We start from the raw sequence: 144179 nt of genomic DNA on the forward strand, positions 1-144179 counted from the left end.
TCAAATTCATGGAAATATACTCGAATCAAAGAGTAGTTGTTTTTTTTTTTTGGTGGGGGGGCAGTGCTGTGGAAAACAGAACCAAAGGACCTGTTTTGGTGGATTAAGTGTGTGTGTGCCCAAGTTCCACCCTCATTAGCTGTGTGATGCTGACAAGTTATTTAAGCTCTCTGGGTTTCTACTCATCTGGAAATTAGGAACAATGCTCACATATATTTTAGAGAACAACTTGAGAGTGTTAATGTAAAAAACAAGACTCACAGCAAGCACTCTCTAAACCTTAATAAGAACAAAATATGGTACATATATGTTTTTCCAGATTTCTACACTTTCTGAATCTGAAAAACCACTGCTTTTATAATCAGAAAAGAATGATAAACCAGTTTTGCTTTGTTGCTGTTTTTTACTTTAAAGTAAAAATGAGCTGAAAAGATAGCGAAACAAACAGATGTCATCTGTTTTTAGAGGAGCCTGTTTTTATTTGGAGTAGCAACAACGTGTAACCCCTGGGGTATCCTGATCTAACCACGGACTGTAGGAACACATAGAATGGTGAGTTCTGTACTGGTATCTCCCGGTACCCTGGCTCTACAAACTTAGATCCCAAAATAGAGGAGTTAGGTCACACTGCTTCCAGTTTTCCCGCCCCTCTCCAAAGCAGTCTTCTTCATCAAGTGCAAAAGCCTGGATCTCCAGCAACAAATTAAAGAAATAGAACAAGCCCATCCCAGGGCTTCTTTAAATATTCAGATAAACCCATGTGCCCCTATCAGTTAAATTAAGCTTTCCTAAGAAAAAGTAAGTCAATTAGTTCAAAATGTGGGTTAGTGCTTCTGGGTATTTAAAAGGGGATTTTTTTTTTTCTTTTTCTTTTTTAGTTCATTTAGAAACAGCCACGGGGCAGGCACATACCTACTCCTCTGCACGTCCTGTGAATTGCCACCACATACCTAGATACTAGGCTATCTAGAGCTTCAAAATCTGGTCCTTAAACTTTCCCCAAGTCCTGAAGATATTGCAATACCAGCTTTAAAACGTATCTTGCTTTGCCTTTTTAGTTCATATACTTTATCTTCACCTTCTGACAAATTACTGATATTTGTCAAAGGGTGCTTGGCATTGCTGTAGAACATGAGAAGACAGGATTCTAGCCTAACTGAACTTCTTCCTTCTTTCATTCAACTAATATTCTCTAAATGTCTGTAAACAAAGGGCAAGTGTCCAAGACACAATGAAATGTAGTTCCAGAGCACACTTGATGACATATCTTACAAAACTCATTTGTCCAAATGGTTCAGATGAAATAAACCAAACTTTACCAAAACACAAATACAATTAGATATTTCTTATGAATATGAATTTCTGGAAGCAGTTTCTGGGTCATAGAATATGAGCATTTTCGTGGCTTTTGAGAGGTTGCCTACTTGCTTTCTTAAAAGGCTATCTTAATTGATATTGACAATAAAATACATGAGAATAACATTTTCATACCAACATTTGGGAATAAAGTGATGACATTTTTGTTGTTTGTTTTGTTTTGCTTTTACTAATTTAATAAGTTATTTTTTGGCATATAGCTAATATCTTATCTTATCTTATCTTCTGAGACAACTGTAATAACTCTTCCATTATATAAGATATGGAGGAGGGCATGACAGTCCACTCCAGTATTCTTGCCTGGAGAATCTCATAGACAGAGGAGCCTGGCAGGCTACAGTCCATGGGGTCACGAAGAGTGCAACCCAACTGAAGTGACTTAGCACATGTAAGATATATATATTAGTTATGTGACATTAACACATATCTTAATTTCCTTTTCCACTTTAATTAGTATTGTAATGGTATTGAAATAAGTGTTATTTAATAATAGGACTAACATCCACTTCGATCCTACAAGCTCTTTAAATATAAATGACTAGAAGAGAAATTACTATCATTATTAATTTTATGTTTGACTTAACTTTGACAGCCTTTACATTTGACTTCATTATTAGCCAAGAGGAGTTTCATTATCAGAATATTATAACAAAGAGAAATAGCATGCTCTTAGGCTCTACAAAAACATTATTCTCTTATGGAAAACTACATTCCTTTAAGATATTATTTGTTTTACAAACAGCCTAGGAGACTGGTAGGTGATTATTAGGTAGAAAGATCAAGAATTATAGTTACCAGGTGGCAATTAGAAACAAAAAATTCTACTCCTGTGAATCACTGTGGTAAATTCACTCTGACCTTTTTTTTTTTTTACAAAACATCAAAGATAAAAATAGGTAAAATCCTTCTTACTCCCTAGAGAGTAATGTGGGACAACCTAGGGTTTCAACAGAAAACACCTAATTCTGGTCTGATTGGGTTTGTGGGCATTCCTTTTGTCTCTAAAATCTTCACCATCATTTCTTCTAAGACACGAATGGGTCTCTACTTACAACAGCCCTGGAAAATAATCCCAGTATTTTAGGTGCCATGTGATAAAGGTGACAGCTTCTTAGGCTACTTCTGCTGTGCTCACAGTCCAAGGTCTTAGTGTAGTCCTATTCTAACTCTCCAAGATTCCCAAATTGGATGACACAGAGAAGTATTTTAGTGATAGGGAATTGTTCCCTTGAAGATTTGTATTTTTTATTTTCATTCTTTGGTTCCTAGAAGCTGATTGTGGCAAGCCACTTAAGATTGGGCTACAGAGCCGAAGTTTCCTGACCTATAGAGGTCTCAGAGAGCTTGGGCAAGTGGCTTAATCTTTGGGAGCCCTTCTGGCTCTGGTTTTCTTATTTATATTCAAGCCTGGAAATACTAGAGTCTTAGTAACTAAGAGCTAACAGTTGAATGTTTTCATTTCAAAACGAATCACTTTGCTGACAATGGTCTGTATAATCAAAGCTATGATTTTTCCAGTAGTCATGTACAGATGTGAGTTGGACCATTACGAAGGCTTAGCACCAAAGAACTGATGCTTTCAAACTATGGTGCTGGAGAAGACTTTTGAGAGTCCCTTGGACAGCAAGGAGATCAAACCAGACAATCCTAAAGGAAATGAACCTTGAATATTCATTGGAAGGACTGATGATGAAGTTCCAATACTTTGGCTACCTGATGTGAAGAGCTGACTCATCAGAAATGACCCTGATGCTGAGAAAGATTGAGGGCAAGAGGAGAAGGGGATGGCAGAGAATGAGATGGTTGGATGGCATCACCGACTCGATGCACGTGAGTTTGAGCAAACCGTTGGAGATGGTGAAGGACAGAGAAGCCTGGTGTGCTGTAGGCTTTGGGGTCACAAAGAATCAGACATGCCTTAGCAATTGAACAACTGCTCTATGAACTTTTGTGGTGGTTAGCTCTCACCCCACACATAAATATTTGTATGTTTATTGAGTGTCTGCTAGTACCAGCCACTCTGCTAAAATACACTAAGGAACTGTACTGGAAATGAACCAGAGATGAGGTGATATAGGACACAGTTTCTGCTCTTACAGAGTTTTCTTCCACATCATAGAGTTAGATTACATGGATTCTATTTTCATCTGAGTTCGAAAAAAACATTACTCAAGATGATTTTCAATTAAATTCAGCAGAATTTAGTAGTAAAACTCTGAAACAAAGATAAGTCAAAATAGTTTTGATTTGAATTCACATTTAACCTTCGGACTGCTTTATAAATCTTTTAGTCATCAAATCCAGAAAGCATGACTTTAAAAGGAGAAACTAAAAACAGTGATGAAATAAAAGTTCAGTTCAGTCGCTCGGTAGTCACCAACTCTTTGCAACCCTATGGACTGTAGCACGCCAGGCTTCCCTGTCCATCACCAACTCCTGGAGCTTGCTCAAACTCAAGTCCATCGAGTCGGTGATGCCATCCAACCATCTCATCCTTTGTTGTCCCCTTCTTCTCCTGCCTTCAATCTTTCCCATCAGTGATGAACTGATTTCTTTTCATGACCTCCGCCCTCAAGAACACACAACATTTCTTGAATTTATCCACTTAAATCCTCCCCAGCTCATATCTCTTGTAGCTACTTGCATTCCCCGGTCCCTTACTCCTGCAAATAACTTCCTACAATGTGGTCCACTAGAGCGGGAATCAATTGCAAGGAAATACTAAACCAAAGCAGTCATTATGTTCACTTTAACTTGTAAATATCACTGCAGACAGTAATGTTGTCCTATAGTTTTCATCCTACAAAAATTTTTTAATATAGAAATTCAGACTCATGGTATTTCAGATGTTTCCCCAAAATGTTTATTCCTTTACACAGGGGCTAACTAAACACATATCCTATTCATTCATTCACGGTGAACAACTGGAGTGTCCCGAGCACCAACCTAAAGGACAAAGATATATTGATGTAGGAGAGGAAACATATAAAAAGCAACTACATTATTATATAACAGATAAGATCAGAAGACTGCAATCAGAGTTGAATATGTTTCTTTATGGCACAAACTCAGAAAGTATGGACTGAATGGGAGTAAGTAGGTGGGTTAGAAAATGAAGAGAAAACATTTGGAATTTTTCCTTCCAAAATAACCATGCCACTACTTTCAAGTAATCTAAGAAATGGAGAAGCACAAATATATATGTGATACTTTATAATAATAATAAAGAGACAGAAAATGTGGAGTTGAATCTTGTGAATCTTGTTGAAGTTGTAAACCTCTTAGGGTAGCTGACAGTTAAATAATTGCAATAAATGCTCTATAGAGTGCTGGAATTGTCTTTTATATGAAGAAGCTGTATGTTTTCTATGTACAGAAGCTATCCTGCACAAGAAATAACCATCTTTACAAGGAAGGAGAGGCAGCTGTCAGTTTCAAGTGGTGAGCTAAATGGACTTCATGGTAGGGCAAAATCAAAGTGGAGGAAGGGAGGCTGGGCTCACAGGCAGAAGATAACCAATATTGCTTCCCCAGCAAAATAATAAGAAGAAAGGTCTTTTGATCCTCTCAATTTGGAATTGAGTGTGTGTGAACCACAGGATGTTTTTAAGGAATCATTTATTAAAGCTAGAATTGAACTCCTTTATGAACTCAGATGTAATTCTGTGTTATTGGGTTTTAAAAATCAAGCAACATTTGGGGAAGGTGTCCGTGTGTATGTGTTTGGGGTGGGCGGGGGAGGGTGTCGTTGGTGAACAGATTTATAACTGCTTGGTTTTCCTGGGTGCTCTTCCTGGTGAATACTCTTAAGTATTATCCTGAAGAGGTCTTTCCCAATATTTGATGAAGTATCATTATGGGCAAAGAATTCTGGTAGCGTTTCAGGAGCCGATGCCACGAAGCCGATTCCCAGTCGCCCGATAATCAGACCAACGCGTACTTTCCAAGGTGCGTTTTTTCGTATCCAATATTAGCTGGGGTCCTGACCGTTGTTTGCAAAATATCCAGGCAGCCTCAAAAGCTGCTGTTTTCCCAACTCCGTTAAAAAGTTATTTGCACTTGGGGTTTTTTTGGTTCTGCTCTTCCCCACCCCCGCCCCCTGGCTTTTGCCAGTAGAGACCTGCCCTGGGGGCGATTTTGTCCTGGGAGCACAAAACTATTTTCTTTTCTGGAAATAAGTTGACGTCAACTGGGAGCTGTTTTTGGTTGCTTTGTTTCCCGGAGCGTCCAACCCAGCACATCGCCTTCGGCAAATTGCGAGCAATTCAAAGCAGCTCGCCCAGCGGGGAGGGGAGCCGGGGCGGAGGGAGTGGGGGGCACCCCTGCCGCCCGCAGAAGCGGGGAGACCTTGGGAAGCTGCTCCGCCCCTGGAGTGTGGGTCCGAGTCCCCGGAGCGCAGCCCGGAGCCAACACGGCCGCTGGGCTCACTGAATCCGCGGTGAGGACCGCCGAGCGGGGAGTAGCCCCTGGCGGGGAACTTGCCGGGCGCCCACCTGAATTCTCCGCAGGGCTGAAATGCCGGGCCGGAGGGCTCCGGAGGCCCCCAAACCTGGGAGCATCCCGGGACAAAGGGCCAGCCCTCCGGAAGTAGCCGGTGCGGCTGATGTGTGCCAGGTCGTGTGCGCGGGACCGCGGGTGCGACTAGCTTCGCTGCCTACTGCCTTGGGCTCCCTTCTATACATCCCCAGCACAGTGGCGTTTGGACACAGCCCACCGCACCTCGGGGAAGATTCCCGAGGAGTGCTACCTCCGGATCCCAGTCCTCCCCACACTCCCCAGACGGTTCTCTGCAGAGAGGAGGACTGATGAGAGTGTGTGGTGTGTGTTTCACCGAGAAGCGGGAGAGTGGGGTGTGTGTATGTGTGTGCGTGTTTCCCCGAGAAGCGGGAGGGGGCCCGCGAGGCAGTGACTTGCTCTAACTTGTTCACACCTGGCGCGGTTTCCCCAGAGCTCGGCCGCAGCGTCCAGGGCCGAGGCGGCGCGCGGAGGGCGAGACTGGTCGCTGGGGAGACACTGTCCACTCCCATTTTAGACGCCCACGCGGCCCAGAGACCTAGTCTTCCTTCCTTCCTCTTTTCTTCTTCTTCTTTTTTAAAATTACAAATTGACCCATGGGTTACTTTTCATGCGCAAGATTATAAACTGCCCTGAAAGCAAGACAGAGGGCCTGGTGTGTGTGTTTGTGTGTGTGTGTTTGGGGGGGGGGGGTGGTTGTCGCAGGGAACTAGCAATTGAGTAGACCCTCCCAGTCCAGGTGCTGAGAATTCAGACTGAGATCCGAGGACGCACACGAAGGGCTGGAGAGGCAGCCTCATTCGCGGGCCGGCCTGGGACTCGGAGTTGACCAGCGCTCTAGGGGGACACACTCGGGCTCCCCGAGGAGGAGCAAGTTAGAAGGCATTACAAAATCCGGAGATGGCCGCGGCTGTGCCTCCAAAGAAATGAGCCGAGGTCTCGGTGGGTCTGGGGGCGCTGCCCCCGGGCCCGGAGTCCTGGAGGCGGTGACAAGGACGTGCCCGGAGCCTGGGCGCTCCGTGGGCGGGCGTTTGGCTGGAAATGGGACAGTGTCTCCGATGGGAAAGCGGGACCCGGCGAGCTCTCTGGCCGCCTTTCCAGTTTCGGAGGTGCCCGCCCCCGCGCGCCGAAGGCAGCACAGCCCCGAGGGCGAACGAATGGCGGTTGGCAAACTTGGAACCAGAGCGCGCCCAGGATCCGAATTGCCGGAATCGTGGCGGCGGCGGGGGCGGCCGAGACCCAAGTTTACTCTTTCCCGCCCACCGGCCCCCAGGGTCTTAGGGACTGGCGTTGCCCGCTCCGACCAGGCGGAGCGCCTCGCCGTCGGGAGTTGTGTTAGTTTGCTTCGAGGCAGGAGGGCGGTGGCCTGGGCGGGTGGGGAGGGGTCCCTGGGGTCCCGAGCGCCTCTCCCCCGCGTCTCCCCTCCCACTCGCCCCTCCCAGTCTTTCTGCCTTCGCTCCTTCCCCAGGCTGACTGGACCGGCGCGGACTTGCCCCAGACCTACGGGGAGCGCCCCAGGTCTTTAATGACAGCTTAAAAGTAGCTGTTGGAAAAGTCGAAAGGGATGAGGCTGACGTGGGGCGTGTTTCGCTCCTTTGCAAGAGTCGGAAAGAGAGCTGGGAGCCTTGCGGCTGCCCCCAGGCCCCCGCGCCTCGCCCCCAGCAAGTAGGTGGGGGAGCCGCCGCTGCCGCCAGCCCCATCCCGCTCCCAAGCCTCGCCCGCTGCGCCCTGGCCGCGGGCGCAGAGAGGGTGCGGGGCCTCGCCGTGCCTCCTCCACCCTGCTCATTAACCTGCCTGCTCCGCTCCGTTCCGGGAGGCCCCAGACACGGGCTTCTCGAAGCAGCATCCGCGGCGCGCCCGGTGCAGCCGCCTCCCCGAACCCCCGGCTCCGGGGGGCAATGAGGGGGCGGTGGAAGGGGCACTGCTCCTCGGGCATTACTTAGAGAAGCGAGACCGCCCCGCCCTCCCAGCCGGCCCTCCCTCGCTCCCGCCCGGGCCCGCGCGCCACTCAGCCAGAGGGTAAGTTGGGAGTGTTTCAGCCCCATCGACAGCTCTCCCTCCCCTTCCTTCCCCCACCCCCCCTTCAAAGTTTTCTTCCGAGTGGGGAGAGGGGTGGGGGAGGAAGAGGGGCCAGCCAGCCTCGGTCCTTACGCGCTGCCTGTCTAACGTACCCCCGCCTCCCTACCCCTCCATCCCCCGCGCGCCGCTACCCCTCCGGAGCAGCGCTCCGAACTGACAATTGGCGCGCGGCTCCTTTAAGAGCCCGGCTTTGCCTCCCGGTAGCTGAAGGTCATTAAACACAAAAGCTCTCAGCGCTGCGGTCCAATATAGCGCATGCGCCCTGCCCGAGGACTGGCAGAGAGACGGCAATATGGCGAGAATGCCTGGCAGCGGGGACTGTAACACCAGCGCGGGCGGCAGCGCCGCCGCCGCCGCCGCCGAGAACAATGGGGAGCGGGGCGAGGGCGAGCGCGGGGTGGGGGGCCGCGGCCGCCGCCACGGCCGCCCGCACTACTGCAGCGCGGGCGAGGAGGAGGAGGAAGACGAGGAGGAGGACGAGATCCAGGAGGTGCAGATAACGGGGGACGAGGAGGAGGAGGACGGAGGTGGGGGGCTGGAGGAGGACGAGGAGGAGGAGGAGGAGATGGGGCTGGACTGGGACGAGCCCCTAGAGCCCGAGGACTCGGCCGGGGAGGAGCTGGAGCCCGAGCCGGTCCATAGGATCAATATGGACCAGAGCGCCGCGCTGGAGCCTGAGGCGCCGCCGCGACTGTTGGCGCCCCGGGCCCGCGGCGGGCCGCCCGGGGCCGGCGCCGAGCTGGACCCCGACGTGCTGCAGCGCCCCGAGCGGGCCCGGCTGAGCGAGAACACCCGGCTGGCCACCCGCTATGCCGTGCGCATCTTCCGGGAATACCTGAGTGAGAAGGCGCAGAGCCCGGACTTCGAGACCATGGACAAGGGGGCGCTGTGCCGCGTGCTGCGCTCCTTCTACGCCGAGGCCCGCTCCAAGAGCGGCCAGCTCTACAGCAAGTCGTCGCTCATCAGCATCCGCAGCTCCCTCAACCGCTACCTCAACGAGCCCCCGTACTGCCGCACGCTCGACCTCACCAAGGACCCCGAGCTGCGCAGCGCCAACCTGACGCTGGCTGCGGTCATCCGCAAGCTCGAGGAGCAGGGCGCGGGGCCGGTGGTGCAGAAGCAGGCCATCACGCGCGCCGACCTGCGCAAGCTCTACACCTCCAGCGTCTTCAGCACCAACACGCCCTTCGGGCTGCTCAACAAGGTCTGGTTCGAGACGTGCATGTACTTCTGCACGCGCGGCCGCGAGAACCAGCGCGAGCTGGAGGAGGACTCCTTCGGGCTGGCCATGGACGAGGATGGCCGCAAGTTCGTCTACTTCAAGTCCCTCGGGCCCTACCACAAGTCGCGCTCGTCGTCGTGGAGCAAGAAGCGCGCCGAGAGCAGCGACGAGGAGAACTTGCCGCGCATGTACGAGACGGGCACCGAGTTCTGCCCCTACGCCAGCTTCGTCAAGTACTTGTCGAAGCGCAACCCCCTGTGCAAGGCGTTCTTCCAGCGGCCCCGGGACCACTGCAGCGAGGGCGATGTGACCTGGTACGAGAACAAAGCCATCGGCAAGAACTTGCTGGGCACGAGGATGCAGATGCTCTCCAAGGCAGCCAAACTCTCCAAGACCTACACCAACCACTGCATCGGCGCCGTCTCCATCGCCACGCTCAACAGCATCGCCGGCATCGGTACCAAACTGGGCTCGCCCGCCCCGCAGGGCTGCTACGCCGAGGCTCTCAACGGGGCGGCTCGCCACCACTCCCACCAGCCCCCCACTCATCCCTCCCAGCACCACCGCCCCCAGCCGCCCTCGCTGGGGAACACCTATATCCTCCCCAGAGACAGCCAGGTCGGGCCCGATGTGAAATCGGAGGCTGCGCCCAAGCGCGCCCTGTACGAGTCGGTATTCGGGTCGGGGGAGATGTGCGGCCCCTCTTCCCCTAAAAGACTTTGTATCCGCCCCTCGGAGCCTGTGGACGCGGTGGTGGTGGTTTCAGTGAAACACGACCCCCTGCCTCTTCTTCCAGAAGCCAATGGGCACAGGAGCAGCAATTCTCCCACAGTAGTTTCACCTGCTATTGTTTCCCCCACCCAGGTAACCAAACCAAAGTCTATGCATGAAGTGTTTCTCTGGTACCACTGGAGACTACCGTGGGCTCACGCGGGCCTGGGTTGGTGGGGGGCGGGGGAAGTTTTTCAAAGTAGCCGATAAGCTGAATCGGATTCGATTTCACTGTTAAAAGCTTAACTCTCTTGACGCTTTTCAGGAAAGTTTCCACCTAACCGTAAAGGCTTGGACAGGGCCAGTTAGCTAACACTCCCTCCTGCGCAGTAACGCTGAAAACTTAAAAGAGTTCACAGAACAAAAGGGTCGGCTCAACCCTCCATTGAATGTCTGGGTTTTAGACGGCAAAGCGTGCAGGAATACTGTGCCTCTAAATGAAGCAGTTACTTAAACTATCTTTGAATAAAGCAACGATTAAAATACTCTAGTACATATTCACACTAACTTATGAAGGTAAAAAAGCAGTTATAAATGATTATAACTCAGACATGCCATTCCCACTTCCTGTAAGGGGCGGATTTTGGAGAGTGGTGGGTGAGTGCCAGTTTATATTGTGAGGTGTAGTTGAATGTAAAGCAACCGTTTGGAATGTCGTTTTCATCAATTAAGTCACTTGTTGATGGTTTGGAAAGGTAGTGTCTGTACTCCCAGCCAGTCTCCCAGTTGGAGCATGCTTTCTGTGCTGGGCTGTGTGGGCACTGGAACTTTGCTGTCTTTCCTAGCGCCATGGAGCTGTTGGTCTAGGGCGCAGTTAAGTGATGGCAAGATAGACAGTTGAGCTAACAGCAGATTAGAGTGGAAAGAACTCTGAAGTAAGCTAGCTCAGAAGCTGAGCCATCTCGGGTAAATCACTTCATCTCTCTGGGCTTTAGGATCCTTAACAAAGATAAGGGAGCTGTTTGAACGTTGAAATTATTTAATTCAAAGTGGTTAGACTTCTGGGTTGAGATTAGACGTTCAACTGGATATTTGTCTTACTGTTTTTCCTAGAAGAATATATTCATATTCTTTTAAAGCTAGGTTCATCTTTTGGATACTGTGCTGTAGGAGCCAAAAAGCAGAGGTCCTTGGGGACCCTCCTCTCTTCTTCAGACAGGAGTAGCCCCTGGGTTTTTACAGCTTGGCCCTGAGTTTGGGGGTGTAGGGCAGGCCTTTCAAGGCACAGATGTCAGGTACCTCTATGCTTTTTCCAAAGTGGAAATTCCAGTTCTGGATAAACTGACCCTTTCAGACGTTTACTGGCTAATCAGCAAGCCTCAAGGCCAACTGAGAAAGGGTTTGTGAATGGTGCTATAAACACCAGAGTTTTCTAAGCTACACGAGCCCCGGAGGCTGTGTGTCTTTCTGTGCTTATAGTGCAGTTTCTGACAGACCACGAGGTGGTTTAGGGAGTTGGAAGGTTGGAGACTTTGGATTTGCTTTTTCTTTGAAAGCAGAAGTAAATGATCGGATTCTTCTGATAAAGTAAAACCCTTAAAATGCCCTGATTTCAAGTAGCACCTGATTAATTAAGAGTTAAAAGCCTAAGAGAGTTTATTAAAGTACCTATCTGCTTGAAATAACAATGAAGCAGTTGGCGTCTTGTCTACTGATTTTTTGACGCTAGTGTCACAGGGAATCCTGACTTAAGAGCCACAAAAGATGAGGGACCTTTGTTTCGTTGGTTTGGTTTTGTTCTAAGAATTACAGCACTCTGTCACAGTCTTTTATTTTAACTGAGTGAGATCAGTCATTTCTATAAACCTGGACACTAATGCTTTTATTCTTGAGTTCTTGTTAGGTAACTCCCAAGTTAAATATAGTTTGGAGTGTCCGTATGTCCATATGTCGGTTATGTTATCACTATGCCTTTTAAACAGTATCTTAGCTAAGTCCTTTGCAGTTAAAACACTACAGAAAGTTTCTTTGCTTTCACTAATGTTAAAGTAAAAATCTTTTTCATCAGCATTAAGAAGTTTAAGGGAACTATTTAGTAACTTCTGTGGAAGTCCCTTCAAAAGTCTGAGCATTCTAAGTATGAGATGCATGTTCAATGTAAGTACAAAGCTGATATTAAACTTTTTCCTCCTGTATTTACTGAAATCAGTATTGAGGTTCAGGGCATTTCCTGGGGTTTAATGACTGGCTGGGGTTCCTGGCCTAAGGCATCACTTTAGTCAGCAGCTTCTCTGGCTGGTCATTAATCCACAGGAAATACCCTGTGTACCTCGAGCTTCAGTCATTATTACTTAATTATAAAACATAGGCTGTCTAACCTTAGTACAGGCTAGACCTTATCAAGTGGAGTCACACTGAATTCCACTGAGGGCTTCTTGATGACACAGTGACACCCTATTTGAGTCTTTCATCGAATCTGAAGTTTTTCAGCAAATGAAGAGCCTGTTACTGTAAATGCGTTTACTCTTTTACTTCTTGAGGGTGTTCATAAGTGTATCACTTACGGGACTGGTTGACAAATGAATGCACGAAAGGATTAATGAAGATTATGGAATTTGTGATTCTTTCACTCATGTGAAGTTCCTGGCTTTATTTAATTTTGAAGGGGGTGGAGGCTTGGTGGTTGTGATGGTTACCTTAACTGATTCACTCTTTAATCTCTTGAATGTTTGTGTTCAAAGTAAGAGATAGTCTTAGTTCTTTCCCCTCTTCCACCCAAGGCTGTTGTGTCTAAGATGATCTCCTTACTGGTACAACTTCCTAACTCCTAGGTGGAGATTACATGGTATATATTTAAAGGCTTAGCACGTCTCCTATTCGACCTCTTCATAGCTATTCTCTTTGCATGAAAATGTGGCATTTTTCTTGCCTCATCAACACTTGGCAGCATTTGTAAACTTGTGAGAAAGGTGTCCTCAGTTGAAGTTTCTTGACCCTAACCCAGATTACCTCCAGAAATACTTTTAAGGAATTCTGTAAGTAGGAAACCTATCAGTGGCGAGATTCTAGGGTTGGTGGTATACATCCAGTGTTTTATGTTTTATTGACTTCACTAGGGACCAGAGTCTGTCCTTTGAATCTCTAAGCTGAAAATTAGAGCAGCTTCCCTGTGGGGCACACCCAATGGTTCATGACCTTGCCTTTGAAGAAGCTGGATGCTGACAGCACTTGGAAATCCAGTCTTCATTCAGGTGCTGTCATGCGGGAAGAGAGAAGGAATATTCGTTCTACTTACTTGAAAAAAACATGCATTTTGCGTGTCATTGAAATAATCGCCAAAGTCTTATTTTGAATTTGGAGACTAGGCAGGTGGGATACTCTTTTTTTTTTTTCTCCTTAAAGATGGAATCAAACTTCTGTAAATGTGACAGGTACATTCATGCTCAGTCATGTCCAGCTCTTTGCAACCCCACAGACTGTAGCCTGCCAGGTTCCTCTGTCCATGGGATTATCCCGGTAAGAATTCTGGAGTGGATGCCATTTCCTCTTCCAGGAAAGGATCCTCTTGACCCAGGGATCTAACCCACATCTCCTGCTTTGCAAAGCGGGTTCTTGACCACTGAGCCATCTGGGAAACCCCTCAGTTGAGACAGAAGGGTGTGTTTAACAGTTATGTCAACTGTAGGTTATCTGGAGCGGTTAGGATTAACCACCTTGTGTAAAATGGATATTTTCCTGATTTTTAATAATACTTTGTGGCTGTATTCTTTTTTCTCATGCAGGAATGTTTGCTCTCCTTTATAGAAAGTTCAAATTGGTAACGGAACTAAGTGGCATTAGCCTAAGTATGGAAGTTTCTTTGTTCTTTTAGGAAACAATTGCTGAACACTTACTATTTTGGCTTTGGTACCAGAAATCTTTATAAATTAATCATTTTCCACTTGGCAAATAGTCTCACTGGCAAGATTTTGGCCTCATTAAATATTAAAGGAGATTAAAATAAAGACAGTTAAAGGTAAAACACTCAATGTTTTGAAAGTCTGTTTTTGCAAGTCATTTGGGAAAGAAATCTGTATTTTACTCTTTAGTATTAATATTGCCATGAGTACTCAGGTGTATTATTTTAAATTGATACAAACCCACATATATGTCATGGGCACCTCACTCCAGTATTCCTGCCTGGAAAATCACAAGGACAGAGGAGCCTGGCAGGCTATAGTCCATGGGGCCACAAAGCGTCGGACACGACGAGTGACTGAGTGTGCGTGTGTGCACACACGTCAGCTCACTATCAAATCTAATCCAGAAAAGGGAGAAAAACTATTTGCTGCCAAAGGGAAAGTGGATGGCAGTCATCTTAAATGTAAATCTTTGGATCACCTTGATTTAAAATCTGGCTCCCCTGACAAATGTTACATAAAAGGCCATCCTCTCATCATTGCAGACAGATTTCAAGCAAGAAGAGTTTCTTCAAATGGGACTGCATGTTGTATATGAGACCTCTTACATTTTCACCTTGATTTAGGCCAAAGCTCCATTTCAGTGATTTATGAAAAGTTCACTTTCAAGTTATCATTTGGTGTCTGCATCGCCATTTCAAAAGCAAAGTTGATACAGAAGTTGCTTTGTGGTTACCTATGTTGAAAATCTTAGGACCAAACATATAGACTAGGTATATAGAACTTTTCTTTTTTTTTTTTTAACTTCTCTTTGATCATTCAGTCATTCACTGCATCGTACCAATTAGTTAGGATGCCATTTGAAAGACTTCTCTGGATAATGTTTTTGCTGCCCCCACCCCCATACCCTGAGGGATGTGGGATCTTAGTTCCCTGAACCAGGAGCAAACCTGTGCTCCCTGCATTGGAAACGCAGAGTCTTAACCACCGGACTGCCAGGGAAGTCGTCCTTTGGAGAATTTAGATACGGGGTAGAGAGGTGGGAAGTGGTTGGTCTAAGAAGGGAAATTGATTGCCTTTGATAAACGGAAATGAAAGAAAACATAGCTTTAAGAATTTGAAACATTGTGCTGATGTTTTTACTTAACACTAGTGGTTTGCTATACTCCACCCAAGTATACACTTTGAAAATCATCTTTGTAAGGCAAGCCTTCCTGGGAACATCTAGACTCCTTCACTCCCTGAATTACTGCTTTCCCCTGATCACCTGGCCGTGAACCCTGGCAGATGGGTGGTTTGATTCGGTCTATAAGGAAAGAAAGTGGACGTGAAAGTGTTAGTCACTCAGTCATATCCGATTCTTTGTGACCCCCATGGACTGTAGCACTCCATGCTCTTCTGTCCATGGAATTGTCCAGGCAAGAATATTGGAGTGAGTGGCCATTCCCTTCTCCAGGGGATCTTTCCAACCCAGGGATTGAACCTAGGTCTCCCCCATTGCATTCTTTACCACCTGAGCCACCAGGGAAGCTCTAGGCACATAACGGAAGGAGGCAAAAATATGCTACCTGTAAAGGGCTGACAGATTGATGAGACCATCCGGCTGTAGGCTTCTGGGAAGAAAGGAGAGGAATTCAGAAAGGAATGTGGGAGAATGGCAGAGATAAGTGTTGCTTCCTTTGTGAATACTTCAGTTCCCGAATGTCAAGACTAGTTTGGAAGCTTATAATTATCGATTTCTAGTTTTATTACGTGTCCCCCATCCAGCTTAACTCACCTAGTTCAGTCCAGGCTCTCATCATGCATCCCCATCCCTCCTCTCTTAACACAAGACAAAGGAAACTATGATTTATAGCGCTGGGTCCCATGTGGGCTCTTGAGCTTGTGGATTTGTTCTGATACCTAAACTTGCTGTGGGTTTTTGGCATGTAGTTTTTAAGGAAGTTACAGACGTTGAGCTGGTTCACCATCCTGGCTTCTTTGCCATTCTGGGTGGACAGTTGGACCAGATCGAGGCAGGAGTGAAGGGAGGGGGCGTGAGGCTGCAAGGCTGTCATGTCGCTGGGCCGCAGTCCAGACACAAACGTGATTCCCTCCTTGCAGAGTCTGATGTCAACTGTCTCAACCTCTGACTGACTCTGTAGTCAGGAAGTGGAGTGTAATCATTAGTATTCATAATAACCAAGATGAACCGAAGGCTTTAAACTGGCCCCCCAACCAGCAGCCTCTGCATCACTTGGGAGCAGTGGGCTACTTGGTCTAATTTAATCCTCACACAGTCCTTCAAGGAGTTGTGGTTATTATTTCCACTTTACGAAGGAGGAATCCAGGGTTAATAGATGCTGACTTAATTCCCTGAAGGTCTAAAAACTGGTAGTGACTATGTGGGGATTTGAATCCAGGACTGTCAGATTCTGAAGTCTGCTTTTAAAATCCATGGGCTGTTGATTCCACAAACCTTAGCTGTTCGTATAAAATAATCCAGTAAAGAGAGGATGATATAACATTAGATTCATATCACTGCCTTAAGTGCTTTGCTAGAGCAATGTAAGAACTTAATAAAATACAGCAAGAAAAAAAAAAAGCGGGAACACAGACTATTTCCAGTACTTACCATGCTTCCATTTGGCTGCATGTGGTCCCAGCCTCTGCCGAATCTGGGGACAGTATCAGCCACTCTTTGAGACGCCCCATCACAGAGCACGTTAAGAGCAGACTCGGGCCAGACTGCCAGCGACAAATCTCAGCTCTGCCCAGAACCGGCCTGGACTTTGGTTTCCTCCTGAATCATGTGGGGACAGTGGTCATTCTCACCTCCTGGGTCATCAGTGTTAAACGAATTCCTGTTTGAAAATCACTTAACTCTGGAGCGTTTGATGAACACATGAAAAACGGCTGATCTTGCTGATGAAGTCCCAGTCTTCAGTGTTTCTCTTGTGAATTGACGCCGCACAGGCCCTTCTGCCTCCTGGGGCGTCCGTTGCCTCGGGCCAGTAGCACACCCTCTGGTCTCCTAGGAGGTGGGCAGTCTCCGGAGGCTTCTGGCACTGTGGCTCTCCCAGACCCCCTCCCTCTCGTTCACCTCCAGCTGTCCATCCAGGTGTCCTTTATACCAAAGCCATTTTTTCTACACTTTTCTTCTGAGTTTGTTCTCTAGACCCTTCCCATTGCTAGAGGGGGTAGGAGGCACCCTCTGAAGGCGTAATTGCCGCCCAGACTCTAGGGGATTCACAAAAGTTGGCTTAGATGGAGATCGACAGTTTTTCACAAGAAAGTTTATTTGGAATGGTTTGGGATTAGGGGAAGCAGTCATAATACATAGTCTTAAAACATTTTGAAGGTTGTTTTGGCAATAGCTTTCATAAATTTTAATTCCAGTATTTTAGAAGTAAGGCCTGTATTTGCCTACATCTGTTATATTGTTGTGTTTCCCTCCTGGCGTAATTGGATTATCATTTTCTAATTCTTGACTTTGGTCTTGGAGACTATATAAAATCAACAGAAATTTTACTTAAAGTTGATGTGTACTAGTACTAACACATGTTTTGAATAGACTGCAGAATCAGGGTAATTGCTTGGTGTTTGGATGCAGCATTTCTGACTAATTAGTGACCTCTTCTGCCTTGTTTTAATTTGACAGAGTGAGCGCTGTTATAAAATAGAAAGGATCGCTGTGATGATATGGGATCTGTTACCTCTAGTTTGCTCTTCAAATAATCACAGTATTGTAGCCCCAATAATATGTTTGTGGGTTTTAGAATTATATTAATTATTAATAACTTTAATACTTCCATTAATTTCAATAAACCAGCTCATCTGGAGTGTTGGTTTCTATCTTGTGATTTTTTCCTGACAAAATTATATATAAATAGACGTTAGCTATTTTCTTTCCATCTTGAACAAATATTTCACTGTTTTTTACTCCAGAAAAAAAATGAGAGACTGGCAGTATGTTTATTTTTCAGTGGAAAACATGTTGCTGCAGAAACACGGGGACCTAGATAAAAGTGTAACAAGAATATTAGAAAATGGATTATGCTAGCTTCATTTTCTTTTCTTCTCAACATGATGTTCCTTCACACATTGCCTTTTTTTTTTAAACTAATAGTAGGATGTTCATAGTGCTGGTGATTTCACTGGTTTCAGGATTATTTTTTAAGGAGGAAGGATGGTGAATTTCCAGGTATGTCTCTCAAGTTTTTTTTTTTTTTAAACTTACGAAGAGGATCATGGAATCCTAGACCCTTTTTGTGCATTTAACTACTATCTCGAGCGATGGGTTTTAGAACCACCCCTTGGGATGTGAGTGGTGATCTAGGCAGAGTCAAGATGTTATACAAAATAACTGTGAAAGTAGGATTCATTTATTGAGCACTTACTGTGTGCAAGGGCAGGAATTTGAAGGTAAAAAATAGCTTAGAAATAGTTAAAGGAAGACACTGGAGAAGCTACAGGGGGAATACCTACAGTGTAAACTGCAGTGGGCAAGTCAGGAGGAGGACCTGATGGAGAGGGAGGGGATGGGGGTCTTGGCCCAGCTACTGACTGCTCACCAGTAAAGCCTGGGGAGTCAACAGCGTGTGCATTGCTTTCTAAGAAATGGGACCAAAGGTGGCCTGACCAAACTGAAAGACTAGACATTTAAACCTTAAAAGTGTGTGAGGAGAAAACGTAAAATCTCAGAAGAAAAAAAAACTTGCCTTGTCAAAATGTAAGCCTTCTCACTGCTGTGACCTTTTGTGAGAAAGCCTTAGTTCACGGCTCTCTTGGCTGTCCCAGCATGAAGTAGGCTGCCGCGTCTGAGGTTCATGAGAATAGTGCTTTACAGGTTGCAAAGGGCTTTTTAATATGTGATTTCATTCTAAGGACGCTTTGCAGGGCCCTTCCTAGTGTCAGTTACTGGGTTGGATAGACTGTGGGGACACAGATAAACTCCTTGACCTGGGAGGACTCAGCTTTGTGGAGGAGGCAGACAAGTGACCCGACGTGTGATAACTCCTGTGATATCTCGAGTGATGGATTTTGGAACCATCCCTTGGGAAGTGAGTGGTGATCTAGGCAGAGTCAAGATGTTATACAAAAAAACATGAAGGGGAAGGGTGGGAACTGGAATTATACCCATCCTCCAGATGAGGAAAACTGACCCTTAGAGAGATTAGGCAGTTTCTCAAGTTCACCTCGTTCCCGAGGAATTAAGTTCCAAGTCTAGGTTTAGGCCCTTTTACAGTGCTACTTTTGGCGCTGTCATGTATAGCTGAAGGTTGTTTTGTTTTGTTTGTGGTTTTTAGCTACACTTTATGGCTTGCAGGATCTTAGTTCCCCGACCAGGGATTGAACCTGTGCCTTTGGCAGTGAGGGCACAGAGTCCTAACCACTGGACCACCAGGGAATTCCCTAGCTGAAGTTACAAAAGCATTGCTGTCAGGCACTGAGGAAAGAAAGAAAAAAGTACACTGAAGCACAAGTATGCGGATGGATGTGTCTTTTAAAAACTTGAGAGTCTTAATGTGATTTTCGTGCTTTTGGTGTTTTAGGACAGTCCAAGAGAACATTCTGGATCAGGGTGAAGTAGAATGGTCCAACAGTGCTCCAGATGTCAGTGGCTGACAGCTCCAGCCAGACTGACGGCGGGGGGGGGGGGGGGGGGGGGGAGTGGGGAACCTTTCCTCACAGTGAAGCCCAGCTCCTGGAGCCCCCCTGCAGTGGCTGAGGACTGACCCCCACGGAGAGCTGTATAGTTCTGTCTTTTCCCACTTGAGCCAGAGCACTTAGTTGAAAGAGTGTACGCACTTCTAATGCAGTTATGACTAGTAAAAAGAGCCAATAAAAATGACAATAAAGTGCCTGACAAATAGAAAATGTTTAATAATGCTGAGGTACTTTATGGGGCAAGGCTTTACCTCTTGGCATGGGATGACAGGCTTCCCACCGAGGCTTTTCCTGGCGGCTGCCCTTGGCCGCCAGCTCCCGCCCAGATCGTACAGGCGAAGTGCCCAGGCACTGCCGTCCTAGAATCACCCAACTTTTTCCTGCAGGAACTTCACTAGGAAGTGACCGCCACAGACGTGTAGCCCTTTTAATTGTGACAATGGGTAACACAAGGTTTACAGGACGCTTCAGTGAGAAGGGAAAAGGCACAGTAGCAAAAAAGTAAAGGGAAGGCAAGCAGTTAAAGTGCCTCCGATCCTGCTGGACATTTGGAGCAAAACCAACATTCTCCATCAGTTCTAATTAGACCTCCCAAAGGAGAGACCAAATTAAAGTTAAGCTGAATTACCCTTGGGCAGGTTACTTAGTTTCCCTTCTCTTAGGTGGCAGTCCAGTTGTTCCTCGGTATCCTCAGAGAATGGGTTCCAGGACCCCCTGGGATGCTCAGGTCCCTTATATAAAGTGAAGTGAAGACACTCAGTCATGTCCAACTCTTTGCAATCCCATGGACTGTAGCCTACCAGGCTTCTCAGTCCATGGGATTTTCCAGGCAAGAGTACTGGAGTGGGTTGCCAATTCCCTTCTCCAGAGGATCTTCCCTACCCAGGGATTGAACCCGGGTCTCCTGCATTGTAGGCAGACACTTTACCCGCTGAGCCACCAGGGAAGCAAGTGGTGTCGTATTTGTATATAACTGATAAATGTCCTCCCTAAACATTGCATCATCTTTAGATTACTTATAATGCCTGATGCCATGTAAATGCCATGTAAGTAGTTATAAATACAATGTAAATGTTCTTAAACAGTTGCTGCTGCTGCTGCTAAATCGCTTCAGTCATGTCCAACTTTGCGACCCCATAGACGGAAGCCCAAATTCAAGTTTCTGGAGTGATTTTTGCAATATTTTTAAATACTTTTGATCTGCAGTTGATTGAAACTCTGGGTGCCCATAGACACAGAGGATTGACTGCACTCCTGCTGTGAGTGGTGAAAGCCCATAGTAAGTGCTCAGTAACTAATAGCTTTTAAGAATTTCAGTTGATTATAGATTACTGACAGGGTACAGGAAACGTAGAGGGGCAGTATACAATTTCCAGTTGATCCTCAGTATTCTCTTTTTGAGCTAAAACAGAGGATCCCCCCCGCCCCCCGTAAACCCACAAAATATTTATAAACACAGGTGAAAGAATGGAAATATGCAAATAAACCAGCTGGAGATCCCCCATCTGTGGTAATGACAAAATAATGAAAAACAAAAGGCAAAGAATAACTTTAAAATTTATATAGAAAAATGCATGTTAAATTCTAAATATCCCTGTTGAGCCAGTGTGTAACTCATTAAAATATAAAAATAAAATTAAATCCACAAGCTTTTATTCTCTCCTTTATACCGTGAGGAGGATAATTTAATAATTAAAGGATAAATTTTGGACTGTCTTTTAAGTAGATCTTGAAAAAGTTGAAATGACTTATAAGTATTGACAACATGTTATCCATTTCATTAAAAATACACAATTTGATTTATTTTATTTTTTAATATAAATTTATTTGTTTTAATTGGAGGCGAATTACTTTACAATATTGTATTGGTTTTGCCATACATCAACATGAATCCGCCACGGGTGTGCACGTGTTCCCCATCCTGAACCCCCCTCCCACGTCCCTCCCCGTACCATCCCTCTGGGTCATCCCAATGCACCAGCCCCGAGCATCCTGTATCATGCATCGAACCTGGACTGGCGATTCGTTTCACATATGATATTATACATGTTTCAATGCCATTCTCCCAGATCATCCCACCCTCGCCCTCTCCCACAGAGTCCAGAAGACTGTTCTATACATCTGTGTCTCTTTTGCTGTCTCGCATACAGGGTTATTGTTACCATCTTTCTAAATTCCATATATATATGTTAGTATACTGTATTGGTGTTTTACTTTTTGCTTACTTCACTCTGTATAATCGGCTCCAGTTTCATCCACCTCATTAGAACTGATTCAAATGTATTCTTTTTAATGGCTGAGTAATACTCCATTGTGTATGTGTACCACAGCTTTCTTATCCATTCGTCTGCTGATGGACATCTAGGTTGCTTCTGTGTCCTGGCTATTATAAACAGTGATGTGATGAACATTGGGATGCATGTGTCTCTTTCAATTCCAGTTTCCTCGGTGTGTATGCTCAGCAGTGGGATCACTGGGTCATAAGGCAGTTCTGTTTCCAGTTTTTTAAGGAATCTCCACACTGTTCTCCATAGTGGCTGTACTAGTTTGTGTTCCCACCAACAGTGTAAGAGGGTTCCGTTTTCTCTACACCCTCTCTAGCATTTATTCCTTGTATACTTTTGAATAGCAGCCATTCTGACTGGCGTGAAATGGTACCTCATTGTGGTTTTGATTTGCATTTCTCTGATAATGAGTGATGTTGAGCATCTTTTCATGTGTTTGTTAGCCATCTGTATGTCTTCTTTGGAGAAATGTCTGTTTAGTTCTTTTGCCCATTTTTTGGTTGGGTCGTTTATTTTTCCGGAATTGAGCTGCAGGAGTTGCTTGTATATTTTTGAGATTAATTCTTTGTCAGTTACTTCATTTGCTGTTATTTTCTGCCATTCTGAAGGCTGTCTTTTCACCTTGCTTATAGTTTCCTTTGTTGTGCAGAAGCTTTTAATTTTAATTAGGTCCCATTTGTTTATTTTTGCTTTTATTTCCAATATTCTGGGAGGTGGGTCATAGAGGATCATGCTGTGATTTATGTCGGAGAGTGTTTTGCCTGTGTTCTCCTCTAGGAGTTTTATAGTTTCTGTATACATTTAGATCTTTAATCCACTTTGAGTTTATTTTTGTGTATGGTGTTAGAAAGTGTTCTAATTTCATTCTTTTACAAGTGGTTGACCAGTTTTCCCAGCACCACTTGTTAAAGAGATTGTCTTTTCTCCATTGTATATTGTTGCCTCCTTTGTCAAAGATAAGATGTCCATAGGTGCATGGGTTTATCTCTGGGCTTTCTATTTTGTTCCATTGATCTGTATTTCTGTCTTTGTGCCAGTACCATACTGTGTTGATGACTGTGGCTTTGTAGTAGAGCCTGAAGTCAGGCAGGTTGATTCCTCCAGTTCCATTCTTCTTTCTCAATATTGCTTTGGCTATTCGAGGTTTTTTGTATTTCCATACAAATTGTGAAATTATTTGTTCTAGCTCTGTGAAAAATACCGTTGGTAGCTTGATAGGGATTGCATTGAATCTATAGATTGCTTTGGGTAGTATACTCATTTTCACTATATTGATTCTTCTGATCCATGAGCACGGTATATTTCTCCATCTATTAGTGTCCTGTTTGATTTCTTTCACCAGTGTTTTATATTTATAGTTTTCTATATATAGGTCTTTTGTTTCTTTAGGTAGATATATTCCTAAGTATTTTATTCTTTTCGTTTCAATGGTGAATGGAATTGTTTCCTTAATTTCTCTATTTTCTCATTATTAGTGTATAGGAATGCAAGGGATTTCTGCATGTTGATTTTATATCCTGCAGCTTTACTGTATTCATTGATTAGCTCTAGTCATTTTCTGGTGGAGTCTTCAGGGTTTTCTATGTAGAGGATCATGTCATCTGCAAACAGTGAAAGTTTTACTTCTTCTTTTCCAATGTGGATTCCTTTTATTTCTTTTTCTGCTCTGATTGCTGTGCCCAAAACTTCCAAAACTGTGTTGAATAGTAGTGGTGAGAATGGGCATCCTTGTCTTGTTCCTGACTTTAAGGGAAATGCTTTCAATTTTTCACCATTGAGGATAATGTTTGCTGTGGGTTTGTCATAAATAGCTTTTATTATGTTGAGGAATGTTCCTTCTATTCCTGCTTTCTGGAGAGTTTTTATCATAAATGGATGTTGAATTTTGTCAAAGGCTTTCTCTGCATCTATTGAGATAATCATATGGCTTTTACTTTTCAATTTGTTAATGTGGTGTATTACATTGATTGATGCACGGATATTGAAGAATCCTTGCATCCCTGGGATAAACCCCACTTGGTCATGATGTATGATTTTTTTAATGTGTTGTTGGATTCTCACTGCTAGAATTTTGTTAAGGATTTTTGCATCTATGTTCATCAGTGATATTGGCCTGTAGTTTTCTTTTTTTGTGGCATCTTTGTCAGGTTTTGGTATTAGGGTGATATTGGCCTCATAGAATGAGTTTGGAAGTTTACCTTCCTCTGCAATTTTCTGGAAGAGTTTGAGTAGGATAGGTGTTAGCTCTTCTCTAAACTTTTGGTAGAATTCAGCTGTGAAGCTGTCTGGACCTGGGCTTTTGTTTGCTGGAAGATTTCTGATTACAGTTTGAATTTCCATGGTTGTGATGGATCTGTTAAGACTTTCCATTCCTTCCTAGTTCAGTTTTGGAAAGTTGTACTTTTCTAAGGATTTGTCCATTTCTTCCAAGTTGTCCATTTTATTGGCATATAGTTGCTGATAGTAGTCTCTTATGATCCTTTGTATTTCTGTGTTGTCTGTTGTGATCTCTCCATTTTCACATCTAATTTTGTTGATTTGATTTTTCTCCCTTTGTTTCTTGATGTGTCTGGCTAATGGTTTGTCAATTTTATTTATCCTCTCAAAGAGCCAGCTTTTGGCTTTGTTGATTTTTGCTATGGTCTCTTTTGTTACTTTTGCATTTATTTCTGCCCTAATTTTTAAGATTTCTTTCCTTCTACTAACCCTGGGGTTCTCCATTTCTTCCTTTTCTAGTTGCTTTAGGTGTAGAGTTAGGTTATTTATTTGACTTTTTTCATGTTTCTTGAGGTATGCCTGTATTGCTATGAACTTTCCCCTTAGCACTGCTTTTACAGTGTCCCACAGGTTTTGGGTTGTTGTGTTTTCATTTTCATTTGTTTCTATGCATATTTTGATTTCTTTTTTGATTTCTTCTGTGATCTGTTGGTTATTCAGCAGCATGTTTTTCAGCCTCCATATGTTGGGATTTTTAATAGTTTTTCTCCTATAATTGAGATATTATCTTACTGCATTGTGGTCAGAAAAGATGCTTGGAATGATTTCAATTTTTTTGAGTTTACCAAGGCTAGATTTATGGCCCAGGAGGTGATCTATCCTGGAGAAGGTCCTGTGTGTGCTTGAGAAAAAGGTGAAATTCATTGTTTTGGGGTGAAATGTCCTATAGATATCAATTAGGTCTTTTCTGGTCTATTGTATCATTTAAAGTTTGTGTTTCCTTGTTAATTTTCTGTTTAGTTGATCTATCCATAGGTGTGAGTGGGTTATTAAAGTCTCCCACTATTATTGTGTTATTATTAATTTCCCCTTTCATACTTGTTAGCATTTGTCTTACATATTGCGGTGCTCCTATGTTGGGTGCGTATATATTTATAATTGTTATGTCTTCTTCTTGGATTGATCCTTTGATCATTATGTAGTGTCCGTCTTTGTCTCTTTTCACAGCCTTTGTTTTAAAGTCTATTTTATCTGATCTGAGTTTTGCTACTCCTGCTTTCTGATTTCTTTTAATTATAAACAATAAATTTTTGGAAATTGATCTCTAATTTTCATTAGAATGTGGTAAGTCTGGTAAAATATATTCTAAATGTATTTGAATAAATAAAATATCTTAATCATATAGAATATGGAATTAAGGTCTTTTAAACTTTTATCGTTAAAAACAGTATATGTGACCAGATGATTAATTTCATTTTTTTTAAATAATAGTTTTGAAAACATTCTCACAGCCACTTTACAACCAGAAAAGATCTCATCCAAATACTAAAGAATATTAAACTTTTTGGCAATGTATTACATAGAACAATGGCACTCTTTGTGTCAAAGTGCTAATTTGAGAGAGATTATCTCATGCTTTTAACTCTTTTCCAAATAAAGTACTTGTTTAACTGAGATAAATCATCAAATATTTCACGTTTTAGTTGTAATTTAGTTTATACCAACATGTTGTCTTTAGTGCACTGCCTGGTAGCAAGGATATACATCTAATTCCTAAAATACTCATCCCCATGATCCATCCAGTAGCTGACACATATGCATGTAACATGTTACAGTAAATACTCAGCCTATGTGATGCCATCTGCGTAACAGTCTTGATTCCATGATTCCAATCCACATAACCGTCTTGTAGTCCGGAGAGATGAAGTAGCCTGCCCCAGAAAGTTCAGTTAGTAAATGGCAAAACCAAGGCTCTCACTTGAACTGTTCATTCAACAAATATTAATTGAGCGCCTACTATGTGCCAGTCACTGATGACCCTATAAAGATTGAGGTGGAAGGTCTCATTTCTCATAAACTTTGCATTCAAATAGGAGAGACAGATGTTAGAACTAACAAAACTGTCACTGAAATAGACCAAAGTGACTGGGCAGCTACTGCCTCCCCATCACTTGGGTCCCACCAACACTGGAGCAGGTCCCACACAATAAGCACGTGTGCTCATCTAGCCCCAGAGAGGGCTCTGTGCGAGCCCAGAGCAGATGGACCTGTGACTGGCCTCGTCCACTCCCCTAGGTACAGGTGGGCGCTTTGAAATCAGACTTACAGTTCCCCCAATTAAAATATTAGGGGGGACTTCCCTGGTTCTCCAGTGGCTACGATTCTGTGTTCCCCATGATGGGGGCCCTGGTTCAATCCCTGGTCCAGGAACTAGATTCCACATAAAGTAACTAAAGATCCCACATGCTGCAACAAAGACCCAGCACAGCCAAAGAAATATTTTTAAAAAATATTAGGGGAAGGACCGTAACCTGCATAGAACAGATGTTAGCACTGTTCCTTTCTTAAGAACTCAGGGTGGACAACACATCTTTCCACCTCAGCTTGAGGGCAGATTGAAGATACAGAAGCCCAGGAAATGATCCGGATTTGAGGCTCAGAATCTACTTCCTGGACAACAAAGCCCCGCCTCCTCATTTGCTGAAGTGTTAGTGTCTCAGTTGTGTCTGATTCTTGCAACCCCATGGACTGCAGCCTGCCAGGCTCCTCTGTCCATGGGAATCTCCAGGCAAGAATACTGGAGTGGGTAGCCATTCCCTTCTGCAGAGGATCTTCCCAGCCCAGGGATTTAACCCGGTTCTCCTACATTGCAGGCAGATTCTTGACTGTCTGAGCCACCAGGGAAGCCCTCTTGCTAGGTTATGTGTAACCCTTACGACGTGATAGCTTCAGAGTTTATCCAGTTGATTCTGGGGAAGGTCTTCCCAATGCCTTCAAAGAACTGGGGTCTTTTTCTCAGGGACACGCTTCCCCAAACTATGTCACTGAGGACATTTGTCAGAAGATCTGTGCTTTTCTCCCCACTCCTGTACAAGAAAGCAGCTAAGATATTATTGCTGGAAGCAGGAGAAAATATCAACATGGGTGGGCACTGGCTCCTCCATATTTGTGATGCTGAAGGATCGTGGGATTAGCATTTAAGCGTGAAGTCACCTGGCATGGCTGCTGGTTACTGCCCTCACCTCTCTGGGTGTTAATCAGGCCAGGTCACCTAAACCAATTTATGAGAAGCTCTTGATGAGACAGGCATTAACTGGAATACCTGGTCAGGTGACTTCAATAATCCTTTCTGCCCCAAGAACCTATGATTTCATCCTGGACCGAAAAAAAAAAAAAAAAAATGTCTACAGATCAGAATCGTAGAAAAGTTTGTAAATTAGATCGCAGTTGAAAGACATGAAGGAATTCTGTTTTGGAATCCTCATTTTTTCTTGATGTGAACTCCAGTATCTGGTCAGGCTATTTAATGTTAAAGATATCTTGCTGTACTTTCTAGTGTCTGTTGCCATTTTGGGTTGGATTTAAGTTTCGAGGATGTGTCTTTTTTTTTCCCCCCATAATATTTGAGTTACTATGATGTATAAACTAGTGTATCTGATTTAATGATCTCAGCCTGTGGTTGAAAATTTCTAACCGATTTAGGGCTGTTTTCTCCTTTATTTGCTGTATGCAGAGTGGGTAGCCCTTCAAGAACTAATGGTTGAATGTTTTTTCAAGTGAGTTGATATTTTCATCAGACCCCTTTGTATAAGGATCATTCCTGGAATGTTGCTTCCTTTTCTTACCGCTCTATCCCCAGCACCTGGCACAGTGATTGGGCACATTTTAGGTGCATGCTAGTAAAGTAATGCTCAAAATTCTCCAAGCCAGGCTTCAGCAATACATGAACCGTGAACTCCCTGATGTTCAAGCTGGTTTTAGAAAAGGGAGAGGACCCAGATATCAAATTGCCAACATCCGCTGGATCATGGAAAAAGCAAGAGAGTTCCAGAAAAACATCTATTTCTGCTTTCTTGACTATGCCAAAGCCTTTGACTGTGTGGATCACAATAAACTGTGGAAAATTCTGAAAGAGATGGGAATACCAGACCACCTGACCTGCCTCTTGAGAAATCTGTACGCAGGTCAGGAACAACAGTTAGAACTGGACATGGAACAACAGACTGGTTTCCAATAGGAAAAGGAGTATGTCAAGGCTGTATATTGTCACCCTGCTTATTTAACTTCTATGCAGAGTACATCATGAGAAACACTGGACTGGAAGAAACACAAGCTGGAATCAAGATTGCCAGGAGAAATATCAATAACCTCAGATACGCAGATGATAACACCCTTATGGGAGAAAGTGAAGAGGAGCTAAAAAGCCTCTTGATGAAAGTGAAAGAGGAGAGCGAAAAGTTGGCTTAAAGCTCAACATTCAGAAAACAAAGATCATGGCATCTGTTCCCATCACTTCATGGGAAATAGATGGGGAAACAGTGGAAACAGTGTCAGACTTTATTTTTGGGGGCTCCAAAATCACTGCAGATGGTGACTGTAGCCATGAACTTAAAAGACGCTTACTCCTTGGAAGAAGAGTTATGACCGACTTAGATAATATATTCAAAAGCAGAGACATTACTTTGCCGACTAAGGTCCGTCTAGTCAAGGCTATGGTTTTTCCTGTGGGCATGTATGGATGTGAGAGTTGGACTGTGAAGAAGGCAGAGCACCGAAGAATTGATGCTTTTGAACTGTGATGTTGGAGAAGACTCTTGAGAGTCCCTTGGACTGCAAGGAGATCCAACCAGTCCATTCTGAAGGAGATCAGTCCTGGGATTTCTTTGGAAGGAATGATGCTAAAGCTGAAACTCCAGTACTTTGGCCACCTCATGCGAAGAGTTGACTCATTGGAAAAGACTCTGATGCTGGGAGGGATTGGGGGCAGGAGGAGAAGGGGAAGACAGAGGATGAGATGGCTGGATGGCATCACGGACTCGATGAATGTGAGTCTGAGTGAACTCTGGGAGATGGTGATGGACAGGGAGGCCTGCCGTGCTGCGATTCATGGGGTCGCAAAGAGTCAGACATGACTGAGCGACTGAACTGAACTGAACTGAAAGTATTTGTAGAAGAAAATAAAAATATTTTGTAATAACAGTAAAGGTTAATGTATAACCTCTGCCCTCCTAGCCTTGAGCAGAATGGATCTAAATATTTTACTCTCATTTGAAAAAATGAAAACGAATTCTTTCGCTGTGAAGGTTGGAAATAAAACACTCCTTCAACAGCATATAAGGGGAAAAAATAAAACACACATTTCCGTAAATATTTGTGGCACACCTACAGTGTACCTAGCACCGTTCTCTGCTCCGAAGGTCAGACGATTAAGACAGTTCCCCAAAGACTGAACCCAGCCCTGTCCTGCGTATGTTGCAGATGTAATTCGTTCTCTTCTGCTGATTTCCTAGCACGTGACAGGGATCACAGACACTCAGATAAACGAGCCGCCAGGTTAAATGTGGTGATGGTAGCCATGCTGGCCTAGTAGAACAAATACTTGAAAAGTTTTTCAAGAAGCTTCTCAGGTAATAGACATCAGTGGTGGTGGGGCAGCAGAGGGTTGCAAACTAGGTGGAAGATTATGGAAGATACTGCGATCTAACTGCAGCTTACAGTCCGTACCAGCTGTGCAGGTCTGTGGTGGTGCCCTCCAGGGATGAGAGATGAGGTGGGCAGGACAAGGGTGGCCTTGCCTGGAGGTCCCCACACCTGGACTTCCACCCATTCTGTGCTTCATATCTGGACAGTGTTCACCTCTCCACCTCCAGCCTACTCAGATTTTTCCTTTCTTTTTCCCCTTCCCCAGAGCCCTCATTTCTTCTCCTCCTTTCCCTGGCTCCACCTCCAACCTCATAACAACAAAGAGAAACCCTTTTGCAAAGAAATCCATTTGATTTAATAGAATCATCCAGAATGTCGTGTCTGCTCCAACTACAGAGTTGCCAGTGCACAACTGCGAATTTCTTAGTGACGGAACTCCGACTTTAGGGAGGTCAGTGTTAGATAACTTGGGTTTAGGGGAAAGAGTTCCTTTTGCTTGTCTGTCTGTCTGTGTCTGTCTCTCCAGTTGTCTGCATTGGGCTTTTGTGGTAATTTGGCCTCTTGTTTCTCTCCTGTGTCAATTTTATCAATGTTAGGACATAGTATACTATATTAGAAGATATCAATGACTGTTGTCACTAATCCCATTTCTCTGAAGTTTGGTCATAGACTCCAGACACCTCTTTGATTGCTGGCAGATAAATCTTTAGATAGATAGATAAATAAATCTTTATCTGCCAATAATCAAAGAGGTGTCTGGTAGCCCTGGTAGCTCAGCTGGTAAAGAATCTACCTGGTAAAGAATCCACCTGCAATGCAGGTCTCCACCCCAGTTCCATCCCCGGATTGGGAAGATCCCCTGGAGAAGAGAATGGCTACCCACTCCAGTATTCTTGGGCTTCCCTGGTGGTGCAGACAGCAGAGAATCCGCCTACAATGCAGGAGACCTGGGTTCGATCCCAGTATTGGGAAGATACCTTGGAGAAGGGAGTGGCTGTCCGCTCCAGTGTTCTTGCCTAGAGAAATCCATGGACAGAGGAGCCTGGCAGGCTATAGACCATGGGGTCACCAAGAGTAGGATACAGCTGATGGTCTGGTCTGTTGTGCACAGGCTCTAAGCAGAGGAGGACAGGATTCAACTTGTTTGCCTTTGTGTGTGTGTGCTTCTGTTGTTGTTAACAAGTTCTGTTCTGTTGAGAGATGTGGACCTTGGATTCCAGAGGAATTGGAGCAAGGGAGAGGTGATGGTGTCCAAGGACTAAGATAGTAGCAGATGGTTCCCAGAGATATTTGGGAGGTGGACTCCTCAGGGCATGGAGGTCGGTGTTGTGGGGACAGGAGTTCAGGCGATGGACAGACAGATGAAGGGTGATGCTACTTATTGCAACCCCGCCCCTGAGGGGTGGGGGGGTGGTGAAGGCGGAGGAAAACCCTGGGGGCAGATGTTGAGCTCTGCTTAGGGATTTGAGAGGCTCAGGGACACCTGAGGGGCATGTTAGATAAGCAAGCAGATAAACAGGTCTGGCAGAAGTCGTCCGGAGGATAAAACTTGGAAGTTCACCAGTTTGTGGATGATAATGGAAGCCACTTGGGGTGGATTGTTTTGCTTAGAAAGAAATCCTAGCTGGAGAATAAAAGAGAGCCTGAAGAAACTTGACTATTGGGTGGAAGAACAGAGAAGGGGGTGGCCTGGCATACAGCCGGAGTTGGGGACGCCTAGGGCCACTGGGGGGTAGGGGTGTAGTGTAGTGGTGGGTTTTGTTAATGGGTTTGAGATTGCCATAAGATGAGACCTTGGGGTACGCCCTCTGGCTTCTCCACGGAGCAGTTCTGTGGCGGGCAGCGGGGTGGCGGGCAGCAGGCAGAAACCGTAGGAAGGGAGCCGAAGGAGGGAAGAGAGGTGAGGACCCAGGAACAGCTGAGCTACTTCCGGACTTGACCATCCAGGAGAAAGGGAGCTAGAGAGAGCTTGGGGCCGAGACAAGTTGGCAGGGGATTTCATGTATTTTTAACATGGGAGACATGTGAACATGTTTACATGCTGATGGGGAGGAGGTGATGGACAGCAGGTTGGAAGGAATGGGAGTGAGAGTGGGGGCATACCAAGGACAGATGGGGTGGCTGGTTTGGGGCGATCTTGTTTACATTTGATGTACTTTTTGAAACTCACAGAAGGAAAATGCTGACCAGGTTAGACTCAGATGACACTGAGACCTCACCTCCTCTGCCAGCCCTCAGTATCCCATCCCCCTCCATCAGCGCTCCCCAGGGAGTCTGGGATCCTGGTGGTAAAAGATCCCCACTTCAAGTGCCTTCCTCATTCATTGAGGACACAATGAGAACATCCATTGTGTTTCAATTGAGTCAGTGACAGAGGGGAGGATCCCTTTCAAGGTAGGGGCCCATTTAATCCAAAGGGAAGCTAAGTAAAATAGGAACGAACATTATCTGAAACTGTTTCTCGGGGAGGGAATGAACGAGTTACAGGAGAACTGCTGGGTCTCGAGTTTCTTAGAATGAAGATGGACACTTGTTGGCATCACTTTAACTGATGCTGAGTATCGTGCATGTGTGCAGAGAGAAACAGTTTCTAACTTTCAGGCTTCTGGCTTTTTCTGGGAGGAAAAAAAATTACTGTAATTTGTAAAAAGTATGATTTAAAAAATTTTTTTCTCAATTGATAAACTTTATATTTTAGAGCAGTTTGAGGTTCCCAGGAAAACGGAGCAGAAAATTCAGAGTGCCCATAGATACCATGTCCCCAAACAGTACGGCCTTCCCAGGTGGCACCAGTGGTAAAGAACCTGCCTGCCAATGCAGATGTGGGTTCGATCCCTGGGTCAGGAAGATCCCCTGGAGTAGGGCATGGTAACCTACTCTCCCACTCTATTCTTGCCTGGGGAATCCCATGGACAGAGGAGCCTGGGGGGCTACAGCCCACAGGGTTGAAAAGAGTCAGACATGACTGTAGCGACTTAGCACACACGCATACAGTTCAGCCTGCTCCACTATCGGTGATCCACTGTTACAGTTGGGCACCCTCCACTGACACCTCTGAGCACCCAAACTCCGTAGTGTACATTAGGGCTCATCCCTGTCGGACGTTCTATAGGATTTGACAAATTACTGGTGATGTGCATCCACCGATGTATCGCCGTACAGAGTACTTTCACTGCCCTAAAACATCGTCTGCGCTCTGCCCATTCACCCCTCCCTCTCCTCTGTTTCTTTCTATGTGTGTCTGTTGGCTTTTTTGGCAGTTATCTTCTGTGTAAACATAAAAATTAGTTTTTCAGTATCTCCTTCGGAAGATCTTGATAGAACCTTAATAACAGCTTTGAGTTTTGAGTACTTTGGTACATAACAGAAAAATTCAGTCCCTGGTCTGGAATTATGACTTTAAAGCAATAATAGTAATTATTCAGTCTTTATCCTCCTCTCCCTGCCCCACTTTGTAAGCCCCCTGTAGTTAACATTTCAGGGCTTCCGTGGTGGCTCAACAGTAAAGAACGCGCCTGCAGTGCAGGAGGCCCAGGTCCAATCCCTAGGTCAGGAAGATCCCCTGGAGAAGGAAGTGGCAACCCACTCCAATATCCTTGCCTGGAAAATCCCATGGATTTAGGAGCCTATTGGGCTGCAGTCCTTGGGGTCGTAAAAGAGTCAGACATGACTGAGCGACTAAACAACAACAGTTAACATTTCAAGGAAGGACTTTTCCTCTCCTCCTTTCGGAGTGGGGGGTGGGGGTGGCCAGAAGGGCAGAGAGATTTGCTCTTGACCCTACTAAACTACTAAACCACCACGGGGCAACTCGCTAAGGAAGGGTCCTGGGCCTCTTCAGAGTCTTGAGTTCTGTTCCTAAAAGGCCAGAAGAGAATCAAGGAAGCTTCTTAAAGGTACAGGCAGCAGTGTTGGGGCCTTAAAAGATGAAGAAAGGTCATGTGGGGATTAAGGGGTTAAAGCATTAGTGTTCAAGGCTCTGCTTTTTACTCTTCGTTACTTGTACAGAAAGGATGCTGCCTTAAAGCCTGTGGAAACTGGTCATTGTAAATTCTGCGGTTTGAAAATCATTGGGGAAAAAAAAGTCCCAAAATGTGCAGGGAGAATTGGACTGCAAATACCAGTTCAGAGAAGAGCCTCCAAGCGTTCAAGCTTCTTGATTATGGGTTGTGTTTCCATAACCAAGGCTTTACCCAGGTCACCTGGGTTTCCAGCATCCCTGAGGATGCGTCAGAGGAGACGGGGTAAAGTGGGAATCACTTCTCTGATGTCACTTTGCAAGGATGTCGTGACTTTTGATGTTTCTCATTTTGCCGGGGTTCATATTTGCCTAGTATTTTTCTAATGACTATTTCACACTCATCCCAAGTGACAGTAGCCAGGAAATCATAGCTTTGATATGCTGGCTGCATTTTCTACTACTTACTAAAAGACACAGAACTAATTATTTATTAATGAGAACTATTAATGTATTTATTAATTTATTAAAGCAAGAAGATGCACTGGTCCCCTGTGTGGGAATGTCCGTCTACACCATAGTCTCCCAGAGGAGGAGGACCCCTGATAGCCTGAAACCCATGAATCAAGGCCCCAGGAGGTTCATGGGGCACACGAGGCACGGTCGGTCTCCTCCAGTTGCTCCCTGGTCCCCAGAAGTGTCAAGGACTGCTTCCTTGCTGGTCTCTCCTCACATTCGACTAAATCACAGTTTTGTACATTCTTGGATTTTATGTTCTTCGCACCCAGATGAAAATGCTCGTAAAGACTGGTCTCCTGGGACTTGCCAGGCAGTCCAGTGGTTAGTTGTTTGTCTTCCAATGCAGGGGGTGTAGGTTCCATTCCCTGGTCAGGGAGCGAAGATTCCACATCCCTCCCAGCCAGAAAAACAAAGTGTAAAACAAAAGCAGTATTGTAACAAGTTCATTTCAGACTTTAAAAATGGTCCACTTTAAAAAAACTGGTCTCTGGCCTGCAGGATTGTGTGACTGCATGGCCTCCACCCTAGGGGGTGGAGCTTAGAGATAATTAAATCCTTTCCATATTTCTCAGTTGGGCTTCCCTGGTGGTTCAGATGGTAAAGAATCTGCCCGCAGTGCAGAAGACCTGGGTTCAGTCCTTGGGTCGAGAAGATCCCTTGGAGAAGGGAACTCCAGTATTCTTGCCTGGAGAATTCCACGGATAGAGGAGCCTGGTGAGCTACAGTCCACGGGCTGGCAGTGAGTTGGACACTGACTCAGCAACTAACACGCTCAGTTACTATTAAACTGAGTAACTCAATTAACTTAGTAACAAACTCAGTTACTATCAGCAGGTGCTGTGTGGGGTCTGGAAAGGACAACTGTTGTCAGAATGACTAGGGCCTCCCCTGATCTTATATCTTCTAAAGGGACAAAAGGGGGAATAGGTAACAGCAAGAAAGTAGCACCATACTATATAGTAGGCTGTGTTCTACAGAAGAGAAAATCCCAGGGACGTGACAGGTGGTTATGGGGATGTGGGGCCGCTTAGAAGGGACACCAAGAGGCCCACCCTGGGAAGAGTGCTTCAGGCAGAGGAAACAGTATGTGTAAAAGTTTTGGAAAATCTTTGGGAAGTGTCAAGATAGTTCAGTTTAATGCTGGGGTGCAAAAAAAGGCAATGAAGTAGACAGCTGGTTGGATCTTCCTGGAGGTGATGGGGAGACAGGGATCCCAGCTTACACCAACTTACCATGTCCTAGAATTGAACACTGAACAGAAGCAGATTGCTAAACACAACACATGCATGTTGATGTAGTTTATTTGAAGCTTGAAGCAGGTTCGTCATGGTGGTTTATTGGTTAAGTCGTGTCTGACACCATTCATGGACCGTAGCCCACCAGGCTCCTCTGTCCATGGGATTTCCTACGCAGGAATAGTGGAGTGGTTTGCCGTTTCCTCCTCCGGGCAGATCTTCCTGACCCAGGGATCAGAAACCTCGTCTCCTGCATTTCAGGCAGATTCTTTACTGACTCAGCCACCAGGAAGGCAGGTTACTGCACCTCTTAACTACATCTGATCTGTCAAGGAGCCTTACTAGCGTCTCTGTCTCCTGCAGGGGGATCGCTTGGCAAAAGACCTGACAAGCACCTGGTGAAGGTTTTGCTAGCCGAATCTTCCTGTTAACCCCTGAGGCCTCCTGGAAAGTCTTATTGGTAGAAAGAGATGCATTGTGAGAAATAAACCAAGATTTGCAAAGTTGTTTGGGTAATTCTGCTTTTTGCCAGCCTCATCAAAGGAAGACTGTCGAGACTAGTGGCTGGTATTGGCTGCGTTTTCTAGGAGAGGGATTTTTTTTTTTTTTTAGGAAAATGAACTCTTTTGATATTCAGCATTCTTTCCAGCGAGGCTATTTGGGCAGAATTTATCCAGGCAGTGCATATAAACAGGGAGATCAAGGCATTTTGTTAGGTGAAGAGTAAAAGTCGTGGCTCTAACAAAAAACTCCAGAAGGGTATATGTGGCTTTGTGCCTTTAGAGTCTTTTCTTAATATTTTCTTAAAGAAATGTTTTATAATTTAACACATGCCCGTAGTAAATTTTTTAAATATGCTATGAAAAATGACTTTGCCGCCCACTCCTGACCTCCGGTTGCCCACTAGAGATAGCCACTGTTAACATTTTCTTACAAATTGTTAGGATTCAGCCATTTAATATGCATGTTGAAAATATTGTCTGCATCCCCTATGAGTTTTGAAAGGTAGTACTTTCTTAAATTTTATTTGGATGTATGGCAGCTATTCAAAGGTCTAGGGGAAAAAAACCAGACAATATAGAAAGAAGGTGGAATAATATCATTGGGATACTGATTTCCTGAGCATGAGTGAATTGGGGGGTTCACATAAGTAAAACAAAAAAGGTAAAATCGTGTGTACAGGGACTTCCCTGGTGGTGAGATTCTGTGTTCCCAATGCAGGGGACCCGGGTTTGATCCCTGGTCAGGGAACTAGATCCCACATGCCACAACTAAGACCTGGCACAGTCAAATAAATATTTTTAAAAAGAGAGAGAGATGGTTACATATTTAGTTGTGAAATTTTGTACTTAACTTTTTTTCCCCCTTAGATCTACTTTTTTTCAATTACTTTTATTAAGGTGGGATTGTTGTTTAGTCGCCAAATAGTGTCTGACTCTTTGTGACCCCATGGACTGTAGCCCGCCAGGCTCCTCTGTCCATGGGATTTCCCAGGCAAGAATACTAGAGTGGGTGGCCATTTCCTCCTCCAGGGGGATCTGCTGACTCCCAAGGATCGAACTCATGTCTCTTGCATTGGCAGGCAGATTCTTTACTACTGAGACACAAGGGAAGCCCTAAGGTAGGATTACATAGAACAAAATGTCCAGTTTAAGTTCAGTGAATTTTGACAAGCGTATATACCTGTGTAACTACCATCCCAGTCAATACACAGATCATCGTCATCATCCTAGAAAGCTTCCCCTGGTCCCTCCTCAGTCAGCCCCCTGCCCTTGCCCAGCCCCTTGGCAATCCATCACTGATCTGCTTCCTGCCACTGTGGCAGGAAAAGAGGCATTTTCTTAGCACATTTGGTGGTGGAGGTTGGGGGTGGGGGCAGAGCGCGGTCTTTGATTACTGCTAGTGGTAAATGTGTTTCGTTGAGGGAAGTGGAACATCAGCATATCAGAATATAGCTGTAATGGTATTTTGAGTGAAGTATCACAAGGCTGATCTAAAGATTAAATGAGATAGTGTGTGTCGAGTGTTGTGTATAGTTGCTTCGCACACAGTGAGGGGCCCCCAAGTGCTCCTTGTCACTGTGGTCATTGGTGGGCTTCGGGTGTCACAGCTGGAGCCCCTCTGTGATAACCCAGGCCCAAGCTTCTCACCCTTCAGGGACCTGGAGGGTTCACCCCCCCTCCAGGGAGGGGTGGGTGTGATGGGGGGAGGGTGGGCCTGTCTCCCCTGCCCCCTCCTCTCCCCACCCCCACCACCCCGTTCCAGCAGTGCAGCCTTATTTTGCTTTTCAACTGTGACTCAAGTGTAAGCTTTCTGGGACTTCCTGTGCCCGTCCAGTGATTAAGACTTCACCTTCCAATGCATGGGGGTGCAGGTTCCACCATGGGTCAGAGAGCTAAAATCCCACATGCTTCATGGCCAAAAAACCAAGAACATGAAACAGAAGTAATACTGTAACACATTCAATAAAGACTTTGAAAATGGTCCACATTAAAAAAAAAAACTTTCTTCTGAAAAGTAAGGGTTCCCCGTGAACAAACATGGGCGCCCTCCTGAAGTCCAACCTCCTCATTTAATGGCAGGAGAAGGTTTATTACCTTTGGGCAGCAGGAGCACTGGAACCCAGCCCTCCAAATTTCTAGCCTTTAGAAAATTAAAACAGGGGTGATGCATTGATAGGCTTAGACATTGTAAGTTCCCTTACAGCTTCTAGTTTGGAACATATTAGTTTGGGACATTTTAAGAGGTAAAATGTGGAATTGGCTGACACCATCTTTTTAGCAGTCATTTTCCCTTTTTTAATTTTAACTCTAATTTGTCATATTTTCCTCATCCCTTACCCCTTCATATCACTTTTGAAATACGTGTGAGTTAAGGTCAATTAGCATGTATGTTGACATCCACCTCCAACTAAATTTTCGAATTATCTTCCTATCCATCTTGAAGAGGTAGTAATTTCAGCTTAAGTGGCAATTAAAAAGCAAAGAATTACACTTAATAACCTCCACCAGCATACCCAAGATCTTCTGTTGTGGCATCTGAACAAATACTATTCGTCATCAATAATTTAGGTGGGATAGCACGTGACTTCCATTTAGTTTTACAGGGTTACCAAGGGCTCTGGTTCTCTCTGGGGAGATGGCAGAGCAAAAGGAGCTGGCCTGAGAGCCTGCTTACCAGGCACCTCTCAGCTGTGGGCCGGGAGCAAGACTCCTTGAGCCTCAGTTTCCCTTTTTGGAGAACACTCAAAATATACCTAACTCTTTTCTAGCCCTGAGTTCATTTGGTATTTATTATCAAAACAGTAATGTGCAAATTCTGTTTTAGACCTGTTACCTCAAATGTGATCCCATGTTACAGGACTAACAGTAATTTAGTTAAGCGTATTGTCAGAGTTGACAATGAGGATATATTCATGCTAATTAGAACAGGTACAGTGAATAGGCTCCTGCTTGAGCTGTCTCATTAAGACTGAATTGAATTGATTTTGATGCTTTTTTACAGATTTTTAAATTAACAGTAACAAGTGGCAGCGATTGGCTCTAAGTGTATAGACTTTTACCTAAAACAGCCATATTCTTTCTCCACGATGGTTATTCTTTTACCTTTTAAGTACAGTATGCTAATTTCTTACCTCCTCCTACATCCTTCTTTCTTATTATCCAGCTAAATGTATTAGCACAACTGAATATAGATTTAGAGAGAGATGTGGTAATCACTGCTTAACTTAATGTTTTAATTTCTGTAGTCCAACTACATGAAACAGGATGTATCAGGTACATTATTAGCAGGTAAAGTAATTCCAGTGATGAAATTTATTTTGAGTCTTTATATAAATGGTTGGCTGAATATTAATACTGAGATTAATACTGAGCTCCTGCCCATTACTACTAACTTCATTTGATTACCTTTTAGTTTAAGATTTCTAATAGAAGGGCAGCACATCTTTAAATGTAAAGATTTAGAATATTTATTTGTTTCAACAAAACACTTTCCCATACAAAACTAGACTGACTTATAAACAAGCAGTTAATGATTTTAGCATTGCTGTTTTTTTCTTTTTTCTAAAATTTTTTAAACTTTTAGTTGGAGGATAATTGCTTTACAATGTTGTGTTGGTTTTTGCTCTACAACAGCTCAAACCAGCCATAAGCATACAAATATCCTGTCCCTCTTGGGCCTCCCTCCCACGCCACTCTCCATCCCATCCCTCTAGGTCATCACAGAGCTGAGCTGAGTTCCCTGTGCTGTGCAGCAGCTTCCTGCCAGCTCTCTATTTTACATATGGTAATGTACATGTGTGGTACTTCTCTCTCAATTTGTCCCACCCTCTCCTTCCCCTGCTGTGTCCACAAGTCTGTTCTCAAATGTCTGTGTCTCTATGCCTGCCCTACAGATCGGTTTATTGGTACCATTTTTCTAGATTCCACATATGTGCATTAATATTATACCACACTTGCATAAGAGTTACCGAAGGAGGCATGTTTTCTAGTTCTGAGGGCACTTTTAGTCTCAGGGGAATTCTCTAGGCAGTGGCCAAGGCCCTTATCAGAAGTAGCAGTTTCTGAAGACCCATGAAGAGTGATACTTGTGAGATTTAACATAATTGTGAAAGTTGGGCAAGTTTTCATTCTCCAAAAGTCTTCACTGAGCTAGAGTTGTCCTTAAACAGACTCGAGAACAAAGTAATAAAAATAAGCTCAAAACATGAAAAAAAATTAATGTACTGCTAATTATTCTTGGCAGTATAATATCAGAAGTTCATCAATATATACTATATGTATCAGATAGTATATATTCTGTTTTCTCAGCAAAAAAATTAAATAATACTTGTAAAGTTTAAGTTTCTGGTTGTTTGTATAGTACTGCATACCGCGTAGTGTAATGTAAGCTAGGACTTCACAACAAGTTCAGAACCACTGGAAAACAGAGGGAATGAAAAAGGTTGTGTGAGTGATATACATGTAGACAGGTATTTTGTAAGTATCTCTTAAAATAACCATTAAGTCCTTTAGAAATAAAATAATAATTTATAAAATTAAGACCATCATTAAAAATAATAGCTTTACTTGGGGACAGCAGTGGTTCAGCAGTTAAGACTCTGAGCTTCCACGGCACGGGGTACAGGTTCAATCCCTGGTCGGGGAACTAAGATCCCATATGCTGCAAGGTGCTGCCCAAAAAAAGAAGGCAAAAAATAGCTTATTATTAAAGATTATATTCCAGGTACTAGGTAAGTGCTTTTCGTAACTGCCTACTCCATAACATGAATTATTGATTTTTCTCCATAATCACAAAAAAGCGTTATTTTGACCTTGTTTAAAGAATGGGCTAAAGCTGAAACTCCAGTACTTTGGCCACCTCATGTGAAGAGTTGACTCACTGGAAAAGACTCTGATGCTGGGAGGGATTGAGGGCAGGAGGAAAAGGGGACGACAGAAGATGAGATGGCTGGATGGCATCACCGACTCAATGGATGTGAGTCTGAGTGAACTCTGGGAGATGGTGATGGACAGGGAGGCCTGGCGTGCTGCGATTCATGGGGTCGCAAAGAGTCGGACACGACTGAGCGACTGAACTGAACTGAACTGAACTGAACTGAAAGAATGGGCTTCCTTTGTGGCTCAAATGGTAAAGAATATGCCCTCAATGCAGGAGACCAGGGTTTGATCCCTGGGCTGGAAAGATCCCCTGGAGGAGGGCATGGAAACCCACTCTGATATTCTTGGCCTGGAAAATCCCATGGACAGAGGAGCCTGGTGGCTACAGTCCATGGGGTCGCAAAGAGTTGGACACGATTGAAGTGACTTAGCACACAGCAGCACGCAAAGGTGGGGAAACTGAGGCAGAGAGCTGTTAAATCAAGCCCAGCAAGCTCGTGATGAAACTAGTGTATGGAAGCCCAGCACTCTGGCCCTGGAGCCCTCAGTTCGATTCTGCCTCTGTGCACTGCTGCTGATGTGTTAGTAGTATTTTTCCAAATAGAACTTAGAAAGACTAGCTGTCAATTCATCAGATTATACCATAAAATATTTTACTTCATTTGAAAATGTTATTACTTTTATTACTGAATAAATGTCCACCTAAGTTATTCATAACATTTCTCATAGTGTCTGTTTAAATCACCTGCTGTTCTCTGTTGCTCTGTTATGTTGCTGGAAGCATTCTGCCTGTTCCAGCCTCAGGTTCATTTTTTTGTTTCCCCTTCTGGTCCTCCTTTCTCTACTGAAGTGGTTTTGAGCACCTTCTGTGGTTAGTGCAGAGACGAGAAAGCAGCTAGTGGTACACCCACCTTTCACAGCCCCTCCTGGAATTAAGTATCAAGTTATTCAATCAGTTGGTTATTAGGCTTCCCTGGTGGATCAGTTGTAAAGAATCCACCTGCAATGCAGGAGTGAAAGAAAAAAAGTGAGGTCACTCAGTTGTGTCCGACTCTTTGCTACCCCATGGACTGTAACCTACCAGGCTCCTCTGTCCATGGGATTTTCCAGGCAAGAGTACTGGAGTGGGTCGCCATTTTCTTCTCCAGAGGATCTTCCTGACCCAGGGATCCAGCCCGGGTCTCCCGCGTTGTAGGCAGATGCTTTACTGTCAATCTCTGGGTGGGGAAGATCCCCTGGAGAAGGGAATGGCAACCCATTCCAGAATTCTTGCCTGGAGAATTCTATGGACAGAGGAGCCTGGAAGTCTGCAGTCCATGGGGTGGCAAAGAGTCGGACACGACTGAGTGACTAACACTTGCACTTTCAGCTGGTTATTAGTGCCTGCCAAGTGCCCGGCTCTGTGCTGGAGACTGAACAAAGCGTTGCTGCGGCCCCTGCAGAGGTGCGGTCTAGTTGATTTCCAGGAGTGACGCTGTGTGTGTGTGCTTGGTCTCTCAGTCGTAGTTGCGACCCCACTGACTGTAGCTTGCCAGGCTCCTTTGTCCACGGGGATTCTCCAGGCGAGAATACTGGCTGACTCTGAGTACCTCTCATTTATGAAATGCTTCAGCCCGGACTGGGATGAAGTGGCGTTCGACTCTCTTCTCTTGTCCAGCCTTACCGCACCCACCCTGAGTCTGCTCCTGAGATCTACAGGGACCCAGAGTCAGCCCCACCAAGCTGGCCCCTTGTCATTCTCTGTAAACCTCAGCAACGCCAAGATGCCTCGCACCCTGCTTCTCGGAGTGCGGACTGCTAACCCCCGAGTGCTGGTCTTTTTGTTGTGCAGTCTGACAGCATTAGACTTCTGTCATGGAAAGTACGCGTTTATTTTATTTCCACAAAATCCCTTTCGCCTCGTTAGTGTTTGATTTTTCCTTAATTGACATTCGTGCCTATTAACACCGTGAGTTGGTGGGTTTTGTCTTGTCTTTTTCCCTTGACTGATGGAATGGGTGGATAACAATCAAAAAGCATTTGAGGGCCATTGCCCGAAGGAAGAAATCACTGAAGTCGTTTACTGGAAGGCGATCAGAGCCCTCAGTTATGGAGCCTTATAGACTTGCTTTATCATCATCAGTACTGTGTATTCATTTTCCACTGTGTGCAAAAATAAAAATGTATTTCATTAAGTACTGTGGGGAACTGGTAGGAAAAATAACCCGGCAGCGCTCGCCACACCCTGGTTTCACTCTGATGATGGCTGTAAGCTTTCACTGGATCCCTGTGATCTTCCATCCTGCTGGCTGGTGTCATTGATCTGTGAGCTCATTTATGGGGCCAGCTTTGCATGAGGGTCACGGATCTATCTACCTGGTTCTCTGAAAGTTTGGCTTCTTCCTCCTGATAATCTTCAGAAGGAAGCAGTACCTAGAGGGATCTTTCAGATTCATTATGAAGGAGACCTTGCAAATTGTAGGACCTAGAGAACCCTTCAGACCTTCCCCACAAAACTCTGTCTTGACTGTCCACTTAGAGTAGTGGTCCCCAACCTTTTTGGCACCAGGGACCAGTTTCGTGGTAGATGATTTTTCCACAGATTGGGTGGGGGAGGGGGATGGTTTTGGGGGTGACTGAAGCGCATTTTGTTTATTATGCTACTGGTGATCTGGCAGGAGGTGGGGCTCAGGTGGTAATGAGAGTGATGGGAATCAGCTGTAAATTCAGGTGAAGCTTCTACTGGTACGCACCTCCTGCTGTATGGCCCAGTTCCTAACAGTTCACAGACCAGGGTTGGGGACCCCTGACTCAGAAGGATCAAGTGAGATCTACCCTGGAATAAAAGGAGGACCTGGGGGCCAACAGCCAGGCGTTAGAAACTGACCTCCTGAATAGAAGAGCCGACAGGTTGGTTGGGAAACAAGATGAAACTAGTCTGATCCTCCCCACTTTCCCAACACATCTGCGTTTCTTCCCGTCTCTCCTGCGCTTCCCTCTCCATCAGTTTCTCTTCCTGTCCCCGTCCCACATCACTGGCCTTTTCTCCCTTCCTAAACCTCTCTTGCCGGAGAAGGCAATGGCAGCCCCCTCCAGTACTCTTGCCTGGAGAATCCCATGGACGGAGTAGCCTGGAAGGCTGCAGTCCATGGGGTCGCTGAGGGTTGGACACGACTGAGCAACTTCACTTTCACTTTTCACTTTCCTGCATTGGAGAAGGAAATGGCAACCCACTCCAGTGTTCTTGCCTGGAGAATCCCAGGGACGGGGGAGCCTGATGGGCTGCCGTCTATGGGGTCGCACAGAGTCAGACACGACTGAAGCAACTTAGCAAACCTCTCTTGCATCCCTTCTTGTCACATTTCTTCTTGGTCTCAGTTCTTGGGCTGTTTTCTCTTCTGCTGCTGCTGTTCTAACAGCAACTGTTTTTCCTCATAGATGGAATTTTGCTATCCGCCTCCTCACTATACCACCACTGCCGTTGTTGTGGCATTATATACTGTATCTTGTGGTTAAATAACCATCTAATAAGATTAAACTGGGACTACCAAAGACACTTTCCTGCACGGTTCACTGCCTTAAGTGGAAATGCTCCGGTGAAGTCCTGTCTGCTGTTGCAGGTAAACCAAATGACTGCTTTCAGAGTCTAAGTCCTGGTGGGTTAGATGCTACCAGATTGCCCCAGGCCAAGGCGGCACATTTCAGGAGGAAAAATGCAGGCTTAGATCCCAGGATATTTTGCTTCTGACTTTTTTAATCAGCTAACTTTCAGTGACTTTGGGCTACCATTGGACAGTTTGAATATTCCTGCTTCAGTTTCCCTTCTTTGCAAAAGACAGTATTGGCCTTACCCTCCTCCTTCTCTGGACCTTTTAGAAGGCTTATGGGTTGTTATTACTCACAACGACTTGGATTTCATAGATTAACTGCTTCATATACATAAGGCACTATGTAAATTCCAGGTATGATTTTTTTTTTCTAATTTGTTTCCTTTTTTGTACCATAGTTTTCTGGCCAGTCAGGTTGATCTTTAAAAAGTTAGGGGTTTTTTTTTTTTTTAACTCTTGTTAGTGTTTATTTTAAGATACTTCTCCAAGAACACAGATGTCTCCTCCTTTACAGCGTGAAAACTGTAAGGAACGGCTCATTGCAGTAAAATCGGAGGAGGGAGACGGGCTCGATGCTGCCTTTCGTGCTCATTCACTTTCTTTCTAAGCTGTGCTTTCAGTGTTATCTCTTCATCCATCTGCTCCCAAGCAGGACGTTTCATCAGTCAACGTCCCCTCTAAAATTTCCAGAGAAACGTGTCTCATATCAGGACCAATAGTTCAGCTACAAGCGCTGTCACCTCTCCAGTGGCCACTGACCACAGCTGACTGCTGCCAGACCTGAGTTCCACCGCATCATCGGAAGCCGACACGGAGCATGGACTCACCTCCACTCTTGCTTCGTACCACCAGCGGCTCAGATGGGACCTATGTAATAACTAAAAACCAAACAGCCAGAATCAGCCTCCATCTTCTGAGAACAAAGATTTACCTGGCAGGAGATGTCCCCTGAGTGAGCAAGTGAAAGTCACTCAGTCGTGTCCAACTTTTTGCGACCCCATGGACTAGTCCATGGAATTCTCCAGGCCAGAATACTGGAGTAGGTAGCCTTTCCCTTCTCCAGGGGATCTTCCCAACCCAGGTCTCTCACACTGCATCAGATTCTTTACCAGCTGAGCCACAAGGGAAGCCCAAGAATACCAGAGTGGGTAGCCTATCCCTTTTCCAGTGGATCTTCCCGACCCAGGAACCAAATCAGGGTCTCCTGCATTGCAGGCGGATTCTTTAGCAACTGAGCTATCAGCGAAGCCCGAGATGTCCCCTAGGAGAAGCATTTTTGGCAAGCCATTCACCCTCTGGCATGCCTGTCAGTACGACACAATACCCATTGGTTCTGGTGCGGAAACATCGGGATGGTAACTCTCACTTGCCCTGATTTTTTTCTTCTATATTACTCAATATTTCTTTCTGAAGAGATGACACTGATGTGGCTTACACGAGATTCTTACTTTATTAAAAAGCATTTGTTTTCTATCACCAGAATAAATGTTTTCTATTCTGTAAGGGGATCTCATGTAAGCTACTTTCAGACCACTCCAGTATCGTAGAATAGTGCAAATGAAAGAGCACTATGGAAAAAAAATCTCTCTGAAGTAGGCATTCTAGTCATTAAGCACCATATTTTGTTGGCTGTTTCATCCTTTCAGTGAAGGCAAATAAAAAGCAGTAATGATTAAAATTTAATCTTCCCTAATCAGCTAGAGAAAATGCTGTGATTATTAAGAAATCTCTCTGTGTTGGCTTCTTTTTTTCTGCTTTTGCACTCATAGTTTTGAAATGCCTTTCATTTCATGACCAGTTCTTCTTTCTTTCGAAATAATTTTGAATTCTGACCTCCTAAAATGCTAACTTTCTTAACGCATTTGAATCTCTTACAGTTTATGTTTTTAACAATCACATAATTATTTTTAAAAATGAGGACTGAGAAAAGCATTATACATCAGCTGGGTCAGCTGCATCTATTATAAATGGGAAAAATGAAGTGAGAAATGACATACTTTGCCATGGCTACATAACTCATCAGTGACATGACATGGCTCAGACTAAAACTTGGGCCTCTATTCTGTCACATCCTCAGGAAAAAGTCTCTGAATTTAGAAACTTAAATCGATGTCAACACTGTTAGAAACACTGCTGCTGGTATTCTTTGCAAAGGTAAATGGGAAAATAAGGAGTATGATCCTGGTAATGTGAAATTACTAAATACAGACATGTCTTATTTTAAAATAATGTACTCTAGAGTCATAAAACCGAGAGTGATTATTTTCTGACTCTACCAAATTATTGTTTGCTTAAGATTGTCCATAACTAGTTCTCAGGACATTTAAAGCATAATTTGATTCATTTTCTTTATTTCCATGGGGCTCTTTTGTCATCGGGAATTCCCTGTGCATGCATGCGGTTTCTTCCCAAGGCAGACTCACTCCTTGAATTGTTCACATCCACAGTGCCCCAAGTAAAAGTGAAAGGGAAAGTTGCTCAGTCTGACTCTTTGTGACCCCCTGAACTATGCAGTCCATGGAATTCTTCAGGCCAGAATACTGGAGTGGGTAGCCTATCTCTTCTCCAGGGGATCTTCCCGATGTAGGAATTGAACCGGGGTCTCCTGTATAGCAGGCGGATTCTTTACCAACTGAGCTATCAGGGAAGCCCGCAGTGCCCTAGCCCCGCACCAAATAGTGAGCCATCGTTTCTCACTGAATGAACAAGTGATCAAATGAACTTTTGAACACCCCTATTATGTAAATGAGAGTAAGTCAATATACTTAAAAACTTGCATATATTAATTTTTTATTTTTTAAAGTGCATAAAGGTAAGCAGAAAGGCATCTAAGAATCTTAAGAGGAGCTTCCAAGGGACTCAGTTAAGTCCTTGAAAGGAACCTATTTAGCTTTTGACACTGTTGGACAATGAATTTTTATGACCACATCCAAGAAAACAGTGAGTCAAGTTTATTGTTTATTTAGAGGCAGATGAGCCCTGTAGTTAGCAACAAGGATTAAGGAGGAGTAAATGAAATGCCAGTTCATTTGTTTCATTTTGGGAAACAGAGATGGGGGCTGGGGAGAGGTGTCTGCTTCCTGGACCAGCTGTCTCTTGCCTTCTGCATGACCACTGACCATCCATCCTTCAAACTCTCAAGCCTATTGTCTTCATCCCAAAACGGACTGAGAGGAAGAAGGTGGATGCAGCAAGGCAAATCTTCTTGTGAAAGCCAGGGTATGGATCACCTAGTAGTGAAGAGTGGTAACGTTAAACTGGTACACAATGGCAAGCGTGTAAAATATCACAGTAAATTCATTACTAGATAATTATAGACTAAGACACTTGACCTCAGTGTCAACTTCCTTCTCTGTGAAACAGTGATAATACTTAACATTGTGCAGGGGGTTCTGGTTTCAGACTTGAAGGCCCTCCCTGAGCATGAGAGAGTGCTTCACTGCCAACCTTTTTGCTACCACCTGCATCTTCTTGCAAGAAAGCAGGTGCCAAACTGACTTCTGGAAAAGCACACGGTATTCACGTGTGGCTTTTATCAGCTAGCTGTTGCTGGGTTTTAGATCTGGGAATCGAGGGGACCCCAGGGCAGGGACAGATGACCAGATAGTTCCCAAGAGTGTAGAAACCATAGGCTTCTGCCCCTTTCTTTCAGGATCAAACTAAATAGACTTTCATGTCAGCTAAATATGAGCTTACCATGACCTGAGGCCCATTTAATTTTTTGTTCTGCACATTTCCTTCCTGGCAAGAAAATAAAAGGAAAGGAAGCTTCACTCCTAAGTTCTGTTCCATTTCTGTATTTCTTCATTCTGTTCTTCATTTTAAAATGTCCACAAAATTCTGATGATGAAAGTAAAATATAACGGCATGCCAAGACTGTGTGCTAATTGATTCAATTGGGCAATATAGTGCTGGGTGTTTTTTTCCTGTTTTTTTTTTTAATAGAATTTTTTTTTTTTAATTTCAGTGTTCAACATCATAAAGTACAAGAGAAAAAACAAAAACAAAATTTGCCTGTAACATCATTACCCAGTCCTATACCCTACTGATACTTGGGTGCATTTAATTTCAGATATTTTCGTTGTACCTACATCTATTTTTGCAAAGAAAAAAAAGACTTTTCCCTATAGAACTGCGACAGAGACTGCTTTCACTTTCATGCTATGTTTTAATTTAAAAAAAAACAGTAACATCCACAGTTGAGCTATAATGTCTATTTAAAAATACTAGTCTGTGATTTTTTAAGTATATTTGAAACTGTCCAAGAAATCTAATTCAAAAATTAATCCAGCTATAATAAACACAGCAAAATTCTATCAAAATGTTACCTTTTTATAAATTCACTTTGATTTTTGAGGGAAAAAAAAAGGCAGAGAAATCTTGGCAAATAGTTTTCTTTTCATGGTCTCAGCTTGATAATCTAATAAGGGAACTTCTTAGATACATATTTCACTATTGGAGGGAAGAAGGCACATTGAGGACACTCTATATCTGGTAAATATTGTGCATTAAAATAGATAAACAGTAGTAAGCCATCCTCCTGACCCGAGGCAAGAAGAGTAACATTTTGCTATTTCAGATTAGGAAGTAATTTCAGATTAATTTAACACAGTTGCTAGTCATTTTGAAACAACTTTGAAGCCTCCTCTTTTTTATTTCCTTTTTTTAATCTGTGAAATTAAGATTTGATCTGAAAACAAAATCAATACAGCTCACGTGTTATTTCATTTTATGAACCTACTGTGATGATCTCATTCTCTACTTCTTTTCATAGGCTTTGTCCGGCTCTCATCTTGTGATGTTCCATCCTATTTTTTTTAATTAAAATTTTTTTTCTTGAGGCAGACCATTATTTTTAAAGTCTTTATTGACTCTGTTACAATTTTGCTTCTGTTGTATGTTTTGGTGTTACTGCTGTGAGGCCTGTGGGATCTTAGCTCACGGACCAGGGATAGAACCTACAGCCCCTGCATTGGAAGGCAAAGTCCTAACCACTCGACCATCAGGCAGGTCCCTGTCCTATTCTGTTCTTCTTTATCTGTACCCCATTATGTAATATTTTATCAGTGTAAAATGCAGTCTTTCTCAACTATGAGTCTTAACTCCTCAGCTGCTTTAAACGTTCTCTGTATGTCTTGCTGGATCCATAGACATCTCCTCTGTACATGGAGTGTATGGATGTATTAAATTTCATTTTTCATGTGTAGAAGGAAAGAATTCCTTCTGCAGAAGTTCCTCTGTCTTTTCTCTGTGCAACATCCTGTATTGTAAGCCATCACCAACATTTTACCCTCTGCTGGCTTTACCTCTCTGTAGAGTGGGAAGATTCATCCTGTCTTAGAGATGAGAAAGCTGGAGTCCCGTAGGTTTGGTAACTTCTCCAAGATGACCTAAAGACTGAGCCTGGACTCAAACCAGGTCTTCAGATTCCAAAAACCAGGGTTATTTCTCCTGCACACTTGAGGTATTCTGTTTTGGTTTATTTTTTCAAGCTATGTAAAGTTTTACCTTAAAAAGAAGTTTTTTAAAAAAATCATCTTTGTGCAGAAGTTTTTCTTCATTTTACTATATATTTTACAATCTAAGTTAATATGGGGCTTGATCTGGGGATGAATTAATTTGGATGATTCTTATATAGGCTAGAAAACCAATGACCACACTTGTTATGGATCTCTGAGTCAGGAGTAAGCAGGTTCTGTGAGTTTGAAGGGAGTACCTGTGAATAAAATGAATGGAAGATTTGATATCAAATTTGGATGCTCTGAAGACTTTTTAGCCTACTTCTCCGCTGACTTCAGAGATTGACAAAAACAATCTTCAATTTTGAAAGATTGCTCGGGCTTGGTTTTTTTTGGTTTTTGTTTAACCTATGTGAAATTATAAGAAGTGATTTATTTCTCTCTCTCTCCAGTGTCACTCTGCTATTAAAGTAAAGTTTGACACGTAGTAGGAGCTCTGGAGAAGGCAATGGCACCCCACTCCAGTACTCTTGCCTGGAAAATCCCATGGACGGAGAAGCCTGGTAGGCTGCAGTCCATGGGGTCGCTAAGAGTCGGACACAACTGAGCGACTTCACTTTCACTTTTCACTTTCATGCAATGGAGAAGGAAATGGCAACCCACTCCAGTGTTCTTGCCTGGAGAATCCCAGGGACAGCAGCGACTGGTGGGCTGCCATCTATGGGGTCACGCAGAGTCGGACACGACTGAAGTGACTTAGCAACTTAGCAAGCGAGGAGCTCAATCAGGCTTCCCTGGTGGCTCAGATGGTAAAGACTCTGCCTGCAGTGTAAGAGACCAGAGTTCAATCCCTAGGTGGGGAAGATCCTCAGGAGAAGGCACTGGCTACCCACTCAAGAACCCAGTCGATATTACTTGAATGAAGAAACAGTGAGGGCCCTTATAAAATATGCTGGTTTTACGGTTGAGAGTCTCAGCACACAACTTAGGTGATGTTTCTCTATAAGAACCTTTACTGTGAGTCCAGCAAGATGGTGTCAGCTTTAAACTAACCCTCCAAGGCAACGCCAGATTTCTACCCTAGGAAGCAAGATCCTTGCCTAAGACACTTTGGTTACAAGCTGCATGGCTGAAATGGTTGGCCAAGTACCAGAAAACAGAATTAATCAGAACACCCCACTCTCCATGCATTCCATATAATTGAGATGCTACTTGGGTACATGTGAGAGTACAGGTGATATAGATACATGTATTTTAAACCCAGGCTGCATTTTGTGGGAAAAGTTAGGGTTTGTGTTAAATTCCAGCACTGCTCTATTGCCTGTATCAAATAATAAGGTAAATACTTTACTATTGACATGCTTTTCTGGAAGTATCCCTGAGAAACCTGTTTCTTTTCCCAGTGAAAGAGATAACATAGTCCAGCCTGATAGTGGAACGTGACATGAGGCAGGGGCATGCGTTCTTAACAAATAAAGTCATTAAAACTTTCAGTTTAAACTTCAGCTCATTTGTTCCAGGCGGTGCCCCTGGGGCTCCTGTTTGAACAGCGCACAGCATGGTTAGATTTAGGAGGCACATTTTTCATTAGCTTCTTTTGAAAGATGCCTGCAGTCAAATCCCTTGAAGGACTCTCCTCGCCCAGAATCATTGGGCTCTGTTGGGTAGGTGAGATGGATGATTAAGGTACAAGGAAGCCGCAGACTGAAAGCAGCTGAGAAATGGAAATTTTAAAGATAAACCGATCAACATGCCTGAAAAATCTATACAGGATAGAAATGAGGGGATGGAGCATTAGAAATAGAATTTCAGGCACCGTTTCATGTCCGGGTATTAGAGTCAGATTTGGGGAATCGGATGCAAGGAAATAATAAGTGTCTTTTTGGCTTTTAAAAGAAGTATTTCACAGCAATTTAAATGAGTATCTGAACAGAAAAGTGTTTGGATTGGAGGAGTTTCTTCCCAGATTATTTTCTGGTTTATTTTCTTTTTAAGTAGAACTTAAAAGTCAAGTGAATAAATCTTAGGTGCACATATGTATAGGATTCCAAGCCAGCAGTTAAAGAATCCCCCTGCCAGTGCAGGAGATTCGGGTTCAGTCGCTGGGTTGGGAAGATCCCCTGGAGAAGGAAATGGCAACCCACACTAGTATTCTTGCCTGGCGAAGCCTCATGGACAGAGGAGCTTGGCAGGCTACAGTCCATGGGGTCTCAAAGAGTCAGACACGACTGACCACACACACGTGCACATACGTATGTATATAGCTGTTTAACTTCCCAGATCAAGATTCAGGACTTTTCTAGCTCTCCAAAAGATTCATTCTTATCCACTCCTAGCCAGCCACCTGCGCTGCCAAAAAAAGGGTGGCCAGTGTTCTGAGCTCTGTCATCACAGATTCCTTTTGCTACCTGTAACCTCTTGGGAATGGAGTCATTCGGGATGTGCCTTTATGTCTCCGCTGCTTCTCTGAGACCCAGAGATGAAGTGTGTGCAGCATCCTCACTGCATGGTTACTCATTTCTTTCATTTTCATAAAATCAGTAAAGAAGGCAGAAGTACAGTTAGAAGGGGAGAGGGAAATGAATGTGTTGGAGGGGATGGGGTCATAAACCATTTGTATTCAAAACGCCCCTGCTTCTCCCTGAGTGATTAAAGTTCATCATGATTTGGGCCTCCAAATATCAAGAAAAATTCAAACAAGTTTTACTGCATTGTCCTGTCCAACATGACAGCCACTAGTCACACTTAACCTTAGAGTTAGTTGTTCATTTGTGTCTGACTTTTGTGACCCCATGGACTGCAGCCCACCAGGCTCCTCTGTCCATGGAATTCTCCAGACAAGGATACTGGAGTGGGTTGCCTCCAGTGTTGCCTCCAACACTTAACCTACCTACATTACATTTAAACTAGTTAAAATGCATTAAGATTACAAATTCAGTTCCTCAGTCGCACTAGCCACATTTCAGGTCCTCGAATGGCCACACGTGGCTCATGGCCACCCTACTAAATGGTACAGATATGGAACATTGTCTCCATTCTTGCAGAAAGTTCTGTTGGACAGCTGCTTAGAAAACTGGCTGTGAGTTTCCTTCCTCCGCTTCTTCCACCTTTTCCCATCATAATAATATTCTGGTGGGTTTATTTATATTTTCATTGTAACTTGCCATTTAATTCTGTGGTCCTCAGACCATCATCTTCAAGCTTCCATTTCCTGCACTTTCCCTCCATACTTGGAAAGAAAACAAGTAGGAGAATTCTCACAGTGTACTGAAATTTCACTATGAATTTTTATTTCTAGAATGTACCGTGTGGTCTCCTTCCTGCATCCCACAGTAAGCTGACTTCTCACCCATCAGATTTCAGCTTAGACTGTCTCCAGGGAGTCTTCCCCACCTCTCCTCCCAGCCCCCAAGCCTGGATTACATGTCCTTGTAGTTAAAAGTGCCACAGTAACCTGGCTTCCCCCTGCCTGTTGCAATTGATTGTTTCCTGTCTCCTCTCTCCCACTGAACCAGCTTGCTGAGGCCAGGGTCCAGCCTGTCCTGTTCCCCGGGGTATGTGCATCCTTAGGGACACTGCCTAAGCCTGGAAGGAGGGAACAGTGGGCTACACGAGGAGGGGACCATAACCGAGTAACTTAACATTAGGATGGGGTTCCGTCCGCCAGCCCACCGCCTGGGTGAGGAGTCTGTTCCAGAGGGGGAATGATCAGAAACACCACCATTCTGTCTGGCCACTTTTCCAAATACACCTCAATGCCCTGAGCTGTTTCTCCAGCAGCGATATTGGCACATTCAAAACACTTGTGCTCTCTTCTGGTTAAAGTTCATGGTTTTCATCTCATCAGAAATGATGTTGAAAGACACACACAAACTAATGAGATGATGCTGGGAAAGTGACTAAAGATGGGAAAGTGGAGCTGAAGCATGGTGATAATAGGATAGAAAGTTTTGCTGCGTCTGTCTGCAGGCAGCTTTTAAGTCTCACCAACCCAAATGACCTGATGGGGAGGTGGCTGTATCCAGGAAAGGTAGGAAGCAGGGTAGGTAATAGAAGTCCCAGCTCAGTCTAGTTTTAAAGATGAATTTACCTGCCCGAGTATCAGGAAACATAGAGATTGGAGGCTCAGAGTTGGTGGATTCTGTGTCTCAACAGTGTCAGGGAGGATCCAGCTCAGCCAGCCTGGGTGTTGGCTTCATCCTTAGGCTGGTAGGGAAGTGGCTGCTGCAGGCAGGTGCAGACATCCTATCTGAGACCTCAGTGTCCAGTTAAAGAAGAGAAAGTGCCAGTTCTGGTGACTGGCGAGGGGAGGAGATGGCCACGGCTGAGCCAACTGAAGCACCTGGAATCAGTGCAACAGATCTGAGTGTCTCCTACAAGCGCTAAGACCACCCGGCCCCAAACACGCCCTCCTACCCCCCAGCCTGTGGGTTTAAAAAGTCCTTTTAGCCTGCACCAATGTGGAAAATACTGAGTGAAAACCCTTTATTCCATTAGCTGCTGCTGCTAAGTCGCTTCAGTCATGTCTGACTCTGTGCGACCCCATGGACGGCAGCCCACCAGGCTCCCCCATCCCTGGGATTCTCCAGGCAAGAACACTGGAGTGGGTTGCCATTTCCTTCTCCAATGCGTGAAAGTGAAAAGTGAAAGTGAAGTCGCTCAGTCGTGTCCGACTCTTAGCGACCCCATGGACTGCAGCCCACCAGGCTCCTCCATCCAAGGGATTTTCCAGGCAAGAGTACTGGAGTGGGGTGCCAATCGCCATAGCAGTTAATACCTTAGAAATGATCTAACTAAGGGGACAAATACAGAATACAGAAAGCTCCTAGGATGAGAAGACACAGCCTCAGAGAAGAGCTAGAAGGGCTCACCAAAGACTAATTGTAACACTTCAAGTCTTACTGGAACCAACAGGAACCTACTGTATAGCACAGGAAATTAGACTCAATATTTTATAATAGCCTATAAGGGAAAAGAATCTGAAAAGATAGATGTGTGTGTGTGTGTGCGCACGTTTGTGTGCTCAGTCGTGTCCGACTCTTTGTGACCCCGTGAACTGTAGCCTGCCAGGCACCTCTATACATGAAATTTTCCAGGCAAGAATATTGGAATGGGTTGCCATTTCCTTCTCCACGGGATCTTCCAGACCCAAGAATCTAACTGGTGTCTCCTACAGCTAGTGCATTGGCAGGCAGACTCTTTATCACTGTGGCACCTGAGAAGACCAGATATATATACATATACATGTGTGTGTGTGTGCGTGTGTATGTGAAATGAAAGTGTTAGTTGCTCAGCTGGTGTCTGACTTTTGTGACTCTGTGCACTATAACCCGCCAGGCTCCTCTGTCCATGGGGATTCTTCAGGCAGGAACACTGGAGTGGGTGTCCATTTCCTTCTCTAGGGGATCTTCCAGACCCAGGGATAGACCCTAGGTCTCCGGCATTGCAGAGATTCCTTACCATCGGAGCCCCCAGGGAAGCGGTATAGATATAGATATGTATAGCTGAATCATTTTGCTGTGCACCTGAAACTACCACAGCATTGTTACATCCACTATATTTCAGTTAAAAAAATAAAAGTCGGGGGGACTTCTGTGATGGTCCAGTGGCTGAGTCTGTGCTCCTGATGCAGGGGCACAGGTTTAGAAGGGGATGACGGAGGACAAGATGGTTGAATGGCATCACCCACTCAATGGACGTGAGTTTGAGCATGTCTGGGAGGGGGTGAAGGACAGGGAATCCTGGCGTGCTGCAGTGACAAAGTCACGGGGTTGCAAAGAGTCGGACACAACTGAGCGACTAAGGGAACTAGATCCTGAAGCCGCCACAGAGAGAGACCATCTGGCAGAGAGAAATCGATTAAAAAAGTCAACAAATTGATTACTAGTCTGCCTGAGCCCACCCGTTAGGAAACTTCCTCCTTGTCCTGAAGGGTTAATCCCCCACTTCCCAGCCTACCCCCACAAGGAAACACTGGTTTAATTTTAAATTTAGCAATATCCATACATATATGATTTTCAGTGTACATGGTATATATTCTGAGAAATCTGGATTCCTTCAACTGATCAGTTACGCTTTCTTTTATCCTCCTTCTCTGTAGACCTGGCGTGTTTGAGCTGTGCTGAGTGAGGTCACAGTCTAACTACAGTATTAACCCTGCAAATCTGTTCATTTTCACCCCAGCACCCTGAGGCAGGGTATAGAATGTGTCCAATTGAAAAACTATTACAGACGCTGCAGTGCTGTGATGGACTGAATTGTAACAGAGACTGGGGGGAGTGGGGGTGTGGGGTGTGGGGTGTGTGGTGTGTGTGTGTGTGTGTGTGTGTGTGTGTGTGTGTGTGTGTCTTTAGCCAAGAAATCATTTTCTAAAAGGAAGTCAGGTAGTACGTAGCTCTTAAAAGTGGATAATATGGTTGTACTTTTAAAGGAAAAAACCCATTTTCTGACACCCAGATTTTAAAATGCTGTTGAATATTTCAGCCTTCACTGCTTTACATTTCCTACTGATGTGTGTCCTTGTTTTTTAGTTCTTTTCCCCGTCCAGTACCTCTTTCACTTTTCTCTCTGTGTTACAATCATCACTTGTGTTTTTTAATTTCTATTTTGCTTTGTTAAAAATATACAGGAACAGACAAAGAATAACACAGTGACATCTACAAACCCACTTCCCTCAGTTTAAGAAATAAAGCATGAGCTCTTGCTATGACTGTTCCTGGGCTCTGTTTAATTCAGCACGGAGAAAAGCATCACACAGATGGTCAACGTTTTGAGTGAAAGCTCAATCACCACCCCGTTCACAGTAGCTGCAGAGTTTCAGAAGAAACGTGCATTCCCAGTCTTGCCTGGACATGTGGTTAATGCTAACTAGTCCAACAGTTGTGCCCCAGGTAACTCCTGAAGCTCTTTTGGATCATAAAATCTAGGATGTTTTGCAAATTTATATTTTATCATGCTGGGCTTTATGCACAAAAACTAGATGACTTCCCATTTATAATCTCCATCAAAGGCATTTCTCAAAATCCCTTTATTATGCCTTTTCACTGACTCTGCTGCACATTGTTTGCAAACAATCTCTGGCTAAATTGTAAAGCTACAAGCACCCTCATGGCGATCACCTGGCAGAATTCAGACATGAGTGCTGTTTGAGCTTTTTCCTAATTGTAGATTCTAAATGTTTGACCCCCTTCTTTGAGTGCCAGAGACCTGACTTGACTTGTCTGTGGCTTGGGCTCTAATTTGAAAGCGATTGACCATGTGTGGATGGTGTTTGAAATATTTATATTGTGTCCATGGAAAGGATGGCAGGTTTTATTTTCTCAAGAGTGCAGTTTCTTCAGCACGTCCTCGTGCCATCATGTGATAGCCTCCTTCTGCTTCGTTTGCTTCCAGGATACCTTTGCCTGTGGGGCAGCACATTGTACCCGGACACGTGCCTCAGCCCCACCTTGGAAAATGATCCCTTCTACAAGCTCAGCACACACAAGAGCGGCTGGCTCATGGCTCCCAAGCACATACCTAACCACTGGAGGGGACACGCTTTTCAAAGTGTGCCCAGTTCCATAGTCTTCTAGTGAAAGAAGCAGGAACCCAGTGGGTAGATGTGGGGTTATCTTTTTGTTTGTTTCATCTGTTGACTGATGAATGTCTGGTACCTGTTTACAAGGTTGCTTTGAGTGTGTGAACTGATGGTTAGACCAGTCATGCCCCCTTTTTCCTGATTTGGAAAATAGAAATTGAAGAGACCATTCTGCAGAACCCAAGTGCTGAAGGTCTGTATTTATCCCCGGCCCATAGCAGTAAGGTAGTTTTCCAAGAGAAGGATAAAGCATAAGTATTTTATCTGGATGGAGACCATTTCAAGTATTGATTATCTTTTCATTTGTAATGAATAGTAGTTCTCCACAAGCCATTAACCAGTTGTTAAATGCAATAATTCATTAGTAAAATAAGCCATCACAGTGCGTGGTTCTATGTGAAATGAACATTAGTTCAGCTCCTTGATTCCAAGCACTGGAAGTTTTCCTTTGTCACATATCTCAGAGTTTTTTCATATGCGTGACAGTGAAAGCGAGAGCTTGTTGATTTTCCAGATTTTATTAGTGAACGAATATCAGTGCTAGTCACTGGCTTATTCTGTAGGAGGTATGCATTTCCTTTCTCTCCACTGAATAAAGCAAACATGTCTAAACCTGCTTCTCTCTCTGTAGGACAGTCGGCCCAATATGTCAAGACCTCTGATCACTAGATCTCCTGCATCTCCACTGAACAATCAAGGCATTCCCACTCCAGCACAGCTCACAAAATCCAACGCGCCCGTCCACATTGACGTGGGCGGCCACATGTACACCAGCAGCCTGGCCACCCTCACCAAATACCCCGAGTCAAGGTAATCCGAAAGTGCATGTGTTTGATGAGCTAACTGTTCTTCCTTTGACCAGCTTTGCAGTGTGGCCTCACCACGGTGAGGAGCAGAACGTGAAGACATCGCGTACCCCCCAACCCCCGCCCCACACACTGCCCTGGGACATGAATGTAAGTCTGTGAGTCAGAGTTTGATCCAGAGCTTAGCTGAGTACGCATGAGAGTGTCACCAAGGACGGAGTTCTGCGATATTTCACTCCTCTGCGATCTTCACATTTCTCAGCCTAGTAAACAAAGGATGGTGATTTCTCCCCCTGACCTTTCTTCTGTCCTCTTCTGCTAAAACGCACTTTCTTATCAAGTCTTAGAATTTTATAAGGGATCACTTGGCCCACCAACTTGTGAACTGGAAAAAAATCGAGACTCTTATCAGTAGGGCAGTATATTTAGAACAGCTGGCAAAAGTCCAGAAAGATAGTCTTGCTTGAAAAAAATGAAGGGTAAGAGATAAGCAAATATAAAAAGGATGTGAAGCGGGGAGGCTGTTCTACAGACAGGCTGTGTACACCACTCTGAGGAGAGCTCCCCTCCTAAGTCCCTGTCCACCCATTTCTAAAGGAGTTCCAAGGAACCAATTTACTTTGCACCCCTGGACCTCACTGCCCCCCACCCCCCACCTCAGCCCATCTGGATCTGGGGGCTGTGGCAGAACCTATTAAGGAGTTTATCTCAGGCAGTTGTTGAGTAGAGAAAGAGGCATGAGCTCACATGGGCTGATGTCAGGATAAAGAGTTTTGCGTACTTGTTTCTGCTCAAATGAAATGGAAGCAGAGCACTTGGGCTTCAGAAGAGCACTCATTGCATTTTTTGAGCACCTCCTATAATGTGACAGATATCAGGTAACTTACAGCCTAAGGAGAGAGCACTCATGAAATCACTGTCATAACTGCACGAAGCCTGCTCTTTTGTTTTCCGTTAATCTCACTTCACTATCTGATATTTTATGAAGGAGTATGAGTGTGTGCCAAGTCGCTTCAGTTGTGTCTGAGTCTTTGTGACCTTATGGACTGCAGCCCACCAGGCTCCTCAGTCCATGGGGTTCTCCAGGCAAGAATACTGGAGTGGGTTGCCATGCCCTCCTCCAGGAGATCTTTCCGACCCAGGGATCGAACCTGTGTATCCTGTGGCTCTTGCACTGTAGGTGGATTACCACTGAGCCACCAGAGAAGCCCCAGTAGGATAATATATTGAGTCATAAATAATAATTGAGTTAAATAAAATATATCAAAATTGATTTCACCTGTTCCTTTTTACTCTTAATGTGGCTACCAGAAAGTACAAAATTACACACGTGTCTCGCTTTTTATTTCTGTTGGACAGCCCTGAACTATATATACAGATTTAAAACGCATATATGTAATTAAACCTCTCCCTCCCCAAACCTCCTGATACTTAACATATATCATAAATTGAATATCTCTTTCTCTAACTTAATTAGACAAGATACAGTGTTAATCTTTTTTCTCAATCTTTCTCTGTGCTTCCTTGTCACATACAGTGAGCCATGGTATTCTGGGAGCAACATCAAAAATAATTTGTGGTTCATTATTCCCAGGTTTGAATGTTGACACTCCCAGTTAATAGTTATTTGGCCATGGATAGGTTGAATTTGTAAACCGCCTATCTTCTATCTTGTGAAATAGACACAAATACATATTCTTCCACGGTTATTGGGAGGATTATATGTGATTACAGAAAGCACGCCGTGGCTCTGTGCCCAACACATAGTATTGCCTTTATACTTAATCCTCTGCCAAAGCCAGCAATTGTTTCTTCTCAAACAGCCTTCCAAATTCCATATATATCCCATTCCTTTATTTTCCTAGACCACAGTAACAGCCTCACTTCTGGATTCTCACCTGGATTCTTACAGGCTCAAAGGCCTCCTTGCCTGCATCTTCTGGTCCTTTATCTTTAATGTCCCCACCTGTTGTAGAACTGCTGAGCCATTCCAAGGAGATATTTTTAACTATATGTCCAGACTTTTGGAAACAAGCCTTACAAGTAGCTTCTGTTTCTGTTGCTTACACCTAAAGCAGATGACACTGGTCAGAAGACAATGGTGTGGATGCTGAATTGGTCACTGTGTGTTGCTTTGCTTCCTCTTGGATTTGGGGCAGAGGGGCTTGGAAAGCAATTAAATGGTCATTTCAAAGCAGCAGTCAGTTTAATGGGGCCGATCCCAGGAGGTGCTGGTGGTAAAGAATCTGCCTGCCCATGCAAGAGATGTAAAAGATTCAGGTTTGATCCCTGGGTTGGGAAGATCCCCTAGAGGAGGAAATGGCAACCCACCCCAGTATTCCTGCCTGGGAAATCCCATGGACAGAGGAGCCTGGAGGGTTACAGTTTATGGGGTTGGAAAGAGTCATACATGACTGAACTTCTGAACACAAAACCACAAGTTTTAGTAGCCAAAGACATAGGGAAGAAATAGTTCTTCATGCTTTTTTCCATAGAGGTCAGATGTTCCTTCCAAATTCTAGGAAAATCTCATCTGTTTCATCAATGTTTGGGGTATACATTTGAGGATATTAGGTTGGCCGTGGCCATGGAATGACAAATAATAATTCCAAGCCAAGTTCTGTAGATTCTAGGGTGTCTTGAACCCTTCTCAGCCTGTGGGACCTTTCCCAGTCCTCTGGTTCCTCTCTTATCCATCTTTTCCTTGGCGTAGCCCAGAGGGGAAGGGGTTTTTCCTTAGTTTTCTTTTCAAGGATTTCAGGAGGAGACCTGTAGTATAAAAGTAAAGCTGTTTGTAACAAGTGATCTTAAAAGATGTGATGTCTTTCTATACATTCAGAGGTCCTGCAAGAGTTTTTACTTCATTTTGAAATATTGTAGGTGATTTTTTATTCTATTTCTATTTACTGTCTTCTAGACTAAAGATTACTGTTAGAACAGTGGTCCCCAACCTTTTTGGCACCAAGGACAGGTATCATGGAAAATAATTTTAACACAGACCAGGATGGGGAGGCTTTGGGGTGATTAAAGCACATTACATTTATTCTGCACTTTATTATTATTATGTCTGCTCCACCTCAGATCATTGGGCATTAGATTCCAGAGGTTGGGGACCCCTGCTTTAGCACATTGTCCCCAGAAAGTGGTAAATTGGACACGGGTAAACATGAGAAGCACCTGGGAAGCATTAAAAGACCATGCGAGACCCCAGACCAATGAAACAAGAACCTCTGCAATTTTCCTAAGAGATCCTGATTTTCACCATATGGCTCTATATGGTCCCTCCAAGTGAATATAGGTCTTTTACTCAATGAATATTTTGATATTTTGTGCTATATCATTATGGCCATTCCACCATTAAAGATACATCTTCCTCTTCATTTCTTTAATTAGCAAGGTTCCCTGGTTCCACAGTATGCACCCATGTGCCCTGTTCTCTTTTTTTGGGTTTACAAACCCTAAGTAAGGATTCAGTAAGCGAGTTGACTTTTACATTTTACAACAAGGTTAATCTCACATTGTTATTCACTTTTATTATCAGGTGGTTTTTAGCTAACAGAACTGGACGTAAGGGTTCAAATTAACTGTAGTACTGCATTTATCTGTGATGTGGTCTGTCTTTACTAGCGTTTCATGTAAGATGCAAAACAGGTCTTTGGAGGTGTTTATGAGACAGAGGCTGATCCATACCACCTCAGTGATTAACACTGTTCCCTTTCAGGGGAGCCTCGCATGTGTCGTTTCAATTGTATCTGACTCTTTGTGACCCAATGGACTATAGCCCACCAGGCTCCTCTGTCCATGGGATTCTCCAGGCAAGAATACTGGTATGGGTTGCCTATGCCTTCCTTCAGGGATCTTCCCACCCCAGGGATCGAACCTGAATCTCCTGTGATTCCTGCACTGCGGGTGGATTCTTTATTGTCTGAGCCACCTGGGAAGCCCTCATGCGAGCCTACAAGTCTCCAATTCTGGCTGCTTTTTGGAATTGGAATCACCAGGAAAACCGCACAGTTCAGATCTGTAATAATTTTACATCAAATAAGTGAAACCAAAAATTAAAAAGACTCAAGAAAAAATATTATCAGCATTAAAATATTGTAAACAGATATACAAAGGAGATAGAACACATTTAACAGTTTGTTAGCTTGATTTCTAAGTTGTAAATATTTAGACAAATGGGAGGTGGACCTCACTAATAATCTTGGCTTGTGCCCTGCGCAGTTGAAGAACAGACCTGATTATGTCTAACTCAAAAATTCAAGGTCCCCACTAATATCATTGGTTACAAAAATCTAGGTATCTAATTTGTCCTAAGTAAGTAATATTGGTAACAAATTACATGACCTTTTTAAAACCTCCTAATGCACTCATCCGGAGAAGGCAATGGCACCCCACTCCAGTACTCTTGCTTGGAAAATCCCGTGGATGGAGAAGACTGGTGGGCTGCAGTATGGGATCATGAAGAGTCAGACATGACTGAGCGACTTCACTTTCACTTTTCACTCTCATGCATTGGAGAAGGAAATGGCAACCCACTCCAGTGTTCTTGCCTGGAGAATCCCAGGGACAGAAGAGCCTGGCTGGCTGCCGTCTATGGGGTTGCACAGAGTCGGACACAACTGAAGCGACTTAGCAGCAGCAGCAGCAGCAGCAGTAATGCACTCATCTACACGCTAGTAAAGTAATGCTCAAAATTCTCCAAGCCAGGCTTCAACAATACGTGAACCGTGAACTTCCAGATCTTCAAGCTGGTTCTAGAAAAGGCAGAGGAACCAGAGATCAAATTGCCAACATCCGCTGGATCATGGAAAAAACAAGAGAGTTCCAGAAAAACATCTATTTCTGCTTTATTGACTATGCCAAAGCCTTTGACTATGTGGATCACAATAAACTGTGGGAAATTCTGAAAGAGATGGGAATACCAGATCACCTGACCTGCCTCTTGAGAAACCTATATGCAGGTCAGGAAGCAACAGTTAGAACTGGACATGGAACAACAGACTGGTTCCAAATAGGAAAAGGAGTACATCAAGGCTGTATATTGTCACTCTGCTTATTTAACTTCTGTGCAGAGCACATCATGAGAAAGGCTGGACTGGAAGAAGCACAAGCTGGAATCGAGATTGCCGGGAGAAATATCAGTAACCTCAGATATGCAGATGACACTACCCTCATGGCAGAAAGTGAAGAGGAATTAAAAAGCCTGTTGATGAAAGTGAAAGAGGAGATTGAAAAAGTTGGCTTAAAGCTCAACATTCAGAAAACGAAGATCATGACATCTGGTCCCGTCATTTCATGGGAAATAGATGGGGAAACAGTGGAAACAGTGTCAGACTTTATTTTGGGGGGCTCCAAAATCACTGCAGACGGTGACTGCCGCCATGAAATTAAAAGACACTTACTCCTTGAAAGGAAAGTTATGACCAACCTATATAGCATATTCAAAAGCAGAAACATTACTTTGCTAACAAAGGTCCGTCGAGTCAAGGCTATGGTTTTTCCATTGGTCATGTATGGATGTGAGAGTTGGACTGTGAAGAAAGCTGAGCGCCGAAGAATTGATGCTTTTGAACTGTGGTGTTGGAGAAGACTCTTGAGAGTCCCTTGGACTGCAAGGAGATCCAACCAGTCCATCCTAAAGGAGATCAGTCCTGGGTGTTCATTGGAAGGACTGATGCTGAACCTGAAACTCCAATATTTTGGCCGCCTCATATGAAGGGTTGACTCATTGGAAAAGACGCTGATGCTGGGAGGGATTGGGGGCAGGAGGAGAAGGGGATGACAGAGGATGAGATGGTTGGATGGCGTCACCGACTCAATGCACATGAGTTTGGGTGAACTGTGGGAGTTGGTGATGGACAGGGAGGCTTGGTGTGCTGCTGTTCATGGGGTCGCAAAGAGTTGGACACAACTGAGCGACTGAACTGAACTGAACTGAACTGAATGTTGACACTGAAATATCTACCTAGCCACACATGTCTGTGATACTAAATAAATGTTCTAGGCAAGAATACTGGAGTGGGTTGCCATTTCCTTTCCCAGGGGATCTTCCTGGCCCAGGGATCAAACCCAGCTCTCCTTCATTGCAGGCAGATTCTTTACCATCTGAGCCACCAGGGAAGCCCACGCTTTAAAACAGTGGTCCTCAATCTTTTTATCACCAAGGACCAGTTTTATGGAAGAAAACTTTTCCATGAACTGGGCTGGGGATGGGGGACGATGGTTTCAAGATGATTCAAACACATTACATTTATTGTGTACTTTATTTCTATTATTACATCAACTCCATCTCAGATCATCAGGCATTATTAGATCCTGGAGGCTGGAGATCCCCGCTTTGAAAGAAAACATAAATCTGAGTTCAGAGTTAGGTCTATCTCAGCCTAATGGTCACCTCGATCAAAAATAATATTAACAGCAGTTGTTATATGATGGCTGTTCTGATGCGGACTTCTTAAAACCAGGAAGTGAGCTGATACAACTGATTAACCAAACCTATCAGGTGGCAGTGAGGCAAGGCCTAGCTAAAAGAGCTGCTAACCTGGAAGTGAAAGACAAGATCTCATGTTACAGTCCGCTGAGCCATCCTATCTGTGTGCTTCACAGAGCTTTTGTATCTTTTAAACCAAGTATATGAGTTAACTCCCACATAAGGAGGTTATGCTGAGTTGGTCTCTTCTAAATAGCAGCAGAGTTATTAAGCACACTGGCACGTGTAGCTAATTGCAAAACCCAAGAGACTCAGCTTTTAGCCTTGCGGTCGACACCCATGGCCACCCAAGGGGTGTGTGCATCTGGTGCTTTAGGATGGCAGTGCCAGGCATGAGTGCCTTGCCAGCAGCGAGCTGGCTCTAGCAGGCTTCACCCCCAACGTGCTGGCCATTCCACAGCACTTCACCTGGAGCTGCACTGAAGGGAGGGCTTCCCGGTAACTTGCATTCAATCCCTTGGTCGGGCAGATCCCCTGGAGAAGGAAGTGGCGACCCACTCCGGTATTCTTGCCTGGAGAATCCCATGGACAGAGGAGCCTGGCGGGCTATGCTATGGTCCACGGGGTGGCTAAGGGTTGGACACGACTGAGAGACTAAAACAACAACAGCAGCACTGAGGGAAAGTTGGGCACCTGCAACAGGAAGAGGTTGGTCTGCAGTGTCAGGACAATTGAATTCTCATGTGTGGATTTCCGAGTAACTTCTGTGTGCCAGCCTCGGGAGTTTTCTGTAATCCTATGTCAGGGCTGGGAGTTCTGTGCTCTGACTGTGACGTCAACAGTTCCAGTTCACACTGCGGTCCCTAGACACACACAGTGTGTCCCCAGGTGTCATCTCACAGGCTCACACTTTAGGATCTCAACAAAAATGCCCCCAAATTAACGTACCCTGTTTCTCAAACTGTTCCCTAAACATTCATTTGGAATTACTGCATGGCACTGAATATAAGTCAGCTGGTTAAGAATCTGCCTGCAATGTGGGAGACCCAGATTTGATCCCTGGGTGGGGAAGATCCCCTGGAAAAGGGAAAGGCTACCCACTCCAGTATTCTGGCCTGGAGAATTCCACGGACTATATAGTCCATGGGGTCGCAAAGAGTCGGACACAACTGAGTGACTCTCACTTCACTTCACTTCAAATGGAAAGAGACAGCTGCTGGGGAAATGCCTGTGGACCTTCACACAGTGAGGACAGTCTAATGGTGAGCAGGCAAGATTGGCAAGATTGGTTGATCTTTTAAAAGAAGGGACTTCCCCAGTGGTCCCCGTTCCAATGAGAATCCTCCTTGCAGTGCAGCAGACTAGGGTCTGATCCCTGGTTGGGGAACTAGGATCCTGCCTGCCTTGGAGAAAAAACCCTCATACTTAGGCAACTGCTGAGACCATGTGCACCAGCTAAGACCTGATACAGTAAAAAATAAATAAATACACTTAAAAAAAAAGAAAAAATTAGTTTATGGGGTGACTCAAAAGGAGGAAAAGCACCTGGTCAATGAACAGTGGAAAGTCTCTCCAGGATAATAAGGGAAATTTTTCCTCTTCTCTGCTGCTTCTTTTCATCTTACAATATTGCTTTTCCAAAACTGCTCCTCAGTTATATAGGCAAAGAGTAAATAAAACCAGCTTCAAAAGACTGTTTGTTTTTTGTTTGTTTTTCAAAAACGATGAAGCTGGATTTTCTGTTCAGGGCTGAAAACCCAGCTTCAGTATCTTAGACTAGCAGATTCAGCCAAGTTGCTTTGCCACTGGGAGCAACATAGGCCTGAGTTTTAAAGTAATCTAGCTCATCAAGTCTTACCTTAGAGCATTATTCAAAGAGAAGTGCAGCCAAATTACAGGCACTGGCCTGTAGTTTTCCCTGTCATATTCTTTTATTCATTCCACAGAGGTAGTCTGTGTTCTCTGTCAACTGTGGCATACACTAGCAGCAAAACTCCTTGCTCTCTTGTCGTTTACATGGGAGTGGGGTGGAAGACAGTAAACAAGTACACAATCAAATAATATTTGAGGTGGTAGTAAGTGAAGTAGGAAGAAAAATAAAACCGGGTAAATAGCCTTGGGATGTAGCTTGCTTCCTATGCTAACTCTGCAGATAATTGTATTCTGCGGTCTCTTTCTTTAGGATGCATCTTTATTTGTTCATCTACATTTTTCAAGACAAAATCTAGGTTACATTTCAGGGTCGATGCAGAAGCAGATTGTTGTGACTTTGGTATCACAGATCACCTTTGATCTGTGATCAACAGCCTGTCCTTTTTTTTTTTAAGTTTAAGTAATTAATTTTATTTTTTATTTATTAATTTCTTTGACTGCACTAAGTCTTCAGTGTTGCACACAGGCATTCTCTATTGCAGTGAACAGGGGCTATGCTCTAGCTGTGGTGCACGGGCATCTGATTGTGGTGTCTTCTCTTGCTGTGGAGCACCGGCTCTAGGCCTCCAGGGCTTCAGTAGTTGTGGCACTCGGACTTAGCTGCCCTGTGGCATGTGGAATCTCCCCGGACCAGGGATCAAAGCCCTGTCGCCTGCATTAGCAGGCAGATCCTTTACCACTGGACCACTGGGAAAGTCCAAGTGGCCTGGTCTCCGTTCTGTGATTCACCTCCTATTACCTAATGAGTGGCAGATACACACGTTCTCCCTTCATCTCAGCGAGGGAAGTTCAGGGTCATGTCTATTGTCTGGGCCGTGGGTACAGAGCAGCTCCAGCCCCTTCCATCATGTCCCGATGACCTCGCTAGTTATATTAACCATAATGCTGTTTCTGGTACATTTTCTATATTTTTGCATCTCGTGGTGACTGAAGTTTTATTTGGTGTTAACCGAAGTAGAGAGTTAACAGATGTTCAGAATAAACGTGGGCAGAAGGCCCTTGCAGGCAAATAATAACAAGGCTGGGATCCCTTAGCCCAATCCTTAGACACAGAAGAAGCGCCGGAGCCTTTGATGGCAGAGCAGTGACAATGGGCAGGGAGTAACACCGGGTGTTTAGAGTGAAACAACTCAGGACAGGACTGTAAGCCCCATCTCAGTTTTTAATAACTTCTCACTTGGCAAGCACTCAGCCTCGACTTAGATGGAAACCTCCTCGGAAAGCTCCTTCTGACTTAGTTCTCACGCTTGAATCCTTGGTACCTAGTATCAGGCAAGGCACAGTGGACATTCAAGAGTTTGCTTAATATGTGAATTATTGGGTAAAATACTGTACCCAGAGGCCAGAGCTTCAAAACAGTGAAGGTCGAATAATCAAGTGAAGCTTTTCAAAATAGAAAATTGCATTTAAAGCTGGCCTGGGTTCATCACCTCCACCATTCCATGTGCTCTCATAACATTATAGGAGGGCCTGTCATTGACCTCATTTAAGAGATAAGAACACACAGCTCCACAAGGCTCAGCAATGCGTTCACCCTTATTCAGCAAATGGGGGAAGGACCAGGATTCCAGCTCCCTCTGGCTCCAGGACCTTGGTTTTTTATTCTTTTATTTACTTACTTATTTATTTATTTACTTTTGCTGACAAAGCAAGGAAAGGGCACCCAGGCTGAGAGCAGTAGGGTAAGGGAACCCAGAAGAACAGCTCTGTCACATGGCTTGCAGTCTCGGGTTTTATGGTAATGGGATTAGTTTCCAGGTTGTCTTTTATTCTTTTAAAGTCATGGCTGAAGAATTGATGATTTTGAATTGCGGTGCTGGAGAAGACTCTTGAGAGTCCCTTGGACTGCAAGGAGTTCAAACCAGACAATCCTAAAGGAAATCTACCCTGAATGTTCATTGGAAGGACTGATGCCGGAGCTCCAATACTTTGGCTACCTGTTGCAAAGAGCTGACTCACTGGAAAAGACCCAAGACCCAGGCTGAAAAAAGCCTGGCATGCTGTAGTCCATGGGGTCACAAAGAGTTGGACATGACTTAGCAACTGAATAACAGTAACAACACAACAGAGCCATGCTTCTCAACCTTAGTGGCATGTTAGAATCAGCTGAGACTTGCAAAAGAAAACCTGGTCCTGCCCACAAAGATTCTGATTGCATTGGCCTTGAGCAGGGCCTGGGCATGGGATTTGCTAATGCTTCCCACCTTCAGCCACGCAGTCCATCTTTCCACCTTCTGGAACTGTGTTCTAAAGGTGGGCTTTGGCCAAGGGAACAGGTCATCTACAATATCTCAAGCTCCTTTATTCCCAAGTGGCCTTCACCCAGCATTAGCTGGGGCATGTGGGACCCCTGGGTGCTGGAGCTCCCATGCGGGTCTCCTGCCATGAGCATGTGGCCCAGGGTTGTCCAAATAGCATGCCATCCATTTCTGTGTGTCATGACTTGAAGAAGCCTGAAAAGCACCACCTTAGATGGGATAGTGGGATAAATTAGTCTTGTTCTTCTTTGCTGCTGGGTTTCAGGAGGCTCTTTTTTCCATGCCCCATGTCCAGCATACACACCCTTCCCACAGCAAGGGACAAAGTTGGCCTTGGACCAGTGACCTTGCCACCTGCTGATGGCTGCTGGGTTGCACCTGTGAAGAGAAATCCGTTAGGAAAACTTTCAGGGACCAGCTTTGGCCCTGGCATGCTGTGCCCAGGGGGAGGAATGGTCTAGGGGATGCCAGGACAGGTAAGGCTGCTCATCAGGTTAGGGGTCTCTAAGCCCACTGATGCATTACTCACCACCTCTGCTGGGCTCCTCCTTGTTTGTTAAAGCAGTGAACCCAAGTACAAGATGCTATAGACTATCTCACATTCACACCCCTGTGCAAAACACACGTGCGTGCACCCATCAGAAACATCATTTTAAAGATTTTTAAAATGTGTTTCTAGAACATGCCCCCTAAGCTTACACTTCAGGTTTTAAGTCAAATAATGGGTCTACAGTAGTCTTCAGCTACTTGCACTGTGCCTGGCAATGCTGGGTAAATATTTGTTGAATGAGTTTTGCTTTGTTGAGTGGCATGAGTTTTGCTCTGAGCTGGAGCAGCTTAACCACCTCAGGGCTGCTTCAGCTCAACCACATTTTGAATCATGAGATGCTACAGTGATGTCAGATCTTAACAGCAGGCCTAGTCCAATCTGGGCAGCAAAGATTAACACCCCATTCTCTTCAAAGCAGAGCCTAGAGAGGGATTTTCTAGTCTAATTACCCTGAATCGAAAAAGTAAGAAGAAGGAGAAGGGAATCCATCAGTCTGGTCATAACCCAGACACCCATGAACCAGATGAACAGAAGGGTAACACCTGCCTTCAGAATGTTTTCCTCCTACTGGTAACTTCCTCCCTGAACCTCTCAGATCAGGGTCATCTCCAGATGCTTGGGGAAAAAATGGTGCAGGTTCCTCTGCTCCACCTATGTGTATCCCGGGATGTGAGGGAAATGAGCAGTTTCCATTGATATCCAGGTGATCCACCTACATCTCAGAGTTTGGGCCCCAGATCTGCAGAGGACTGTAAAACATGAACGCATCCACCTGCAGCCTGGTGGAAATGGTGGTGGCGTGGCCAGGGACACGTTGTTAGCACGATGCTTTTCTTATTGAGTCTTTCTTGATTCTCAGCACTTGGGACTATTATATGGACTGTGCTCTTTTTGATCTGTCACAATGAATAATGTCCTTGAGCAACACCAAGGTCGATTTTGCTCTGTGTTTATAATCATATTTTCATATTTCCTGAAGAAAGTACTTTTATAAAAAACTATATATTCTATTTACTTACTTGAAAAAGTTAATTTGTAGGTATTTCACAGAAGATTCCAGTCATCTCATCCAAGGTTAACGTGTGACAAATATGCTCCGCTTTACTGTGTTGTTGAGAACAATTCCATTAAAAGTGCTTAAAATTACCAACATTATTTTACACAACCCAGTCACAAATCTCCCATGACTTTGGTTCCCCGAACCCTTTAGTTTCTGTTGGTTATATAATTCTGATTCTGGTTGAATGCTTTGAGAGCTTTTTCATGGCAGAGGAGAACCAACATTAATTTTAGGTGAATTTCCAAAAGACAGACTACATTTTGGCTCCATAGGGAGCTTTGTGAGTAGAATATTACACCCCACTCCTTGTGTCTACCATATCGGTCTTGATACCATCTTCCGAAATTGCTGTGGTCTACAGAGAAACTCTCTGTATCTCCCTGTATCAGAACACACAGCAAGGTGTGTATGCTATATGTATTCTTGGCTGGAATAAACAATGTGTAAGTCATTCTAAAGTTGAAGGATCTTTTTTTATGAAGCCAATGCAGAAACTAAACTTTTCTCCCCTTCCAAAGAGAAGCATTTATTCAAAACAAAAGCACATGGTGTTACAATTTGCATGTAAATTCTGAGGACTTAAAAACAAAAAACATTTTGAAAGTCACAGTGAAGGATCCCTTATGGGTCTACTGGACACCCACATGTCCTCGGCCGAAGCCTGAGCTGTGGTGCGAGATGTGTCCGTTTCCGTGTCTGGCAGTTCTTTCTATTACTGATATATAAATAACCGATATTAAAATGCCATTTCTTTTCATTAGAAATGCAGGATTCGTTGTCTCAAATCGATGAATTATTAATATTCTGCTTCCAAATGGTAACTCTCAAGGTGCCTGGAGATAGAAAGTTGTGACAATCTGTCTGCAAAGCAGCAAGCTGAAGTGGGTACATAAGGCTTTACATGTGGCTTCCGATTGTGCCCAGGGTGGTCCTGGTGGGAGGATGAAGGATGTGAGAGGTGGTGGGGGATGAGAAGTCAGCTGTGCTCTTACGGGCATATGCTTTTCCTGTAGTCTTATTCCCAAGGCAGACACCTAGGAGTTCCAACTGGGTGGCAATTCCGTTTGCCACAAAAAAAAAAAAAAAAAAATTTGGTCCCACAGATGTAACAGGGTTTTGCTGGACTGTCCGAATCTAATCAAGACACAGAGTCAGTAGAAATGACACCATCACTTGGATAACGTTCTGCTGCCACATAGACGCCGTGTGTCGGTTTGCTTAGTAATGACCTCACTGTGTATCTTTTTCAGTGGTAATGATTATTTTTACTCCTGCGCAACGTCTCTTACTGTGTCCCATATTCAGAAGATAAATGACCACTGTGCACATCAGCTAACCGCCACTTTCAAACAGTGGCCTTCCTCACCCGGCTCAGACGGCTTCGTAACTAGAGGTGAATCTCAACTTGCCCAAACTTGTTTCAATGATTGGAACCAAATGTGCCTCAGAGCTCCCACCTGGCCATGTAAGGGCTTGGCTAGGCCCTGGCCACCCCTCTGAAAACTGACTTTAAAAAAACACAGCTTAGGAGGCCCTGAGGGCTTCAGACCTTACCTCAGAAATGAAACTTATAGTCTCGAAGCGGTACAGAACAGTCAGTGTCAAAGAAAAAAAGGATATTTTTTCCCCTTCTATTCACTGTGAAATAATACTTATTCATTTAGCCTAGTGACAGTAAAAGATTTCAAAGGCAAATACAGACTACTTAAAAGGTAAAGAAATTTTATAATCTGTTATAAAAAGCAGATCACTAATACAACATTGTAAATCAACTATACTTCAATAAAAAGGGGGAAAAAATCAGATCAATAGTCCAAGAAAACTTTGTCCTCTTGACAGAGAGAAAACCAAATTCTAACTTTGTACCACTTTACATATTAAAATGTGTTCCAATCTTAACCAGTTCTGACAACATATAAAGCCCCTTTATCAAGGGGTTTTTTGTTTTTTTTTTCCATAAAACTTCTGCAGATTCTCTTCACCTTCAGATTTCTTCCTTTTCTCATTTTCTCTTTTTTTAACCTGGGGAAAAAAAAGAAAGGATATACATTTAAGTGTATCTGGCTAACCCATAATCTTAGGGACCCTGAGAAGGGTACTTCATCACAACATAATCATTTTGATGATACATTGCAAAAGGAATAAGGTGGCGTAAAGGATGGAATTCGGAGAAGATTGCTGGACACGTTAAGTGAAAGTGTTAGTCGCTCAGTCATATCTGACTCTTTGAGACCCCATGGACTGTAGCCGCCAGGCTCCTCTATCCATGGACTTTCCCAGGCTAGAATATTGGAATGGATAGCCATTTCCTTCTCCAGGGGATCTTCCCAACTCAGGGATGGAACCCAGGTCTCCTGCATTACAGGCAGATTCTTTACTGTCTAATCCATGTTAAAATGAACTAGAACAAGTTTATAACAGCCTAATGAACTTAGGGAGCTGTGAGCAGTGCAATTGAAGTTCTGGTCTCCACTCTAGCAAACAATCTATGATGATTACAAAAACCCAACAGTCATGATACAGTTTGTATTTCCAAGTACATATCCTGCCAGGCTCTTAAAGAACACGTTTGTGATACTTCATGTAGATTTTTTAAACTTTTAGAAAGTAGTTATTTGTAAAAAGCAGCTTTGGTTTTAGTGCCCTTTCCCTCAAGACTCGAAAGTAAAAAATTACAGGAGCAACAGATATGGGAAACAGTGGTATCAAGTGACTTCTGCAGTTTGTCCCATTTATATGATCATGGTAAGGAAGAGGAAACATGAGAAAATCTTGTCATTAGCAGGGAGACTTTTTTTTTCTTTAGATGTGTTGTAGGTCAGGACTTGGTTCTGGTTTGTGTTGGAAGGGATGAGGAGAAACATTGCTAGATACACCTACCGCCCAGTGAGTCTATGGACCGGCTTGGTGCCTTTGGGTAAATTCTTAAACTGTGATAAACCAAGCCTGAGTCCCAGAAGGGCGTAGCCAGTTGCACAAGACACACACACCTATGACAACGCATTGTTGACCCTGGTGCAGCCAAAGGCAGGTGCTGTCAGTAAGCACTCTCCTGATTTCTCAACCCCCCACACCCGAGAATGTTGTCTTTGAATCATGAGCTGATAAAAACTTCATATTTTTCACATGTCACTTTTGATTTAGTGACTGTGTAAATAATCTTGCAACATAAATTCAAAATCTTAAGCCTCTCAGAGTACAAAGCTAACCAGGCACCTCATCCTTCATGATGTGAAGAGATAATTGAACGGTGTTTTCAACAAAAGGGTGGTATGGATATTTTATATATTCTTTAAAACGTTTAGATGCTTTTGAAGCTGTGTAAACATGACTCTTGTCCGGTTAGCAGCTTTCTTTCCTTCTTAGCTTCTGAGGTGGTATAACTCACAGTCCTGGGGCTAAATCTCCTCCCTTTTGGCTTTGTCATCCCAAAGCCTAGTTTGTGAAAGTGTTTTTAAGCCTCCTAGTCACTCTGAAGTCATACAGTGACAGAATAATTCATTTTCATTCATCTAACCACCTTTCAATCCTCCTGAGTTTTTGAATGATGCTCTAAGACCTTTGAACAGTGTCAGTAATGGCTCTGTCTGTAGCGGGGTGGGGGGGGGGGGTGTTTGTGTGTGTGTGTAGGAGCAGGAAAGGAATACAAAGGAGTCAGTAGAGATTCACTTACTTTCTTCCATACATCTACTTTTAAGTTTTCACAAAGCATTTACATAGAAAATTGTATTTTTCTTCTTTATTTTCTGTTTTATCAAGCACTGTGTGAAGCCTCTGGTTTTTCCACATTTAGGTACTATGCAAAATGTGTAAATGCTTTGTTGTAAACTGCTGTTTTGCTGGCCCCATTACAAGTAGGAAAACACTGTTAAATTGAATTTTAAAAAAACAGCTGGCTTCACCATCGCCCTCTCATAGTGTCATATAATTAATAAGATGCTTTTATTTGAAAGGACTGCTGTGATATACTATGAGCCAGTTCCAACAGGCTGGGGTAGTAAGACAGCAGAGGAAATGGGAAGAGGCTCCAGTCCACATCCTGTTGCTGATAGTCTCCAAGTATGCTGGAGAGAATGGGGGGCCACAGTCACAGGGGGCTGGTCTGAGTCCCTTCCCCATATGAGGGAGATTGATGACACAGATGGAGGAGTCAGTCACAGAGGAAGGCACTCCTTCAATAGTTGGGGCTGCTGATACTCAGAATCCTGGGAAATAAGATCGCTCAAAAAAATGTTAGGAATTTCCATGATGGTCCAGTGGTTAAGACTCCACGCTTCCATTGCACAGTGTATGGGTGGGATCCCTGGTCGGGGAACTAAGATCCTGCATGCTGTATGGCACAGCCAAAAATTATTATTATTTAAAAATAAATGTTAAAACAATAGGTTAAGTTCAGCAGGAACATATGCAAGGGTTTGCTTATGTGATGAGAAACCAGAAACGAGAAAACTGGAGTGGAGCAAGATGCAGACGGGTTGGCAGGAGGTGCTGGAGCTGGAGTTCTGGAACAGACGAACACTGAGAGTTGGGGACAGCGACGAGAGTGGGCTGGCCCTCACTCTTCCAGGATGGGAGGCTGCACAGTTCAGCCACCCTCAGCTAGCGATCTGGTGGCTCCACGCCTCAGCATCTCCACTACTCACATCACAATATCACCTGTACATACTCTCGAGTTGTGGTGAAGATTAAATCAGCTAATCCACAGAGTTTTTAGCAGCATTCCTAACATAAACTTGGGCTTCCCTGGTGGCTCAGATGGTAAAGAATCTGCCTGCAGTGCAGGAGCCCAGATTTGATCTCTGGGTCAGGAAGATCCCCCTGGAGAAGGGAATGGCAACCCACTCCAGTATTCTTGCCTGGAGAATTCCATGGACAGAGGAGCCTGGTGGGCTACGGTCCGGTCCATAGGGTTGCAAAGAGTCAGACACAAGCGACTGACATTTTCACACTTAACAGAAACTCAAATAATGTTAGCTATTATAACATTTTTTTTCTCTGAATAGTAATTATATTGTAAACTGAAAAACATATTCTAGAGTCTTAAATCAAGAGAAAACAGGAGTATGTCACAAATACCTCTAAATATAGAACAGCCAGTGGGGAGGAGGGTTGGGGTGGGCTTGGGAGAGACCTCTGCACAGGTGCGGGCTTGCCTGCCCCCAGAGAAAGCAAGGGGAAGATGAAGCAGAAACCACTGGAGCCGAAAATACCAAAGTGGGCTCCCATGAGACACAGTGATGCTCTAATCCAGGCCTGGTCTTAAAAAGTAGTGGTAAACCCCAGAAACCATTTGAAAACAGACACTTGTTCAAACCAAAGAGCAGGTGATCTATAACATTGTCTTCCAAATCAAGGTGCTCAACAGGATTTTCTGTGCAGTTGGATTCTGTTTTGGCATTGCACATCTTGTCCAAAGTATGAAAATCTGTCAGCACTGACTGAGCCCAGGCTTGGCCGAGAAGCAGAAGAATCACTGGGCAGTAAGAGAGCCGCTCCGAGCGAGACCCTGCGGCCCTGCTGCCTCCACGCTGGTTAACTGACTGCAGGGTCCTCACTCGTAAGATGCAAGTGATGGTGTCTACCTAGCAGAGCTGGTGCCCTGCGGGTAGTGGACACTCCGTAAATGTAGCTCATGTCAGACATCCATTTCTTCCTCATAAAAATTCTTTGGATGGGCTATTATCCCCTTCCTCAGATGAAGAAATCGAAACTCAAACCAATTTGGTCTTGAAGATGGTAAAGCCAGGATTCCAGCAAGTCTGTTGAGTCAGAGCTGAACTTCCAGGGGCTCCTGAGAGATGACTGAAAGCACAGCGCCCAAGCTGTTGTGCCATCACTTGCTCCACTCAGGCCAGCGCTGTGAGAGAGGCGCTCTTCACGCTGTTTCTCGCCTGAAATCCCTCCTCCAAGCCCTTGTGCCCTTCTCTTTATGCCTGGCGGTCCTAAAGACCCAGTACTAGCATTGCTTCCTACAGGAAGCCCTCCCTGCCTGCCCCAGGCTAGCTAGTCCCTGTCCTTTGTCCTTCTGTAGCACCCAGCTGGCCTGAATCATGCTCATCTGAGTAGGCCCTAGGACTTCCCTGGTGGTCCAGGAGTAAATTCACCTTCCAATGAAAGGGGTGTAGGTTCTGTCCCTGGTCAGGGAGCTAAGATCCTGAATGCCTAGGGGCCAAAAAAACAAAACACAAAACAAAAGCAGTCTTAAAACAAATTCAATAAAGACTTTAAAAGGGTTCCACATCAAAAAAAATCAAATCTTTAAAAAAATTAAAAATAAGAGATTCAGCAGAGTACCCAGGAACATGACAAGCATTCAATTAATGTAGGAATAGAAAGCCTACTTTGGTAAATTCCAGTGGTGTTTTTTCAAAACAATCAAGTTAATTATAATACATTTTTTATAGTAAGCGAATAAAGTAACTCTCCAATTTAAAAAATTTTCCCTGTGCGTCATGAGAAGGACTAGCTCCCCCTCCCCCACAGTGGCCCTGGGCTCCCCCCGAAGCCATCAGTATTGCTGTCAACTAGCAATTCTCCAAAACGCTGAGTGCCAGAATTGCTGGCACGCTCATATTTTTTTTTTTATATTTTAAACTTGCCTTTCTTTTCTCCCCTGCTTTCTTCAGCTCTGTGAATCATTTAAGAAAATGATGCTGCCACAGGGAACAGGTACTGGAAACATTACTTCCTCATAAGTAGATATAATTTGTTTTGTTTGCTTTTCCTTAGAAGGTATTTTCTCTCTTCTCTTAAATTACTTCTGTCCATTTCTGTAACAAGCTCTGAATTCATTTTTATCTGTGTTCCTGAAATATCAATGAAACTTCCCAAGTGTGGAAACTCTACACAACTATTTCTCAAATTTTGTAAACAATTATATGCAAATTAAATGCTGTTCAATAAGTAAGGGTTCTCTAACAGTGAGTTGACTGGTGTTTTTCGTTTTTGGGGATTTTTTACATTATAATAATACCCAGCATAGCATCGCCTCTCCCCATTTTAAGAAAAACTTTTTATTATGGATATTATTCTTTTTTTTGGCCATATGACTTGTGGGACTTTAATTCCCCAACCAAGGATTGAATCGAGGTCCTTGGTAGTGAGACAGCAGAGTCCACTGGATTGCCAGGAAATTCCCTATTATGGACATTTAAAAATATATGCAAAGCAACTATACTATAATAAAAACTAATTTTAAAAATATGCCAAAATAGAATATGAAATGAAGACCCCTGCATTTCAAAAGGTTTCTGGTATCAACCCAGCATTTCTCTCCCCTTCTACCTGTTCTGGTTCCCTGCTCTCCCATCCCAGCAGAAAGGAGGGAAGGGGATCCTTTGGTTGCAGTGCTGATTTTTCTTTAAAAAAAAAAAAAACACACACACAAAACTTTTAAAATTTATTTGGCTCTGCGGGGTCTTAAGTTTTGGCACGCAGGATCTTCAATGTTTGTTGTGGAATGGGAACATTTAGTTGCTACACGTGGGATCTAGTTCCCTGACCAGGGATCGAACCTGGGCCCCCTGCACTGGCAGCTCAGAGACTTAGCCACTGGCCCACCAGGGAAGTCCCAGTGCTGATTTTTCTCTGCTTTTCTTTCCTTCCCTGCTGTTCCAAGTCTAGGTTCCACTGCAGGGACAGCTTCCTATACACCTCTCGTTCATGTACCCACACCTACAAATACAGACACTCACTCCCACCCACACACTTACACATCTGCACAAACACACACCTTCCCCCAGCCCTCTATCTCATCTGCTGTCTTCCTTAGGTATCAACTATTAGGACAGAAGCTTGGTTGAACCCAGGTCTTCTGCATTGCAGACAGATTCTTTACCAGATGAGCCACAAGGGAAGCCCAGGAATACTGGAGTGGGTAGTCTGTCCCTTCTCCAGCAGATCTTCCCCACCCAGGTATCGAAACATGGCCTCCTGCATTGCAGGTGGATTCCTTACAAAATGAGCTATCAGGGAACTTGGGTTAGTAGGCTCGAAAAAGTATGAAGCCACAGTGCTTCTGAAAACAAAATTATTCAGTAGAAAAAGGCTGTAAATCAGATTTTTTAAAAAAGTAATATCCTACTGATTGGTGGACTCATCACAGATTGTTTTTCTATTTTGCTGCTTCTTCATCCTCTGTGCTTTTCTAGTTTTTAACAATGAGTAGTTATTGCTTTTATAATTTAAAAATATCCACCAAAAGTAATGCTCAAGAGGTCACTTGGATATTGCCTCTGAAACGGTTCACCGGCAAAATAAATCTGGACTGAAAACTAAAGGAAACCTTTTCCTAAAGTTCAAACCATATATTCCATGGCTTGGAAGCTCAGAGGTGGAGAAGAAAAGGCTTTTCTTGGCAAAGGAGAGCTGAGTGGGTGAAAGGTTCCACAACCCGTGTCCTGCCTTTTCTCACCATCTTTATCCCTTGGTGTGTCTTTGGCACTTAGCTCTCAACCCCACCCCTGGGCAGGGTCTTCTCCACCCTCCCTGAGCAAGTTAATCCTAGCATGGGCACTGCCCACAGGCCCTTGTCCTACCGCCTCCCTCCCCTGTAATTACCATGTGTGCACCAGCTCCTCCGAAGAGTTGAAAGGATTAACCTGCTTGCCTGTGGTAAAGTAGGGCCAAGTGCTATGTTGCCTGCCATGGTGCTTCATGTGGCGTGGGGTTCACCAGACAGCACAGGACCACTGGGTGGATGGAGCTCAGAAGAGTTGGAAGCATCTCCAAGCTAAATTTCTTTAGCTGTAAAGTGACTGTTCCCACAGGGCGGTTGGCAGAATTAAATGTAGGGGCACCGCACATAATGGGACGCAAGAACTCAAGGTAAATGGAGTTGAAATATGCCATTTCAGGTATATGCCTCAACCCAGAAGAAGTTTTCGTTGTCCTAAGAATCTTGACTTTCCCATCTATTCTTATGCCCCTATTATGTCATAGTTGTACCAACAGTTTGAAAGTAACCTCTGAAGTCTTGGGGTGTTTTGGTTCGGTTTGGTTTGGTTCAATTTCCCTGAGCTTCAACTTTTTCTCAGCTGTTAAGTAAATGATAGCTTCCCCAGAAAGTTGGTAATAATCAAGCTTTCTTGAGATAACATGCAACACTAGCAGTCTTATTGAATTATATAAAAACTGTGCATTTCCCAAGGGATGTTGTTCATTTGTTGTCTTCTTGCTTGTTTTAGGGTTGTTTTTTTTTTAATTAGAAATGAAAAGGAGGTATATTTAGGGGTCAAAAACACAGGCTTTCAAATGAGACCTAGGTTGGAGCCCGAGCCAAGTGATGGCCATTGTGGGCTGTGTTCTCATCTGTGAAATGGGAATAATATGGTCACCTTATAGGATCATTGTAAGAATGAAATGAAATGAAGCCCATAAAGCAGGCAGCTCCTTCTTTGGCACGTACTAATATTCAATCGATAGTAACTAGCATTAGAGCAGGTGTCCTCATAGACTTGAATGTGACCATCCTCTGTCCATTCCCCCTCCAGGGGCAGCATGGTGGGTCTGCCAACTCTGTCTCGCCAGCTGTGCGTCCTTGAGTCATTTCTCCACATGTAAAATGGGAGGTTGATCTAGGTCATGCTGGTGATCCTTAACCTCTAAAAATGTGGCTGGCTAATTAAGAAAACGTGCTGTGACAGTTCAGGGTGACAGAATGACCAACTTGAGATTTGCTCCTCTTTATTCTCTCTGCTCATCTGCCTTTGCACTGGTTCCCAACTCAGCAGTTCATTAAACTTCCTCGGGGAGTGTTTTAAGAGATGCAGATGCTTGGGGTCTAAACCCTGAGCAATAGTTACATCAGAATATCTGGCACTGGGCGTCTATATTTTTTAAAAGGTCCCTAGGTAAGTCTACTGTGCAACCAGGGTTAAGAAGCACTGCGCTATACAAATGACATAGTCAAAAACAAGGGAAAGGAGACAGGACTTGGATAAACTGCAAGCTGCCTCTGTGGGGAGATGTGATCGCAGATAGTGTTTTGATTTTCTCACTTCTAGATTTGCTCTTTTCCTAAACATTGCTGAGAGCATAGCCTGACATCAGTCCCCATCGCCCTCCTAACCAAACCCCAAGTCCTTGACCTGCTTACACAGCTCTTCATGGTCTGATTTCTGCTGCCCGTCTCATTTTTCAGTTGGCCTGTCTCTGTGCCCTAGTGGAGAGTAATCATATATGGCAGTGGTTTTTTCCACCTTCAAGCCTTTGGGTCTTCCCTACACCTGTCTTTTCTTATCTAACCTTAGCTCCCATCCCTGTACCAGCTTCTGCTGATCGTTCAGGCTCTCCTGTGAACTTTCTTTTTCTTCCCTGAGTACTCCCACAGCCCACTCTGCATACCCGCTGCACACTCAGTCACACCACTTGACCTGCATTCCCAGCCCCACAGACTGTTGAATTCCATGAAAGTCAAGAGCGTGGTTTATTCACCACTGCATTCCCTGTATTTCACATGATCAGGTTGAGTGAGTATTGGTGGAAAGAATGAGCAAATAACTGAGTGACTATACAATTTTTAAAAAAGAGAGAAATTCTTTTTTTTTTTTTGGACCATGCAGCATGGCATGTGGGATGTATAGTTTCTTAACCAAGGATTGAACCCATGCTGCCTGCAGGGCAAGTGAGAAGTCTTAACTTACTGGACCGCCAGGGAATTCCCAGGAAAGCAAAATTCTTAAGGAACTGAGTCACAGTTACATCAGAGAACCTAAGTCCTATAAATGATTGAATACACAAGAACAAATAAATTCTTAGTGACTAATATTCACACTAAGCTAGGTCTCTTTCATTTAAGACCATTCTTTAATGCTGGGGAGAAGGGGAGCCACAGAGAGGAAGCAGACTAACTTTTCACCAAAAGGAACTTAATTTCCTTGGAGGTTGGGCTGCATTATTTGCAGCATAATCAACAGACTTCTGACTCTAAAAGGCAAGAAAGAGGAGCACATTTGAATGTCTATTAATGTGTATTTTAAGTGAACCTTTATAATCCTCTAGTCTTTGTGACCTGTAACCTCTGTTCATGGAATTCTCCAGACGAGTATACTGGAGTGGGTTGCCATTTCCTCCTCCAGGGACTCTTCCTGACCCAGAAATTGAACCCAGGCCTCCTGCACTGCAGGCAGATTCTTTATCATCTGAGCCACCAGGGAAGCCCAATCCTCTAGTTAATGAATTATTTGCACATAAAAATGATAGGATGCTTACAATTTACTTTAAAAATCCCAGAGCGGGGAGAGGGATCCAGAGAGGTACAGGTGGAATAAGATTGAACAAGAATTGATAGCTTTAGAAGGTGGATGGACACATGGGAGTTCATTATCCTATTTTCCCTGCTTTGGCATACAGGGAAACTGTCCAAAATAGAACGTTAAAAAATAAATGTCAAAAGAATAAAACTGTGGGAGGAAGTTTGGAAGTTTTTCTCAGTACTGCCACTTGGTTCAGTGAGTGGTTTTGTTTTTTTTTTTAAAAAGGCAGTCATACATCATCTGGAGCCAGCCTGGTCTTGGTCAGTTGAAAAACAGGAATGTTCTCCAAGGTTAGTAAACTAATCAGGTCCACAAAGTTTTCAGGCACCAGAGTTTACAAGTCACAACAGTTGATTTGTAACTCCATTCATGTGTCCACAAGAAATATAGCCTGTGTCGATGTTCCTCTCTATTTGCTTAGCCAAACAATGCTTTTCCACAGCACATTCAACCTTGAAACCGACCCAGGACCCCAGTTTACGATCGCTGGCACCACCCTGCCCTTCCGCATTGTTTTCACAAATTTAAAACCTTCCTCCTTTTAAAGGTAGCAAAAATCAGCCCAGTGTCTCCTTTTTTTACTTGTAACATTTGTTGACTCAAACGCAGGGACTCTCTTTTCCGAGGGGCCTTTCACTGCAGCCAGGAATGTGCATGCATTGACGCGGCCAGGAGCTCTTCCTTCCGAGACTGCCCTCCCCTGCCTCTCGGCTCCCACGTCAACCATGCTGCTTCCGCCTTTGGTACAGGAGGCACCAGAGGCGGGGAGGGTTTTCCCACCAATTTCAGGCCACGCCCTCCCTGCAGAGTGCGCCCTCCCTTGCCTGGAGCAAGCTGGAAGTGAAGGTTCCGGGCCGTGCAGGTTCCGGGCCTTGCTGACCCGTACTCCAGACAGCTCCTTGGTGGGGTTTCTGATCTGTCAAGTAGCATCCTGTTCTTCCTCCCAGCTTCTCTTCTCCCACTGCCCCGCCGAAGGGCCACAGCCACCTTCCTGTCCCCTTGCTGAGTCTCCTTTCAGACTTCCCCTCCTCTTGCCTTTGCATTTTTGCTATTTCAGCTAAATCAGATGTAAAGGCGCTTCTTACTGCAACTGTGCAGTTTCTTGTTATCTGCTGGTGGTGGGGTTTTTGTTTTGATAGTATCCTAAAAACCACTTCAGTTCAGTTCAGTCGCTCAGTCGTGTCCGACTCTTTGCGAACCCATGAACAGCATCACGCCAGGCCTCCCTGTCCATCACCAACTCCCGGAGTTCACTCATATAAAACTCACGTCCATCGAGTTGGTGATGCCATCCAGCCATCTCATCCTCGGTCGTCCCCTTCTCCTGCCCCCAATCCTTCCCAGCATCAGAGTCTTTTCCAGTGAGTCAACTCTTCGCATGAGGTGGCCAAAGTACTGGAGTTTCAGCTTTAGCATCAGTCCTTCCAAAGAACACCCAGGACTGATCTCCTTTAGAATGGACTGGTTGGATCTCCTTGCCACTTAACATGACACTTTTCTCCTATCTTGGAAAGGTCTGTAACAATACACCTCAGCCATGATTGTTCCTTTTACTCCTTTAAACCCTGTACCCTAAACTGCCCTCAGGCTTCAAAGAGCTGTTTTCCTAGAAATTTTTATTTGCTATTTTGGGGCACCTTCTTTTGCTGTCTTTTTGAGCATGCCATGACCCCTTTTGATTTTTCATCAACCCTGAGAAAAGGGGTAATTTTATAAAAGAATAGAGATGCAGAGAAGTTGATTCACTCAGATTACAGCTAGTAAATGGCCAAGCCTCATTCCTCTCCTCTTTCAGCCACTCCTTTACTCATTCACTCCGTGAAGATTTATTTGATCACTTTCTGTGCTGGCTCACTTCCAAGCCTAGATTTTGAAAATGAGCTTTTAAAAATTAAAAGCCTGGGATTTATTTAAGAATAAAATATTTACTTTTCATCTCATTAGTAAAGCGACTTGTAATCATTGATATTAATTTATCTCAGGCCACAAAAATAATCAGTGTACACGTTTGGATTTCATTATAAAACTCTTGCCAAACAAATCTAAGATAGACACGAAATCTCTAGACCTAAAGTGTTCATTCAGTAGTGGTAATTCTTTTCATTCCAGTCATTGTGGGGAGGCCCCTGTAAGATCAAACAGACTGTACCCAATTCCCCCAGGTGCTACTTAACTAGTTGGGCAAGTTACTCATCATTTTGAGCCTATTTCTTCATCTTTAAAAGGAGGATAATGGATTTGTTACATAAAGTGCTTAGATGAGGGCAAGGTGTATAGAAAGCAGTTAATAACTATAGCTCCCTTTTCTTCCACTGTCAACTGTAAATTTATCATTAACAGTGAAGAGTAAAATGTTTTAATAACAGGTAAACAAGTCTCATTCTTTACCATCTGGCACCAAACTGTCTTGGAAACACTACAAATAAGTGACTAAGGGTGTTTCAGTTTTACTGCCTCTTCTTTACCTAGTCTACCATTTGATTGATGTGTTTATAAGAAATGAATGACAAGGTAGCATGAAAAGAATCCTTGGATGATTGTAATCTACACCCTACATGATCACCCTCAATTCATGGAAAGTTGGATGAAAACAGTAGTTGAGAAAAATATATTGGGTTTTAAGGATATGATCTGACTGACTAGTTGCTTTCTTCTTTGCACCTACTACCTTCAGGTAGGACAGGAGTTTTCTAATTATCCTTAAAAGATTGTTATTGAAGCACATTCACAAGTCATTCTTTCCTGGGAAAGAGGGGAACAGCTTTCCTGTTTGTTGGTTTGTTTGCTGTATTTTAAGAGGGATGGAATTATCAGTTTAGCATTATATCTGTCCCATTTCAAAAATAAGACTAGGAAATGAATGATTTCAAAATCATCATCAGAGCAATAAAATGGTGTTCCAAATCGGAGAGAGACTTGTTATGAGTTGCACAAAAATCTTTTCTTTAAAAATGGAACCATTTTCCTGCCTACACTTTTAATGAAAGTCAAATGTACCTCTTGGCAAAGGAAGAGATTTCAAGTGTGTAAATTCTATTTTCTGATACAGGATATTTATTTTTCATTAGCCAACCCTCTAGTTGTTCATAGTATAGATGTGACCACTTTCTATTAACGGAGTGTATACTAAAGTGTATGGGTTCAGCCTGCCTTAAAGAGATGAATGATATTGGATACAAAATGCTTTAACTATAGCACCCTTTTCAAATGTTAACTGTAAACAGGAAACACATATTATGGATTCCTGTTTTTAAAAATTACCCATTGCCACTTATGTTCCAGAACTAGGTCATATTTTTTGGGTGGTCAAATGTTTATATTTTATAATGATTCCTGGCTGTTACAAATGATTTTTGCTGAGACCTAGGAAACTAGACTGCATATTGTTAATGAAAAACATATACTCTTAGATGAGTGATATTCTCAGTGATTCATTTTTATAATTAAATGTAGATGTTAGCATATAGACATTGCTTTTCTTTTAGAAAATATGGGACTTATGGGTAGGGAAATCTCAGAAAACAGATTTCTTAAAAACAAAAAATGCACTTTTTTTTGTAGACTCTGTTTAAAAGATACTTGGGAGCAATCACACTTTTTTTTTTAATGGCAGAGAAGGTTGTTTTAAGTAACACAGAGGGAAAGACATGATCTTCCATTAAAGTGACAGTACTTAGCCATAATCACCATGTCAGGAACATCTTCTTTACAGGTAAAAGACACTGAATAATAGAATTTACTTGAGAAAGCCTGCGACTATTTTGAATTGTCTGGTCTTGAGATATTTATCAAGCAGGGGCCAGTACTTCTCAGGGAACCATAACTACGTAGCGGGTGATTTTCCCTGACTGCCATCTTCAAAAGTGCTACCTTTGACAGTGACACAAAACAGTAGCTTTCAGTCTTAGTGGCCGAACGATTGATTCTAATTGTCTTCACTGTTCCCTCTTTCCTATCACAGAATCGGAAGACTTTTTGATGGTACAGAGCCCATTGTTTTGGACAGTCTCAAACAGCACTATTTCATTGACAGAGATGGACAGATGTTCAGATATATCTTGAATTTTCTACGAACATCAAAACTCCTCATTCCTGATGATTTCAAGGTGAGGGATTCATATTAAATTAACAACAGCCTAAATATGTGCTTTTTTTTTTAATGTGCTCCCCAAAATATTTCTAGCTTTACATTTTTAACATACACCAACTTTAATGGCATCAGAGGTTTCTGATGGTTATACCATCTATGTGGAATAAAGTATATGGTCATTGACGTTTACAGCCAAAAGAGGGTGGCTTTTATGTGAAGAATAGAATTACAGTCTATTTTAATACATTGAAAATGAATTGATTATATTCAAAGGTTATCTCTGATAAGTCTTAGGTAGAGAATAAAAGGAAACCTCTTTAGCTTAATAAAGACTTTTTCTCCCAGAAATTTAAAGCAAGCATTATGCTTACCAGTAAAATTTTAGAGTTGTTCCCTTTCAAAATTACTAACAAGTGTTAGACTTAGTCCTACAAGGTGCTGGAAACTCTAAGCAGTGAAATTAGACAACAAAAAGAAATAGAAAGGGTTAATATTAGAAGGGAATATATAAAAATGTTATCTTTGCAGCTCCTTAATACTTCTCTGAATAGAATATTCTAAAGAATCAACTAAATATCATTAAAATGAATAAAGAACTCATTAAAGCATCCATATTCAAGGTCCCAATATACTGCAGTTAATAGCTTACTACCAAAGCCAATCATAAAATGTAATGGGAAAATATACCACTTACAGTAGCAACAAAAATTATAACACCCAGGAATAAACTTAAGAAATATGCAAAGTCTGATTAAGAAAACTGTAAATCGCTACATTCAAGTTTAAAACAAGAATAAATGAAGGGACATTTGTGTTCTTGGATGAGAAGCCTCAATATTGCTGAGATGTCAGCTATGCTCAGACTATCTTATACATTCAGTGCAAACCCACTTAAGTCATAGATTTTTTTCAATGAAATTTGACCCATTTATAAAATTTGTATAGAAGAAAAAAAAAAGGCTCAAGAATAGCTTAAAAAGTGATATTGTACAGCAGAAACCAACACAACATTTTAAAGCAGTTATCCTCCAATTTTAAAAAAAGAATAGCTAAAAAATATTTGGTGGTGATAGAAATGGTGGACAATGGTGGATGTTTCATATCAGACATCACAACATACTACAGTGATACAGTGGTAAGAAAGTGTGATCCTAATAGATGCTAAAATACACATGTAGATCAATGGAAAAAATCAGGATTGGGAGAGAGATGTGTGTGTATGTTGGAATTTGATATATCATCAATGTGGTATTTCAAATTGGTGGGAAATGAAAAGAATAGTCAGTAATTGGCACTGAGACAGCTGAAACCAAGACCTTTGGAAAAAATGTAAAGCCAGAGCCCTGTCTGTATCATAAGTTAGTAGAAATTCCAGGGATAAACATAAAACGTAAAGCTATAGAAGTATTAGAAGAAAATAAAAAGAAATTCCACAAAAGTATAATTGTTAGGCAGAGAAGACCTACTTGAGCAAAATTTAACTACCCAGAAGGCATCCTTAAAAAAAGAAAAAAACTTGCTGATTTAAAGACACTATATACAAATAAAACACAAGTGTCAGATGAGGAGAAATATTTACAGTGAAAAATTAATATCCATCATAAAAGAGCTCTTAAACATCTACAATATTCTGGCCACCTGATGTGAAGAACTGACTCTATGGAAAAGACCCTGTTGCTAGGAAGGATTGAAGGCAGGAGAAGGGGACGACAGAGGATGGGATGGTTGGATGGCATCACTGACTCAAAAGACATGAGTTTGAGCCAACTCTAGGAGTTGATGATGGACAGGGAGGCCTGGAGTCCATGGGGTCGCAAAGAGTCAGACACGACTGAGCAAGTGAACTGAACTGAAACATCTACAAGAAACATGGAAACAACCCAATGGAAGACATTTAAAAATATATACAAGTTTCTCAAAAGAATAGAAATTTCCACTAAACGTTTGAAAATATATTCAATCTCTTTAGTATCAAAGAAGCAGAACTTAAATATATATCAGATTGGCCAGTCTGGCAAAACTTTATATCAGGTTGGCAAAAATTTAAAACATTGGTAATACATAGTATTGAGGAACAGTGTGGTTGGGAGTGAAAGCTATTAAATGTTTTTGGAAGACAATTTAGAGGTAGTGCTGTGTGCTTATTCACTCAGTCGTATCTGACTCATTGCAACCCCATGGACTAAAGCCTGCCAAGCTCCTCTGTTTATGGTGATTCTCCAGGCAAGAGTACTGGAGTGGGTTGCCATGCCCTCCTCCAGGGCAATGTTCCCAATGCAAGGGTCAAACTCAGCTCTGTCTCATTGCAGGTGGATTCTTGCAGTCCAGGGAAGCCCAAGATATCGTATTGAGGAACAGTGTGGCTGGGAGTGAAAACTATTAAATACTTTTGGAGGACAATTTAGTGGTAGTTTCAAAATTTTTAAATTATAGCAATTTCATGTCTATTCATTTCTAGAAGTAACACATAAATATTCAGATATATGTACTTGGAATGTTTAACAATTCCATGTCTTTTCATTTATTTCTAGAAATAACATAAATATTCAAAGATACATGTACATAGAACATTTACTATAGTTATATTTGTTATAGCAAAACTGGACACAATTAAAAATGCTTAACAGTGGCAGATGGTTACAAAATATTATAGAATATTCATACTATGGGTTAGTTGATGCATGGGGAAAAAAACAAGATTTTATTCAATGAAAATATTAAGTTGTAGAATATGTATAGTATGTTTCTATTCATGTAAAAATTATGCATGCTGCTGCTGCTGCTAAATCGCTTCAGTCGTGTCCGACTCTGTGCGACCCCATAGACAGCAGCCGACCAAGCTCCCCCATCCCTGGGAGTCTCCAGGCAAGAACACTGGAGGGGGTTGCCATATCCTTCTCCAAAGCATGAAAGTGAAAAGTGAAAGTGAAGTCGCTCAGTCGTGTCTGACTCTTAGCGACCCCATGGACTGCAGCCTACCAGGCTCCTCCATCCATGGGATTTTCCAGGCAAGAGTACTGGAGTGGGTTGCCAAAATTATGCATATATGTGTATAAATAGATAGAAAATTATATAGAAGTGCCAAGTCATGTCCAACTCTGTGCAATCCCAAGGACTGTATCCCTCCAGGCTCCTCTGTCCATGGGATTCTTCAGGCAAGAATACTGGAGTGGGTTGCCATTTCCTCCTCAGGGGATCTTTCTGATCCAGGGATCAAACCCAGATCTCTTTCATCTCCTGCACTGGCAGGTGGGTTCTTTACCACTGAACCAAGAGAAGAATAGATCTTAAAATTAACAGGGATCTGAAGGGCCTCTCATCCACCCTCTCCTTCAGGACTTTGAACAGTGGGGCCTGTGCCAGGCATGATTAGCCATATGGAAAAGAGCATAGAAGAGTCGTGTCATGTACACGTCGCTTCCATGAGAACAATATACACTTGGCAGAAAACTAAGAGTAATAACTGCAGTGAGCGTGTGGAGCTCCCTGCAGCCCTGGAATGAGTTGGAGGAATTCTCCTGGCCCTGCTGCTCCCCAGTCAGTGGCAGTTCCTGGGAACCTTCCAGAGCCGGCCTCTCTTGGTGTTGAGCCCAGTTCCAGCGTTTACAGATGTGGGAAGTTGGTTTGTGCAACGTGGCTCCTAAGTGAAAGTTGGCAGCTTTATCAGTGATGGTCTCTTCCAACTCGGAAAGGAAACTGTCTTGCGGGTCTGTAATATGGCGCCTTACTAGGCGGTTTTCAAGGGTGCTCTTCACATGCTTCTCTCCACATGCCCTTTCCTGCCAGCCCGCGAGTCTTCTTTTTTCTTGGCGGGGGCCGGGGGATAGTTGGCCATGAGTCATGCAGGATCTTACCTCCCCAACCAGAGACTGAACCCACAGCCCCTGCATTGGAATGTGAAGTCTTAACCACTGGACCACCAGGGAGGTCTCCAGAGGGCAAGTCTTCTGTCTCCAGCCCTCAGCCTAGAGCTGGGGACACACCTGCTCAGCCAAGCAGAGCCAGCCAGTAGATGGTAGGCAGCAGGCCTCATGTTTCCGGGCCCACCGGCTGCAGAGTTGAACATCTCCACCCGCTTCCCACACCAGCTTCCATGGAAGAAGGTGAAAGAGGAAGAAAGTGAGGGCTGCTGCTAGAAAGCAGGCAGAGGCCCCTGTGGAGATGCACAGAAGTAGAGGGAGGAGTGAGGGAGGGGAGAGGTGGCTGCACGAGGGTGGGGGCTCTGGGGGTGACCCCAGCCTCTCTGCAGACCCAGAGCCCCAGGTGGCAGGCGTTAGGGCTGGTAGAGCAAGTCGGGCCAGTAGAGAAAGGACGCCAAGTATGATACCCGGGCAGCCACTGGACCAAAGGTGCTTACCCGCTGATGTTTTCCTAGAAGGAAGGCACTGGGACTTGGGAAGCGGGTAGAGGAGAAATGTCACCTTTATTTCTCTTTTTCAGAACCTTTACCTAGATCGTTCATGGCCTCTTTAACCTGAGCTGCCCACCCAGGAGCTGGCCAGGCCCGCCTCCTCATCCCCACTACCAAACCAGCTCCTCTTCCTTTGTGTCCTATCTCAGGAAAATGCCAGAATCTGCCTTTCTGCTCCAGTCCCGCCCCTCCCACATCCATCCATCCATCGGCCCATAGTACGCTCCAGATACTTCTGGAATCAATCCACACCTCTTATCCCCGCTCCCTGGTCCAAGGTCCGGCAGCTCAGATGACTCATCACTGGTCTCCTCTCTTCCACCCTTACTCCTTCTCCTCCACTCTCCATGTTGAAACCAGGAGACACTTCTTTTCATTAAACTTTCTGGGATCATTGTAGATCCTCATGAAGTTGTCAGAAACAGTAGAGGGATCCCAGTTCCCCCTGGTGTAACTTCTTGCTGAATCTTACCGCAGCCTCGCAGCGGGATGTCGACCCTGATGCGGTCAAGGTCAAAACACTTCCATCATGGCCAGGTCCCCTCCTGTTGCCCTTCTATGGCCATGCCTTTGTCCCTGTTCCCTCCCTATATCTCCCACCCCACCTCTCACCTAGGGACACTTATAAAAAACAAACTGCATTGTGACTTGCTCCTGCTTCAGACTCACTCTGCAGGGGCTTCCCATTCATTGCTCATGGAGCAAAGCAGCACAACCCTGTCAGAGCCCCCGAGACCCCTGCCCATTTGGCTCTTACACCTGTGCCCCACCATCTTCTTGTCCCCCTTCAGAGCAGACTGCTCCGTCTGTCTGATGCTCTTTCCCTGACCTTGATTTATCACTTCTGGTTGTTTAGTCCCTAAGTCCTGTCCGACTCTTTTGCGACTCCATGGACAGCAGCCCGCCAGGCTCCTCTGTCCATGAGATTTCCCAGGCAAGAATACTGGAGTGGGTTGACATTTCCTTCTCCAGGGGATTTTCCCAATCCAGGGATCAAACCCACATCTGTTGCTTGGCAGGTGGACTCTTTATCACTGAACCACCTAGGAAGCCCTATTTATCACTTGCTGCTGCTGCTGCTAAGTCGCTTCAGTCTTGTCCAACTCTGTGCAACTCCATAGATGGCAGCCCACCAGGCTCCCCTGTCCCTGGGATTCTCCAGGCAAGAACACTGGAGTGGGTTGCCATTGCCTTCTCCAGGTGGTGCTAGTGGTAGAGAACTCACCTGCCAATGCAGGAGACTTAAGAGATGTGAGTGCTCTGACAGTCACCTTGTGACCCTGAGGTGACAAGCATGAGGCCAGAACGTCAACAATGAAGATGACAAAACAGAAAGACAGCGTCCTGTCCCTGATAACATCACTGGGCAGATACCACTGCCAACAGCCAGGGACCTCTGACTTCTCATGTGAGAAAAACAAGTCTCCCTTAGTTTAAGGTGCTGTTGACTGGCTATTTCGATGCTTGTGGCTGATGTTTAATATCACAGTTGTGTGCACGCGCGTGTGCTCAGTGACTTCAGTCGTGTTCGACTCTTTGTGACCCAGTGGGCTGCAGCCTACCAGGCTCCTCTGTCCATGGGATTTCCCAGGCAAGCCAGTGTGCCTCAGGTTGGCTAGGCCCTCATGCCACAACTGCCGAGCCCAGTCACCTCACCCAGAGATCCTGTGTGCTGCAGCTAAGACCCAATGCAGCCAAAAATAAAATAAATAAAAATATTTTAAAACCTTATAGGACTAAATGGAAAATATAAAGCCTGTACGTATGTAACATCATCCTAAGCTACTTGTGTGGCTAATTTATTAATTTATAATTTCCATTATTAAAAGAGATACAGATCCCAGGGAATATAAAGCAATTTATGGTGAATCACAGTGAGAAACTGGTAATAGCCATGAGTTTCTAGTTGCATTCTGTTCCAAAAACAGAGCTAGGCATTTTAAACACATTTAAATGTCGCAGGCATTATTTTTTCCTCCAAGAACATTCAAGTTAGACCTTCAGAAAGACTGCATGGGAGTTAAGCTGTGACCTATTCCAGAGGACAGTTCCTTGAGGACTCAACCTGTCACCCCCCTGGTGAGGATGGGATGGGTGCTTCTCTGCACCGTGGTGCTCCCTTGGGATTCCAGAGCCCTGGAAGACCTGTCATTCATCAAGGCTAAGCACAGAACACACCCTTTAATTGCCTATGGATTCAACTGTAGCCCACGCTTGGGGGAAGACAAAAAGTACTTCAGATGAACCTCACGTGTCCCAGAGTTCTGAAATGTTTCCCGCGGAACCTCTGGGTGACAGGCTGTAAAATACAGGGAGTCGGGAACCTGGTGGAGCAAAAGGAGAACAGGAGCTGTACTGGCTGATGATGGGAGCGCGTGTACCGCAGATCGTGTGAATCACAAGTGCAGACACGCAGACGGCTCATCCTGCCCCTTCCTGAGCAGTACAGTAGTGCTTTCTTCCTCGGCAGAGTTTATTTCCTAACCTTGGGAAAGGGACACAGCATCCATCTCTCTTGCTGGTTTTGCAGGGAACACATTCCTTGATTACCTGCCCCCCTACCCCCCCCCCCACCGACCCCCACCCCTACCCCCTGTCTCCAGCTGTTTGATGCTGGCTTGAGCACATTCCTGTGATCTCGAAATCACAGCATCCTCAGCCCCTGAAAATCTCATTCTGCAAATGTGCTGTCTGAGCCAGATACCCATTTAACAATTTAGATAATTTCATACTTCAGAACACCACTTCAGTGGCAGCTGCTTGTGCCTTGCTCCCACTGAAAGATGTTGGAATCTCTTCTCTAGATAAGTGATTGTACAACTCTCTGCTGGGTTTTATTGAGAAGACTGTCCGTCTTCCCTTCATTTCCCGCCCCCCACTTCCATTACACTGACTCATTCATCATTGTTCTCTTTTCTGCTCACACCTATGCATGCATAGGTATGTGAGGGTACACACATGCATATACACACATGCATGCATGTACGTAAGCACACATTTGTGATTCCCACTTCATCAGGAGTCCAGAGCTTTAGTTCCTTTTTTTAATGGGGAACCACAGAGTTATCCCTCTCTAGGCTTCTATTTTGAACATCTTTGGTAGGTGTCCGCCATGTTGCTGACATCTCTTTTGGTATCTGATGAATGTCTAGCCTTCTTAGATAAAGAAAAATGTGCCAGCTTAAGTAAAGAAAAATTTGCCAGCTTAAATCCCCAACTTACCTCTTCCTGGCTTAAGTTCAAAAGTCTATTAGTTGTTTCTAGTAGCTATTTAATATTATAGAAAAAGCGTATGTACACTGTAGACAATTTGAAAATATAGATAAGCAAAAAAAAAAGTTTTAACAGTGTATCCCACTCAGAGATTGCTGATGTTATTGATAAAACCTGAGTGCATAGACTTCTGGGTCTTTTTCTATGCTTATTTCAGATAATATCTCTATCTTTCCATTTTAATAAATTTTATTTCCTCTAATTATGCAACCATATTCACATTTCCATGGTTGACCCCAAAAATGTCCTTTCTATTTGGTTTTCCTGAGTTGATATCTCATCCAAGACTTCACTGAATCTAGTTATGTCCATACCTTTTTATTATCTCGTATAATACCATTTTGGGGGCTTCCGTGGTGGCTCAGCAGTAAAGAATCCACCTCCCAAGCAGGAGACAGGGATTCAATCCCTAGGTCAGGAAGATCCCCTGAGGAGGAAATGGCAACCCACTCCAGTATTCTTGCCTGGAGAATCCCATGGACAGAGGAGCCTGGTGGGCTACAGTCTATGGGTTGCAACGAGTTGGACGCAACTACACGATTGAGCATGCACGCACATAGTTCCGTTTTTATATGATGCTGACTTGCTAAAAGAGACTGGCCAGTTGCCCTATGGAATGTCCCACCATCTGAATTTGCCTGGTTGCCTGATTATGGGAGCTCCTTACTCTAGCTTCTCGTTTCTCGTAAACTGCAACGTGTATCTAAAGATTTGATAGGTTTAAGTGTACACTTTAGGCTTCCTTTTGGAAAGTTAGAGAGTTGAGAGTGGAGATAGTGGCAGGGAGAGAAGGGACTTCGCCACCGCCTGTGTTTCCTTTACTGGCCATCATTTAAATCATAGGCTGGGCATCCTTGCCCCAGGAAAACAAGAGTGGTCAGGAGGAGCCGGAAGCCAACGGCACTGAACAGGGAGGAAGCCTCCTGGCAAGAAGTCCCAAGTAGCAAGGGAAATGCAGTAAGTGGACCAGTCGTTCCAGGCTTTGAGGAAGAGAAAGGTGTGTGGGGGTGGGGACGGGAATAGGCGAGGCACAGAGGGGTTTTAGGGCAGTGAAATCGCCTTGTATGATACTATAATGGTGGATACATGTCATCAGACATTTGTTTAAACTCACACAATGGCAAACAGCAAGAGTGAACCCTAATGAGGACTGTGAGTGGGTATGTGGGTCAGTGCAGGTCCATAGATTGTGACACGTGGTCCCCTCATGAGGGATGTCGAAGTTGGGGGAAGCTATTCATGTGTAGGGTTAAGGGGACACGTGGGAAATCTCTATACTTTGTGCTCTATTTTGCCCTGAACAAAACTGCTCTAAAAAATCAATATGGGGAGGAAGGGAGGGAGGGTTGCAGAGCCAGGGAAATTAAGAATTTTAGAAGTCCCAAACCTCCAACACTGAAAAAACTGTGGTGGCCCACGCTCTCAAAAAAAATTTTTTTTAAGGAAAGTTTTATGGGGATCTGTTTTTTGTTTATGATAACTACTGCATGAATGCTCTTGATGAAATGTAATATAAAAAATACTTTCATTTCCCCTCATTTTCTTGGCACCTCCTCTCGGCAAGTGCCCTGATACATACATGCCCTGCCATCTTGGGAAGCAAGCCGAGGGATCCCATGGCCCAGGAACAGGATCCCATGGCCCAGGAGCAGGATCCCATGGCCCAGGAGCAGGATCCTATGTCCCGAGCGTGGGTAGGAGGAGGGCTTCTAGATCTCTGTGGGGGGAGCTGGGCGCATTTCCCACCAAAAAGCCTTCTCAATGCCCACAGTGCCTAGCTTGGCAGCTTCACATAGACAAGTCTTAAAATGCATGAATGAGTGGCTGAGTTGCCTTTTGAGTGGAAGGACCCATAAAACTTCAGGTACCTTAGGAGTGAAATAAGCCTTTGAACTTTTTTGTGGAACTGGAAGCTGCGTGTTGAGGCTGAGTAATGGCCCCCAAAGGCGTCTGCATTCTAATCCCCAGAACCTGTGAGTGTCACCTTACCTGCCATAAAGAGACCATGCAGATGTGATTAACTTTAAGAGCCAGTGAGCTGGGGAGATTATCCATGATAATCCAGGCGGGCCCAGTGGAACCACAGGAGTTTTCAGAAGTGAAAGAGGAAGGCAGGAGGTCAGAGTCAGAGAAGATGTGAGGAAGGAAGTGGTGTGATGTCTGGACAGGAGCCAGGGGGACAGGGCTGCCTCTGGAAGCTGGAAAATATTTTCCCCTCGCCTCCGGAAGGAAAGTGGCCCTGCCAACACCCCGACTTTAGCCCCAGGAGACCCATTTCAGAATTGTGACCTCCAGAACTCTTAAGAGAATAAATCTGTGCTGTTTCCAACCAGCAAATTTGTGGTAATTTCTGACGGCAGCAGTAGGAAAGCAGTGCACTGCGTATATCACTTTCCTCACTGTAGGAAAAATGTCATCTGAATTCAAATATTTAATCAAGGAATAAACTTTTGAAACATGGCCCATATGCCTCTTAGAGTCTGCTCACATTTACTTTCCTGTTCTGTGTACCTCTCTCCGGGGTCTCAGGGAAGCTCAGTGGAGTCACCTGTAAAATGAGATCTTGATCTTTCTGCTTCTCAAAACTATTGCAAATCTCAGAAAATTTTTTTAATTTAAAAAATGTGTGTTCTAGGACTTTAAAATTATTTCAGCATGAAAAGGTCTGTTAATAACCTCTCTTTTACTGAGAGATATGAGAGATACTGAGAGGCTGAGAGATGTGGTTGATGCTGTCTTAATGAGAAAAGGTAACATCGGCCTGGGAGTGGAGAAGGTGATGGCATCTAGAACATTCTGGACTCACTTTGCTGAAAGCAGAGGCGATGCTTTGGATTCGCTTCCTTCATGAGAAGAACTGGGGCCAAACCTGCTATGGTTCCGTAAACACCTCACCTGCCTGTCTCCAGGAGGCTGAGTCGTCCAGAGTTTGCAAGAGTTGACAAAAGGAAGGCAGACATCATCAGATAGGAACTGAGGCTTCAGGGAAAATGACTTCAAAAGAGATTGAGAGACCAAAGAGATAACCACAAGGCCAGAAAGCCTAAAAGGAAACAGGATAATCTCTAAAAAATGTGAAATTGAGACAGTATAATTGTGTGATTGCTATTGAGGAAAGAAAGGAGAGTGGCGGTGGAGGCGGGCTGTTCTGCAGGGAGTTCTCTGATGAAATGGGAGGCAGCGTTAGGAAGCAAAGAGAAGTGAAAGTCGCTCAGTTGTGTCCGACTCTTTGCGACCCCATGGACTGTAGCATTCATGGAATTCTCCAGGCCAGAATACTGGAATGGGTAGCCTTTCCCTTCTCCAGGGGATCTTTCGAACCCAGGTCTCCCGCATTGCAGGCAGATTCTTTACCAGCTGAGCCACAAGGGAAACCCAGGAAGCAGAGGACTGATACAAAGGAGCCTGCCTAGAAAAAGATGGCAAGCGTGAGCTTAGCCATGCAGGAGATGGTAACAACAGAAGTGACCTTTTTGGTTCTAGGGCTGACGGAGGACCATGCTGGGAGGCAAGCTGGCATGGGGAGCTGATAGCTGCACCAAGCGCATGTGCTCAGCCCTTCTCCAGCCTTCGCTCCCCCAGCGCGAAAGGTGGCTCCGCCCTGCAGATCAGCAGAAAAGGAGGAAATGGGGCCAAGGTAGTCAAGAGAGACTAAAAGAACGCCAGGTGGCTTGAGGTGGTTCAAGGCTAGGTCCATGAGATGACGTACCGTCTGCCGGTTGACCTTCAGAGGAACCCTTTTAATCCTTCACTTGAATGACCCCTAGCAGGATCCTTGAGACATTACTGAGCAGGGCCAAAATCCTGATAAGGGCCAGTGTTTCCCTAATTTTCCCAGAGCAGATAATGATAACTGAGCAATGGCACCCCACTCCAGTACTCGTGCCTGGAAAATCCCATGGACAGAGAAGCCTGGTAAGCTGCAGTCCATGGGGTCGCTACAAGTCGGACACAACTGAGCGACTTCACTTTCTCTTTTCACTTTCATGCATTGGAGCAGGAAATGGCAACCCACTTCAGCATTCTTGCCTGGAGAATCCCAGGGACGAGGGAGCCTGGTGGGCTGCCGTCTATGGGGTTGCGCAGAATTGGACACGACTGAAGCGACTCAGCAGCAGTGAGCAACTTAGGTAGAAAGGGGCTGTCAGTCCTTGGCCAGATTTCAGAATGGATTACTACACACCTGGCTTGTGAACTCAGAGATTAAAAAAAGAGCCGGTCCAAGTCAGTGTAGGGGACTTGTAACCCAAGTCCTTTAGTCTCATTACTTTGGGGTTATGGTAGACAAACTTGTAGGTCTGGGCTTTGTCATGGAGACAGACTCATAGTTTAGCAGGGTCAGAAGCAACTTGAATGCAATTGATTCCCCTCAATTGACAGATAAGTAGCCTGGAGCCCTAAACAGTTACGGGGAGTCTCTGGCAATATGGCAGCTTGGAGCCCCTTGCACACCTCCAGCCTTCCCCATGAAGTCCCACCCAAATGCACAGTATTTCCAAAAGGTGTCTAACAGATGTCACAGTTATGAGCTGGATTATAGGTTGTATAACCACTTGGCATTCTGAATCTAGAGACTAAATTTATGACCCAAGAGTCAGCTTGAACAAAGGCCTGTAGGTAGCCCTGTCCTCTCTGTACTTTAAAAAATGATTCACAAATAGAAACAAAACACCCAGTTCAAAATGACACCAAAAAATGAGAGGAAGACCAAGAACGTTGGGTAAAAGAATCTGAATTTTCTCGTTACACTGGAACAAGTCCAGAATCTCCAGTATGTAATTTAAAGAGGGATAAGTAATAGAGGATTTAAAATTGTTCACAAATGCTGAATGAGGGAGATCTAGCTGTGCAAAAAAAGGTGTAGGAATTTCACTCTGAGGAAATGTGAATAGAGTAATGGGACTTTGGGGCTTCCAGGAAAACTAAGAGGACCTTATGCTGTGTGGAGGGCAGAATAAGGCCTCCCAAAGGCATCCGTGGGGACCTCCCAGTGGTCCAGTCTTAACAACTTCGCCTTCCAAAGCAGGGAGTATGGGTTCCATACTGGTTGGGAAGCTAAGATTGGTCAGGAAGCTAAGATTCCACATGCCAAGAAACCAAAACGTAAAACAGAAGCAGTATTGTAACAAATTCAGTAAAGACTTTTAAAACGGCCCACATCAAAAAATCTTTTTAAAAGATTTTTTTTATAAAAGACATCCATGTCCTCATTCCTGGAAGCTATGAGGATGTCACCTCACATGGTAATAGGTCCTTTGCAGGTGTGATTAGATTAAGGATCTTGAGATGGGAATATTATCTTGGATAATCCAGGTGAAGCCAATGTACTCAAAGGTCCTTACAAGTGAAAGAAGGAGGTGAAGGGTCAGAGTAAGAGGAGGAGATGGGACAGTGGAAGCAGAGGGGGCTGTGGTGCTGGACCAGAAGCCGAGGGTTGCAGGCCACCTCTGGAAGCCAGAAAAGCCAAGGAAATGGATTCTCCCATAGAGCCTCCAGGATAAACACAGCTGTGATGACCCAACTTGGACTTCTGACTTCCGGAACAGGAGAATAAACAAGTGCTGCTTTAAACTACTAAACAGGTGCTAATCGTTACCACAGCAACTGAGAACTAACACAGACTGAATTCACGGTGGCTTCAGTGTCCAGCCAGGTTGTACGAAGGTTGATGATGCACTCTTTAGAGCATGTCTGAAATGTTAGGTTCTGTTCTGGTCTGGGTGTTAGGAAGGCTGTTGGCAAGTTCAAGTACAAGTGAGCCTTGAACAATGTGAGGATTAGGAGCGCCAACCCTGCATGCAGCTGGCCCCCTCCCTGTGTCTGTAGTTTCGCCTCCGCAGATTCAACCAAACCGCAGATTATGTAACATCATGGTACATAGTGGGAGAATCCCATCTGTAAGTGGGCCCCATGTAGTTCAAAGCTGTATTAAGGGCCAGCTGTAGCTACCAGACGTTGAAGAACTTTGAAGTCCTAACACATGATTAGGAGCTGAAACAGTTGGGTGTTTTCAGCCTGAATAATATTAGGACATAACAGTTATCTTCAAATGTTTGAAGGGTTAACTTGTCAAAGATTAAGATGGCTGAAACTCCAGAGGGTGGAATTAAGAACAAGTAAGTTGAAGTTAACAGGAAATTCAGGTCATTCTAACGAAGACATTTACAACAATCAGAGCTGCAAACAAAGTAAACTGTGCCTTATTAGGTGATAAGCATCATTCAGTCAGGTTGAGTGATCATAACTCAGTGATGTTAGAAAGGATTCCTGCGCAGGGTCAAGCCTGGTCAAGAAGACTGCTGTGAGCACCTTTAAGATTTGCAGACTTGGCCTTTCCTGGTGGCTCGGTGGTAAAGAATCCACCTTCCAGTGCAGGAGACACGGGTTCGATCCCTGATCCAGGAAGATCCCACTTGCCACAGAGCAACAAGCCCTGTGCACCACAGCTGTTGAGTCTGTGCTCTAGAGTCTGGGAACCACAACTGCTGAGCCCACACACAACTGCTGAAGCCTCTGTACCCTAGACCCACGCTCTGCAAGAAGAGAAGCCACTGCAACGTGAAGCCCCTGCACCACAACTAGGGAGTAGGCCCCCCTGCTCGCCGCAACTACAGAAATGCCCAGACAGCAGTGAAGACTCACAGCCAAAAATAAATAAAAGTATTTAAAGGAAACAAAGATTTAAAGACTTGATGGCACCCTTTCAGAAGTCCAGATTCTTTCTTGTGTTAAAACTTGTAATTAAATCTCACAGGGAAATAAAAAGCAGTAGCAGAAGTTCTCACTTCTATCGCTTGTGTAACTAACTCTCAATAATGTTCTTAAATTTCCTTGAGAGCCATCGTCTTGATGAGTAAGTAAAGTACTAAGGTTGGTATCTTGCAGTTGGTGGCCTTCAAAGACGGCCAGGGCATGGTAGTGGAGACCCCGGGTGGACTGGAAGGAACCTGCAGACCCCACTCCTATCCTCAGGCTGGGCTGGGCTGAGGGGCTCGGCTCTCCCCTAAGAGTGGCCACGCCTCAGCTTGGTTCTCAACACCAAACTAAACAGCAGCTCCTGTGAGTCAGGAGGCAGAGCAGGTGAAATGAGATGATGGGAGAAAAGGGTGGCTCCCCTGCAGGGAGCCAGGGCTCCCATAGTGATGGGGTTGCTAGGAGATGACAGTAGAGCAGCATCCCCTTCTGGTGACCTGCGTCCGCGGTTGCAGTTTCTATGCGGCCCGAGTTTCTCTCTTCCGAAGGCAGTGATCCAGCAGGGGCTCACTTGTTCTTTTCCTGCTCCTCCAAACTGTTTTCTCTGGAAGGCTTGAATAATGTCACCACTGCTATTTGCTAAAAAGAGCAAAGTGCCAAATAAAGCAGTCCCCTGTGGTTACCCTCCCTCCTGCCCCGTCCCGTCTCGAGGCCTCTGGTGGCACTCGGGCCCTGGGCTCAGGCATTGGCTCTCCATGCAAGGCCCCGGGCACCGCCTGCCAGCTCCAGCCTGTTGGAAGGAAGGCAGGATGCCTGTCAGTGATTAAAATGTTCTCAGCCAGCGTGTCTGGACAAGCATCCACGTATCTTACAGCCAGAGATGATTGTGGCCATAGTTACGTTTAGACATAATATTGACCTGCTTGATAACATTGTTCCTAAGCTTCTGCCTCCTGCTCGGCCTCTCTTGTCCTCCCATTCCATGGCTTGTGTGTATTTTAATAGAGTTTTTAAGACAAGAGGAAAGAAACCACTCCCGAAGACTGGGTGCCTGTGCTTTCAGAAGTAGGTTAGTTTCCTTTCCTGCACTGCTATCTTTTTTCTTTTTTTTAACTTTTTATTTTACTCTGGAGTATAGCCTATTAACAGCACTGTGATAGTTTCAGGTGGACAGCAAAAGGATTCAGCCATACATAGACATGTATCCATTCTTTCCCAAGGGCTTCCCAGGTGGCCTTAGTGGTAAAGAATCCACCCGCCAGTGTAGGAGACTGAAGAGACTCAGGTTCGATCGCTGGGTCAGGAAGATCCCCTGGAGAAGGGAATGGCAACCCACTCCAGTATTCTTGCCTGGTGAATCCCATAGAGAAGAGCCTGGTGGGCTACAGTCCATGGGGTTGCAAAGAGTTGGACATGACTGAGCATGCACATTCTCCCCTAAACACTCCTCCCATCCAGGCTGCAGCATAACATTAAGCAGCGTTCCTGTGGTGTACAGTTGGTCCTTGTTATTTATCTCTTTTAAATATAGCAGTGTGTACGTGTCCATCCCAAACTCCCTAACTATCCCTGCGCCCCATTCGTCCCCCCAGCAACTGTAAGTTCGTTCTCTTAAGTCTGTGAGTCTGTTTCTGTTTTGTAAATAAGTTCATTTGTGCCATTTCTTTTTTAGATTGCCTCATATAAGGGATGTCAGTTGATATTTCTCCTCTGTCTGACTTAACTTCACTCAGTATGACAATCTCTGGGTCTCTCCACATTGCTGCAGATGGCACTGTTTCATGCTTTCAATGGCTGAGTAATGTTCCATTGAATGTATGTGCCACACCTTCTTTATCCATTCCTCTGTCGATGGACGTTGAGGTTGCTTCCATGTCTTGGCTGCTGTAAACAGTGCTGCAGGGAACACTGGGGCCTGCACCGCCGTCTTGCAGGAGCCCAGGCCGGAGGTTGTCTGCCTCTCTCGCTTTGTGATGGGGGCACGGAGAGCTGGCAGAGGTCAGTGCATCGTCCACCAGCCTCTCTCAAACCCTCGCCCATCCATAAGTAGAAGCAGGCGCCCATTCCCTAGCTCTCCACCCCTGCTTGTGCTGTGGCCCTGCCCGCCCCCTCCTCGAGAAGTTCTAGAGCTGCCACTGCGGGTGACGAGGAGCGTAGACTCAGGGTGAACAGGGCATAGCTATGCCTCTGTCCCCCCAACGCATATGCACGCCGCATCCAGAGGCTATAACGTGGGGTCTCAACGACACAGTCAAACTCTAAATGCTCAAAGGCATTTTCCTACAAAAAGACAAAAGTCTTGGTGAATCCTTTCACACACTAGTTTTCTCGTTGGCAAAATGGGAATAAAAATGATTCCCAAATCACTGGGTAGCTATGGGGATGGTAGGACTTAATTCACGGGAAGTGTCCCACCTAACCCGTATTACCCTTGTGTGCTAAGTCACTCGGTCATGTCCAGCTCTTTGCAACCCCATGGACTGTGGCCCACCAGGCTCCTCTGTCCATGGGATTCTCCTGTCATGATTACTGGAGTGGGTTGCTATTCCCTCCTCCAGGGGATCTTCCCAACACAGGGATCGAACCCTCGTCTCTTATGTCTCCTGCATTGGCAGGCGGGTTCTCTACCACTAGTGCCACCTGGGAAGCCCAGTTATTACTCTTAACTCCTGTTATAATCACTGAATTAATGAGTGAATGCAAATTGTCTCTACAAATAAAAAATTTACACCCAGATTTGAATATCAAAATAACAGAGGTAAGAAATTCACCCCCCTATATGTGGACATACTCAGTACCTTATGTTTGCATTTTTAAGTATGAGCTACCTTTTTTTTTTCCTTCTAAGGACTATACTTTGTTATATGAAGAGGCAAAATATTTTCAGCTCCAGCCCATGCTGTTGGAGATGGAAAGATGGAAGCAGGACAGAGAAAGTGGCCGCTTTTCAAGGCCCTGCGAGTGCCTCGTGGTGCGTGTGGCCCCAGACCTCGGAGAGAGGATCACACTCAGCGGAGACAAATCCTTGATAGAAGAAGTGTTCCCAGAGATCGGCGACGTGATGTGCAACTCCGTCAACGCGGGCTGGAATCACGACTCGACGCACGTCATCAGGTTTCCGCTGAATGGCTACTGTCACCTCAACTCAGTCCAGGTACCGCGTCGTCACGCGCCGTGTGGCTGCCAGGGTCCCTCTCGGTGCTGGTTACTCACCCTTGTCTTCATGGCGTGCATTTCCTCCAAGGTGCTGGAGACCCCTCACGTGGTAACACTTCTGCTGGGCCGGTGAACTCTTCACCCCTCTACAGCAGGGGTCCCCAGCCTCCAGGATCTGAGGTGGAGCGGATGTGATAATAGGAGAAAAAAAGTGCCCAGTAAATGTAATGGGCTTGAATCCTCCTGAAACCGTCTGCTCCCCCGGTGAGGGGAAAACCTCTCTTCCACAAAAACAGTCCGTGGTGCCGAAAAGGTCAGGGACTGCTGCTCTGTGGCCTTCATTCAGTCATGCCACAAACATTTACTGAGCGCCTGCTGTGTGCCGGGTGCTGGTATGAACACTGGAGATACAGAGGGAAGGAAACAGGCCACAGCTGTCTTTTCATGGTGGCCGGGCAAACAGTCACCCTCCTAAGTGTTGAGCAGGTAGTGAGAAGAGGATGCTGGGGCTGAGTATCCTGGAGGGGTGGGGGGCATCTAGTCCTGAGGCTCCCCAGGTAGGGGCACGTGCTTGATGTATTGAGGAACATCGGGAAAACCAGTGAGGCTTGAAGGCAGTGAAGGTGGGGTGGGGAGTGCCGAGACCCCCAGTGCAGACAGTGGAGGGCCTCACAGAGGGTAGGAAGCACTCAGATTCTTCGTGTTGGTTTTTTGGGGGCTTGATTCCCTCGCTTGTGTGAATCAAATGGAAAGTCGTTTGAGGATTTGAGCAAGTCGACATGTTGTAACTCATATTTGAAAATGAATACTCCAGCGGCAGGTAGAAACCAGGGTGAGCAGGGGGACCCGTTAGAAAGTGGGTCCGAGCAATAACTGAGAAGTGTCCGACTCTGAATATCTTTCTTCTTTAGCTGTGCCATGCAGGTGTTCCAATGCGCTTTCCCAAACTAGTCCACTCTTTAGTAAAATCAAGCAGGCACACACTTGCCATACTACATACATGTTCACGAGTGCCATTATGGCTTGATGAACAGAATACTGAATGATGTCTTAAAATGGTTGTGTGGGAGGGCTTCCCTGGTGGTCCAGCATTTAGGAATTTGCCTTGCAGTGTGGGGGACTCAGGTTCAATCTCTGGTCAGGAAACGAAGATCCCACGTGTGGCAGGGCAACTAAGACGAGATGCAGCCGAATCAATAAATAAATCTTTTTTAAAAAATTGTCCCATGGCCTTGAACAAATTTCAGCTTCTGTTTTCATTTTTATTTTTAAGACGTTTTTGGCCTTGCTGCAGGCTTGTGGGATCTCTGTGTCCTCACCTGGGACTTCCCCATTCAGTGGACGCACAGAGTCTTAACCACTGGACTGACACGGAATTCCCACAGTAATTTTTGTTTGTTTGTTTGTTTTGTTTGAGGGGCAGTCCTCCCACTGCTTAGGGAAATCTTAGTTCCCTGACTAGGACTTGAACCCAAGCCCTCAGCACTGAGAGAGCGCAGTCCTGACCACTGGACCACCCTGAATATCTTGAATGTAGAGCTGGCAAGGTTTTCTGATAATGGCTTCGAGCTACAGGCTAGAAGCCAAGGATGACTATGATTTTTGATGGAGAAAGGGGATGAATGGAATTAGCATCTTTTGAGGTAGAGATGTTTATGGGAGGAGAAGACGACTTAAGGGCAGAATTCAGAAGTTGGGTTTACACAGTGTGAGGGGCCACGTGCCTTAGACGCTGGTGGGTGTGATCACTGTCGTAACTGATGTGTGCCAGCCCTGGGCTAAGTGCTTTGTCTTTTTACACCAACCGTAACAGGTTGGCACTATTAATTCTGTATCTTGCTGATGAGAAAACAAAGCACACCTGGGTCTTGACTCCAGGTCTGTGTAACTCAGTGGAAATCCATGGGGTGACTTCATTGGAGTGGACCCATGACTTTATTCAGTATTGAGCCAACAAAAACTGCCCCCAGACTCCAAGACTAGAAGCACCCAATACCATTCTGCCTCTTGAGGATGGTTTCCCAGCTGTCTATAGTTTTTGAATTTTGTGAATAGATGGCTGAGAGCAGAGCAGCAGGAGACTGCCGACCCTGAGCGCTGGGCGTGCAGGAGGAAGGTACACACCCCAGACGCAGCCCTGGGCTGCACAGGTGCAGAGGCGCAGCTGAGCCGCCCGGTGCCGCTCCTGAGCGGGGCCTCCAGAGCCTGAAATCTCTCCCACCCGTGCCCTGCCCCCGGCCCTCTCTAGGCAGCATTTCATCACTTCTCCAGGGACCCGCCCCAGAATAACTATCAGACATTCACAAGCTTGACATGTTGCCCCGTCATTCGAGTCTGATCAGAGGTGAGTTTTCATCTGTGTTAACATCGTCATACGACATGGCCATACTAGCTCCTGCCCCATCGAGAGGACAGGCCCAGTCCTTTAGGTGCTCAGAGGCTTCGGGCTAAGGCACAGGAACAATGTATCTACTGGAGCGATTTCAATATTCCCAAATGATCACTGACTTTAAGGAACTTTGCTGTTAACAAGTTGATACTTAAAGAAGAATGGCCAAGAAGCATAAGCTGTCTACATTACATGGGAATAAGTTTTACCACCTCCCAGGTAACCTTGGATTGATCATATTGCATTATTATCATATTATGCATATTAGATCCTCTGGGGAGGCAGCTTAGGAATGTCCTTATAAGAGCAATCCAACAACCTAACAACACTGAGAGACAAATGATATCCAAGATAAGTTCTTTATTGCTCAACTTCCTCTACCTTCCTAATTCCTCTCCTTATCAAGATGAATCCTTTCCAGGGCGGTGATTTGACCGAGCAAACTAGTGTGTTTCTTGCTGACAAGCTACATTCCTGCCTTTACTGGGGAGATCTTAGAGTGAGCTGTTCTTCACCTTTTTATTCACCTGCCACCAAAACACATCTTCATGTGCTTACTTTTAAACTTAGAGATTGTTTTCTTTATTATGTCCTTTTGCTGCCTGGTAGGCATATGCATTGTAAATTTATGTACAGAAGTAGATGCTGCAGGGAAGAGTGTTCATTTTGTTCTCAAAAGGACTTGCTTGGGTTTTTTTTAATTTGCCAGCATTTGAAGTTTTAATTTTTAGAAAGTATATTCTTGCTTTCCAAACATATCTAATTAGCTGTTTTGCAAAATAGCAGATTATATTCCATGTAAAAGTAGGCACCCCAAAAAATAATAGTTAAAAAAAAGACGTAGTAAGGGATCCACGGTATATCACATTTTGAAAGTTATTTGATAGTATTTCACTTAACTCCAAAAAAAAAAAAAAAAAAAATTGAGCCAAGCATTTTTTAAAAGTTATGATTGAATCATCTTGCCTTTAGAGTGGTGTAGAAATAATTTTAACTATATCCAGAATTCTGGCAGGGAACATTTGCAAGTCTAATATTTGTTAGATTCCCAAAGAAGCATACTGCTGTAGATCAGTTTCCTGTATTTTTGTGTATGTAAGAGTTGCAAGAACTCTTCCCTGCATTCAAGAGTGTCAGACAAGTAATGACAAACCCAGGGATCTTTCTGGCATTAGGTGTTTGGTTTCAAAATCAGATTCCATTTTAAATACCTATTGATTATATGAGAAATTTTTAGATGTTTTCTAATATAGGACATGTATAAAGAACCATTGCATTTATTCTTGCCTCTCTGGATGCACACTAGGCAGTAAGTCTGTTTCAAATGCCACAACTTGAAAAGCTGTAGATAAACCTTGACTGTCTTTAATAGTCCATTTCTTCTGCTGTTGAAATGGTATCGGTCGTCCAGGCTGAAATATATGAACTCAGTGTCAGGCAGTTAGAACAGTGGCTGAATCAGGAGTGGATGAGTTGAGGCTGAATCACTGATGAAGTACATTCAGATAATATCACTGTCTCTCCATAGTCTTTATCATCTCATCAAACATGTTAGTGGTAAATGAGCTTTGAAATGTGAACTCTCTTTCTGCAGACAAGATGGCATTGCAAAAAACATGGGATTTCAGGCCAAAGAGACCTGAGATGGAAACCCAGTTCCATCACTTACTAGGTGTAAGCCTCAGTTTTCTCATCTGTCAAGTGGACCAACTCCACCCGTTATGCCAGGTGGTTGTAATGAGTGAATAACTTGGCACATGTGGAGCTAGCTTATGAAGGCACATTGTAGGTATTAGAAACGTTTGCTCGCTCCCTCCTGCCTTTGAATCCAGAGTCTTGGAAAACAGAAACTCAGAGAGACTCAGGGCTTGGATAAGATGGATTCAAGCTGCACATGATGTCAAACCATGCGACAGTCTTTGGGCTATTTACGTGGCCAAAGGACCTAACTGGCCCCTAACCAGATGCTTGTCTCGACCCCTCACAGGTCCTCGAGAGGTTGCAGCAAAGAGGATTTGAAGTCGTGGGCTCCTGTGGGGGAGGCGTGGACTCATCTCAGTTCAGCGAATACGTCCTGCGGCGGGAACTGAGGCGGACGCCCCGTGGACCCTCTGTCATCCGGATAAAGCAAGAGCCTCTGGACTAGATGGACATATTTCTTCTGCCAAAAGGAGAAAAACATACACCACAAATAACGCAAACACAGAAAGGGACATTCATGTGCAGTTGGGACAGCAAACCGAATCTTGGACCTAAAGTTGAATAAAAGACACATTTATATCCAGTAGAGACCACACCTGTATTCATATGGGAACAATTGGAATAGTGATATCCTCAAGGTGTAAAAAATATATAAATATATATATATATATGTCAAAAGGTAGGAAATGCAAAAAGAAAAAAGGTGGTAGCCACAGTTGGTGCTGTGATGGCCGTGAAGTGTCCTGGGCCTCCCGAGGCCTCTGACCAATAAACAAGCCATGAGCAATGAGGACGAATCTCCCTACGGTTTCCATTGCCAACAGCCATCCATTGTTTCTTTTTCCTTTGTCTTTCTTTTTCCTTTGAAAACAAAAACACCTAGAATCGCATTTCTTTGCATATGGAAGTTTCATGTCTCTCTTTAGATGGGGGACCGAGCAGAACTTAAAAAAAAAAAAAAACTCTCATGAGCACACTGCATTTGAAAGACGTGAGACATGAAATTTTTAATATAGTTTGTACAGAAGTCACACTTTTTTGTCCGCCTCACCGATGTGAACATTACTTTGTTTTTAAACTGATCAGTTTTGCAAAGGGGCCAGAATTATTCCTTGTTAGAGTTGCTCCAGTTTGAGTCTGCTGCTTTCCTACAATTTTTCAAATTTTATAATGTATTAAATACAATAAACTCTGTTTAAAAAATAAGGTCTGTGTGAGATACACATGTTGGGGTGAGGCTGTAGTCAAATGAAATTTTTCTATTTTAAAATTTTCTGTGTGGAGTGTCAAAAAGAGACCTAAAAGCTGAAGCCAGTGTCGAGATCAAAACCCACTCGAGAATAAGGATGTTGACCCATGTTCTGAATGGTTCTGTTCCCATTAGTAAGGTTTGGGTCCCATGCTTCTGCATTGGTGAGCAAGATAAACCTTTCTTGTGAGTTTACCAATTCCAGTCAACTCCCAGAGCAAACCGCGCCCAAACGTAGCAGCCGACAGCACCATTTTATTCTCTGTCCAGATTCTGGGCTCCTCTTGTGTGGACTGGCCTGGCCTGGGCTTCTTGGGCTGCACACGATGTCATCTGGGGCATGGATAGCTGTGGATGGCACCTTTGGGGCTGCCAATCCCTGCTGGCTGGCCATGGGCCTCCCCGAGTGGCTTGGGCCCCAGCCAGCCTGGGAGCTGGGTTCTAAGAGGAGGGAAGGAAGCCATGGTCCCCTGGAAGGCCAGGCCTGCAGCTGCCTAATGCACTTCTGCAGGGATGTGTTAATTTAACAGATACGGAGCCAGCCCCGATTCAAGGAAGGGAGGGGAATGAAACCCACCTTTGGTCACTGGGGAGGCGACCAAGAATTTGTAGCCAACCTGAATCTACCGTAACACCTGTCCAAAAAAATCCTCAAAGTAGGGCATTAATGGCTTTGGAAGAAGTAGGGAAAATCTCAGGTTCAGAATGATCAGTTTCTTATCAGCCAGGGAGGTGAGAAACCCGAGATGTCAATACCACTTCGGAATTGAGCCCTCAGCTTTTCCAACGTAGTAGTGATTCTGGAGGCTCCTCTGTCAGCCCTGCCATCACCTTTCTTCCCCACTTCCTCCTCCTCATTCCAGACCCTCAAAAATAAACCTGGCATGATGGATGATAAGATTGACAGGTAAACTATAATGTGTTTCTGCTGCAGAGATGTTCCTGTGGTGATGGGCTATTTCCATCCTGAACTTTACTTCTTTTTTTAAATTAAAAAGTCTATGCCTGAGGACACTAGTAATGAAAATATCTGTGGCTTCTGAAACTAAAAGTAAACTGTTAATGGCCCCAATCACCAACCCCCCACCCCGCCCCAAAACACAGAGGCAGCCCAAACACGGAATTACTCTAATGACTGCCAGCCAGGCTTTCACATGGTTGTTTCATTTTTCCTTATTTGAGACTAATACAACCACTGTCTCAGATGGAGACAGCCAGGGTTGCTCCCACTGGCTGCTTGGTCATCCACGTCTGCTGAAAGGAGAATGAAATTGCTCTATGATTGTTACTGGTAATCCACTCTCCATGGGTAAAATTTCCTAAAAGCAATAAAGCAAAGGCTCCGCTTTGGGACTTTCTGCTGGTTATTGTTATCACTTAACATTTACCCAGCACTCTCTCCGGGCAGTTAGTATTGTCCCAACCAAACCCTGCATGCAGTTCTGTGCCCTTTTGTTCTTTTCTGAGCTCTTAGGCCCATTTATACAACTCCAACCCAATTGCACATTTTTTTCTACAGAAACTCTGATCCATTTCAACAGAGGAAACACATCACATGTTATGTTCACAATTTTAGGTCTTACAGTGAAATAGATTCCTGGATACCAAAGTACTTCAGCAGAGAGCCGGTCAATCAAAATGTAATGGAGTTACAATCTTATTTTTTCCCTGCATTTAATTATACAATATATGTAGTTATCCATATTTCACCTGTTGTCCCAATAAGGATGTTTATGGTGGTGGTGTTTAGTCACTCAGTCGTGTCTGACTCTCTTGCAACCCCTTGGACTGTAGCCTGCCAGGCTCCTCTGTCCATGGGATTTCTCAGGCAAGAATACTGGAGTAAGCAGCCATTCCCTTTTCCAGGGGATCTTCCCAACCAGGAATCTGCATCTCCTGCATTGGCAGGCCGATTCTTTCCCACTGAGCCACTGGAGGCAGGGTGGGGGGCGGTTAAGCAAGGGTCTTTATAGCTATGTTTCTTTTCTCCATAGAGGGTGAGATCAAGGCTCAGTACTGCTTTGATTACTAATGTCTTGTAGACTCTAATTTAGAAAGGTTTCCCCATCTTTTCTTTCTTTCTTTTCCTGTGTTCCATGAGATTGACTTTGAAGAGAGTAAGTCAGTTGTTCTGGAGTTGGTTGCATAATCTGGATTTGTCTGCTTGGTTCTTCACTGGTAGAGTCAGATTAATTCTTTTGCAAGAAGACTGTGTAGCTGATGTTACTTCCTCAGTATATCACATCACAAGGGTCTGTCTGGCCCATGATAGTGATGATAATTTTATTTCTATTTTTTGTTTTTATTTTTTGCTATTATAGATCTTATTGCATGTCAGTTGTGGTTTCCCTTTGTTGATGGTAATTCTGAACACTCAGTTGAGGTCACAGGCACCAGATTTCTCCAATGTAAAAGCGTCTCTTCCCTGTGTAATCAACAACTAGTCTATGGGATGAAATTGTGAGATTGGAAATGCCCTGTACTTCATTCACACTTCCACGTAATGGTTTTAACATTCATTGGTAATCTTTTCCTGAACCAGTCATTACCTTGGTGATTATAAAACTGTACTTCTCAAAAAGCTACTAGCCAGGCAAAGAGCTGAGTCCAAAGATGTACAAGAAAATAAGACATCACTTTGGGTGTCAGGGTGACAAACTCAGATGCCTACAAGGGCCAAGTGAGTCACAGGAATCAGGAGGCAGACAGGCACCAGCATGTGCGACCGATTCAAAGGGACAGCCCCTCCTCCACTCCGGCAGGTTCTCCAGCAGAACAAGAGGCCTGTATCCTTAAACCTCTCATTTTCCTAGAAAAACCTGGAAATCTAGATTTTTATGTGCAATTTCTAAACGTATATGTTAGAACAAACTGATTTTTTCCCCCAAAATGTACAGACCATGCAAGACATCTGTGCAGTTTGTCACTCTGAATATTATGAAAATAATGAAACAATTTGAGATATTGTAGAAAATTGCATTTAGGTTGCATCATAAGTGCTGGCACCAGAACTAAATTGTGTGAGAACATGACTTTTACAAAATCTGGATGTTTAAGGCAAGCTTTTAGTCATAATATCATTTGACCATAAAGATTTAAATCCTGATGTGTAAATGACAATTGTGATTAAATCTACCTCCATTCCAGCCTACTATATGCCAGGCACTGTGCTCAGGGTTTTATAGATGTTCTTCAGTCCTTGTAGAAACTCAGTGAAGTCGGCATTATTATCCCAGTTTTACAGATAAGAACATTGGTATGTTAAAAAAAAAAAAAAAGTCAAATGGCATAAGATACTTGTAACAACACGAACACACACACACACACACGCATTTGATGAGTACCTTAGACTCAACATTTTCTGGTTTTCTAATTTATGCCAAAAAATTACTTTGGGGCTACCCTGGTGGTTCAGTGGTTAAGAATCTGCCTGCAATGCAGGGGGCATGGGTTCAACCCCTGGTCCAGGCACTAAGATCCCACGTGCCTTGGGGCAGCTCAGCCCATGTACTGCAACTTCAGAAACCCACACAGTCTAGAACCTATGCTCTGTAACAAGGGAGGCCACTGCAATGAGAAGCCGGCGTCCTGCAACTAGAGAGTGGCCGCCACTCACCACAATTAGGGAAAGCCTGTGCACGCAGCAACAAACAGCCTGTGTGTCACGACAAAGGGCCCGTGACAATTAGTTGACTAATTAACTCAATTAATTGATTAAAAAACCTTTGCTCTGTCATTGGCAACTTCAGTAAGTTCATTATAAAGGCACTAGACAAAAATACGGCTGCAGTAACTTCCTGTGTGTGCCGTTCAGTCATGTCTGACTCTTTGGGACCCCCATGGGCTATAGCCTGCCAGGCTCCTCTGTCCATGGGATTCTCCAAGCAAGAATAGTGGAGTGGGTTGCTTTGCCCTCCTCCACGGAATCTTCCCAACCCAGGGACTGAACCCACGTCTCTTACGTTTCCTGCAGTGCAGGCAGATTGATTCTTCACCACTGAGCCCCTGGGGAAGCCCTATTTACTGGCTATAGGGTAGAAATTACTAAGCCCCGAGAAGACGCTGTCTCTGACTTTGTAACCATCAGGGAACAGTTCTCAGAAGTTTACATGGGTTCCAGGTACCCCAAACTTGCCCATTCTTAAGACACAAAAAAAGACATTTATTAAAGCTACTGTATCCAGCCCCCCACCCCCAGCAGTCTCCGACTTCCCTTGTCCTCACCAGTGTGCTGAATCTCAGTCTCTAAGTGATGAGCCTGGGAATCTGTATTTTAAGAATGCCCATCACAGGCGACTCTCCAATCAGCAGGTTTGGGAAATACTGGGTGAAATTACTGTGTCTGTCAGCTTAGACTGAGAATAGTAGATGAGAACTTTCTGGGGGCACTTTTTGACTTGCCTTTTTATGGCTTCATTGGTGTTGATTAAACAATAGTTGGCTTCTCCTGTTTGCTTGAAGGGCCAGATTGAATACTCCCAATAGAGTTACTGGGGGTGGGGAAGTACTTAACTGAAATTTAACTGGAGGGTGCTCATCCTTTCCGAATTTGGGAGAGAACTGCCTAACCCTGTGGAATTAGTCTACCAGCTACAGAATCCTTTCACTGCCTCTTAACAAGTTATCAGAAACTCGAATGAACCTTACAGCAGAGAATTACTGTAGCATCTGCTACTTGTAACAGTAGCTGATGACAGGTGTGCAGGAATCCAACATTTCCCATCTATTTTAATTTGTGTGAGTTTCTTTGAAATGTAAATGAAGCTTTGACCTTCAGAATCAGAAGAAGTATGTACGTCTATAACTCTAACCATTTTAACACAAAACTCCTTGGCATATGCTTTAAAAATGCCAGATTCAGAGAGCTCAGTCTGACTCTGTTTCACATGACTGCAGGTTCATTCTCTCTCTCCCTACCCCGCTCCCCGTTCCCCTTTCTCCCTCACTCTCAATGTGAAGCAGAGTATTTCACTCTTTCCAATGTGTCGATCAGATCCTGCTTGTCAGAATTAGGAACAAACAGTACAGGTATTATACTGTTGGCTAACAGGACTAGGCTTCCCAGGTGGCTCAGTGGTAAAGAATCCACCTGCCAAGGCAAGAGACACAAGAAACGTGGGTTCGATCCCTGGGTCAGGAAGATGCCCTGGAGTAGGAAATGCAACCCACTCCAGTATTCTTGCTTGGAGAATTCCATGGACAAACGGGCCTAGTGGGCTGCAGTCCATGGGGAGACTCTACAGTCCTCAGGGAGTCAGACACGACTGAGTGAGCACACACACAAAAGGACGTAAAAGCCAGAGGAACCCTTACTGTGCCTTCCACTCAAACTCTGAAACTTGACTCAGAAAGCCTGTTCTGGAAGCTGAAGACCAAATCTTTGTCAGGAAGCCTCACCTTAGTTGGAAAAGAAGCAAGATCAGTAGGGACAATTTATTACACCAAATGAGGATGTTCAAAAGGATCATTTGAAGATCTGCAGATTAAACCATCTATTTGATGGCACTGGTTTTTGGGGGGCCACACTGCATGGTTTGCAGGACTTCAGTTCCCCAACCAAGGATTGAACCTTGGGCCCTCGGCAGTGAAAGAGCAGAGTCCTAACCACTGGACTGCCAGGGAATTTTCTCCACTGGTTTTCCTATTAGGCAGCAGTAATGGACAGCTGGATTGGCAACAGGAAATGGTGGGAGATGGATTGCCTACGGGCCATAACATTTAAGTTTTGCATCCATTGAAAGTGAAAATGAAAGTCGCTCAGTGGTGTCCAGCTCTTTGCGACCCCACAGACTATACAGTCTATGGAATTCTTCAGGCCAGAATACTGGAGTGGGTAGCCTTTCCTTTTCCAAGGGATCTTCCCAACCCAGGGATCGAACCCAGGTCTCCCACCTTGCAGGTGGATTCTTTACCAGCTGAGCCACAAGGGATGCCCAAGCATACTGGAATGGGTAGACTATCCCTTTTCCAGCAGATCTTCCTGACCCAGAAATCGAACTGGGATCTTCCTCATTGCAGGTGGATTCTTTACCAACTGAGGTATCAGGGAAGCCATATATTTGAAATGGTCTATTATATGATTTAAAATATTGTTCTATAGTCATATTCTCAAATATATGGTCTCATAATGTACACAAATGGGCTTTCCAGGTGGCACTAGTGGCACTGGTGGCACTGCACCCCTGCCAGTGGAGAAGACATAAGAGATGTGGGTTCGATCCCTGGATCAGGAAGATCCCCTGGAGGAAGGCATGGCAATCCACAGGTATTCTTGCCTGGAGAATCCCATGGAAAGAGGAGCCTGGAGGACTATAGTCCATAGGGTCACAAAGAGTTGGACATGACTAAAGTGACTTAGGATGCAGTATATATAAATACCAGAAAATTTGGAATTTTGTTCAGTAGGTTGTGTATTCACAAAAATAATTCAGTTATAGGTCTTAACTTTAAGCATAGTAGTTGTATTTCTACAACAGAACATTGACCTAGATAGTCTTTTCCTTAATACCATCATAAGCGCAAAGTCAGAGCTAGTTCCTACAGCTCTGGAGTCGGGGGAACTACATACACACCCCCCAAATCCTTCCTTCCCGTAGGTTTTTGCCTCTCTCCAGTCTGCATTAACCATCTCCACCCCCAAGTCTGCTCCTTGGATCTTTTCATGCAAGCAAAGAGAGTCAAGTGAAAGATCAAAATACTTCTATACAATCACAAGAAGCTTTTGTATTAATCTACAAAGAAAATGACTTACTTAAACCAAAAACACCAACAAAGCAGCTGGTACTTCTTGGGGTCCGTGGGAAAGCTCCGTGGCAGTGTGAAGCCAGGTCACTCATTTCTCAGTTTCTCACCCCAAGGTGTGAACATCTTTTTGGGGGGTGTCAGTGCTCCTCTTGGCCTCCTCTTTCTCCCTGGATGATCTCAGCCATAGATGGGTTCCCCATCACCTGTGCTTCAGGCTCAACTTATCCCAGAGCTTCAAGCAGGGTAGCCAGCTGTGAGGATACAGTGACAAGTAAGATATGGTCCTGCCATTTGACTTCAGTTAGGCAAGTGAATAGCATGTAATCAGATCACTTTAATGTATTCTGTGATAAGCTGTGACAAATGTAGGGTCTGTACAATGTTTCCGTTTTACGATCTAGAATTGATCTTGTTTTTAGCCATAGCCCTGTCCTTTCTTCCTTTAAATTTCTTATCTCAATTTAGATGCTGTCTTCCATCCAAACCAGGAATCAATTTCCTGTCCTCCCCATATTAGCTGGTCACCAAGTTCTACAGAAAGCATCTCCTAAGCATTTCTCAAATCAGTCTCTTCCTCTCCATCCCTTTTACTACTTCTCAGTGTCATATTATCAACTCCTCTTCTTGGGCTTGTGCTTAGGCGCTCGGTCATGTCCGACTCTGCGACCCCATGGACTATAGCCCTCCAGGCACCTCTGTCCATGGGGATTCTGCAGGCAAGAATACTGAAGTGGGTAGCCTTTCCCTTCTCCGGGGGATCTTCCCAACCCAGGGATCAAACCGAGGTCTCCCACATTGCAGGCATATTCTTTACCAGCTGAGCCCCAAGGGAAGCCCAAGAATACTGGAGTGGGTAGCCTATCCCTTCTCCAGCAGATCTTCCTGACCCAGGAATCGAACCAGGGTCTCCTGAATTGCAGGCAGATTCTTCAGTCTGAGCCACCAGAGAAGCATCAGCTCCTCTTATGTGGACAATTTCCATAAGGTCTTCTTTTTTTAGAATTTTTTTGATGTGGACCATTTTCAAAGTCTTTATTGAATTTGTTACAATATTGTTTCTCTTGTTTATCCTGGGTTCTTTTGGCCACAATACATTTGGGAGCTTAGCTCCCCAGCCAGGGATCGAACCCCTACCCCCTGCATTGGAAGGTCAAGTCCTAACCACTGGACTGCCAGGGAAGTGCCTAAATAAGATCTTAATAGGTTTTTTTGGCCAGGAATTGGGTGTGTCATTCCTAAAATGCTTCTTCCACATTGCAGCTTCTCACTCCCCTGATAAAAGCTCGAACATTGCTTCCTCATTGCTTTCAGAGTTCTCTTGTTTCCTTAGCGTGGTATACAAGGCTGTCCTCCATCTAACTCTCAGCCTTATCTCCTACAGAAGTACAGGAGATTTTAGCTCTCCCCTGTGTCATATTGGATGGGTTTCCCAGGTGGTGCTAGTGGTAAAGAACACACCTGTCAATGCAGGAGAGATATGAGATGCGGGTTCAATCCCTGGGTTAGGAAGATCCCCTGGAGGAAGGCATGGCAACTCACTCCAGTATTCTTGCCTGGAAACTCCCATGGACAGAAGAGCTTGGCGGGCTATAGTCCATAGGGTCACACAGATTTGGACACAACTGAAGCAACTTAGCACACACACATGTGTTGTATTGTTTGAAGTCTCCCTGCTTTGGAATACATATATCCTCTTACCTGCTTAGTCAACTTCCCCTCATCCTTGAAGATTCCCTTTACACATTCCCATGTGTCCCTCAGCTGGGCAACCCCTCTAAAGCATCCTATTTGTATTTTATTATGATACTTATATCACATAAAATTGAAATATTTATTTATATTTCTATATCTAATGGCCAAACTTAGGGTCATCAGTGAGAGAAATCTGACTTATTTATATTTATGTCACACCTAGCGGGTGCTAAAGAAATTATTTGTTGATGACAGATGAAATAAGTGATGTCTATTATGCCTAGAAAAGGCAGAGTCTGTGTCTCATATTACTAACTGCATCACTTGGAGAGATTGTTAATCCTCATAAACACTAGATTAAATGAAAAGTAGATGTAAAGGAATGGACATACAACAGGGCATCCATTATTAGTAAGATTGAATTCTTCAAGCACTGTAGATTTTTTTTGGAATATTTATCTATTTGGCTGTGTTGGGTCTTAGTTGAGGAACGTGGGCGCTTTGTTGTGGTACGGAATCTTCCCTCTAGCTGCAGTGCTCAGGTTTATTTTCCCCACGGCATGTGAAATCTTAGTGCCCCCACCAGGAATCAAACCCAAATCCCCTGCACTGGAAAGTGGATTCTTAACCACTGGACCACCAGGGAAGTCCTCCCACTATTGGTGTTTAAATGTGTACTTTGGATTTTGCCCAATTAAAAGTCTTGGAGGACTTCCACATTTGACCAAGATGGAGTAAAAATTTACTCTCCCACCTGAAACAACTGAAAAGTCACACCAAATACACGAAACAGAGGTTTTCAAGACACTAGATATCAGGCAATAGAGGACAATGACAGCTGAGAGGTGGAAAACAAACAAGGTGAGCCCTACAGTCGCCCAGGCTAACCAACAGGCATAGCACAGGGAAGGGTAGCCCAGGCAGAAGCCAGTGGTCTCCTTGAGTTGAGAGTTGGAAGCCAAGAAATCTAGAATTTATAGAGCAGAGTAATGGAAAGGAGAGAGCTATACACACACAGAGAAAACCAAAGAACTGAAGAGGGTCTTCAGCTGAGTACTGATCAGTGCATGTGGCTGAGGAAACTGCCCGAGGCTAAGCGAAGACCATGTAGAAGGATCAGAAAAACTATTGCAGATGCAGAGTCAACGAAAGTTCCTATTCCCACCAGTCAGTGTGGAAAACCTCATAATTAACGGCATATTGGCTAGAATATTAGAATGCCTTAGTGGTAGGAAAAAATCAGCCATAAACTAAACATAGCTCTGATCTCACCTAGCAAAGCTTAAAACCAGATCCCAAAGGGATCAAACTATTTCCGAGTAACTCAACCTCAATGCTAAAACAAGTTCAAGAATATTTATAGGAATACAAATATATCCAGCACCCAACAAGGTAAAATTCACAATGTCTGGCATCTAATAAAAAATTACCAGGCATGCAAAGAAGCAGGAAAATTCAACTCATAGTAAGAAGAGAAATCAATCTATCTAAACCAACCAAGAAATGATAAAGATGATATTATTAGTTGACAAAGACATTGTTGTTTGGTCACTAAGTTGTGTCTGACTTTTTTTTGACCCCATGAACTGTAGCCTGCCAGATTCCTCTGTCCATGGGCTTTCCCAGGCAAGAATACTGAAGTAGATTGCTATTTCCTTCTCTGACAAGGACATTAAACTATATTCCATATGTCCAAGAAACTAAAGTGAAAACGGAACATGTTAACTGGTGACATGGGAAACATAAAAAAGAACAAAGTCAAATTTCCAGAAATAAATGTTATCATGCCTGAGAAACAGACCTGATAGAATTAATAGCAGATTACACACTAGAGAAGAAAAAATTAGTGAACCTGAAGATAGAGCAATAGAAACTATCTAAAATGAAACCTGGTTTTCTGAAAGAAAGTGAAGTCGCTCAGTTGTGTCCGACTCTTTGCAACCCCGTGGACTGCAGCCCACCAGGCTCCTCCATCCATGGGATTCTCCAGGCAAGAATACCGGAGTGAGTTGCCATTTCCTTCTCTAGGGGATCTTCCCGACCCAGGGATCAAACCCAGGTCTCCCACATTGCAGGCAGACGCTTTAACCTCTGAGCCACCAGGGAAGCCCCAACAGGGCATTGCTGAGAGGTGGGGCAACTTCAGTCAGTCCACTAGAAATGCAATTGGAGTCTCTATTAAGGAGTATGGGGAGAGAAACAGAAAAATATTTGAAGTAACAATGGTTAAATATTTTCCAAGTCTGAAGATGACTGTCAACCCACAGACCTAAGAAACTCAGTGAACTCCGAGGAAAAGAAAGTCGAGCCAGATAGTCGGTACCAGGGATGAGCCAAAGAGTAAATGGATGAAGGAAGGAGCCCACATTCCAGCCAGGTCTGGCCACCCATCACACCCAGGTTCCGCAGACTCTATGGGGTTCTGGGAGGCTCACCAGATTGACAAACAGGTTGGATGAGGCTTGTGTGAAAATTTCCTGGGCCCCTGAAAGTATCTCTAACAGGTTGAATTACCCTCCAAATTACATGTTTGCAACCCAAACACTTCTCAGCAGTACTTTTAGGTTAAAAAATAAATTATATTTTGTTCCTCTCTAAGTGAATTATAATAAATTTTTTTTAAAAACACTCCTTTTTTGACAAACCATCTGACTTTCAAAATTAACTTTTTAAAATAGATTGTTAAATTCTGTATTTCTTTTAAACTAAGAGCATTTGCCAGAAAGTCAAAAATAATTAGGGCTTGTATTTCAAAGATGCTTTATGTGTGGCAACATGCTGGAACACTGGCTGTATTAGCTTGAGGTCGGGCTGCTTTCTCTTCTTTTAAGTATCAGGAAGTAACTATAGGGTTAAACAGAGGATAGGGGTGGGGGAAAGAAATTAAACAGTCTGATCTTTCCCTCTGTCTCTCCAGTCTGAATGCACTGATAAATGAGTTCATCTCCCACACAAAATAGCCTTTGTTTTATTCGGTAGCTTACTGGCTTTCCACGGCTAAAGAGAGAGGTAATAATGGTTTGCCTTAACTTGCCTACTCACCGCTGGAGCTTTTCATTTTCAGGCTCATAGTACAGCAAAAACAGTTCTTGAAATTAGCCAAGTTAGCCTTTATTTCAGTGTTAACCCACCCTCGCCTCAGCTTTCACCTGAAAATATTCAAACCTACAGAAAAGTTGAAGCAATAGTACACATAATACCCCACACCCTTCAGTTAGATTCATCAGTTGTTAACACCACATCTGCCCTTCCCACTTGTCTCACTGTGTGTGTGGTTTCTGATGAACCATTTGAAGATAAATTGCGACCATCAGGACAATTCACCCCTAAGTACCTCAGCATGGTATCTCCTAAGAAAAAGAACATACTCCTACATAGCTCTCAAGAAACGTAACATTGATGTGATATCTCACATGCAGAAACAGATACCCACTCCGATCTTGACCTCCAACAGGAGGGGAATCCTGTAACCAAATGAAGAACTTGCCATTAGTCCCAGTGAAACTGCATGAGATTGGTGTCTCTCTTTCATCCCCACCCTGCGGGTGCCTTGGCAATCCTTTGTCTGTCTCCAGGAAACTCTTTGCCCTCTTTCTAGCCTTAGTTGGGAGAATTCTGTAAGTGTGGCTATTGCCAAAATCATGACTCCCCATCTACTGATGCCCACCCAACAGAAGTATGGACACAGAGTTCGTTTTTTTGTCAGGCAAAAGGGAAACGCAGCAGGCTAGCACCTCAAGAACTGTGCCCCACTTTCTCAGGAATAGGGGCGGGGGTTTATATCCTCTTGAAGGTCTTGCTTTTTTGTTTTTCTCCTGCCAGTTTTCAAAACAGCCACAGCTGGCACAGGCAACTCAGCAATCGGGTCTGGTGTCCCTGAAGTTATCGGCCTATGACCTTCTTTCTGAAATGCAGGATGCTACAAGAGAGTGTAGGGGGAGAAGAAGGCCAGGTGCTGAGTATAATCTATATGGAGTCAGAGAGTAATTAGCCTGGTGAAGGACAAGTCCAGCTCCAGCTGTATGTAAGTGTGTGCATGCGTGTTTAGTTGCTCAGTCGTGTCTGATTCTGCGATCCCATGGACTGCAGCCCACCAAGCTCCACTGTCCATGGGGATTCTCTAGGCAAGAATACTGGAGTGGTTTGCCGTGCCCTCCTCCAGGGGATCTTCCCTACCCAGGAATCGAACTGGGGTCTCCTGCATGGCAGCTGGATTTTTTACCATCTGAGCTACCAGGGAAGCCCGTTTGTGTGTTAGTAGTAACAGCTAAAGAATAACCAAGATTGTTTAACTCTTGGAAGCCTGTTTGGCTGATATGTGCCAAAGGCTGTTCACTCATTTCTGTTTGGTTGCAACATGGCCTGTCCGTTTTCCTTCAAGTCACAAATGTCCTTGTCCCACTGAAGCACCATCTAAGTTTTCTCTCCAGGAGGACGCCCATCTACTAATCGGTGTTCTGCGGATCAGCTATCTTGCCCTAGACGTCACCCTAGATGTCACCGAGCAGGACGCGGCCCCCGCTGCTGCTCCTGCTTTCCCCAGGCCACAGAAAGCAATGCCCTGTTGGCCACAGAAATAAATTTTACCTCCCAGGAACCGTGGAAGCTGCCTCAGCAGGGCTTTTCAGACAGTTAAGGTGGTTCTTACCAGTGAAATCGTGGAGGAGGGCAGTGCCTCACAATATCCAAGTCCAACAACCTTGGTGGGCGGCAGACTTGAGAAGCCTCACGTGGGAGGTTCTGCAGTCTCTTTCCTGTTGCTCCTCCTCAATCTCTCCTTAATTTTCTGCTGCTGAAAGAAAAGTAAGAAGTGAAATAAAATGTACCAAAGTGAACTCGGAGAAACTGGGAGTCCTAACCAGAGCAACACTTACAGACTCACTGGGCTTTTTCTAACTATTAGCACTGCCGATGGCATCATCTGACAAGCAGTGGTTGAAATATTCTTATATTTAAGAATAATTTAAGGAGGAGGAGTTTCCTTCTCTTACTTGATGGACACCAAGTCAGAACAGGGGCTGCTATGCCAGGCACGGGGTGAGGCACCAAGGACGCCGGCAGAAGGAGACAGTGTCCTGCCTTTCAGGAGATGCACCCAGCAAGACAGGCAGGAGCCTGATCATACAGCAGCAGAGTTAATAGATGCCCTGATGGGGGCACGTGCAGACTGTCCTGGGGGACACAGAGGAGGGGACAACTCATTCACCCCAGGGAAGCCTGAGAAGACTTTGCGGCAGCTTGGTGATCCCACCAGGAAGACAAGGGGAGAGGGAGTGGGAAGCAGGGAGTCTTCCAGGCAGTGACAGAGTGTGCAAAGCACAGAGGCTCGAACAAGCAAGATGCCAGTGTACTAAGAATAGCATTTCCCGGGGGGCAGAAGCAGGGGCAGGAAAGAGAGCTTCTAGAGCGGCCTGGGGAAGCTAGGATCAGAGCACATTTCACTGCAGATAGCCAGGCCCCACCTAATGACTCAGAATTCCTGGGGTGGGGCCCCAGGAATCTACCTCCAGGTGACCTTGGGCCCCGGTGCCCTGTGTGGGAACCAGCCATAGGCAACAAGGAATCAGTGACATTTTAAGTCCTAAGAGTGATGCAGCTAGACTTGTTTTTAAGAAATACTTTTTTTTTTCTTTTGGTGGCAGAATGGAGAAGGAAGTAGATCAGACAGAGGCCGAGAAATAAATCAGGAGATTATTCCAGCTGTCTCGTGGAGCTCTGATAAATGAAAGCAATGGGAAGGTAGAACAGGGGGTAAATTCAGGAGATATTTCCAAGGCAGGAACAACGGAACTTGATGAGCAATTAGATGTGGGTGGTGAAGGAGAGAAAAGAATCAAGGATAATTCCGAAGTTTCTAACTCAGGTTCTTAAGGGTTGGGGAGCCCTGAAGAGAAAGATGGAATGGAGGCCAAGCAGAAGCTTGTATTCATAGGGCAGGTAAAGGGGACTAAACAGGGTTTGGTTTTGAGCATGTGATGAGCGGTGCCTGTGGGCAACGGGAGGTCCAGACTCGGGGTAAGGGGGTCAGTCCTGGGGGGAAGAGCTGAGCTTAAACATGTGGCTTTGGAGGGGTGACTCACAAGAAACTGCTCACAAAGCCCAGGGAGGGCCTGTAGATGGGATGTGGTCACCACATTATAGAGAGGCGACCAACATTTAGGGGTATTTGGAGACTCAGAAGGAAAGCTGAAGGAATAGAGACACGGATGTAGAGACCTGTGGACACAATGGGGGAAGGAGAGGGCGGGATGAATTGAGAGAGTCGCATTCATATATATACAGCACCACGTGTAAGACAGAAAGCTAGTGGGAAGCTGTTCTAGAGCGCAGGGAACTCAACTCAGTGTTGTGTGATGACCTAGAGGGGTGAGCTGGGGGCGGGGTGGGAAGAAGGCTCAAGAGGTAGGGGATATTTGTACACATGCAGCTGATTCACATTGCTGTACAGCAGAAACCAACACAACGTTGTAAAGCAATTCTCCAATTAAAAAATAAATTTGAAAAAAGAAACAGCCGAGAGGGAGAATGAGAAACAGTGTGAGATGGGGTGGGAAATTGGGGTGAAGAAAGAGTTTCAAAGAAAAGAATGAATGTGTCCAGTGTCGGAGCAGGATCCAGCAGGTATGGTAACTGCAAGACCACGGCTGACCCTAGAGAAATCCATCGTGAAGTTCTGGACCCTGAAACTAGACCACAGCAGGCTGAGAAAGGACTCAGAGGCAAGGAGGGAAAGACAGTGATTGTCCATTCTTCTTTTTAAGAACTTGTGAAGGTAAAGAGAGCCCAAGGAGCAACCAGAAGGAAATGGCAGAGTGATGCCCAGAGATCTTTTTCTTTTTGGAACTTTTTACTATGTTAACATGGGATGCTGGAACGTGAACCATTTGATATAGTTATTGTTTTCTACATTCTGTAGACCAAGAATGATGAGAAATGTTTTCTATCCCAGCAATTCCTAAGGTACGGACGGGCCCAGAGAGTGAGAGTGATGCTGTTTTTTCAGTTGGAATACTTGAGAACCGTATCTATTCACATCACTTCGTATTCTCGCAGTGAAAAAAAATTAATACCAGGGTTACAAGTGAGCTTACTTAGGAAAAGGGGTGTAAATGATAAAGATGAGGCTCAAAATCCATGTTCTTTGCATAAATCTTGCATCACAAATGTGTTGTTCTGTGCAGAATATGACCCATTTAATCCTCACAACAGTTCAATAATAATGTAAAGAACAGCAAACACTTATACAGTGTTTATTACATTCCCGGCAATATCCTAAGGGCCTCAATATATAAACCTAATCATTGTAACTTGGGTATATATTCATATGAATATATGAAATATATTTTCCTTGTTTTTGCTGTTTTGGTAATATGAACTGAAAGAAGAAATATTAATACCACAAAGGAAGACCCCCTAACTGATGAAATTTGAAATATATAGTAAGTGCTTTTCCCTCCCTTCTTCTTCATCTTAGATGCTGGTACTAAACTTCCCAGCGTAATGACTGTAATAAACTTTATGCCCTTCTTATTTGTTTCTAGGATGAGGGGAGGATAACATCTTTTCCTTTCTTATGTGACTTTCTTTGAAAATATGCATATGAAGTTCCTCAAAGTAAAAATTTTACCCTTGAAAGAAAAAAAAAATCATGTCTGACTCTTTGCAACCCTATGGACGGTAGCCGGCCAGGCTCCCCTGTCCATGGGATTCTCCAGGCAAGAATACTGGAGTGGGTTGCCATTCCTTTTCCAGGGAATCTTCCTGACCAGGGGATAGAACCTGGGTTTCCTGAATTGCAGGCAGATTCTTTTTTTTTTTTTTTTGCAAGCAGATTCTTTACCATCTGAGCCACCTGAGAAGCCCTATGAAAAAAATACTATTGCCCAAGATAATACCTGAAAAAATATTTTTAAAAGATACTATTACTATCCCATTTTATACATAAGGAAACTATAGCTAAGAGAACCTAAGAAACCCACTCAAGTTCACAAAGTTAGTTAGTGATGGTGAATTTTTTTTAATGATTTTATCATGTTGAGAATTAAGGGAAACTGCTAAACATGAAAGTTAAAAACACAAAAGGGCCAGGGCCAGAAACAATGCAAATGTCTTCTAATGAGAAAGTTGGTAAACAAATTTTAGCTTATTCAAACAACAAAATACAGTAATCAGAAAGAATGAGCTACAGGTACATGCAAGAGCACAAATGGATCGCAAAAAAGTTATGTTGAGTGACAAATTGAGCAACCAAAGGAATCTGTACTGTATGGATCCATGTATGTGAAGCCCCAAAACTGGCTAAACTAGTTTCCAGTGATAGAAGTCAGAATAGTAATGACTCTAGCTAGGGTGGAGGCAAGGGGATGGGGGCTCAAAGAACTTTCTGGGGTAATGAAAATGTTTCCTTTGAAGGTGGTCATCCCAAATGTAGTCATATATAAATAAATTTTACTTTTTATCATTTTTATTATTTTTAAGTCTACAGTACAGCACCTGATAGTCCCAGGTGATCTCCCATCCAAGTTCTAACCAGGCCTGACTTTGCTTAGCTTCTGAGATCAGACTAGATCAGGTGCATAAGGGGTGGTAAGGCCAATAGGAAAATGTCCAGAGCTAACTGATGAACCAAAGCCAGGGAGCAGGCTGAGGGCTTGGTTTGAAACCAGAGATGCAGGCTTAGCTCCAGACAAGCCTCTAAGTCTTGAGAAGGAGGACCAGTGGGCTCAGGGCCTGGGCAAGGGCCAGCTGGGGGGCTGGCATCCGAGGCTCATGTGTCATTTCAGCTGGAGGGTTGGGCAGGGGAGAATTCCTTTCCAAGCTCAGAGGTTCCTGGGCTTAAGAATCTCCTCTTTATAGATAAGGACCCTGTGAGTTTTATTCATGGTTCCACAGCTGATTCCCCACACAGCTGGGATTAGCACTTAGTACTTTCAGCATCGATAGGATAAGGCAACTGGAGGAGTATTGTCGATCTCGTCTCCACGGCTAATGAGGGCTCTGACCCTGGCTTACACAAAGCAAGGATTTCTGATCATTTCCTTCATTTAATAGACATTAATTAATCACCTCCCATTGACCAAGTGCTTTTAGGTGCTGAAGATCCAAAAATAAAAAGCCACTGCCCCATCCTCAGGTAACACAAGGTTGGTTAGGGGAGGCCCACGGGAATAGATGACACACAATAGTGTGAAAAGCATTAAGAGGAGAGAGGGGATAAGAGTGACTAGTCGAAAAATTCTGCTGAAGTTCTGGGTTGCAAAGTCTTCACGTGTGCTCCGTCGCTCAGTCGGGTGCAGCTCTTTGCAACTCCATGGACTATTGCCCGCCAGGCTCCTCTGTCCAAGGGGATTTCCCAGGCAAGAATACTGGAGTGGGCTGCTGTTTCTTTAAGCTTCTGAGAGGATGGGGCAGGCTGAGGATAGGGAAACCAAGGGAGGAGTTTAAGAATAAAATGATGGGCCTTCCCTAGTGGTCCAGTGGTTAAGAATCCATCTTGCAATGCAGAGGATGCCAGTTTGATCCCTGGTGGAGGAACTAAGATCCCATTTCTCACAGGGCTACTAAGCCCACGCATCTGGAACCCATGCAACACAACTGGAGAGCCCTGGTACCACCACAAAAAAAGCCTGCATGATGCAATTAAGACGTGATGCAGACAAATAAATAAATATTAAAAAAAAAATAAAGCCGCCTATCACTATTTTTTTAAAAAAGAATAAAATCAGGGAAGCCCATGTGCAAAGACCTGAGACCCTTGACCTGCCCCCTCTTCCTCCCCACCCAAGACTCCAGGCCCCAAAGGCAGCCCTTAGCCAAATGCACCAGCCAAATGGACCCATCACATCCATTAATGCCAAAAGTACCCACCAAGAGACTGATTTATATACACCCCACCCCCCCCAAAGAAATACAACAGAATCAGGACCTTATTCTATAGTTAGCATATCCATGATGGAGTTAAGACTGAGTTTTGGTGAGTGGAAACCTGCTATTTTTAAGCACGTTGCAACCAGCAAAATGGTCTTAGAACAGTCACCTAAACCAGTTCCACAGGCAGCAATCCTGGCAGGAACCTGCAGGTTTTATCAACCACTATCTCCTGAACCCAAGAAACATGCACACTGGCTGAAAGGCAGGCTACGGCTCCACCAGTGATGGATAACAAAGCGAAGGCCGTGCTAATGAAAAATTAATGAAAGCAGTTACTTCCATAAGAAAAATGATCTGTTCTCTTCCACCTTTTGTATTGATTTTTGACCAGTCCTGTAATTGGAACTGTATAATTTTATCCTAAGGTAAAGGCAGGCAGAAGGGCAGAGCGTGGGAGGCTTTCAGCCACCTGGCCAAGCTTCGCCCTGGGAGAATAGTCCACGTGTGAATTCCCATCTCTGTAATGGGAACCTGATCCTCGCCAGCCCTGGCTAAGTTGCCTTAGCCCCAAGTCATTTGAAGGTTACTGACAATAAATGACACACGAATGTTCCCATGTCCACCAGCCTTCTGGGATCACCTTTTCTATGTCATTCAATTAAAATAAATACAGCCTCAACCTACATAATGCAGGAAGCCCCACCTCTCTCTCAATTTTTTAGAAATTCCTTGAGAAGGTATTTTTCCTTTATCAGATGGTCACCAGTCACATCTCACTCAATTCTATCTTCACCTCTCCCACCTCTTCTGAGCTCACCTGCCCTACCACTCTAGGCCACGTACGTGGATACACCCACTCCTTGCCACACCAAAGACACTGACCAAAGGCGGTACCATGTTAGATTAGTTAAGGAAGACTTTACTGGAGGTTGGAGGGTGGAAACCTGGTTTGCTTTGCTCACCACTGACTCCTAGATGCCAAATCACCCCCCTGAGTCATCATAGGAGCTTAAAAATAATGATTGACCTATGGTAGTCAGTTCATGAAGGCAGAAAGTAGAATGGTAGGTACCAGAAAGTAGAATGCCTGGGTACCAGGCAGAAAGTAGAATGGTGGGTACCCTGGGGGATGGGAAGTTACTGTTTAATGGGCACGGAGTTTCACTTTGGGGAGATGAGAATGTTCTAGAGATAGATGGGGGTAACGGTTGCACAATGGGGTGAATGTGCTTCATGCTACCAAACTGTACACTTAAAAATGGTTAAGATGGTGAATTTTATGTTATATATATTTTGCCACAGCTTTTTAAAAAGTTGAATGGAATACTGATATTATGAGAGAGGGCTGCAACTCAGGATAAAAAAATACCTAAAACAACATTTAACCTCAGAATGCTTAACTTTCCCAGCTTGTAGGGTGGCTGGTTCAGAATTCTCCAATGAGTGCTTCGAGTCTATTTCTAATACAATCCAACTGGAAAGAGGCCCCAAAATATTAGAACTTCTGTGTTTATATTTGAATTCATTCTTTACATTTTTCTATTTGGCGGTAGATTTACATACACATGGGGCTTCCCTGTGGCTCAGGTGGTAAAGCGTCTGTCTGCAATGTGGGACACCCGAGTTTGATCCCTGGGTTGGGAAGATCCCCTGGAGAAGGAAATGGCAACCCATTCCAGTATTCTTGCCTGGAAAATCCCACGGATAGAGGAGCCTGGTGGGCTATAGTCCATAGGGTTGCAAAGAGTTGGACACAACTGAGGGACTTCACTTTCTTAAATACACATAATATAGAATAGCATAGCTAAGTTGGTTCAGTCATATCCGACTCTTTGCGACGCTATGGACTGTAGCCCACCAGGCTCCTCTGTCCAGGGGATTCTCCAGGCAAGAATACTGCAGAGGTTGCCATACCCTCCTCCAGAGGATCCACATGTGTGGCCCAGGGTGGTAGGGGTCAAATCCTCATCTCTTATGTCTCCTGCATTGCTGGGTGGGTTCTTAACCTCTAGGGCCACCTGGGAAGCCCATAGACTAGTGTAGAAGCACATGTATACAATTTGTAAATAAATATAATTATAGTGAAGGAACCGTATCAAAGGCTTTGTACTCCTGGGTTGTTGAACAAACTCTGAAGACCACCATTAGGATGACTTTGTAGTGTCTGGCTCACCCACTGGGCTGTGAGCTCCAGGAGGGCAGAGGTCTTTGTTTCATTCGGGTGTGTATCCTGTACCCCGTGCCAGGATGTGGTAAGTTCCCATTCAGTAGTTGGATGAAAGGGTCATGGCTGCTGTTACTGACCCACTCCTTACATGCAGGTGCTTTTAGCCTGTGTTGCTGGGGGCTCCAGTTTCCCTGGACCATCTTCTCTTCTCCTGCTCCTCCTCCTCTTCCTTCTTTGCCACGCCATCTCCCTGGTTTTTAAAAACGATTCACTTTTTGTGGTGTGTGTGTGTGTGTTTCTTCGGCGGCACTGGGTCTTTGTTGCTCTGTGTGGGCTTTCTCTAGTTGCGGCCGGTTGGGGCTACTTTCTAGATGCAGCGCACAGGCTTCTCACTGGAACGGCTTCTCTTGTTGCAGAGCGTGGACTCGGGGCTATCGGCTTTAGCAGTTGTGGTTAACCAGCTTAGCTGCCCCTCAGCATGTGGGATCTTCCCTGAGCTGGGGTGGAACCTGTGTCCCTTGCATTGGCAAGAGGATTCTGAACCACTGGGCCCACAGGGAAGTACCCATTTCCCAGTTTTTAAATCTGTAAAATGAGGACATCAGAGCAGAGTCTTCCAGAGTTCTTAACCTTCTATAATGCCTAGTTCCTTGCACAAATGCCAACTGCCAGACAGAAGTCATTCTAAGTGACAATGTGCTTCTGTGTCAGGGATGGAGGCACCTCACCCTCTGCTGCCCCAGCTTCAGGGTGACTTTTGGAACTTGGTCTGACTTTCATCTCAGCCACTGACAAACTGCCAACACCTCCCCTAGAACACCGAATGCCACATACCCTATCTAAGGTCACCGGTCAGTGTGTTTCCAGTGTTCAAAGTAGGTATTATGGAGGCTGGCCCTTTCGGGGGTGGAAAAACAAATCTACTTCAAGTCTCCTGTAAGGTCTTATTCCTCTAGAGTCTGGGTCTAGTGAGAAATCTGTGTTTTTGTGGACTTGGCCCAATGTTGGCTTTGCAGTGAGACAGTCCTGGACAGAAGTCTCTTGTCCTCCAAGCAAGCTGCCTGTCTAACTGTCCTGGGTCTTAGCTTCCTTTTCTATAACATGGGGCCTGTCACGTGGGACCATTGGGAGAATAAAAAGACGAGTACACAATAATATATAAATAAAGTTAAATATAAGCACAATTACCACTGTTATATTCAGTTTCCCCTGTAAGTGAAATGAGACATTAAATCAGTTTTCAGAGGAATTCAAGAAATTTGAAGGGCTACCAGAACTATTCAAGGATGGAGCTCGAGGTAACTCACTCTCCAAGATGTTTCTGTTTTTAAAATATTTATTTATTTTATTATTATTATTTATTTGGCTGCATCAAGTCTTAGATGTGGGCTGGGGGAACTCTTGGTTGCTACATGTGGGATCTAGTTTCCCAGCCAGGATCGAACCTGGGCCTCCTGAATTGGCAGCGTGGAGTCTTCACCACTGGACCCCCAGGGAAGTTCCCAAGGTGGTCCTTTTTTCCAGCTCTGTTTTTCTTGGATGTATGAATTCTTATTTATTTGGAGGAAAAAGAATTCTAAAGCTTTTTTTTTTTAAGCGCTTTAAAAATTCTGGACTAATCAGATAATTTTTAATCTTATAAATCTAATTAAAAGACAGTAAGACATGGGAGCTCCAATCAGACATAAGGTGAGGGATCTTGCCTGGCAGGGAGAGTGTGACAGCCTGGCCCCAGAATTCCAGAGACCCCACATTTCTGCAAGGACTGTGCTGTGCTGTGCTTAGTTGCTCACACGTGTCCAACTCTTTGTGACCCTATGGACTGTAGCCCGCCAGGCTCCTCTGTCCATGGGGATTGTCCAGGCGAGAATACTGGAGTGGGTTGCCATGCCCTCCTTCAGGGGATCTTCCCAACCCAGGGATCAAAGCCAGGTCTCCCGCATTGCAGGCGGATTCTTTACTGTCTGAGCCACCAGGGAAGCCCCTGTAAACGGCTAGTTTTTGGTTAATCTCCAGGGCCAGTTGCTCCTCTGCTGGACAAGTGGTGGTTAAACCCCTCCTTGGCGAAATACCTTACATTGTCATCTCTGCCTGTGACCACTAACTTCCCAAACTCTCACATTCATGAAATGGGGGAGGGGAGAATTAGTTATTAGGAAATACTTCTGAGTACACTAAGGACTGCTGTGTGCTGTTTCTTATCTTTTCAATCTAATTTCAGCCCTGGGCACGGATTTAAAATGAAATTCTTCTGGAGGTGGTCTTAAGATGCTTGGTGATTAACGTTCATGCTGTCCTTTGAGGCCATGGGCCACCTTGCAAACTGCTGCTAATCTGGGCTCAGAGTGTGGTAGAAATAGCCGGGCCCAGAAGTCTGGAGCAGATCCAGCTCTTTCGTTTGTTGGCATTAAAAACCACCTGGGCAAATAACGAGTATTCTTATGCCTTGGTTTCCACATCTTCCACAAAAGCAAAGCTCAATAATATCTGCTTTGCCCACCTCACAAAACCTTTCTAAAGATCTCATGAAAGAATGGATACAAGGGACTTCCCTGGCAGTCCAGTGATTAAGAATTCACCTTCCCACAGGTTCGATCCCTGGTCTGGGAAGATTCCACAGGTGGTGGTGGTTGTTCAGTCATGTCCAACTCTTTGCGACCCCAGGGACCGCAGCATTCCAGGCTCCCCTGTCCTTCATCTCCCAGAGCTTGTTCAGACTCATGTCCATTGAGTCGGTGATGGCATCCAACCATCTCATCCTCTTTCGTCCCCTTCTCCTCCTGCCTTCAATCTTTCCCAGCATCAGAGTCTTTTCTAGTGTCAGCTCTTCATATCAGGTGGCCGAAGTAGTGGAGCTTCAGCATCAGTCCTTCCAGTGAATAATTCAGGACTGATTTCCTTTATATGTGAAGGAGCAACTAAGCCTCTGCACCACAACTATTTGGAGCCTGGGCTCCTAGAGCTTGTGTTCCACAACAAGAGACGCCCCTGCCCACAACTGGAGAGCAGCTCCTGTTTGCCACAAGAGGAAGCCCTTAGGTGGCAGTGAGGAACCAGTTTGGCCAGAAATAAATAAATAAATAAATAATAAAACAGAATGGATGCAAAAACTTTTAGAAACATAGAAAAGGAGGTCCCAAGGTTACAGAGACCCTCTGAGTCCGCCCCTCAATGAAAAGGGTCAGCTTGGCGGGGAGAGTCCTTGACTTAGACACACCTGGGGAGTTCTTGGGACTGGGGCATTCTGGAGATGGCCAGCCCACAGGGACTGCAGATCAGCACATGACTCTTCATGTCTGACCGGAGCCGCTCACGTTCACAGCTTGTCCAATGTTGGGCAGTTTAGGATCAAAGTGTCCTGGCTGGGGTTCCATCCAGATACCGCTGGTTCCTCCATGATTAAACAGATAGTGGCTCTGACTCCCACAGCTTCCCCTAAGGCAAAGCTGGCCTTTGGCTCAGTGGGGCTCAAGGCAAGAATGGGAGGAGGGTGGGGCCCCTCCTTCACTCCTCTGCCCGGCCTCCCACCCGGGAGAGGTACGGGCGAGGGATCTGCAGGTGTAGCCACTTATTTGGGGGTCATCCAGGGTGTGGGAAGCCAGAGAAATCAAGAGAAGAGGGCTCATGACATGGGCCAGGAAACATGTGTGGGCGAGCTGACTCAGGAAGTAAATGACATAGAGAAGCGAAACAAAATGAATGCCAAGTTCAGTGCAAAGTACATTTGGAGGTTTACCCTGTACTCCTGGACTCAGGCTCCAGAAACCTAGCTTGGCTCCTTATTCCCAGGTTCTTGGGCAAGTCATGTCTGCTCCTCAGGCTTCTATAAATCTGGAAACTGACAGGGTTGGACCAGAATCCCACTTCTCGAATGGGTACATTCAACCATGGCTTACTCAATAGTGAAAAGCTACAGCTACTTATCTTCCTGGAATGCCAACTTTCCATGAAGTTTGGGAGGGACTATTTTTTATTTTTAAGCAGTCTTACAAGATATAGGGGTGTCCCAAGTGGCCCTAGTGGTAAAGAACCTGCCTACCAGTGCAGGAGACAAAAGAGACACAGGTTGGATCCCTGGGTTGGGAAGATTCTCTGAAGATTCCACAGCAACCCGTTCCAGTATTCTTGCCTCCTCTTGCATGGAGAGAGGAGCCTTTGCAACAGTCCATAGTGTCACAAAGAATGGGACACGACTGAAGCGACTGAGCACACACACACGTGATATAATTCATATCACATATAATCCACCCATTTAAAGCATACAATTCAATGATTTTAATATATTCCTGGGTTGTGCGACCATCACACAATCAATTTTAGATCACTTCCATCACCGGAAAAAGAAACCCTGTACCCTTCAGCCATCTCCTCCATGTCCTCCAGCTCTGGGAGCTCTGGGCAACCACTAATTTACTTTCTGTCTGCACAGATTTACCTATTCTGGGCATTCCTTGTAAGTGGAATTAATATATGGTCTTGGGAGGATAATTTTTATATGAAAACAAAACAGCTATGTTATAAAAAGCAAGAAAAAATTACATTAATGTTTAAGTTGCAGAAGATAATTCAAAACAATTTCCCTTGTATCTGGCAGCTTCACGGTAAATCTGTCTCCTTCCTGGACAGTGATTCATGGTGCTCTGCCCCTAGGGCCACTTGGTGGAAATTCTGGGGAGCACTGGACAAAATGATCACTTATTCCCATCTTTGCTCCAATGTTTAGAAGACAGCAAGGCCCAGCCTGATAAACCTACAGAGAATTTTTTTCCAGGAGAAATTGTTAGGAACTGTTACCAGTTCCTCTTTCATCTCCTTATCTGTCCATCTTATCTCTACCCAGAAGTCTGCATTTAGAATGACTGAAAAGAATAATAAGTTACACCAGTGTGGCAGATTTCTGTATGAAAGAATGATGGAGTGGCCTGCCCACTCACCCCATGCATTCCCCCAGCTTTTGGGAAGGAGCGTCTTCTTTTTTAAAATTAAAAATATATATTTCAATGTTTATTTGGTGGCACTGGGTCTTAGTTGCATCCCATGGGATCTTTCATTGTGGCACATGGACTCTCCAGTTGTGGAATACAGGCTTAGTTGCTCCACAGGATGAAGGATGTGGGATCATAGTTCCCTGACCAGGGATTGAACTTGGATCCCCTGCATGGCAAGGCAGATTTTTAACCACTGGATCACCAGGGAAGTCCTAGGGAGGAGCTTCTTGATCTGTGTTATTCATGGACACCTTTCCAGTGTCTGGGGCAGTGACTTAAAATATTGTAGGAGATCAATAAATATTTGCTGTAAGGAAGAAATGAGAGAAAGGAGGAAGAAATTAAAGGAGAGAAGGAAGGAGGAAAAGGAGGGAAGGAAGGAAAAAAAAGTGGGAAGGAAGGTGGGAGGCAGGGTGGGACTTGGTTAGTATGGTTAATCAGCTCAGTTGCTCAGTCATGTCTGACTCCTTGTGACCACATGGACTGCAGCACGCCAGGCTTCCCTGTCCTTCACATTTACTGGAGCTTGCTCATACTCGTGTCCATGAGTTGGCAATGCCATTCAACCATCTTATCGTCTGTTGTCCCCTTCTCCTCCTCCCCTCAGTCTTTCCTAGTGTCAGGGTCTTTTCCATTGAGTCAGTTCTTCACATCAGGTGGCCAAACTATTGAAGTCTCAGCTTCAGCATCAGTCCTTCCAAAGAATATTTGGGACTGATTTCCTTTAGGATTGACCGGTTGGATCTCCTTGCAGTCCAAGAGACTCTCAAGAGTCTTCTCCAACACCACAGTTCAAAAGCATCACTTCTTCAGCATTCAGCTTTCTTTATAGTCCAACTCTCACATCCGTACATGAGTACTGGAAAAACCATAGCTTTGACAAGATGGACCTTTGTTGGCAAAGTAATGTCTCTGCTTTTTAATATGCTGTTTAGGTTGGTCATAACTTTCCTTCCAAGCTGCAAGCATCTTTTAATTTCATAGCTGCAGTCACCATCTGTAGTGATTTTGGAGCCCCCAAAAATAAAGTCTCTCACTGTTTCCTTTGTTTCCCCATCTATTTGCCATGAAGTGATGAGACTGGATGCCATGATCTTAGTTTTCTGAATGTTGAGCTTTAAGCCAACTTTTTCACTCTCCTCTTCCACTTTCATCAAGAGGATCTTTAGTTCTTCTTCGCTTTCTGCCATAAGAGTGGTGTCATCTGCATATCTGAGGTTATTGATATTTCTCCTGGTAATCTTGATTCCAGCTTGTGCTTCATCCCGCCTGGCATTACACATGATGCACTCTGCATATAAGTTAAATAAGCAGGGTGACAATATATAGCCTTGATGTACTCCTTTCCCAATTTGGAACCAGTCTGTTGTTCCATGTTCAGTTCTAACTGTTGCTTCTTGACCTGCATACAGATTTCTCAAGAGGCAGGTCAGGTGGTCTGGTATTCCCATCTCTCTCAGAATTTTCCACAGTTTATTGTGATTCACACAGTTAAAGGCTTTGGCATAGTCAATAAAGCATAAGTAGATGTTTTTCTGGAACTCTTTTGCTCTTTCAATGATCCAATGGATGTTGGCAATTTGATCTCTGGTTCCTCTACCTTTTCTAAATCCAGCCTGAACATCTGGAACTTCATGGTTCACATATTGTTGAAGCCTGGCTTGGAGAATTTTGAGCATTACTTTGCTAGCATGTGAGATGAGTGCAATTGTGTAGTAGTTTGAACATCCTTTCACATTGAACATTCTTTCTTTGGGATTGGAATGAAAACTGACGTTTTCCAGTCCTGAGGCCATGGCTGAGTTTTCCAAATTTGCTGGCATATTGAGTGCAGCACTTTCACAGCATCATCTTTTAGGATTTGAAATAACTCAACTGGAATTCCATCACCTCCACTAGCTTTGTTCATAGTGATGCTTCCTAAGGCCCACTTGACTTCACATTCCAGGATGTCTGGCTCTAGGTGAGTGATCACACCATCGTGATTATCTGGGTCATGAAAATCTTTTTTGTATAGTTCTTCTGTGTATTCTTGCCACCTCTTCTTAATATCTTCTGCTTCTGTTAGGTCCATATAATTTCTGTCCTTTATTGTGCCCATCTTTGCATGAAATATTTCCTTGGTATCTCTAATTGTCTAGAAGAGATCTCTAGTCTTTCCCATTCTATTGTTCTCCTCTATTTCTTTGCATTGATCACTGAAGAAGGCTTTCTTATCTCTCCTTGCTATCCTTTGGAACTCTGCATTCAAATGGTATATCTTTTCTTTTCCCCTTTGCCTTTAGCTTCTCTTCTTTTCTCAGCTATTTGTAAGGCCTCCTCCAACAGTCATTTTGCCTTTTTTCATTTCTTTCTCTTGGGAATGGTCTTGATCACTGCCTCCTGTACAATGTCACAAACCTCCATCCATAGTTCTTCAGGCACTCTATCAGATCTAATCCCTTGAATCTATTTGTCACTTCTGCTGTATAATTGTAAGGGATTTGATTTCGGTCATACCTGAATGGTCTAGTGGTTTTCCCTACTTTCTTCAACTTAAGTCTGAATTTAGCAATAAGGAGTTCATGATCTGAGCCACAGTCAGCTCCCAGTCTTGTTTTTGCTGACTGTATACAGCTTCTCCTTCTTTGGCTGCAAAGAATATAATCAATCTGACTTCGGTATTGACCATCTGGTGATGTCCATGTGTAGAGTCTTCTCTTGTGCTGTTGGAAGAGGGTGTTTGCTATGACCAGTGCATTCTCTTGGCAAAACTCTATTGGCCTTTGCCCTGCTTCGTTTTGTACTCCAAGGCCAAATTTGCCTGTTACTCCAGGTATCATTTGATTTCCTACTTTTGCGTTCCAGTCCCCTATAATGAAAAGGACTTCTTTTTTGGGTGTTAGTTCTAGAAGGTCTTGTAGGTCTTCATAGAACCGTCCAACTTCAGCTTCTTCAGCATCACTGGTTGGGCATAGACTTGGATTACCGTGATACTGAATGGTTTGCCTTGGAAACAAACAGAGATCATTTTGTCATTTTTGAGATTGCATCCAAGTACTACATTTCAGACTCGTGTTGACTATGAGGGCTACTCCATTTCTTCTAAGGGATTCTTGCCCACAGTAGTAGATATAATGGTCATCTGAGTTAAATTTACCCATTCCAATCTATTTTAGGGCACCAATTCCTAACATGTCGATGTTCATTCTTGCCATCTCCTGTTTGACCACTTCCAATTTACCTTGAATCATGGACCTAACATTCCAGGTTCCTATGCAATACTGTTCTTTAGAGCATTGGATTTTACTTCCACCACCAGTCACATCCACAACTGGGTGTTGTTTTTGCTTTGGCTCCATCCCTTCATTCTTCCTGGAGTTATTTCTCCACTCTCCTCCAGTAGCATATTTGGCACCTACCAACCTGGGGTTAATATTAACATGCTTAATACATGAAGTTGTCTCAGACACTAAAGAATCTGCATTGCACGCAGGTTCGATTCCTGGGTCAGGAAGATTCCCTGGAGAAGGGAATGGCAACGCACTCCAGTATTCTTATCTGGAGAATCCCATGGACTGAGAAGCCTGAGGGGCTATAGTCCATGAGGTCAAAAAGAGTCAGACACGACTGAGTGACTGCTACTACATGAAGTTAGGCTGTGAGAGGCACTCAGGATCAGCCCGACGAAAGTTTGTCTGTCTTCCAGGCCTGACACTCGAGAGGAATTGGCTGTGTCCCTTCAGTTCCATCCAATGGGAAAGAAAAAAATTAACCATGTGTAAACAGTGGTTGTTCAGTCACTAAGTCATGTCTGACTCTTTGCAACCACACGGACCACAGCATGACAGGCTTCCCTGTCCTTCACTATGTCCCAGAGTTTGCTCAAACTCATGTCCATTGAGTCCATGTTGCCATCCAGCCATCTCATCCTCTGTCACGCTCTTCTCCTCCCCCCCTCAATCTTTTCCAACATCAGAGTCTTTTCCAACAAGTCGGCTCTTCACATTAGGTGGTCAAAGTATTGTAGCTTCAGCTTCAGCATCAGTCCTGCAATGAATATTCAGGGTTGATTTCCTTTAGGATTGCCTAATTTGGTCTCCTTGCAGTGCAAGGGACTCTCAAGAGTCTTCTCCAACACCACAGTTTCAAAGAACCAATTCTTTGGTGCTCAGCCTTCTTCATGGTCCAACTCTCACATTTGTTCAATATGATTACTGGAAAACCATAATAATAATAATATCTAAGTTGCTCAGTTGTGTCCGACTCTTTGTGACACTGTAGACTGTAGGCTACCAGGCTCCTGCGTCCATGGGATTTCCCAGGCAAGAATACTGGAGTGGGTTGTCATTTCCTTCTCCAAGGGATCTTCCTGACCCAGGGATCGAACCCGGGTCTCGCGCATTGGAGGCAGACGCTTTAACCTCTGAGCCACCAGGGACTATATGGACAGAAGAAACAGGAAGATGAAACAGAGAAGTGACTTAGAGTTTCCTGAGGGGTGGACTCTCAGAGGGGCTCAGGAAAGCAGCCAGGCAAAGGAATCTGCACCCAGGTCAGTATGGTCTAATAGGGAGTTTCTTTCCAAAGTTAAGTCCTGATTCAACTCATGAAGGACAAATAACCCCAGGATCCTGCCTTACAGATATGGTCAGGGAAGCAGTTCAGGGTGATTTCAACACAAAGAACCAACCACTCATCAGAAATAGTGGCAAAGAAACATTGAAGCCTGGGACACTAGGGCCACCAAGGCCATAGAGAAGTGGGCAGTGGGCTTCTGTGCACTTGACCTGTCCTGGTTGCCTGGATCCCTGGCTACTTAGACTTCAAGGCTCTGAAGACAAGAAATGAATGAAGTAAGTTTTAAAGCAACATAAAATCTATTAATTTAGTCACAAGTATTACTGTTCTTATCACCACACTGATGAAGCAAAGAAACGGAAGACCATCCTTTCCTTTTGTGTCACTCAGCTTTTGCTAGGTTAGGCTGCATAACAAATGTCTTCCCAAACCTGAGTCTTACAACAACAGGTTCATTTTTTGCTCCCATTTCACATCTTCTATGAGTCAGTCACATGTTTTCTTCCATTTCAGAACCTAGGCTGAAGGTACTTCCCTTTCTGGGACAAGCTGGTCTTGTGGTAGAGAAAAAAGAACCATAGGACCTGCGGACATGCAATGACTGACAAGCAGTAAATGCCACTTTCACTTCCATCTCACTGGCCAGTGGAAGTCATCTGCCCAAGCCAATGTCAATGGGGCAGAGGAAAACAATCCTCTCACAAGAAGGTGCATGCATGCTCAATCGTGTCTGATTCTTTGTGACCCTATGGACTGTTGCCCACCAGGTTCCTCTGTCCTTGAAATTTTCCAGGCCAGACTACTGGAGCAGGTTGCCATTTCCTTCTGCAGGGGATCTTCCTGACCCAGGGATTAAACTCGCATATCTTATGTCTGCCGCTTTAGCAGGCATATTCTTCAGCACCAAGCCATGTCAGCAAATAATCGCTAACAACAGTATGGTCTACCACAGCCCAAGTTTTGCCAGAAAGACTAGGCTAAACCTCTTGCAGCAGAACCTCTTGAAGGCAAAATAAGACCTTTTTTCCTGCCCCAGTGTCTAGCAGAGTCTGGTTATAGTAGAGTGTTAAAGAATGAAAGGCTGGTGCCAGTGTTTAAAGATGGAAAATAAGGACAAGGACATTGCCATGAGCAGAGATCAGACATTCTGACATCAGTCCTTTACTTTTTTTTCCTTGCCCACGCCAAACAGCATACAGGATCTTAGTTCCCCAACTAGGGATAGAACCCATGACTCCTGAAGTAGGAGGATGGAGTCTTAATCACTGGACCACCAGGGAAGTCCCAGCCTTTTATCTTTCCATTATTGCATCATTCTAAAATGCATTCTAAAACACTTTGACCTTGCACATGGCAGTAACTTTACTCTTCAGAAATCATTCTTGCCTCATATCAAGACAACAAAACCAACTCTTGACTAAGGAATCTGAAGATGGAGAGGGGTGAGTGAGATTGCAGAGGGCAGTGATAGTGATATTAAACCAGGAAGCATAGTGCTTTTGACTTATAATGTGCTTTTGCATATGTTAACTCATTTGACCTTCCCAGAACCTGGTGAGGAAGCAAAGTCTATTTAGGCTGTTTTACCATGGACAGAGGAGCCTGGTGGGCTGCAGTCCATGGGGTCGCTAAGAGTCGGACACGACTGAGAGACTTCACTTTCACTTTTCTCTTTCATGCATTGGAGAAGAAAATGGCAACCCACTCCACTGTTCTTGCCTGGAGAATCCCAGGGACGGGGGAGCCTGATGGGCTGCCGTCTATGGCGTCGCACAGAGTCGGAAGGACTGAAGCGACTTAGCAGCAGCAGCATGACGAAGCAACAGGTTTGCCAGGTGGTGCTCAGTTCAGTTCAGTCGCTCAGTCATGTCCGACTCTTTGCAACCCCATGAATCGCAGCACACCAGGTCTCCCTGTCCATCACCAACTCCCGGAGTTCACTCAGACTCACATTCATCGAGTCAGTGATGCCATCCAGCCATCTCATCCTCTGTTGTCCCCTTCTCCTCCTGCCCCCAATCCTTCCCAGCATCAGAGTCTTTTCCAATGAGTCAACTCTTCTCATGAGGTGGCCAAATAACTGGAGTTTCAGCTTTAGCATCATTCCTTCCAAAGAAATCCCAAGGCTGATCTCCTTCAGAATGGACTGGTTGGATCTCCTTGCAGTCCAAGGGACTCTAAAGAGTCTTCTCCAACACCACAGTTCAAAAGCATCAATTCTTCAGCGCTCAGCCTTCTTCAAAGTCCAACTCTCACATCCATACATGACCACAGGAAAAACCATAGCCTTGACTAGACGGACCTTAGTCAGCAAAGTAATGTCTCTGCTTTCGAACATGCTATCTATGTTGGTCATAACTTTTCTTCCAAGGAGTAAGCGTCTTTTAATTTCATGGCTGCAATCACCATCTGCAGTGATTTTGGAGCCCCCAAAAATAAAGTCTGACACTGTTTCCACTGTTTCCCCATCTATTTCCCATGAAGTGATGGGACCAGATGCCATGATCTTCGTTTTCTGAATGTTGAGCTTTAAGCCAACTTTTTCACTCTCCTTTTTCATTTTCATCAAGAGGATTTCTAGTTCCTCTTCACTTTTTGCCATAAGGGTGGTGTTATCTGCATATCTGAGGTTATTGATATTTCTCCCGGCAATCTTGATTCCAGCTTGTGTTTCTTCTTTCTCATGATGTACTCTGCATAGAAGTTAAATAAGCAGGGTGACAATATACAGCCTTGACGTACTCCTTTTCCTATTGGAAACCAGTCTGTTGTTCCATGTTCAGTTCTAACTGTTGCTTCTTGACCTGCATACAGACTTATCAAGAGGCAGGTCAGGTGGTCTGGTATTCCCATCTCTCTCAGGATTTTCCACAGTTTCTTGTGATCCACAAAGTCAAAGGCTTTGGCATAGTCAATAAAGCAGAAATAGATGTTTTTCTGGAACTCTCTTGCTTTTTCCATGATCCAGTGGATGTTGGCAATTTGATCTCTGGTTCCTCTGCCTTTAAAACCAGCTTGAACATCTGGATGTTCTCGGTTCACGTATTGCTGAAGCCTGGCTTGGAGAATTTTGACCATTCCTTTACTAGAGTGTGAGATGAGTGCAAGTTTGAGCGTTCTTTGGCATTGCGTTTCTTTGGGATTGGAATGAAAACTGACCTTTTCCAGTCCTGTGGCCACTGCTCAGTTTTCCAGATTTGCTGGCATATTGAATGCAGCACTTTCACAGCATCATCTTCCAGGATTTGAAGTAGCTCCACTGGAATTCCATCGCCTCCACTAGCTTTGTTCATAGTGATGCTTTCTAAGGCCCACTTGACTTCACATTCCAGGATGTCTGTCTCTAGATGAGTGATCACATCATCGTGATTATCCAGGTCGTGACGATCTTTTTTGTACAGTTCTTCTGTGTATTCTTGCCACCTCTTCTTAATATCTTCTACTTCTGTTAGGTCCATACCATTTCTGTCCTTTATCGAGCCCATCTTTGCAGGAAATGTTCCCTTGGTATCTCTAATTTTCTTGAAGAGATCTCTAGTCTTTCCCATTCTGTTCTTTTCCTCTATTTCTTTGCATTGATCGCTGAAGAAGGCTTTCTTATTTCTTCTTGCTATTCTCTGGAACTCTGCATTCAGATGCTTATATCTTTCCTTTTCTCCTTTGCTTTTCGCCTCTCTTCTTTTCACAGCTATTTGTAAGGCCTCCCCAGACAGCCATTTTGCTTTTTTGCATTTCTTTTCCATGGGGATGGCCTTGATCCCTGTCTCCTGTACAATGTCACAAACCTCATTCCATAGTTCATCAGGCACTCTATCAGATCTAGGCCCTTAAATCTATTTCTCACTTCCACTGTATAATCATAAGGGATATGATTTAGGTCATACCTGAATGGTCTAGCAGTTTTCCCTACTTTCTTCAATTTGAGTCTGAATTTGGTAATAAGGAGTTCATGATCTGAGCCACAGTCAGGTCCTGGTCTTGTTTTTGTTGACTGTATAGAGCTTCTCCATCTTTGGCTGCAAAGAATATAATCAATCTGATTTCGGTGTTGACCATCTGGTGATGTCCATGCGTAGAGCCTTCTCTTGTGTTGTTGGAAGAGGGTGTTGCTATGACCAGTGCATTTTCTGGCAAAACTCTATTAGTCTTTGCCCTGCTTCATTCCGCATTCCAAGGCCAAATTTGCCTGTTACTCCAGGTGTTTCTTGACTTCCTACTTTTGCATTCCAGTCCCCTATAATGAAAAGGACATCTTTTTTGGGTGTTCGTTCTAAAAGGTCTTGTAGGTCTTCTTAGAACCGTTCAACTTCAGCTTCTTCAGCGTTACTGGTTAGGGCATAGACTTGGATTACCGTGATACTGAATGGTTTGCCTTGGAAACAAACAGAGATCATTCTGTCGTTTTTGAGACTGCATCCAAGTACTGCATTTTGGACTCTTTGGTTGACCATGATGGCTACTCCATTTCTTCTGAGGGATTCCTGCCCACAGTAGTAGATATAATGGTCATCTGAGTTAAATTCACCCATTCCAGTCCATTTTAGTTCGCTGATTGCTAGAATGTCGACATTGACTCTTGCCATCTCTTGTTTGACCACTCCAATTTGCCTTGATTCATGGACCTGACATTCCAGGTTCCTATGCAATATTGCTCTTTACAGCATTGGACCTTGCTTCTATCACCAGTCACATCCACAGCTGGGTATTGTTTTTGCTTTGGCTCCATCCCTTCATTCTTTCTGGAGTTATTTCTCCACTGCTCTCCAGTAGCATATTGGGCACCTACTGACCTGGGGAGTTCCTCTTTCAGTATCCTATCATTTTGCCTTTTCATACTGTTTATGGGGTTCTCGAGGCAAGAATACTGAAGTGGTTTGCCATTCCCTTCTCCAGTGGACCGCATTCTGTCAGACCTCTCCACCATGACCCTCCCGTCTTGGGTTGCCCTGCAGGCATGGCTTAGTTTCATTGAGTTAGACAAGGCTGTGGTCCTAGTGTGATTAGATTGACTAGTTTTCTGTGAGTATGGTTTCAGTGTGTCTGCCCTCTGATGCCCGCTTGCAACACCTACCATCTTACTTGGGTTTCTCTTACCTTGGGCGTGGGGTATCTCTTCACCACTGCTCCAGCAAAGCGTAGCCGCTGCTCCTTACCTTGGTTGAGAGAGTATCTCCTCACTGCCGCCCTTCCTGACCTTCAACGTGGGATGGCTCCTCTAGGCCCTTCTGCACCGGCAGCGGCCACCCCTGGCCTTGGGCGCAGAGTGGCTCCTCCCAGAGGATCCTGTGCCATGGCAGCCTGGCACTCTCAGCTGCTGCCCCTGACCTCGGACATGGGGTAACTCCTCTTGGCCGCTGCCCTTCGGGCATGGGGTCCTCCTGGCTTCTGCCCCTGACCTCGGATGTGGCCTAGCTCCTTTCGGCCGCGCTTACTGCGCAGGTCGCTGCCGAGGTCACAGCACGAGGCCCTGGGTTCAATCACCGGCACCTCCAGTTAGGACTTGGGTTCTTGTGTAGCAATTCTTCAGGTGGTGCTAGTGGTGAACAAAAACCAACCTGCCAATGCAAGAGACATACAAGATCTCTAG

The 144179-nt window shown here is 44.4% G+C and overlaps 1 protein-coding gene and 1 non-coding gene across 2 annotated transcripts; one reads left to right on the plus strand and one right to left on the minus strand.

The window, feature by feature from the left end:
* Window positions 1-8263: 8263 nt before the first annotated feature.
* KCTD1 (potassium channel tetramerization domain containing 1) lies at window positions 8264-107907 on the plus strand. Its single transcript, XM_052660545.1, has 5 exons — window positions 8264-10057; window positions 57947-58125; window positions 85571-85715; window positions 102925-103230; window positions 107609-107907. Exons 1-5 carry the CDS (start codon window positions 8264-8266, stop codon window positions 107765-107767), a joined length of 2583 nt encoding a protein of 860 aa, XP_052516505.1. The 3' UTR covers window positions 107768-107907.
* TRNAC-ACA (transfer RNA cysteine (anticodon ACA)) lies at window positions 20327-20398 on the minus strand. Its single transcript has one exon. It is a non-coding gene; the product is annotated as a tRNA-Cys (tRNA).
* Window positions 107908-144179: the final 36272 nt, after the last annotated feature.

This window comes from Budorcas taxicolor, chromosome 22 (assembly GCF_023091745.1).
Source record: "Budorcas taxicolor isolate Tak-1 chromosome 22, Takin1.1, whole genome shotgun sequence".
Lineage (NCBI taxonomy): Eukaryota > Metazoa > Chordata > Mammalia > Artiodactyla > Bovidae > Budorcas > Budorcas taxicolor.

What these genes read in the sequence shown, in the direction of transcription:
- KCTD1 (XM_052660545.1), top strand. Translation starts at nt 8,264, where the DNA reads ATGGCGAGAATGCCTGGCAGCGGGGACTGTAACACCAGCGCGGGCGGC. An exon ending in CTATTGTTTCCCCCACCCAG is followed by an intron (nt 10,058 to 57,946) that starts GTAACCAAACCA and finishes CTCTCTCTGTAG; the next exon opens with GACAGTCGGCCCAATATGTC. An exon ending in GTCACCTCAACTCAGTCCAG is followed by an intron (nt 103,231 to 107,608) that starts GTACCGCGTCGT and finishes GACCCCTCACAG; the next exon opens with GTCCTCGAGAGGTTGCAGCA.